This window comes from Zootoca vivipara, chromosome 4 (assembly GCF_965207765.1).
Source record: "Zootoca vivipara chromosome 4, rZooViv2.hap1.1, whole genome shotgun sequence".
Lineage (NCBI taxonomy): Eukaryota > Metazoa > Chordata > Lepidosauria > Squamata > Lacertidae > Zootoca > Zootoca vivipara.
This window is the reverse complement of record NC_142587.1, coordinates 64,129,077-64,250,130: the sequence shown is the minus strand read 5'-3', so window position 1 is coordinate 64,250,130 and position 121,054 is coordinate 64,129,077. Positions and strand designations below refer to the sequence as shown.

The 121,054-nt window shown below is 41.2% G+C and overlaps 3 protein-coding genes across 10 annotated transcripts; 1 reads left to right on the top strand and 2 right to left on the bottom strand.

Moving 5' to 3' along the window:
* Positions 1-7,116: 7,116 nt before the first annotated feature.
* Positions 7,117-57,761, bottom strand: DCAF6 (DDB1 and CUL4 associated factor 6). 7 transcript variants are annotated; one of them, XM_088668031.1, is made up of 21 exons: positions 57,477-57,761; positions 48,301-48,425; positions 47,892-47,953; positions 46,017-46,109; positions 45,137-45,322; positions 44,571-44,684; positions 43,559-43,694; positions 40,497-40,711; positions 35,748-35,841; positions 34,787-34,906; positions 32,923-33,165; positions 26,519-26,686; positions 20,621-20,732; positions 18,065-18,180; positions 17,096-17,179; positions 16,541-16,859; positions 14,287-14,425; positions 9,227-9,383; positions 8,755-8,843; positions 8,163-8,268; positions 7,117-7,553 (listed from the first exon to the last, which is right to left on the bottom strand). In XM_088668031.1, the coding sequence occupies exons 6-21, from the start codon at positions 44,679-44,681 to the stop codon at positions 7,489-7,491; spliced, it is 2,274 nt and encodes a 757-aa protein (XP_088524157.1). In that variant the 5' UTR covers positions 44,682-44,684; positions 45,137-45,322; positions 46,017-46,109; positions 47,892-47,953; positions 48,301-48,425; positions 57,477-57,761; the 3' UTR covers positions 7,117-7,488. The 7 variants fall into 7 exon arrangements, with proteins under 7 accessions (XP_088524157.1, XP_088524158.1, XP_088524159.1 ...); XM_088668032.1 differs by having other exon boundaries at positions 35,766-35,841; XM_088668033.1 differs by lacking the exon at positions 26,519-26,686.
* A 599-nt stretch (positions 57,762-58,360) lies between these two features.
* Positions 58,361-66,957, top strand: MPC2 (mitochondrial pyruvate carrier 2). Its single transcript, XM_035114419.3, has 5 exons — positions 58,361-58,608; positions 62,125-62,165; positions 64,533-64,617; positions 64,983-65,094; positions 66,723-66,957. Exons 1-5 carry the CDS (start codon positions 58,503-58,505, stop codon positions 66,760-66,762), a joined length of 384 nt encoding a protein of 127 aa, XP_034970310.1. The 5' UTR covers positions 58,361-58,502; the 3' UTR covers positions 66,763-66,957.
* Positions 66,958-76,064: 9,107 nt separating this feature from the next.
* On the bottom strand, positions 76,065-107,341 carry LOC118085160 (myelin protein zero-like protein 1). 2 transcript variants are annotated; one of them, XM_060273661.2, is made up of 6 exons: positions 107,003-107,341; positions 88,273-88,433; positions 87,752-87,965; positions 86,308-86,440; positions 82,449-82,554; positions 76,065-76,939 (listed from the first exon to the last, which is right to left on the bottom strand). In XM_060273661.2, the coding sequence occupies exons 1-6, from the start codon at positions 107,181-107,183 to the stop codon at positions 76,838-76,840; spliced, it is 897 nt and encodes a 298-aa protein (XP_060129644.1). In that variant the 5' UTR covers positions 107,184-107,341; the 3' UTR covers positions 76,065-76,837. The 2 variants fall into 2 exon arrangements, with proteins under 2 accessions (XP_060129644.1, XP_060129646.1); XM_060273663.2 differs by lacking the exon at positions 82,449-82,554 and adding an exon at positions 84,784-84,857 and having other exon boundaries at positions 76,805-76,939.
* Positions 107,342-121,054: the final 13,713 nt, after the last annotated feature.

Sequence of the window (121,054 nt, the reverse complement as noted above, 5' to 3'; positions counted from 1 at the left end):
TGCTGTAAATGTCCACCCCCAGCTAGCTGCCAGTTTGGGGTCCCAGCCATGGAAAAAGCTATTTAAAAACAAGCTCCAGAAAGCAATTTCAGGAGACAATCATCAGGCAGGGAAAAGTTTACATTCTCCTAATCCACCTACCCATTTCCATTTGCACAGAGGGGGCTACCTGGACTAAGAATTAATTAACCAAAATTTATTATCATAAAGAGACATTAAAGAGCAATAAGAGACAGCAAAAGGTATCCACTGCTGTTATCCTTGCTGTAGGGGAAAGCAGGCTAAGGACATGTAGGGAGCGGAAACTGCCAGGCCTCTGAATTTGGCTTTTAAGGCCATTTGGGGGCAAACCTCACTCACATGATGTCAAGTGGTGGGTCAATGATGGGCTAATGCCACAGGTTCTCTCACCCCTGCTGCAAAAGATGAAGTTGTATGCTAAAGATGAAGGGGTCAGAGCAGCCCTTCCTTACCATTTTGTACTTACTGAAACTATTTACCCTTAAGAGCACTCTTCTTTGTTCTTTTCACACATGAGGGAAGAGGTTGCTGCTTCCTCAGGAGAATATAGGGTTTTCATGGAGTTCCAGCATCTCAAGGGGAAAACCTGCCTTTTATTCTAGATGGAAACTATTTAGGCCTACAGCCTCTCCACACAGCTAAACAGTCACTTTAAGCACCACTGCAAGTTCTTCTCACACTCCTGTAGGAAGCAGTGGGGCTCCTCCTCCAAGCATTAATCCTCAAATCACCAAAAGGACTGTTTCCACATTCTTTCACCTTACTAGGCCTCAGCACTGCTAATAGGCTTTTTAAAAAATAAACACTCAAAGGGGAAAGAAGCCTGTTTGAAAATGAGAAATATTCAGGGGAGTAATCCTTCTCCCATAAGCCAGTTCTGCCTCCTCTGTGGTGCATATCTTCAAGTGGGGTGAGGTAGGATTTGGTCCTTACTGTAGGCCTATTGCTTGATGAGCATTTTAGGAATATTGTATTGTGTGTCATTTTAAATTTGGCTTATCTGCATTTTGTTGTTTAATTATAGCCCTTATTACTGAGCATTTGGACAGAATACAGCTTGCATGTTTTTCTATCTCCAAAGGTAAATTAACAAGAGAGAGGAACTGAACTACTGTATCTGTAGCCACCCCCACCCCGCCCCGCCCCACCCCGCCCCAAACCACTCACTCTGGCAATATTCCTGGCTGTTTTTCAGAGAGGCAGCTTCCTCCAAGTTACAAGCACTCAATTGGCCTCAACCAGAAGTCAGGCATTTAGTGTTACTTCCAGCAGATTCCTGCAGTGAAACATGCTTCCAGTGATTCAGCAGGCATCCTTGTTTATGACTGCCAGGTGTCCCTTGAAGGCTTTTTTTTATGGTGATAGGCACATATAGCTGTTCAAAAATCTTCTCAATTAGCTAGGCATTTGAATGATTTTGTGCTGTTTTTATGTTTTATGGTTTAGATATAGTTTTTCACCATCCTGGTATTTTATAAGATGCTAGTAAGTATACTTTTATAAATAAAGCAGCCATCCCAAGGACACTCTCAGAAGTACAGTTGTGGTATACTGTGGTCCATTGTGTCTGTGTACCTGCTTACAACATGGGCAGTCCCCAGTACATGGTTTATTTTCACACCATTGCCAAACAGTCTTAGCAGCAACTTGTAGTAGTCCAGAAACAAACCTTGATGCAGCGACTAAGAGTTTCAAGTTGCCCTCCACTAAGCAACTATATTGTATGGCTGGCCCTGTGATGAAGGGGTGGTTTTGAGTTTAATGGAATTCCTACTCTGGTCCCTCTTCATGCAACTGTATGCATGCCTCACAATTGCAATTCGTGACTGTATATCAAAGGTGGGGATGGGAGAATGCTTTTCTCTGGGGCAGGACCAGTGGTGCAGTCCTGCTCTTCCTTAACCATAGGTTATTTTATTTTGGACATTTCTGCAAGTGCACTATGAATAACAGAATCCAAATTTTAGAGTACATCCAGGTGTGAAATTGAGGTACATCCAGGTAAGTAGTTTGTCCCCCAATTTAGTACTGTATAGAAGATCTCAGTAACAATGAATATTCCATGTTCTCTTGTTCTTTGCACCTTTTCCACACATTCACAGTAGCCTTCAGGTGTTCTTAGAAGTGTACAGAAGCAGAGTAGGAAAAGGACTACTATCTGGCTTTACAGTCACTCCCTAAGCACCTACCACCCTTTAATTTCAGCTTTGATCTCACAATGAGGATTTGGGTTGGAAACTTTCCATGAGTTTAAATTCCTGCAATGCCTGCCATTATGTCAGCAGATTGTGTCATTACATTTTGTGACTGATGACAGAAGAGGAAGCTAACTGATGAGCTGGAGAGAAGCCTGGCAGATAAAACCTGTTACTATTCAATATTTCTCCATGAGATCACATGCTTCTGTTTTTGTTTTAGATTAGATCATCCAAACCCTGAAGCAGTTAAATTTAACTATGATTAGTTGTGGAAAGTGTGTAAGGTTTAAACATGGCAAACTGCAGTCAATCTAAAACAGAAGTGAAAGCTTCCAAATTTATTGTGGTCGGTCACACCAGAGGAGTGCAGAGTCCAATGTTGAGTTCAATGTTGACTGGGGTTTGTTCTTGTAGTGCTAGAACCAAAAGTTTGTGTCAAACAATACGCCTAAGGGAGAGCATGATGGCCATCTCATCCTATATAATAATGTCCATGTTGTCCCTGCGTCCAGATGTCCCGTGTGTCCCTGGGGTACTGCGCATGTCCCCCAGAGACACAGGGATTGGACGGAGGGACAACCAGGGACACAGGGATTGGACCCGTGCTCTCGGGACACAGGGAACAGCCAACTGCCGCTCCGCCAACCGCCGCTCCGAAGCCCAGTCTCATGCTGGAGGTGCGCGGTGAGGCGGCGGGGGAGAGAAGCGCTCCCCCCCCCGGCAGCCTTGCCGCAAACCTCCGGCATGGGACGGCGCTTCCTCGGGGAACCCGAGGAAGCCGAAGCGGCAGCGGGCGCGGAGGGAGGCCCGCTTTGGCTTGGCAGCGGCGGGAAGAAGGGGAGGAATTCCTCCCCTTTTTCCCGCCGCCGCCAAGCCAGTCCCGGAGCCGAATTGCGGCGCGGCGGGGTTTTTCGCCGTTTGCCTCCCCCTCGAGGGAAGGCAAACGGCGAAAAGCCCCCGCTGCGGACTGGCTTGGCGGTGGCGGGAAGACCCACCACCGCCAAGCCAGTCCCGGAGCCGAATTGCGGCGCGGCGGGGTTTTTTGCCGTTTGCCTCCCCCAGGGGAAGGCAAACGGCGAAAAGCCCCCGCTGCGGACTGGCTTGGCGGTGGCGGGAACATCCCGCCACCGCCAAGCCAGTCCCGGAGCCGAATTGCGGCGCGGCGGGGTTTTTCGCTGTTTGCCTCCCCCAGGGGAAGGCAAACGGCGAAAACCCCCCGCTGCGGACTGGCTTGGCGGTGGCGGGAAGACCCGCCACCGCCAAGCCAGTCCCGGAGCCGATTTGCGGCGCGGCGGGGTTTTTCGCCGTTTGCCTCCCCCAGGGGAAGGCAAACGGCGAAAAGCCCCCGCTGCGGACTGGCTTGGCGGTGGCGGGAAGACCCGCCACCGCCAAGCCAGTCCCGGAGCCGAATTGCGGCGCGGCGGGGTTTTTCGCCGTTTGCCTCCCCCTCAGGGGAAGGCAAACGGCGAAAAGCCCCCGCTGCGAACTGGCTTGGTGGTGGCGGGAAGACCCGCCACCGCCAAGCCAGTCCCGGCAGGCCGCTTCCTCTAGCGCCCGTTTTTAAACGGGCTAAAATCCACTAGTCCTATATAATAATGTCCATGTTGTCCCTGCGTCCAGTTGTCCCGTGTGTCCCTGGGGTACTGCGCATGTCCCCCAGAGACACAGGGATTGGACGGAGGGACAACCAGGGACACAGGGATTGGACCCGCGCTCTCGGGACACAGGGAACAGCCAACTGCCGCTCCGCCAACCGCCGCTCCGAAGCCCAGTCTCATGCTGGAGGTGCGCGGTGAGGCGGCGGGGGAGAGAAGCGCTCCCCCCCCCGGCAGCCTTGCCGCACACCTCCGGCATGGGACGGCGCTTCCTCGGGGAACCCGAGGAAGCCGAAGCGGCAGCGGGCGCGGAGGGAAGCCCGCTTTGGCTTGGCGGCGGCGGGAAGAAGGGGAGGAATTCCTCCCCTTTTTCCCGCCGCCGCCAAGCCAGTCCCGGAGCCGAATTGCGGCGCGGCGGGGGTTTTCGCCGTTTGCCTCCCCCTCGGGGGAAGGCAAACGGCGAAAAGCCCCCGCTGCGGACTGGCTTGGCGGTGGCGGGAAGACCCGCCACCGCCAAGCCAGTCCCGGAGCCGAATTGCGGCGCAGCGGGGTTTTTCGCCGTTTGCCTCCCCCAGGGGAAGGCAAACGGCGAAAAGCCCCCGCTGCGGACTGGCTTGGCGGTGGCGGGAAGACCCGCCACCGCCAAGCCAGTCCCGGAGCCGAATTGCGGCGCGGCGGGGTTTTTCGCCGTTTGCCTCCCCCAGGGGAAGGCAAACGGCGAAAAGCCCCCGCTGCGGACTGGCTTGGCGGTGGCGGGAACATCCCGCCACCGCCAAGCCAGTCCCGGAGCCAAATTGCGGCGCGGCGGGGTTTTTCGCTGTTTGCCTCCCCCAGGGGAAGGCAAACGGCGAAAAAACCCCGCTGCGGACTGGCTTGGCGGTGGCGGGAAGACCCGCCACCGCCAAGCCAGTCCCGGCAGGCCGCTTCCTCTAGCGCCCGTTTTTAAACGGGCTAAAATCCACTAGTTCCCATATATTTCAATAAAATTGCTATTCAAGTACGTTTAGAATGTCAGCTAATAACACTAAGCCAAATCATGGCTTAGTGCAAATGAGCAAACATGTAGATTCCTGGTCATAGGCAGCACTCCTCATTTGGTCTTATTGCTGTTGCCCAGGGCTAAGCCATGGTTTGGTTTAGGCCCAAACCTGGGCTAATGGTTTGTCTCATTCCAGACGAACCACAAGCTATAACCACAAGCTGTAACCAAGATTTGCTCTTGAGTTTACTGCTTGTGGTTTAGTGAGCCATAATACTAAGCCAAACCATGGGCTAAGACCTGGTAGCATAGGAGCGGCAGGACCAAGGAAGGAGTGGTACAATGGCAATTTTTGCTCTGGGAACTCACAAAATGCTTGTTTGCATGGGCCATGGCTTGACTCAATGTTGCATGCAAAATGGGTCAAAGTTTGATACTCGTTTGGATTTTAAATAGGGCTGCAAAGTTTTATTAGTAAATGTATTTTAAAAATTTATTGATTTAAAAGGTGTCACCTATTAAAACAAAACCAACTAATATGATGCTCCTGATTTAATCTGATTTAATAATAGTACTAACAATACTGTAGATGGCAAACACCATCTTAAAAAAGGAATTTCCTATTCTCCCCTAGGAAGGACTACCTATTCTAAGATGGTGCCTGTTGTAAGATATCTAATCAAAGTAATAATAATAATTTATTATTTATACCCCGCCCATCTGGCTGGGTTTCCCCAGCCACTCTGGGCGGCTTCCAACAAAAGATTAAAAAGACATTAAAAGTCTACTTCTTCAGACCTACTTATTTTTTACATGAACACTAATTGACTAAAATTGATATGATTCATCTACAGTGGTACCCAGGTTCTCAAATGCCTTGGTACTCAAACACCTTGGTTCTCAAACCCCGAAAACCCAGAAGCGTTCTGGTTTTCGAACATTTTTCGGAAGTCGAACATCCGATGTGGCTGTCGGCTATTGTTTCCGGGGCACCTGCGCCAATCAGAAGCTGCACCTTGGTTTTCAAACATTTCGGAAGTCAAACGGACTTCTGGAACGGATTAAGTTTGGTGCTTTTGTTTTTGCTATTTATTTTGCGTTTTTGTTTTTGAGGCTTTTTCAGTTAATTTGTTTTTGTGACTGTGTGGAACTCAGTTCAGCTACTGACTGATTGTGGAAATGGATAAAAGCCCCCCATCCAAACAATGACTATCATCAGTGCAGGTAAGGAAAAAATAATAATTTTAATTTTAATAATCTACAATACTGTCTTATTTATTTTATAGTACAGTATATTGATTATTGCTTTCATTTTATGGATCAGTGGTCTCATTAGATAGTAAAATTCATGTTAAATTGCTGTTTTAAGGTTTTTTTTAAAAGTCTGGAACAGATTAATCCATTTTGCATTCTTTTCTATTGGGAAAGCGTGCCTTTGTTTTGGAACACTTTGGTTTTGGAATGGACTTCTGGAATGGATTACAGTAAATTTGATAACCAAGGTACCACTGTATTAATATTAATCAGATGATAGCCCTTGTTATAAAATTTTAGCAACATCAGTCAGAAAATGAAGTTTTTCTAAGATGATGAACAGAAGTTGCTGTGGTAACTTGCTCTAAGATGTAGGATTTTAGGACAATTTTTTAGATTGAAAACTGCACAAATTAATGGTAGATGGACAGAATTAAGGTGGCTGGATAGTAACTCTTAGGTAATCTTCAGTAGTTTCCATTTCCAATAGCTACTATTCAGAAATAAGTAAATTTTGCAAAAACACTTAATTTTAATTAGGAATTGGGTAGGAGGAAACCCAGCCAGGTGGGTGGGGTATATTATTATTATTATTATTATTATTATTATTATTATTATTATTATTATTAACAACTGCCTTATTATTATCATCACCTACTGCCTTATTATTAGCATTAAGATACAGTACCATCAATATAGCCCATTTTTTTCCAACAGACTTTGATCCAGAAGGCTACATGGCTGGATCTGTGCACACAGTTGAGTATGCAACAGCAGCCTTCTGTGCTGTATGACAAGCTGCTTTTTATCAGAGCTTCCAAAGCAATTCAGAAACTCTATAGTCACACATACCTAAAATGAAACATTTAAATTTAGCACATAAAAGTTCTGACTTAAATGTCTTTTAAGAAGGCAGAATAAATTTCTAGTCAACTTACAAGTTATGTAAGTCTCCAAACCCCAATAGGATTTCTGTGGGGAAGGATGGAGAAAGAAATTACTGTAGTCAGCAGAGAATGTGATGTGTTGATTTCCTCACATAGTGGTCAGAAAAAGACAAACACAAATGTAAACAACCACATCTTTTAATAGAAAGCAACAAACATGCAAATAGCAGGTATAGAAATTTATTTGAACCAATGTTTTCACTATAAGGTAAGTTATTTTAAAACACTGATCCAAGCTCCCATGTTTGCAAGTTAAGGGAAAATATTGCACTTCGCATTTTCTAGCACCCCTCATACACTGCAAAACATTTTAAAAACATTTTGCTTATTTTACTTGCACACTTTTGCAAGTCATGCACACATTCATTCAAAATCAAAACATTAGGTTACTCAAAAGCAAAACCTTAAAATTGCACTAAAGCTTTGTAAGGAAAAATATAATTCATGACTTATACAAATTTCATGACGTCTAGGTGTTTTCAGAGAAGAGCCAATTACTCTTCATCTTCGTTTTCATTCTCTTGGCCAGATCCTTCAGACCTGTCTCCTTCCAGCCGGTCTGTAAAATATGGGAGTAATTGTTAAATGACTGAAGCAATTTTAAAGCCATTTTTCCAATTCAGAAAACAAAATGACATTTTGTTCAACCACTGTCCAGGGTCTAGTGATGAATGAAGTAGAAATGCTTAAGGTATACTGAACATATATACTCTCTTTTATAAATATAATGGAAACATAGTAGGAAGAAAAAATATGAATAGCTGCTAAAAATTCTGATTCATATAATTTTACACAGAAATGTAAAGGTGTATATATTGCACCTATCGGCCACTTGCGACCAAGTGAAGATGCCCAGGCATCAGGATGGTGGTGCCTGATGTCTCCACCACCTGGAGGTGCATGCCTAGGGATCGTTGGATCTTGTCTGTTTTCACACACTGACAACACATTCTTTAGAAGTCTATCCATGATATTTTATCTGCACAATCAGAACGAATTTCAGGAACCAAAAAGTCGTATTGAAAAATACAACTTTTGAGCTGTCTGGCCCCAAAATGGCAACTAGTTGAAATGAAACACCTCACATAAGAAATCTAGTCAAAAGTGATTTCTGGTCTATGACCATAATCAATTCATTCAGTAAAAAGTGTCTGTAGAATCTTCCTACCTGCTCTTATATGGTTCAAAGATGCCAACATTCTTAGCATAAAAGAAGCTGGAACAGTGATTGTGTTTCTTGTTTCCTCCAGCATTAATTCATTTCGAGTTATAACCTGTGGTAGGGGTAGAGAGGAAGTGAAATAGTTACTGAACAAGAATTTAACAGAGCAGATATTTTCTAAAGGTTTGTTGTATATATTTATGTGCCACTATTATATGAGCATCTGACATAAAACACTGTATCAGTATTTACCAAAGACTTCTCTTTACCTAATACATGTTTCACTGGTGCACACAACTCTTTACCAATTTAAGGCTATTCACGATCAGTTCACTTCTATAACAGAATTTACTACGTTTCTATACATGTTGCATGTGCCATAGAATCTAGTTCCATGCTCCAGTAACAATGACACATCTCACACTGTGAACTGGTCTTTTTATGGGAATACATCTATGAAATTATTGTTTTCTTCTAAGTTACAAATTGGTATTAGTGGTGCACAGAAAGTATTAACTTCCTCAAACACAAGCAACTTCAATATTGTCAGGAAAGAAAATTATAGAAATAGGAGTGTTACTGCAGAATATCATCTTACCTCGTCAGCAAGTTTTCGATTAAAAATTTTGGATTCTTCTAGTGGGGACCAGATTTTTATATCATAATCAATACCTGATGAGGCTAGAACTAAAACAATTTAAGAATATATTAAGCAGACATTATTTTACATTTGCAAATACAAACAATATTTGGTGGTTGGAATACTTTGTTGCAACTTGCCCGCCCCCACCCCCCAATTGTTTAGAAGGGTTTCACTTTTAAATTCACTCTTATGTTCCACTTAGAACTTCTATTCCCTAGGGAGCATTCACATGTGCATAATTTGCAACAGGTAGGCAATGATCTGAAAAAGACTAGATCTCTCATTAGTATTAGCTAAGGCCCTTCAGACTACAAACAATTAAAAATAGCCTATCATTTTGGTAGAACATGGATGAAGCCAAGTGTTTTCAAGGGCTTCCCTACAAGCTATGCCTATGCCTGTAAATGATAGAGAAAAACAATCTTACTTGGGTCAAATGGATGTGGCTGCAGACAGTTCACCACGTGGTTATCTGCTTCCAGCAGCATCAAGTGCTCAGCAGTATGCCGATCCCAGATGAATATATGTCCACAGTCTGAACCACTCATAACAAAGTTAGAACCCCAAAAATTGGCTTCTTTTATCTATACAGAAAATAAATTGGGAGGGGAATCAAACATTTCATTATGGTTAGTATGCACAGCTGGGAGACATTCTAATTCACTTTCAAAGTTACTTCACAACTCCTTTCCATCCCCTGACATGGCTATGCACAATTACTTTCATCTTTAACAAACAGCAATTTAGCATTAAGTTTGAATGCAGACAAACTGAAATAAGCTAACTTCAAACTATGGTTTGATTTATCCATAACCTTAGCAAGGCCAGAACTGTGCCCACTATTTTAAAATAAATATTTTCAAATGATACGTGCTATCCGTTTAAAAGGTGCCCCAAGGCCCTACATACTGTAGTACAGTGTTTCTCAACCTTTTTTGGGCCACGACACACTTGTTCCGTGAAAAAAATCACGAGGCACACCACCATTAAAAAAGTTAAAAAAAGTAACTCTGTGCCGCCCTATATTATAATTATGACTGTAAGAAACACTTGCCAAATATTGCTTTCCGGCGGGTCAGAGCTGTGTATTGGCGGCCGCCAGGCTCGTTTGCATTGAGCTTTGGGAAAGAGGAGGAGAAATATTGCTTTCCGGCGGGTCAGTGCTGTCTACTGGTGGCCGACAGGCACGTGACAATGCAAATCGCCCTTCTCTTCGCCGCACGTCGCGGCACACCAGCCAGCGTCTCGCGGCACACTAGTGTGCCACGGAACAGTGGTTGAGAAACGCTGCTGTAGTACCTATAGCTAATATACATCCTATATACAATATATATACCTAAACAGTACAGTGTTTAAAGCATCCACACAATCTATTTAGAAGAGACCCTAAGCAGCACTAAATAGAAAGGACTGTTGGTTTAGCTGGAAACATATTTCTATGTGATGTTATAGTGTACTCAATTAAGATTGCCTCCCCAAACACTCAAAGGCAGGAATACAGTTGCATCAAAGGAAGTCTTTTGTCTCTGTTACGCTGAAGTGACCAATTACATTCTTGCCAAGCTAAAGAGTAGCCATAGCAGGACTTTTAAGCATTCAAGGAATATAAGCCATACCCCGAAAATAAGACATAGTGATAGGCAATGCTGGCCGTGGCAGCAGGAGGAGGAGGAGGAGGAGGAGGAGGAGGAAATAAATAAGACATCCCCTGAAAATAAGCCATAGTGGGGTTTTTGAGGAAAAATAAATATAAGACGGTGTCTTATTTTCGGAGAAACATGGTAAATGCATGAGATTGCTGCCACTGACCTCAGGACTGGAACCTGGATCTGTTCCAGGCAGCACAGGCAGACTGAAAAACCCTACCTTTTTCAGAAGACATTGGAGAACAAAAAGAGTGGCAGTGGTGCTAATTGGGTAAACATAGCCTTCAAAGGCTCAACATATTAACAACCTCAGATATGCAGATGACACAACCTTGATGGCAGAAAGTGAGGAGGAATTAAAGAACCTTTTAATGAGGGTAAAAGAGGAGAGCGCAAAATATGGTCTGAAGCTCAACATCAAAAAAACCAAGATCATGGCCACTGGTCCCATCACCTCCTGGCAATTAGAAAGGGAAGAAATGGAGGCAGTGAGAGATTTTACTTTCTTGGGCTCCTTGATCATTGCAGATGGTGACAGCAGTCACGAAATTAAAAGACGCCTGCTTCTTGGGAGAAAAGCAATGACAAACCTAGATAGCATCTTAAAAAGCAGACACATCACCTTGCCTACAAAGGTCCGTATAGTTAAAGCTATGGTTTTCCCAGTAGTGATGTATGGAAGTGAGAGCTGGACCATAAAGAAGGCCGATCACCGAAGAATTGATGCTTTTGAATTATGGTGCTGGAGGAGACTCTTGAGAGTCCCATGGACTGCAAGAAGATCAAACCTATCCATTCTGAAGGAAATCAGCCCTGAGTGCTCACTGGAAGGACAGATCGTGAAGCTGAGGCTCCAATACTTTGGCCACCTCATGAGAAGAGAAGACTCCCTGGAAAAGACCCTGATGTTGTGAAAGATTGAGGGCACTAGGAGAAGGGGACGACAGAGGACGAGATGGTTGGACAGTGTTCTTGAAGCTACGAACATGAGTTTGACCAAACTGCGAGAGGCAGTGCAAGACAGGAGTGCCTGGCGTGCTATGGTCCATGGGGTCACGAAGAGTCGGATACGACTAAACGACTAAACAACAACAAGCCTTCAAAGGCATGACCTTTTTCTTCTCTTTGAACTCCACCAACACACCTTTTAAAGCATCATGACTAAATAGCTTTCTACCTAACGAAAGTTTCAGAAGAAAGGTTAATAAAGGCTGCTGAATCAGCTTCCCTTTTATTTATTTTTTGCTAGATCATTAAAGAATCACTGCTGGTTTTTATCCACAGCTGCACAGGGGCTGACTGCTGAGGAACAGTACTGAAGACTAATTGCATTGATTGTGGTGGTGAGGGCTCAAGCCCTACAAACTCATTCCCAGAACTTGAATCACAGTTGACAATGTTGATTCTCCAGGTAGTGTCATGCTCCTTCTGGAGTAGTCACCTTTGGTCCCCCCATCCTGCACTCAGCTCCCGCCTGTGGCTCCAAGAAGCTGTCAGCATGCAACAGCAGCCACACCTTGGGAACGGCTTTGACTGGTCAGCTGAGGGTACCCTAGAAGAAGGTAGCCAATAGGTCTTGCATCCTCAGTGAGTTAGGGACCTCCCCTGCATGCAAAGTCAGGCTCGAACTGATTGAGCAGATGAGACCAATAGCGGGTCTAATGTTAAAGAAGGCAGTTTCTGCATGTGCTATAGAGGGAAGTGAGGGACAGGTGGGCCCTGTCAATCTGGGAAGGTGGCCCATCAAGGAGAAGGAAAACTCTGATCCTAAACCTCTACTGCCTTGTGAGATATCTTTGGGAGAAGAAAAGACTAAGGAGAAAACTCTACAAAAAACAACAAAAAACCTGTTGTTGTTTTGTATTGCTCTGCTTTCCTTTGGACACCAGTGAGGCTGAGAGGGGGGGTCCTGTTGTCTGGGCAGCCCAGGACTTCCATACACACTGCCCAGCCTAACGCAACAGTTTGACATCACCCTTGGAAGCATACTCCATTGTTTCTCAAGACAGACAGATGCCAACAACAAGGTGCCTTCCTCCTCTGACAGATCTTTCCTAGCTCTGCTAAACTATGAAAGAAGTTGGAGGGTTACTGGGCGCCCTCTGGTGGCTCACACTACCAATAATAATAAAAAATTCCTTCAGTAGCACCTTAAAGACCAACTAAGTTTTTATTTTGGTATGAGCTTTCGTGTGCACGCACACTTCTTCAGATATCTTGAGCTTTCGTGTGCACGCACACTTCTTCAGATATCTGAAGAAGTGTGCGTGCACACGAAAGCTCATACCAAAACAAAAACTTAGTTGGTCTTTAAGGTGCTACTGAAGGAATTTTTTAATTTTGTTTCGACTCAGACCAACACGGCTACCTACCTGTAACTAGAACTACCAATAATGTCACATTTATTACTTGGCCCTCCTCAAGAATGATGGTCATTACTGAGAAAATTACATGTTGGGAAAAATCACTGAATAAATAAATTGCAGTAAAAATAACCACAAAATCAATTGCAAGGAAACACCCATGAAGAACATGGGGAAATGAAGCTTCACACACTCAAACAGTCCAGGGCACCAAGGGAACAGACAAGAGTCCTAGACACCATAAACACACAGCAATACAACACAGATTCAAAATATAGTACAAGCCTGAGACATGGAGAAGCAAAAAAGAGAGAGAGAATATGTCTTAAACAACTGTCCCCAGCAAGGGCAACAATGTAACTTGCTACTTCAGGAGAACAGAGGCAAAATATTGAGGGGGTTTTTTTGAGGTGATTTTGTTCCTGCCTTTGAGTGGATGAAGAAGCCAAACCCATGCAAGTCCATTATAACACCTTTTATTTTAAATTCAAAGTTATTTCATAATGTAGACCAGGCATACAGTGCTCCGGACTAAGAGTTTGCAAAGGTACTGGAGTAACCATAACTGTACTATGATGTGCATATATCTTAATTTTTCTTATAATCTCTCTTCTAATGTAGGTTATGGGACACGGGTGGCGCTGTGGTCTAAACAACTGGGCCTAGGGCTTGCCGATCAGAAGGGGTGAGCTCCCGTTGCTTGGTCCCTGCTCCTGCCCATCTAGCAGTTCGAAAGCATGTCAAGTGTAAGTTCAGTGGTACCTCTACTTACGAATGTTTCTACTCACGAACGGAGCTCCGTCTGCCATCTTGGATGCGGTTTTCTACTTACAAATTTTTAGATAGGGTTGCTTCGACTTACGAATTTTTTCTCCCAATGCATTCCTATGAGATTCGACTTTAAAAAAATTTCGACTTACCCTGTTTCTCATATTTTAAGGCATCCCCATAAAATAAGCCATAGCAGGATTTTTAAGCATTCAAGGAATATAAGCCATACCCCGAAAATAAGACATAGTGATAGGAGCAGCAGCAATGCCGGCCGCGGCAGGAGGAGGAGGAAAAAAATAAGACATCCCTTGAAAATAAGCCATAGTGTGTTTTTTTGAGGAAAAAATAAATATAAGACGTGTCTTATAATATGAGAAACACGGTACGAATGTGCATTCAGAACACATTAAATTCGTAAGTAGAAGTACCACTGTAGATAAATAGGTACCGCTCCGGCGGGAAGGTAAATGGCGTTTCCGTGCCCTGCTCTGGTTCGCCAGAAGCAGCTTAGTCATGCTGGCCACATGACCTGGAACTGTCTGCGGACAAACGCCGGCCCCCTCAGCCTATACAGCGAGATGAGTGCCGCAACCCCTGAGTCGTCCGTGACTGGACCAACAGTCAGGGGTACCTTTACCTTTAATGTAGGTTAGCATAACACATATTTAGAGCAAACCAAATTATAAATTTAGCAATAAACTATGTACCATTGTCCGGGAGTTTCGATGACCTTTGTAAACCATTTTTATTAAAGGGCGTCTAATATTCAGTGTTTCCAATTCCTCCATCTCTTTTCTCTCTTTCCTTCTTCTGAAGAGCTCCTGAATGCGAGCTACAGCAGATCGTCTATGGATTATAAACAGAAAGGCCATCATTGTCAAAAAGCTACATAATAACCTGGTTTGCAGTCCTGTGCAGAGTTCGGTTGTTTAGATCCCAATAACCTAAATGGGATTTAAGCAGGCTAATTGTGCCTAGAGGGTTAGACCACTAGCCCACATAAAACAACCTTTGCCTTTTGATACATTATTAAAAATTTGCTTTTACTGTACTCTCCAACAACAAAAAGAGGGAGGACAGCAGAGCTTGAGCATGCAAATACAGCCTGTGCAAGTTTTGTTTTGAGTATTATATTCAGTGCCAATAATGAAATTGAGGATTTTATAAGCACCACCAGCTAGTCGTCCATTGACAGCATTTGAGGCAGAAGCTGTCAATTAGCCAACAGATGCATTTAAGCAATATAATCATTTTAACATAAGAACACAAGAATAGCCTGCTGGATCAGGGCAACAGCCCATCTAATTAAGCATTCTGTACTCACACTGGCCAACCAGATGCCGTAACTAAATATTATGTTAATCAACAAATCACGTAAGCTGTGGCACATGAAAAATACAATACAGTATATTCCTGCGTATAAGACTACTTTTTAACCCAGGAAAATATTCTCAAAAGTTGGGGGTCGTCTTATACGCCGGGTCATATTTCTTATATGGCAAGTATATCCCAAACTCTATATTTTAACTGGAAAAGTTGGGGGTCGTATTATACGCCCAGTCTTATACGCCAGAATATATGGTAAGTGTTTAACAAAAGAGAAATACCTGGGCTTTAGATCCACTGTATATTTTTTACACTGCATTCATCATGAACACACTAAAGAGGTTAATAAACTTGTTAAACCTTTCACACAGCAATTACCTTTATTTGGGGGGGGCACAAGATACAACTAACATTACTCTCCACTGTCACCCTCTCTATATGAAGTCCAATAGATTTAAAACTTGTATAGTAACCAGTACAAAAGGTGGTTAGGTACCGTAATTTTGAATTACCTCAATATTCTACCACCTACTGCTGTTCCTCTTATATATCTTTTTATTTATTTATTTAAAATACTTTATTGGTTTCACTGCACAATAATTACAATCGAATAAAAAAAAAACAGCCATAACATTATTGTTACAGTTGTCTTATTTTCCCTTCCCGCCCTTCCCTCCCCCCTCCTTCCCCCCTGTCATCCCTCCCCTTTTCCTCCTTCGACTTCTCAACCGCTTCTGAGATTCTCCCTTTTTCCCCCTCTTTAGACATTCTCTACATACTTCACACTTATTTTACATTTCTTTTCTTAGATTTTTTGAATTCTGTTCCTCTTATATATCTAGTGAAAGGAATAACAGCTGAAGTCATTAAAATAAAAATAATGTATATAATATTGTTAATAAACTGTACAGTGCCCCAGGTCCAATTTAACCATCCCCATTCATTCATGAAGCCTGCTAAGTGACCTCGGCCCAGCTTCACAAGGTTGTTGTGAAGATAAAATGGTGAAGACACCATAAGCACTGTGTCAAGCTCCTCAGAGGAAAAGCAAACAATTTTATATAAATTTTCTACTAGCCACTAAAAACAAATACACCCAGAACATTTTCCAAGTCTCTGGAAGACAATCAAGCTGTGTTAAGTACAAGGAAAGAGAATTCTATGTGCATGAAAGAGTGACTAAGTGAACCTCTTTATATATGCCTGTTATGCAGACATGGCATATAAATAAAACATATGGGAGCATGCACTCCTGCAGCACAATCCTATATATGTGTACTGAGAAGTAAGTCCTGCTGAGTCCACTGAAATTTAAGCCCAGGTAAATGTGTATAGGATAGTTGCCTTCAGTATGAGACTCCAGGTCATTGAAGGATCACATGATGTGCTACAATACGTAGACAATTATGCAATTCCAACTGAAAATCTAGAAAGACAATGCACTGAGGTAGAATGTTAATATCCAAGAAGAGCAAGCAGAATCCCATGGTGAAATGAGGGCTAATCCTTCATGCCTATTATGAATGCATGTTGACAGCATAACTTTTAAGAGGTCTGAATGATACTGCTACGATTTCCAATTTTTTACTTCAACAGAACTGTCTTTAGCAGGGAATAGCACACCACAATACTAACCTATGGCCTACTCCTCCACGAAACCGGGCTCCTGGTATCAGAACAGGGTCATCATCACTATCATCAGTTTCTTGGAAAGCAGAACTTCTCATAGATGATTCTTCATGAGAAGCAAGCCCTGAGGAATCTGGTTGGGATTGAGGTTCATGATTTGTATTATTTGAGTTGGCAGTGGACTCTGTACTTTGTTGACTCGCGCTTCCTTGCTCTTCTGTGTCTTTTCTTGATAAACCTTCGCCTGGTGTCTGGCAGGTTAAGTCAAGATGAGGGTCATTTTCTAGTTCCATACTACTTTCCAGTTGGCCAGACACATCATTATCTGATAGAACAATCAATCAATGACATTTAATCAGTTATCACACTAAAAACATTTTGAATTATCTTTGACAACATTATTAAAACCTAAAATAGAAAAAAAAAATAGCTATAACCTGTCCTGGAGATATAAGTATTTCAGGGGTGGGGGGGGGGAGAAGAGAGCTTGAGTTTGCTTTAACAATTTACAGTTCCTTCAGTACTTTGGGTAAAGTATGCATATGTTACCATTTGACATACCTGAATGTGGTGTTCCAACATTTTCACTTGTAGGTGTCAATTCTTCAACATTTGTACTTTCCTCATGTGAGTCCTCAGGAATTCCTGGAATTCAGTATTTAAATTATATAAATAGTGCAAATGGGCTACTAGCAATTCCCAAAATTAGCTACCCTGTTTCCCTGAAAAAAAGACATACCCATAAAATAAGCAGTAGCAGGATTTCTAAGCATTTGCACAATATAAGTTATATCCCGAAAATAAGCCATAGTGATAGACGCAGTTCTGGAGGGCACCAAGGAAGAGGCGAGGCTGGGCGCATAATAAAAATAATACATCCCCTGAAAATAAGCCATAGTGTGTCTTCTTGAGGAAAACTAAATATAAGACAGTGTCTTTTTCAGGAAAACACAGTATTATATACTGTTGTCACTATCGTAAGCCTTCTAAAGTCTTGTATAGCTTGCATGGAAAGTAATGAAAACTGACAAAAATGATGCACTGAAAATATCACTATGGAGATATGGGAAATACTCTGTAATAAGCACCATAAAATTTTACTAAAGACGGCAATCAGAAAGAAACAGGAAGAAGAATGATATAGCTACAGTATATTGTCTCTTGACGAATTGATAGAAGATATGTACAAACTTGTAGCACATGAACAAATCATGTATAAACGTAGACTTGCCATGGACAAATTTAACAATATTTGGAATTCATTTCTATAAACACTGCATTAGGTTAAATGTAGGTTAACTACAATAACAATCTTGTAATGTTTATAAGTTCTCTTTTAGTTTTTGGTTTTTTGTATATAGGTGTTACCCCCCCCCCCTTTTCCATTTTCTCCCCCCACTTTTTCAAGTGTTCTTTTACCCTGTACACTTACAATTATACAGTATACACATTACTTTTTATCTTTCAAAAAAGTGTATGTATATATAGTGGCTATATCATTGCTATAAAGGCAACAAATTCACATCTTACTTGATTCTGAACTCTCTAATATTGGTGTCTCTGAACTCTGAGTTCTCAGGGATTCTTCCTGACCTTCAGGTTTGCTGTAATTTCCACTCCCTCTGGAACTTGAAGCTGTACTGCTCCTAGCAACAAGAACATTCCACAGACACATGTATTTATTTTAGATATTTATATCCTGCCCTTCAAATATATTCCCAGAATAAAAACCATTTACTAGTATTGTTGATGTATGAGCTAGTTAAAGAATATTATAAAGTAGGCAAAAAATATATCGCTATGGAGATATGGGAAATACTCTGTAATAAGCACCATAAAATCTAACTAAGGACAGCAATCAGAAAGAACTGTTATATAGTAATGACAAGATGGTTATTAACCCTGTTATAATAATAGTAATAGTAAGAAGAACTACCCCAAAAAATATTGATAGCATGAAAAGGAAGCAAACTTCTTTTGCTGGGAATGTTGCAGAATTTTTTTTACTGGAGAATTATTAAAAGGATTATAGAAAGCATACTGTACTCTGATATGCAATCCCTCTAGATCCTCTTTATTACCTTTAAAATTATATGGATGTGTTTGTTTCTAAAGGATGTTAAAAACTAGCATCTTGAATGACTGTGGCTGTTAGAGTATTATATGAAAAAACTGGAGATTGTATATCATATGCTTCATGAAGGAATGACAATAAAATGTGGCCATGGAAAAACAAACATACATCAGAATGAAACGAAAAGCAAAGGTAAGAAAACATTAATTGAAATAGTTTGTGCTTTACATTGAGAATTGTAGAAGCAGTACAATATATCTAAATATACAATACAGTAATACCTCGGGTTACGAACGTGATCCGTTCCGGATCGCAGTTCGTAACCCGAATAGTTCGCAAACCGAACGCGATGGGCGCCGCCATTTTGCGCATGCGCAAAGCGCGATTTTCGCGATTTTCGCGCTTTGCGCATGCGCAAATCGCGCGATCGCGCGCGCAGCTTATGAGTGCGCGCGCGTGGCGAAAACACTTCCGGGGTTGCGCAGTTCGTAACCCGAACTGTTCGCAAACCGAGGTGGTCGTAACCCGAGGTACGACTGTATTGATTTTCATCAATTTAGTTTGATATTTTATATACCATTAATTATAATATGTATGTGATCTATGTTGCTTTAAGATGACTTCCCCATACATACATACATACATACATACATACATACATACATACATACACACACACACAAACACACACACCCTTTCAATTCTCATTTGGAAAAAGCTGCTTGTAATTTTCATTGTAGTTCAGAAATAATAAGAGTTCATATATACATACTGGTACTGAAGCAATGATAAATATTTATAACCAAAATAGTGTTTGTTTTTGCTCGGTAACAAAATATTGTATTGATTATTGCTGTGTGGGTCATGACCATTACACTATCTGGTACATAATGCTTTCTTCTTCATATATTAGGCTATAAAAACTGGATTCCCAATTGGGTAACTGTAATACTTGGGGCTGCCCTTGAAGATTACCTGGAAGCTGCAGCTACTATAGATTGCTGCTTGCTAGGCTGTTGAGTGGAATAGTTCACTGGAGCCATGTAACTTTCCTGACTTGACAGTACTGCTCTCTCAATGTCTTCCTGCCCAGGCATTAAGCCCTTCCAGGGATGCCCTGCTCAGCATCTCACGTTTGGAAATTATGCAATGACATAGGAGAGCACCTTCTCTGCTGTGGTTCTCCGACTATGGAATTCCCTTCCTTTGAAGTCTATGTGGCGCCAACTTAAGATCAATTTCACCATCAGGTTAAGACTTTGCTATTTTTCAGGCATTTATGAATACTCAACTCTGCTCTGTTATAATAATAGAATAAGCTGCTCTCTGTATTTTAATATTGTTATTTATTGTTTCACTTGCTTTTGTTTTATTATTGCAATTATTGTACCCCACTCTGCTAAATTTGATATTCAATTCATATAGTGTTTTATTTGTAATCCCAGGGGGGGAAATGATCTCCAGTATGATTTACTATCCCAGTAAATGTAATGAAATAATGCTTGAAAGACTTTTCATAATTATTTTAAAATACTGAAAGCACCATGTGAAGCTTGGGTGTATGAAACAAATGTATTTTTCATACAATTCTCTAAAACATGTATCTAGCCTAACACAATATTCCTCTGGTCTAACTCAGCACTTTTTCCTAATGAAGTTATTCTGGCAATGTAGCAGATCTAATGTTAAACATACTCAGAGTAAACCAAGATACAACTTAAATCCATTGGGCAGTATTCAGTGTTGTGCAAGCAGACTTCACATCCCCTTTCTTCCCTCGCCACATACCCCCCCTAAACTCCCCCCATCTTCTCTAGAAGGTTCCCCACCATTCCAGAACAGATTTGTGCAGTGAAGACAAAGAAGGCAAAGTCCCACCACAAGTAGAAGTCTGTTCTGCTTGCACATGAACAGTATTGAATACAGCCCATTGATTTCAATGGCCCATTAATCACCCCAAAATGCTACAACTGAAGTCACAGCTAAAATTGGAAAAAGTGGTGCATTCTTACCATTCATCAGTGAAGTCTAATTTTATTGTGCTTGTAGTTGTTCCTTCTGTACTATAATGTAAACTTAAAACAGGTTCACTTGTTCCAGGATGTGGACTTGCCTTTTCATCATCTGAAAACAAAGTGTTAGTAAGTGTGAACATACCACATATGTAAAGAAATCATAATTCTGAGGGCAATCTGTTTATTTTAGTAATAGCTTCATTAAAAGTAGAGCCTTGGAGCTTGTGCAAAGTTAAACTCTTACGTATTACGTATGATCACCTTGTAACTCTTGGACAAAGGTCCAAACACAACAGTAATAAGGGGAAGTGGAAAACAAAGATTTAGAAATGCATGTAACATTTCTGCTGAATCAAAGATATGCCATCTACGCAGATCCTTATCATAAATGACTAATGTCTAAATATTACAAATCGATAATGTTTCCAGTAACTGTGTTTAACCATTTTTAACTGAGTGGTAAATAAATTCTGAAGACCAATAGGTCAAAATTGGTACTCTTAATCAGTGCTATTTTTCTAGAAAAAGAGGTGCTGGAACTCACCATGAACACCTCCCTCATTCTTTTAGAATGGCAATAGTGCCCACCTGAGAGGTGCAGGAACTGAGTTTGGGAGAGTTCCAGCTGAAAAAAGTCCTGCTCTTAATACATATAACCTGTTTCACCTGCTTTGAGGAACTCTAGTTAAGTAAAGTATAACAATTTATTCAATTTCACACGCAAAACTGAGCACAATTATACGTTTAAATGTTTCTGCAACAGGCTGCATGTAGGAGATCACCTAGCAGATATTGTTCTGGCCAATTTCCTTTAATTTGTGTCCAAGGTAATTAAGTTCACACGCCTACAAATTACTAAAGCTGTATAAATCAAGGCTAGGACCCTGTCAAGTGGAAATGGATAGTTGGCTCTCGATCGTCAAGACTGGTCTTAGATAATATGGGCATTGGGAGAGTTGCATTCATTACAAAATTAGTTGAATTTCTGACCTGAGGTCTCCTGCAAGCCCCTTCAATTCAACAAGCAGGCACCAGAAGCGCCCAATACTACATTAGTCATTCTGCAATAAACCAGAATCCTGAACATGAACTGCAAATTAGCTGAATATCCAAAGAAGGAAAGACTTTTTTTTAGTTGCTCCATGGGATGGTACTAGGTACAATGGATAATTAAAAATTCTTCTTTGAAAGTTGGGTTTGGTACGTTTCTGGAAATAGTTTCTATTAAAGTATAGAAAACATGAATGTTTTCTGGAAGACAGCTGCAGCAAACAAAACAATTTTTTAAGGAACAGCATGTCTTAGGACCAGGTATTTGAAGGACATGCAACTGCCTTTTCATTAAAACTGTCATTGGAGGCCCTGCTCTACATGCTAATCATGTGGCAATTGTGGAAATTATCTTTTCCTATGTAGTGCCCCTATTGTGAAATGCTCTCCCCAGGAGGCTCATCTGGTTCTTTTACTTTCATGTCTTTCTGACATTTTTATTTTTTTCAAATCTTTTAAAATAGCTTCCTATGATGTTGCTGTTTTCATTGTTACTGCTGCTTCATTAGATTTTAAAATTGTTGAATTAGTTTTAATATATTTGTACTTGCCACCTGGGATATATTAATTAGTTTGAACTGAAGATGCAGGATATAAATTATATAAAACAAAGAGATCTTGTGCTACCTATTATATTCCTCTAAATGTCTGCACTGCTAAATGAAAGGCCCTTCATGTGCCTCCTCCACAAGAGGTCTGGAGAGTGGCAACACAAGAATGGGCATTTTTTGCAGTGGCTCCTCGCTGTGAAATGCCCTCCCCAAGGAAGGCTCACCTGGCACCTTCATTGCTTATCTTTAGGCACCAGGCAAAAACATTCCTCTTCTCCCAGACTAATTACAAATCTATGGGGCTAGCTACAGGTAGGTAGCCGTGTTGGTCTGACGTGGTCGAAACAAAATAATTTTTTTTTCTTCCAGCAGCACCTTAGAGACCAACTAAGTTTGTCATTGGTATGAGCTTTCGTGTGCATGTACATTGTTTTTGTTTGTTACCGTATTACATATTTTTGTGTTTTTATATTGTAAACCACCCTGTGCTCCTCAGATAAAGAGAGGTATAGAAATCTAATAAATACTAATTATTATTACTATAAAACTTTTTAAGCAACCCAGAGAGGAATGGATGAAAATGAGGCAAGGAAGGAAGGGATTTCCAAATAGGAAGGGAAATCAAGATGGAAATGGAGAAGGGATAGGACTCTCGAACATGACATTTTCTCTCCTGTGAACTCTGGCTGGAAAAGAAACCCTTCAATAATACACTTCTAGTTTGGCCCTGAGTGCTTTGGTAACCTTGCCTTCTATTGCTCTTTAATTAGAAATTGTTGCTGCTGTGCATGTCAGGCTCCACCCTGTATATCTGCACCTTGCTGCCTGCCTGAACAACAAGCCTGTGCCTTTGTCTCTCTATGAAATCTTAAAACATTAGATTTCAACACAATGTTTCTACTCTTTTAATTGCTTAATTTTGCTGGTTCTTATAACTAGAAAACACAACAAGGGTTTTCCTATAACTGTGTCATTCAGCTTTGTGTAATTTTGAATAACCAAACAAGCATTTTTTTAACAAGAGTTTTGTAGCACTACCGAAGGCATCACTATTCAGTAGTAAATTCAATGAAACTTAATCTCATGTAAGTGTGTAAGCTTAAAACATTCTTAACAACCTTTTACTCTGTTTTCATTTTCTTATTAGTAGATTGTTAGTAACTGTGTGTTACCTTTCAGTTCTCCCTGAGGAAAAACAGATTTTCAAAACTCAAGAGCAATTGGGGACAAATTTAAAACCTATTTTCAATAAGTAGTTTTCTTCTCTGGTGCAAGATAAGCAAAAATGATGAAAAGGCCAAAAAAGAGGGGGGTTGCACAGGAGCAAACTATGTAGGGTGGAAGATGGTTGACTATAGATGCCTGAACTTATATAGTACATACCAGTAATATTGCAAAACAGACAACAGAAGCAATCACAACCAACTCCTGATACCTATATAACATAGATGAAAGTTTTAGTGATCACACGCACACTGTAATGATCACTGGACAACACAACCAAATCTATAATTTTAGGAAGTGCAGCTCTGCAAGGAAAGGAAGCCTCTTCTGTCTTAGTAAAGCTCCTGACATGATGGCAATAGAAGACTTCAGGTTGCCACACAGAACCCAGTATCATTGCTCCAAGGCAATTCTCTAAGCTGAGCTTTATTGTCTGTATAAATACAGTCATACCTTGGTTTTCGAACAGCTTAGTTCTCGAACATTTTGGCTCCCGAACGTCACAAATCTGAAAGTGACTGTTCTGGTTTGCAAACTATTTTTGAAAGCCGAATGTCCAATTGGGCCTCCACTGCTTCCACTTTGGTTTCTGAACGTTTTGGAAGTCGAACGGACTTCCAGAATGGATTCCGTTTGACTTCCAAGGTACGACTGTATATTGTTTGTAATGTAATTGCAAGTAGTTCTGCAATGGTAGCTCTCTTCCACTGGTTGTGATTTGCACCAGAAGCTTTGTCTCTCTTTTTGCAAAACCATGTCCTATGAGACCAGAAGTACCGAGCACAGGTGCCAACTCCCTGGGGCCCTGGGTGCCCAAGCACCCACAAAAATTCCCCATGAAGGGGTCGGGCACCCACAAATTTCTGTGCTAGGACCATGCATACTGCATGGCACCCACAGCCCTGGGCACCAATGGTCATGGGGCCAAGTTGGCAATCCTGGAACCGAGTACCTGTAAGTGATGGTGAGTATATGCAGTTCACAGAATTGCAATGCAGTGTAACATAAGTTGTATTGCTACCTTATCAATCTGCAAGTCAGCAAACCTGCATAACTGCAACCTGCACTAATCAGCTCCCAAATCTATAGAGAGAAAACTTATGGCTGTACTTCCATTTCCAAAATCATAGTATCCAAGTACGAATTACTCTCATCAAACATATCCAAAATGTATATATATTTCTTCTTTAGCGGTTCCCTCGCTACGAGAAGCCAAGTTACAGGGAACCAGGCAGAGGGCCTTCTCGGTAGTGGCGCCCACCCTGTGGAATGCCCTCCCACCAGAGGTCAAAGAGAATAACAATTACCAGACCTTTAGAAGGCATCTTAAGGCAGCCCTGTTTAGGGAAGCTTTTAATGTTTGATGGATTTCTGTATTTTAATATCTTGTTGGAAGCTGCCCAGAGTGGCTGGGGAAACCCGGCCAGATGGGCGGGGTATAAATAATAAATTATTATTATTATTATTATTATTATTATTATTATTATTATTATTATTATTATTCTACAATAGGACACTGCACAAGTAATCCAGTCTCAGGTAGACCAGTGATTTGAGAGAGAAAATCTGATTTACAATCAGTTTTAGTCAAATATATTAAATTCACCTCATCTACAAACCTGTATAAGTGAGGTAGTAGTAAAGTTAAGATCACACATACAAAGAACTAAACAAATTATTCAAAATAATTCCAATGTAAGACAATAAAGCATCAATCCTGTATGAACTTTCAGGAAAGCCAATCCCCCAGAATTCAATGGGTCTTACTTCTGAGTACATACACTTGAAAACATATCTCCTAACTACTTGCATATATTCCTAGTGTGTAGGTATAAGGCTCAGTGGGGTGTGCAGCAAGCTTTAAGGTCACAAATGTTTCGCCATCAAGCCTAAATGTATTAAAATCTTTGAGCTACATAAAAATCTACACATGTAGCATAAAAATCTACATAATCTTCCAATAGCCCTTTTGTAGCACACAGTTGCTTGAAGTGGGTCTACTTATATTCTGATTTCAAGCATTCAACCTTTTAAACTTCAGCTTCTACATATGGTATAAGACAGGAAGTGCCAAAACTTGCTTCTACACATATAAAATCTACATGCAGAGGCAGAATATGAACCAGATCTCTCTTTTTGATGTGAACATTTTTAAAGATCAAGTGGAGTTTTACTTCTCAAGTTCATTACAAACAATTATGCCTCATGATCCCTTAATATGTCTATTTAAAATGTTTACCACCAGCTACTAAAAATGTACAAATTATGAACAGAACTGAGAAACTTCCCTTTGCCATGCATCAGCATTTTAACACAATAGAAACAGTTTACTAATTAGAAAGCATTGTGGCAATGCAGTTTGACTAGGGAAAGGATAACTTTGATCAGGAATATGGTTGATACCCCTCAAAATGGAAGTCACCCTGTTCTACAATAATGTCATCTATCCTAAACTGAGGTATGTGTCACAGCCAAGGGTAACAGGAAGCCAAGATGCATCATTCCCACAAATAAATATGGCAAAATTATTTTCAGCTAAGGTCATTTTAGCACCCAAAGCAAAATTCAACAAGGCCCAAACAAGATTCTATAGAAATCAAAATAACTCTTTCTCCTAGCTGATGTGAAAGAGCCTCTTTCTCCTAGCTGATGTGAAAGAGCTGCTTAAAATGTCACTTCATTTCAGGTTTGTGAGGAGGGCAAAGCATGGGATTTGCAACCAAAGCTAAACATTGGTGAGTGCTAGGGTTAGTTTTCTTTCAGTGCATCAGGCTGGAATGGGAAGCCCTTAACTCTACATCTTTGCATAGTGAAGCAGTTGATCTTATGGATCAGATTTTATTCAAACAGGAACTATACTTAACAATATTGTTACGGAAGTATGGAGATATTCAGCCAAGTATTAGTTACTTTGTAACACTGTGATGAATGAACACCACCAAATGCAAAGGACAGGCAAGAAGCAACTGCATTCACTCTCTTGTTCTTGAGGGGAAGCATCTCAGCAAACAATAGCAGCACAAACTATGTAACTACACCAGCTGCTTAATAAACCTTGACAAATGACAACCTGTAGGCTGAGGGTCCTGTGGGGATCCCTTAGGGGAAGACTGATCAGAGCTGGAGGACTGTTGTGCTGAACCCTCAGCTAGCTCTCGCTGTCTCTGCTGTTCAGCCTTCTTAAGCCTCAGCCGCTGCAGGCCCCTACGGAGTATAGCTAACTCAGGCGCCATTAATTCTGACAGACAGGAAAAAAAGGGTGTAAAAAGAAACAGGCATAGAACATAGGATAAAAAGAACATAAAGACTAAAGAGCGAGGTAATAGATATTGAGTAGAGAAATAAAAGCAGCAAACGTTTTGTTTAAAAGCAAACTACTAATATTCAGAAGGAAAATAAAATGTGTTTTATTGGTTATTTCCTTTCTAAATTATAGGAATTATGAAGCTCATTATTCATGCTTCATTGTCTCCAACTATTACCCAATTATTTAGCCATTTAAGTAAAGAATAATGTACCAAAAAAGCATGATGATATGAAACACATACATATGGAGCTTTCTTAGAGTATCCTTTGTGCAATAGATGACACTTTCTCTTAAAAGTTTTCTTTTGTATTACACATCATGGTATTAGGAAGAAGAGAGAACTGAAGCGTGACTAGCACAGTTCTTAAAAAGTGACTCTTCCCACCAGATTCTGTTTTCAAATCCCAATACAAAATTTTCATAAGTAATGCAGCCACATGTTCCCTATTTATGAGTATTTTTTGGTAGCAAATAGAGAAGGTGTGTGATAAAACGCAGCTGAGACTGTGAAGTAACCCTAAGACCAATACTGAAATAAGAAACTAAACTCATACTTTTGTATGAGGGAGGTTTTATTTTTCCCCCAATACAGAGAGAGAAGCTTGATGTAGAAAGATCTGTGTATATTGCAATAAGGAAAAGAGTGGCATCATTTTTTTCATAATGCAGGTACTCAGAATGGACAACTTCTGCATAGATCAGCAGTCCAATCTCCTCTTGTGTTATTCTTCACGTTACAATACATTTTTAAAAATTACATGAAGACTATCTCAGCATAGGGGGAAAATAATGTATAAAGTGTTTCAAATGCAGACAAATATTGGAGAAATTATTGGAAAGCACGTCTGCTCAGCTAAGCTGGGGCACTTGATTCTGGCAGATTCTCCTCGCTTCAACTAATGCATGCCTCTGAGACATACACCATTCTGTTCAGGAGGATCCCTCAGCACTTGGGAGAAGGGTGCTCCTCACCGAGGGAGCAGTCAGCAAAAATCGGGTGCCCTAACTTATGTAAGCAGAAGTGTTTTCCAATAAGGCAAAGGTACTATTTGATGCAGCCCAGTGTTTAGGGGACGTGGGTGGCGCTGTGGGTTAAACCACAGAGCCTAGGGCTTGCCGATCAGAAGGTCGGCTGTTCGAACCCCCGCGACAGGGTGAGCTCCTGTTGCTCGGTCCCAGCTCCTGCCAACCTAGCAGTTTGAACGTACGTCAAAGTGCAAGTAGATAAATGGGTACCGCAACAGCGGGAAGGTAAATGGCGTTTCCGTGCGCTGCTCTGGTTCACCAGAAGCGTCTTTGTCAAGCTGTACGCCGGCTCCCTCGGCCAATAATGCGAGATGAGCGCTGCAACCCCAGAGTCGGTCACGACTGGACCTAAGGGTCAGGGGTCCCTTTACCTTTTTTAGCGTTTCTAAATTATTCTTTGAGAAGTGAGAAACTTTTAGTATACTAAAAAGAAGCAACAGCATTTTTGCTGAAATGGATAACTTTGCTGAAATGGACAACTGATCAACAGATTAAAAATGGATAAGAACAGGAACTACAAACACAGGTAGAGAAAAAATAGTGAGTTCCCCTTTAAAATTACTGATTTTAATAATATTTTCATAGGTAGGGAAGATCAGCTGGTGTTTGACTTAATGTAGGCATATACATATCTTTGCATATTTACTATTAATTAGAACAGTCTGTTTCATAACCAAGATTACAAAACTCTTAATAGTCTCTAAGTAACAGCTCATTTAAGCTGTAATGGTAGGAACTTAAATTTAAACTGGTTTTAATACTGTACTTAACTTGTTTATACTTTTAGCCTAAATAAAAGTTTGGCTGTAACAGCCACAACACAGTAAAATACAATATTACTATTATTGTGGTCTAATTGTTTGGAGGATTTGATTTTTCTTGAGAGAGTAAAGTGACTCAAGAAACATGCATGCACACACCCATTAATGCATAGCATGGGAAAAGGAAAGTCATCAAAGTTCCCCAATGACAGTAATGCCACCTGCAAATGGAATAAGCTAAGCAGAAATTGTATTCTCTCTGTTAAGTTACATTACCTGGTTCACATAGCAACTCTGCCAGAGACAGCAGCTTAGCTCACAAGCAACAATAAAACATAGTTCAGCACTACATGAATGAGCCTAAGCAAAACATTTTTGTGCTCCCCTCATACCCCTTCTTGTCTGACAGGAGGACATTGTCAGAGTTTAGTTTTACTGTACTTTTAAGGAATCTCTGCTCTGCAATGCATTTAAACCAGAGGTCCTGCTTTAAACCAAACTCTGGTCAGTTTCACAGTGTGGTAAGAATTTGTTTCTACACCACTTGTTCATTACCCAGGTAAGGGAACAGCTTTTAAATAAAACACAGAACCAAGTGAATTGCAGCAAGCTCCAGCAGATCCAGTTAGGGCCTGGACTTTATTAGATACTATTGCAATAGGACAGAGCTCAGCTTAACATGGTTGTTCTAGCCACTTAAGAAAAAGGTCTGCCACAAGGAGCATCGGAACAAGGCACAGCACACAAAGAGTCATAAATAACATTCCTAAACAACTTTCTACATACAACAAGAAAGGTTACAGGTCATGAGAGGTAAAACACGTATTAGCTCCATACCGTTAAATTCACCCCTGCAATTACCTTGGGGTGCCCCTAACTGCTCTGGCCATTTGGGTCTCAAATGTCCTACGGTACATTATCACTGTTTCCTTAGCAACCAGGCCTAGACAATGTTGTTGACATTCTTGTCCCTATCTCTTCCTCGGAACCTTTCAAGGAGATGTCAGATTTCACCCTGGTGCTAACTCAAAACAGATATAACAAAACATCATTCGTGATCATTTGTGCCACTTTCAGGGTCAGATAGGAAAGGAATGCAGCGTAGGAGTCATAAAATACAGGCACACAAAATCAAGCCGAATACATTCTAGCCAAAGGTTCAATAAAATAAATATTGGAACATTTTAAAAATCAAAATCTACACCCTGGGTCTCTTAATTCTTACATCAATAGTAAGCCAACTTCAAACTATGGGTTATGAAACTGGTTTACTAAACAAGCGAGAGTTGATGTCTCTGGTTTGAACATAATGCTATGCAGAGATTTCCTAAAACTGAACTCTTGCAATGATTCATTCTTGTCCATGCAGGATGAAGTAAGTGGAGAGTGTTCAATCCTTTGCTTGTGTTTGTTCAGACTCATCCATGCAGCATTATACTATGGTTCAATGTTACATGCAAACACAATGTATAGCACAAAGGTATTAACTCCTCTGGAACACAAAAGTTGCAACCAGATTCACTTAGGTGAATACAGTAATAGCTACGTTCTCAACAGACAGTAATTTAACTTTGTAAAAGCTTCAACATTTACAAATCTGATAACTATCTGGAGTAACTCCATTTTATAACTGAAGAAGCATTATTTTAAAGTCATAAAGGACTACTATGCATCAGCATGCAAAGCAGTTTGAGAAAAAAGTAAAAATAAGAGAAAACCATTCTATAATCCATTTGCTATAGCAATTATTCTTTACATATATATTTATAAACATTTTTCCTCTGAAAGATCTGAAGACCTAGGGTCAGGATTCAAAGAACCACAAAAATAGCATTATTATTATTATTATTACTATTTAATCAAATTTGCATGCTACCCTTCATCTGAAAATCATGGGGCAGTTCATAACATAAACATATAAAATGAAAACACAAAATACAGAATAAAACAAAAACAAACCAATATTTCCCCATAACACAAACACACTTAAAAGGTCATAGACTATTAATCAGCCAAAGATCTGGTTATAGAAAACATTTTCACCTGGCACCTAAATATATTAATGAAGGCACCAGGCAAGCCTCCCTGAGAAGAGAATTCCACTAATGGGGAGCAGAAAAGGTCCATTCTCGTGTTGCCACCCTCCAGACCTCTCATGGAGGAGGCACACAGTTGAGCAGTAGCCAGCAACTAGATTGACTTGGAAATGCCAGTGCGACTAAGGATGCAATATATTTGAGGAATGTGGGAACAATGAAGCATGACTCTTAACAGGCCTCCTACATTCATTAGCCTTTGCCCAGCTTATTAAATGCAAACTTTTACTTGATCTCTCAGCCTTCAGTTTCATTCCTGAAAATTACAGGGCTTCAGGCAGTAGTAGGGTTTCAATATCTGAATTTTATTGCATCTTCATACATGACATTTTTTTCTGCACAGAAATACCCCATGTACAGTAGTTTTCAAACACAATTGTACAGCTTCCCTTATACTGTGCTGCACTGTATATAGGATAGAAAAGCCTACATCATTTCTGTCCTGAAAGCGGCTTCCAAAAAATTGACACAATTTACAGTTAAAGCAATCCAAAACATATAATTAAATAATGGGGTGACATTGTAAAACAGAATGTAAAGTGTGAAGCAGCCTAATGAAATGAGCAGAATTCCACTACTATTCCTCTTGGTACATCCTCCGAAGCAAAACTTGCAGTTCTGAAGTCCAGTACTTACTTTAGAAGCCTTATTTCTTTCCCATTCTCTATAACTGTACTTGGTAAAGTTGCAGTTTTTTGTCTGAAAAAGTGTATTCTTACAACAGCACAGAGAGACTGAGAAAGGAAGCCAAGGCATATGTTGGAAGGAGAAATTCCCAACAATCCAAATAGCAAAGCTATACACATGCCACTCCATTTCTGAAGGGAAATAGGTCTACTGTGAGCTATTCCTTTTTGAAAAATAAGAAACTGTATCTCCTACTGCTAAAGGATATGGCCATCAGAGCACAGATAAGTTGGCACACATCTATAGGTAAAGGTTAAGGGACCCCTGACCATTAGGTCCAGTCGTGACTGACTCTGGGGTTGCAGTGCTCATCTCGCGTTATTGGCCGAGGGAGCCGGCGTACAGCTTCCAGGTCATGTGGCCAGCATGACAAAGCCGCTTCTGGCAAACCAGAGCAGCACACGGAAATGTCATTTACCTTCCCGCTTGGAGCGGTACCTATTTATCTACTTGCACTTTTGACGTGCTTTCAAACTGCTAGGTGGGCAGGAGCTGGGACCGAGCAACGAGAGCTCACCCCGTTGCAGGGATTCGAACCGCCAACCTTCAGATCAGCAAGCCCTAGGCTCTGTGGTTTTCTATAGGTAGAAAAGCCCAATTCAAGCATGTATAAGAGATGCAGGGGGCCTGGACAGTGCTTTCTATTTATATCACGGCAGCAAACATATCAAACTGCATGAACACAGATGCAGAAGTGGTACAAAATGAAGTGTTTTTATAACCAAAATCTCTATGATTACGTGTTGTTTAATTTTTGCCTATGGTTTTACTGCAATTAAACCCAAAACTGTTCTTAACATGAGGTGCGCTTTCACTAATAGGGCCTTCCGCTCGCATACCGGGGCAAAGTTCACTACCAGGAGCACCTACTTCCGGGTTAGCGGAGCTTGTTACCCGAAGCGTTCGTAAGGAGGAGGGTACATAACCCAAGGTTCCACTGTACTAATGTTTCTTCAACAGTAAACCCAATGCCACAAAGCAAGCAACTTTTCAAAAGAGGAATCTTTCAAAAGCAGTTTGTGATATGGCAAGCCCTTGAGCACATTTTTGGATCCCACCCAAAGCTTCTAGTCTTGCTAGTTTAAGTTATAAAATGGAGTTACTTCAGCTTTAATACATTACCTATGCAAAACAGTATTATTTCTAGTCAAAGCAACTATAGTCAGAATAATTTAATAGTTAAGTCCCAGATGGCTGGGGAAACTGTCAACCAAATAGGATGCAATTCCGGAAAGGTTCCTGTAATATTCAAAAATGTTAAAATGCTGGGGGAGAGCCCTGATGATAGATGACAGAGAACTAGATATTTTGCTTCATGCCATTTGGGAGGCAGATCACAACAGATAACTGACTGTGTTGCAGCAAGTTACAGCCAAACTCCAACATCACAGAGCTTTGAGTGAAGGGCTATTTAAAATAATAGCAGTCTTTATACAACTAAATTCCACCTGAGTGTCTTCTTTCTGGTTCCTCAACCACCACATACACAACTTAGTTGATTATTGGTACAATAATTCCATAATTCCACACATTCAACAAACCTATATAGATGAGATACTTTAAGTGCTCAAACAGGGAAACTTTAATTCCAACATACCAGACTGATGGAGTGTAGGAGGTGCAGGGGTCTCCAAAGATGGCCTTTGTTCGTTATCAGGAGAGGATAGCAAGGAAGTAGATGGGGGGCTTTCAGTCGAGGAAGATGTTGAGGGAGCTTGAGCTGACACTGTAGATGACGATGATTGCAGCTGTTCAGGACCATCTACTTCCATTGTGGCCTCTGTTTCAGCACTTGCCAAGACACTGCCAGGAGCAGAGACATCTGATCTACTGGTGCCACCTTTAAAGAAAAACCGCAACTTTATTTTTCAAAAGAGGACTTTCATACCATATCATATTTGAAACAAAGAATATCTTCAGCACAGTACACTTTCAACTCTGCATTAAACCAACTGTAAACGCTGAGCATACTGCTATTGAACTTACATATATGTAAAAGGACAATTGCCAAGAAAATCCAACACAAACCACATTTGACTTCAAAAGAGGAAACTTCCCAAAAATTAGGGGATTGGTAAAAAATGGAAGTTGAAAGGGAACATCAGGAGGGTCAAATCACTCAAAGCAGGGAGCAGTAATAATAGAATAGTCTCCCAATGGATGATGTAGAAAGTGGAGTCCTCCCACTTCAAACCTGTACCTTTTAACATTCAGAAATTACTTCAAATAAGGGGTGAGCAGTGAGATAGCAAAGTTTGCTGATGGTACCCAATACTTCAGTGTTTAAAACAAAAAATATTATGATAAACTCCAAAGGATCTCTCCAAACTGAGTGAATGGACAGTAAAATGGCAAATGTAATTCAATATAAACAAGTGTAAAGTGATACACACTGGATCAAAAAAATAAATCTTAATTTCATAAACACTCATGGAGTCTGAGCTGGAGTGACTGACCAGGAACAAGACCTTGGGGTTGTAGTGGATAGTTTAATTATGATGCTGACTCAGTGTGAAGCTGCTGCTGTGAAAGACAAATTCCATGCTAGGGATCATTAGGAAAGGAATTGAAAATAAAACTGCTAATATCAGAATACCATTATACTAATATATGGTATAGGGTTGCCCGCCCGCCCGCTACTACACAACGGGCACCAAGCACACCGGCAGGACCCGGATGCACATCAAAAAAATAAGATTGCAGACTGAAGTGTGCATGCCACAGAGGATGAAATATATACATATACAATATATATGACACATGCAGGGATACATACATTATATGAGACTTCTACTCTGCACAAGAGCAGTCAATTTGTAGTAAAAAAAAACCAGACATTTTTCCAAATTCCAAAAATCTTCCCCGACAGACATTTTAAACCCAAAAAAGAGGACATGTCTGGGAAAATCCGGACATATTACAACCCTATATATTACTGTGCTTGGAATACTGTGTTCACTTCTTGTCACTTCATTTCATAAAGGATATTGTACAGCTGGAAAAAATTATCAAGGGGGTGGAGCAAGTCCCCTGTGAAGAAGGTTGAAATATTTGAAGCTTTCTGGTTTAGAGAAAAGTTTTTTCCCATCATAGCACTAGAATTAAGATATCTGATGAAGCTGGAAGATTGAGGAGAAAGGAAATCCAAAGACAATAAGGCTATCAATGGCTATTAGGCTAGACTACAATAGCTAGGTTCTACCTCCATAGTCAGAGGCAGTGTATCTGAATACCAGTTGCTGGGAATCACAAATGGTGAGTATTGCTTTTGGTCTTTTTCATAAGCATCTAGTTGGCCACCTTGAGAACAGGATGCTGGACTAAATGGGCCATTGGCCTGATTCAGATGACTTTTCTCATGTTCCTATGCCAAGTGTGCCATTTTTAAAAATGTTGATTACTACCTTTTATTTCAAAAATCCCCTTGTCATTTCATGCTGAAGGCAGTTAAGAACATTCACCTCTAGATCGAGATCGTCCTCTTCCTCTGTTGCTCTGTGCAACTTCACTTGCTTCTTCAAACCATCTTGACAACATATCAGACATTCTTTGCATTAATGAAACATTAGGACTCTGTTCACCTATATATAAAGAGAGGTGTCAATCCTTTTACTGTGAATAGCACAGTACATTTTTCCTTCTGCTACTTGAAATCTTGCATATTTACATCTCTGAAAGGTGAAAACATTTCTCAATATGTTTTTTCAACATATTGGTTTTCTCATTCTTCATTGTTCAGAAACTATTAGGTTTTGAAAACAAAATTTTTAAAATGCTTTTAGTGCTTTTTAAAGACAGCCAGTCTGTATGGCTTTGCTGGTTTCATTTTTTCAGCTGTTTGATCATACCTAATTAGTACAGTATTACAAAGAAAAAAGGGGGTGAGGAAAAAGCCTTCTCTGCTATAATTGCTTCAGCCAAGAGTTGTAGTGTTTGACTCATTGTCTGTAGGGAAAAGTGATCCCAGCTGAGTAATTTCATGACCTGTACACAAGCTTTCAACTGGCAATTCCTCTATCCTCCTGTTGGTGGCAAGAGAATACCAAATTTATTTCAGTAGTGAGGAACTGCTTCAAGTAAAACAAGGTGCCACTATATGACTAATCAGTTACAGGTAGGTAGCCGTGTTGGTCTGCCAAGCCAAAGTCAAAACAAAATTTAAAAAATCCTTCCAGTAGCACCATAGAGACCAACTAAGTTTGTCATTGGTATGAAAGCTCATACCAATGACAAACTTAGTTGGTCTCTAAGGTGCTACTGGAAGGATTTTTTTATTTATTTATTTTTTGACTAACCAGTGTTCACTTTTAGCTAGGAATACTATTTTTAAAACATAAATCCCAGAAATGAATAACAGAATAATCTGTTATTCACGGATTCAGATTTTGAACTGAAATCAAGCTACAAAAGACAAGATATTACCATCTCTTTCTCTCTCACTTTCAGGCCTTGCTCTTGGTCCAGTATCTGACCAGTCTCCTCTTAGTCGGAGTCGTTTGACAGGAGGCTGCCGTAACTAGAAAAATAATGATAAGAGGGGCATTTAAGATGTAAACATTTTATTTCTGTAACTAGTGTCATTCAGCCCGTTTAATAAACAGGCGCTAGAACATTCAGTCTTTTTCGGCGGCGGCAGCGTGTGTGGGGGGGCTGGCCCCTCCCACAGCCGCCGCTTCGTCGGGGCGCTCTGCTGAGCCCAGCTGGCCGGTGGGCGCCCAGGAGAAGGCCACGATTCAGTCTCTTTTGGCGGCGGCGGCGTGTGGGGGGGCGACTGGCCCCTCCCATGGCCGCCGCTTCGTTGGGGCGCTCCGCTGAGCCCAGCTGGCCAGCGGACGCCCAGGGGGCCGCGATTTGGCCTCTTTTGGCGGTGGCGGCGCGTGGGGGGGACTGGCTGGCCCCTCCCACGGCCACCGCTTCGACAGGGCGCTCCGCTGAGCCCAGCAGGGCAGCGGGCGCCCAGGAGAAGGCCACAATTTGGCCTCTTTCTGCGGTGGCGGCAAAAGAAGCAGCCGCCTTCTCGCGCAGTGAGGCGCTTGTCCGGCCGGGAGCGGCGGTTGGCAGAGGGGTGGGGAGAGCGTGTGTGTGTGCGTGCGTGCAGTCTCTGCATCCAATCCCTGTGTCCGTGGGGCACATGCGCAGTAGCGCAAACCCAGGGACACAGGGAATACTGGACGCAAAGACACTTGCACTTTATTATATAGGATAAGCTGAAAAGGTAAAAAATATTAAACCAAAGATGAAATTCTCATTTTTGAGTGCAAGAATCCAAAAATTTTGGCTAAATATTTTCTCAAATTAGTTGATCTGGTGAATCTGCTTCAATTACTAATATAGCTTAGGAAACAAACTATGCCAGTGCAGTCGTAATGGATCTGAACTGCTCTGTATCCAAGTACTTTAGGGGTACTCAGACTTTTACCCACTTGGGTGGGAGAGGGAGGGATCTTCTACATGCTGTATCAAACTGTAAGACAGCTGAGATTTTATATTATCAACAGTTTTATTTATCTTGTGATAATGTCTTTGGCTGAAAAGCTAGGATAAAATATTTTAAATGAAATAAAATATACAGTAATACATATTTAATATGCCTAATATTTAAGGTATACATCTGCCAGAGAAAAATGTTTGTACATATATTTAATTTGCATCCATGGATCACAAATCAGATTTGGCCACTGCAAAACCCTTCAGTCTGCTATGTCATATGAGGTGAAGTAATCTATGTAAACACAGTTACAATACAGTTATTGTTATTTGTATACCATTCAGTTCTATTTGTCTATTCAGTTTCTATTTGTCTATTGCATTTTGTTTTTATGTTTTAAGAAAATTTTAGTGGGTGTTGTATTTTTATTGCTTCTATGTAAACCACTTCAATATTTTTTTATTATGGACTTTCAAAAGTTCATAAATGAGAAAATAGATAGATAGGTATAGAAAATGCCTAAACAGAATCTTGATTGAAACTTGAGAATGGAGTTTAATTCCACGTAAGTGGGTAAGGGATTGAATGCCTTAATTATTTCACTAAATTATTTCACTAAAACTTAGTTGTCAGCAATTTTTTTATACTCTCAGCCCTGTCAAGAATGAAGGATAAACTTGCTTTTTGCAGCTCTAGTAAGTCTCTTTAGGTACGGATGATAATCAAAAGAAGATGACCAAGGTAGTATGGCAACAGTGAACACATATTTTAATGTTCCAAAATATTCAGATATTTTTAATACAATTGTATATATCTGGGGAAGCTATAAAACTGAATTGTAGAAGTGGAACTGTGTCCTGAACATGCAGATCTTATGCTCAAGGTACATATCACATTATAGCATATTTTGCATCTTTCCTTATCCTCAGAGGTAGAGTTTGAACATGAAACACATGTGTACCAGATCCCAATAATAAATCAAAAGCAGCAGAAGGACCAACATAATTCAGTTCTTTCTTTTTTTTAAGGGCTGGGAGACAAAAACAGTATTTGCCTGGCACCAAAAGGACACCACAACCAACAATGCCCATGTCACAGCTGACGGCCAGGGACTCTAGCAGCAGGGACACTCAGAGGAGAGTATCAGCAGTTGACCACAGCACATGAGCAGACCAGACATTTTAGACACCTGAATAGAACCCACTAGGTCCTAGTCTAAATGTAAATACTAGTTGAAACAAGAGATCAGTTAACATAGCTTTCACCAGCTACACCTGCAACACTGCTGGAATTTTCAGTCCAGATTCAGCCATGTGGAACATTTGGATATTCAGAAGATCAGGTAAGCACATGATAGTTACACTGAAGTGGAGCTAAGAAATGGGTTATTTTCACTTAGTCATACATAATAAAAATATTGGCAGTGTTCATGTATCATGCTAACAACCAACATGGTGCCCTAATATTGCTAGCTACCATCATCCTTGACCACTAGCTGTGCTGGCTGAGACTTGAAGAGCACATTGGGTACCCATCTGCTAAGTCATAGTTTAGCATGATGTGAATGAGCTGCAGTGAGCCTCTAACTCCCTTCCTCCCCACTCCCCTGGTACAGCTGTGAGGGGTTCAGAAACTTTTGCTCCTGTTCTTCCTTAACCACAGCCTGACATGTCACTGGAACTTGAAATCAGTGGTGAAAAATTGGCTTGTTTCAAAGAAACATTAACCATATTTCAGAAGTTCAGTCCACATGATAAGCTGTAGTGAAGCAAAACTGGAAGTGAAACCTTCCAAACTCCTCCTCAGAGCTACACCACAGCAAGCGGGAAAAGGGGGCACACTCAAGCTCAAGGCTCACCAGTTCACATTCTTGTCATGCTACGTGTGCAGAGGGCGACCAAGATGATCAAGGGTCTCTGGAAGCCAAACCTTATGAGGAATGGTTGATGGAGCTGGGTATGCTTAACCTGGAATAAAGAAGACTGAGAAGACATATGATAGCCATCTTCAAATATCTAAATGGCTGTCGCATGTAAGATGGAGCAAGCTTTTTTTCTCCTGCTCTGGAGGCTAGGACCCGAACTAATGGCTTCAAGTTACAAGAAAGGAGATTCCAACTAAACATCAGAAAAACTTTCTGACAGTAGGAGCTGTTCAACAGTGGAATGATCTCCCTCTTGAGGTTGTGGGCTCTCCTTCCTTGGAGGTTTTTAAGCAAAGCTTGGGTGGCCATCTGCCATGGATGCTTTAGTTGAGCATTGCAGGAGCTTGGACTAAATGAACCTCAGGATCCCACTTCTCTTACTTTCAAAAGTAAGAATTGGTATTTAGATGATGTGGTGTGGCAATTTTTTAATAAATGTAAGTCCTAGGGCATGTGAAACTAGTGTGGTTCTTTTGAATTCTAGCCATCACATTTTGTAGAATTTATTGAAATATCTGAATCAATATTATTGGCAGTGGGGAGGAGACATTTAATAAACTATTTTTTTATATCAACATTTCTATATTTTAAAAGAAAACTTCAGAGTTTACATATAGCTTGCTAACAACACAGACTTCCTTTTTGCATATGTGGGACAGGACACTTTTTGGAGCAGGGGTAATATCATTGATGGATTCTCACATATAGTGCCAGATGAACTCTTCATGTTGCTATTTCTGTTTTCAAGGAAACATTCTGTTATCAACACATGGCTGCTTCTATAGCTAGAGTAGAATTACATATTGGTAAACTGGTCCAGAAAGTTTTTGCAGCCATAGCTTGGAACAGACTGACAGGTTTACATCTGAAGATATTCAGAATACCAAAACACCATGGCAAATGAGAAACCTCCCAGCTTTATTTGTAATTTGATCACGATTTAACACTATAGAATTGAAATTTTTTGCTCAGCTTAGTAGGAGCTGAATTTGAATCTACAAGCAAAATATCTATCTAATAACCTAACATTGAAATTATACTGGTGTCTTGTTTCAAACAATCTTACATAAAGAAGTACAGTGGTACCTCTAGTTACAAACTTAATTCGTTCTGGAGGTCCGTTCTTAACCTGAAACTGTTCTTAACTAGAGGCATGCTTTCGCTAATGGGGCCTCTTGCTGCTGCTGTGCCGCCGGCACACGATTTCCATTCTCATCCTGGGGCAAAGTTCTCAACTCGAGGTAACTATTCCAGGTCAGTGGAGTTTGTAACCTGAAGCATTTGTAACCTCAGGCGTTTGTAACTTGAGGTACCACTGTAGTTAGAATGACACTAAGACACAGCACCTTTTTAAATAATAAACATTTTCCAGTACAGCTAATGAAATGATTTGCACATAATTCTAAGCCAAATCATAGCTTAGTGGGAGTTTTGTTCCTCCAGCCCTGCTGCTGCAGTGCTGTGAACTAAGCCATAGTTTGGCTTGGCATGTTGTTCAAACCTGGTAGGTGGTTTATCTGGAGTGAGACAAACTACAAGTCCAAGTTTGGACAACATAGTAATCCAAACCACAGATTAGCTCAACGCATTGCAAAAGCCGGGAAACTGCTATTTTTTGTTCTGTGAACCACCCTGAGACCGCCGGGTATAGGGCGGTATATAAATTCAATAAATAATAATAAACTAGAGAAGCAAAATGGCAACGATCTCCTTTCCTGGGGTCTGTCTTTATGCTAAACTATGGCTTGGCTTAGCATTACATATTAACTCTCTTTTGTCTTCAAAATCATTTTAACACCAGTAACTGTGGAACACTTACTTCTTCTCTTCTTTCATCTGAAGATGGAACTTTAAGTTCTCTAGCTGTGTCATCCTTGGGATCAAACAAGTATATATAATCTGAAGAATGGCTCACAAGAATTTCTTGCCCATCTTCACTGTAGCATAGAGATGTTACCCTACAGGATTTGTTGTTCAGATGGGGAGGAACAAAACGTGCCACTAATCCGGTGGTACCCCGGCCTGCATAATTACCTACATTAAAAAATAATTGAATTAATTTTCCATTACACATACTCTAATATATATATTAATTATTCCTTTCCAGTGCTGAACTGAAAGAGAGTTTGGCCTTTTTACAAATGAGCCTTCTACAACATGATCTTTCTGATCCCTTTTTAAAGCTATCCAAATTGGATGGTCTAAACCAGGCATGTCCAACAGGTAGATCGTGATCTACCAGTAGATCACTGGACGTCTGTGGTAGATGACTGGTAGCAGGGCCGTCTTAAGCACCTTTGGCGCCCTGGCGCCATTGTGCTACGGATCCCTCCGCCGCCCGCCGCCACCCCGTTTTCCAGCGCGGCGGGCGGGCGGCCATGCTCAGGGCGCAGCACGGTCGACGAGGGCGATGCTGCACGGCGGGCGGGCTTGCTGCGTGGCGGGTGGGGCGGCCGGCGGGCCGGCAGACGCGACTGCATGGCGCCCCCCCTAACTGGTAGATCCTACAAAAAAGCTCTACATCTTTGCCCTGCATCGCCGAAAAGCATTGCTTTCCATCCTAAAAAAACAACAACTTTGACCTGAACCCAAAAAAATGGGGTAGATCACTGCCAGTTTGTGAGTAGATCACAGTCTCTTGGAAGTTGGCCACCCTGGTCATCACATTTTGTGGTAGTGAAAGCTAACTATGAATTGTCTAAAGAAGTACAGGCATCAACCAACTTACACGGGGAGTTACCATCCAAGACCCCGTGTGCATAACTGAAATTGAGTAGAAACGAGAGACAAGAGCACCCTCTAAACACCCTCTCTACCACTCTCTCTTCAATCCATACCAAAAATACTGTATCCAAAAACATCCACAACTACAATTGAAGCTCTGGGAGCAGCAGGAAGCTGGAGGATGCATGGGACAGCAGCTATTGCTGCTGCACTACCCTCCACATCAGCTGTTAGGCGGAGAGGATGAGTAGTGTAAACAAAGCCCTGCTACACCTCAAGTCTCTTTGGGGCATCCTCCGTCCTCATTGATATCCTCTTCAGGCTCTGGGCATAGCTGCCAAGTCTCCCGTTTTCCCCAGGAAATCCCCGTTTTTCCAGCTGTTCCTAGCTGAAAAAACAGATTTTTTTGTTTTCCCCCGGTTTATTCTGGCGCAGCGGCCATTTTGGAACTGGGCAGAGCATGCTCAGAAGCGACTTTTGATGCTGCTCTGCCAATTTCCAAAATGGCTGCAGTGCAACTTCTGGCGCGGCGGCCTTTTTGAACTGGGCAAAGCAGCATCAAAAGTCACTTCTGAGCATGCTCCGCCCAGTTCCAAAATGGCGGCAGCGCTACTTCCGGTCTGCTATTTCCGGCCCGGTCCCTTATTTCTCTGACAGCAACTTGGCAAGTATGGCTCTGGGGAGGGTCTCTTTGCAAGGACTCTGGGGAGGGTCTCTTTCCAGGTTTGAATTGAATTTTTTATTTCTTAGCACCACTCATATACATGGTGGTGCACAAGTGAATTACACACAACGGATGGCTGTACTGTGTATATGAGTCCTAAAATGTCTCTATTTTTTTACACACTGCATTCTTTTATAAACCTCAGTCATGCCCTTGCCATTTTGCTACAATTTAAAGCCACATACACTGCACCTCCTCTTTGCCAATTTTTGGAGGACACAATGAAATGAAAGCATTCACCAATTCAGAGTAAAAGCTGTCTGCTGTCATTCTGAACTGGCCATGTATCCAATGTGATTGGTTACGCAATATTGTTGTACATTATCATGTTGGCTACATAATTTCCAACTGGGATCATGTAGTGTACTGTACAGTATTTGGAAACAGAAACTTACTAATATCAGTTAGAATATTTTATCTAAACAGAAATATCACAATGAGACTATAAAATAATTCCACAGTACTTACATTAACCTCACTCTCCCTATGGAAACTTTCTATCCTATCCATAAAGCCATCTGCTTTTTCCACACCTCATAATTTCTAACAAAGAGTAGAGCAATAATAAATCACATTCTGCAGCCCTTTCTAGGCATTTTTAGCTACATTAAGTGCACAACTCAAGGTATTATCCTTTACTGAAATCAAGCCTAAATGCATGTAATTGAACTGTTTTCATATTCTCCCATTATCCTTGCCTCAATATTCCTCCCATGTCAAATTTTAGATTGTCAGTTCTTCAGGGCCAGGGCTTGCCCTTTTGTTGATATTCTCTGAAAAGCATCATGAACACTGAGACCATCATCATTTCTTAATACTCAAAACCAGTGGTCCTCAACCTTGGGCCTCCATATGTTTTTGGCCTACAACTCCCATGATCCCTAGCTAGCAGGACCAGTGGTCAGGGATGATGGGAATTGTAGTCTCAAAACATCTGGAGGCCCAAGGTTGAGGACCACTGCTCAAAACCACTAAACGGAAAGAACAGCAGAATTTCTTCATTTATTTACCATGGGTGCAAATCCACTCAAATTTATTCAATGAGAGAATCCATTTTTCCCCTTAAGTTGGACTTTCCCCTTAAGTTGGACTTTCCAGCAGCTCTTGTAGCAAACCTGAAAACTGTTCTTAGAAGGTCAATTTTAAAGAGCAGGTTGGAGAGAAGAATTGCTCTATGGGACATAAAATAATGCCAATGTGCATACATGCCTCTGAATCATAGTCAAAATCACTTTAGGACATCAATTCTTTTCAGTCCACATTACAGGAGACCTTCTAAAGTGTGATACAAGTTTTCATGAGTATAAATTTAAAAATTATGAGAAGTTCTGCGTTTATGCAGAAAATCTATTTTTCATTAAATACTCTCATTAAGAGGATCACAACTTATAATATTCAACTATGGTACTCAAAAGTCAGCTGTTTTGTCCTACCTGTTGCTCTTGTGCCAAGCATTCGTCGATCGTAAATTCTTACTGAACTATCGGAGCAACCAACTGCAAGATAATATGGTATTGGAGGGCAGATAGCTACAGAGGTGGCTGCCCTCCTACAGTTTATTAAAATATCCTACAACAAAAGGAAAATATTGCACTTGTTTAAACTGTACAAGAACAAGTGGCATTAAATCACACCAACTAATACAATCCTAGAAAAAAAATATATGGTTGTGTTTTAGAAAAAGCTAACTCTGGCCCTTGTTAATATGTATTTTAAGCATGTTATTGGACAACAGACGGGCATGGCCACTATAGAAAGACTAAGCAAACAAAAGCATTGTTTAGTAACATCAACATGCAACTGTAAACACAAAGCTTTCATCTGTCTAAAATTTTCTCATAAAAAGAGGCCAGAAAGTGAATCACAAGGGGCAGGGATTGCCTAAGCTACTTTAAAAGGATTGGGCTAGAATAGATTTATATACAGATAATTGGATGTAAAGAGCAATGCAATGAGATTAAGTACCACAAATAGTTTCAACATAAAAAGGAGCAATACTGAGTATGGCCTATAAAAATGAGGTAAAACAGTTAAGTAAAATGCATACTTGGAAGCAACTCTTTTGGTATGCATCTGTATAAATTAGAAAAATAAATCCTATTACTATTACAGTCAAAGAATTTGGTAGATTATTTTCATAGCTGGATTGACATTATCATTGAGTTTAAGGATGCTCCATAACAAAGTGCTGTAACATATCAAATAGTTCATAAAAAGCTGAATTCAAACCAAATCAAGTTTTTCATATCTGTAGTAGTACTATGATATGCCAGATAAGTAATACATATTTCAAAAATATCAAATTATATTTTTCCTTCATATAGTTCATGGTCACCTCACTAGATTTCACAGCATCAGGACCAAAGCAGGCCAGGATCATGAGATCTCAGGTTCTGAAAACAATATAGCTCTTTATTCACACCCTCTTATAAAAGTGTCTCTTACATCTTTACAATCTTCTTTTGTGCAACTTGTCTTGATTCTAGTATCAAACCATCTCACAGTGCCATCTTCTCCACAAGATAGAAAAGTATAGGGATCATTGGGGACTGTCATGATCTGAAACATAAGCAAATTGTATACTTTAAAATGGGAACAGCCTTAAACACTTGAAAATAAAAGCCAGGATCCAAAGTACCATATTACAACTTGTGTATGCAAGTAGGTTTGAGATTATTTTCTTGAAAAATAGCCTCCCACCTGCACACCTCATGGAAAGCTGAGGGGTGTTAATGTGATAATATAAGACTGCCTTATAGTATAAAAATTGTTTTTGGGAGATGGGTGTCCTCTAGATAGAAGACTGAAAGGCAAGGTACAAAAAATTGTGCCTTGGCAATCTTCTTAAATAATAGGAGGTGAATGTAAACAAGAAAATTTGGACCATATTATCTAATTGGGCCAAACTTTAGGTTATTAAACTGCAGAGAGTGAAAAAGAATAAATAAGCAATAGTCAGCACTCATGGCTTTATAGTTATAAGATACAACAGAAATATTAATTTTCAGTACCTCATAAGTAGTTCCATAATGGCACGTGAATTGGCACTGTCTGTTGGTTTCAGCATCTTGCTCAACATTGGTAAAAAAAATGACTCCATCTCCTGAACATGACACGATCTGTTTATCACTGGTGCATGGCAAAAATTTTGCACTAAAAATATTTGCCCTGTGTCCTGAGCGAATGGTTGTTAAAACCTAGAAAACAAGGATTATTAGCTTAACATTTTACTTAAGCAATACACACATCTATCTTTCTCACCTTATTCTAAAAAGCAGGCTACCATACTGTTTTATCTTCGTAATCCACTCTCTTGTTCTATACCAGGGATAAGGCATCTCTGGCCTGAAAGTGTTTTCCCCAAACAACACCCATCTGCCCCACACCTGCCACTGCCCACTGGCTGTAAGGTGCTCAGAAAGTGCTGCACAAAGAATTTGGACATGTGGGTCATCCTGCCATCTGTCAAAGCTGGTCTGCAGGGATGGAGGCAGATGAGGATCTGACCCTCTGGACCAAAAAGGTAAACCACACTCTGGATGGTTCTACACCACCCAGGTAATTTCATAACTGAAGGCTTTGACCAATGCACAGCTCTAGTAACTACACTACAATATAATAGTACAGTGCAAGGTGGTGATGGGTGGTGAGACAATATAAGGCAGAAATCATGGTATCAAGATAATATTGAAAACTATTTGTGCAGAACTGGTGGACTTAATATGTTTTGTGGCAACTCTCCTACGCAGGACAGATGTACTGTTTTGAAAGAATAATCAAGCAATCCATGATATATGCAATGTCACAAAAAACAGAGCTTTCAATTACAAAAAAATTAATAACATTTTGACTATTCAGAAAAATTGATAAAGGGACAGCAGATCATCTTACCTTTCTACTATATGGATTAGTAATTACAAGATTAGTATCATCAGATCCAGATAAAATATATTCTCCTGTATCATTCCAGCATATTGTATTCACCTGTAAGCAAGTATTTAACACAATAATTAAAATCCAAAGAGGGGGTGAACAATGTTAAGATGCAAACTATCTATCTAACTTTACCAGAAAACAACACAGCTCAGCTAATTATGCATATACTTTGTATAAGGACTTGCACACCTGTATATTCAACTGTATGAGCAGTACTTCTCTCACACACTTGCAGTCTCTTTGGTTCATGCCACCACAGAACATCACATATCACAGAGGTGGGGGAAGGTTTTCAACCCAAGAGCCACATTCCCTTCTGGGCAACCTTTCAGGGGCCACATAAAAGCGGCAGGCAAGGCCAGGGACAAAAATGGAGTAAGAATTGTATCCGACAATGTCCATGCCTGAGTGGAACAGACATCCACTCAAATAATGTTGGAATCCACCCTGTATGCATAGGGTTGCAGCCTAAATTAACTAGTTTTCACTGGGACATTTATCAATTATCCCCGGAATAAAAACACTGAATATCTAAACTCTCCTATAATGAAGTCTATGTTGAAAGATCATACGGGAGAATTTAATTTTAGAGATAAAAGAAAATATCAAAATTATTTTTTATATTTTGATTACTCTTTAAAACAGGGGCCAGCAAACTTTTTCAGCAGGGGGCCAGTCCACTGTCCTTCAGACCTTGTGGGGGGCCGGACAATATTTTGAAAAAAAATATATGAATCAATTCCTATGCCCCACAAATAACCCAGAGATGCATTTTAAATAAAAGCTCACATTCTACTCATGTAAAAACATGCTGATTCCCAGACTGTCCGTGGGCCGGCCTCCGGGCCTTAGTTTGGGGACCCCTGCTTTAAAATGTATGTATGGAAATTAAAATAATTATCATGTTCACAACAAACCTTTATTCCACAAGAATAATTCCGGGTGATGTAAGAATTAGAGACCCAGGAGGTAGAATTTTTTATTTTAAAAATGTTCCAATATTAATTGCATTGAATCTTTGGCTAGAATGTATTATGCTTGATTTTGTGTGCCTGTATTTTATGACTCCTATGCTGCATTCCTTTCCTATCTGACCCTGAAAGTGGCACAAATAGCCCTCCAGGATGTTATTCTTAAGTTCGCTGTAGAGTGTAAAATCAGCTATCCTTGAAGCTTCTTGGGAGATAGGAGAACACAGCCAAAGGTCTGGTTGCCAGGGAAACAGTGACATAAATGCAACATTTGAGGTCAAAATGACCTGGGCACTTGGGGTACCCCAAGGTAATTGCAGAGGAGCCTTACATGTTAAACATCCCATTACCTGTAACTTTTCTTGATGCATGTAGATGGATGTTTAAGAATGTTATGTTTTGATGTTTATAACTCTTTGCATGCTGTGCCTATAAATCCCTTGTTCTGATGCTCCTCGTGTCAGACCTTCTTCTTAAGTGGCTAGAACAACCATGTTAAGTTGAGCTCTGCTCTATTGCAATAGCTATAATAAATGCTAGATCCCTCCTGGATGCTGGCTTTGAATTAATTTCCTTGGTTCCTTGACTTATTTAATATATGGCCCCTCACCTGAGTAAGAACAAGGTGGTGTAGAAGTAAATTCTTACCACACTTACAAGAACAATCTTGTACGTGCTAACATGTTTTTTAAAATGTGTTATAACAACAAATTTTCAGTAGGGAAAAAATAAAAAAGTAGATATACTTGGAATACTAAAAGCTCATGTTCATCTTGTCATGGAAACGCCAGTTACCATTACTTAATTTCTTGTTCAAGCATGCATTCTTTTTAAACAACAACAAAAAAAAATCACTTACACAGCCATCATGCACATTCAGCGTTGCTTCAAGTTTTAATCTTTGGATAAATTCTCTCCTTCCTGGAGGGGAAAATGCAAAATTAGCAAAAAGATTTAAATTCTTACAAAAGTAATTTTTAATATTTTTAATAAAATATAATGCTTTCTAAATACATGTGTGTTTTATAAATATATATGTATTGGTGCCTGCTTTCTTTCTATGGAAGGTATTGCATTGCCTCTACTGCTAAGATTCTTAAAGCACAATGTGAACCTTCCTAAAGGTAATAGGATTTTCTAGGTGATGGGTGAGCTCCTTCTCAGTTCCATCCAGCCATGCGTGCATTGACCCATCCTAAAATGGGTCCAGGTGGAAGAACCATAATGCATCATCACCCAATCAGTACAATGTCAGAGGCAATACGTACCCGCCCCCAAACTTGAGCAGATTTCCCCACAGGCCTCAGCACTTAAAATGTCCTGGTTTTCCCTGGTGTCCCTTCCTTGAGGAATAGCACATCCCACATGCCCCTGATCCCTCCTGTTGTTTCATCTGCAAGGACAAGAGTGAACACTGCCAAATGAGTAAGTTGTCTTTGCTTTAACAAAAACATTGTGTGTGACCGAGATTCAGTATGATATAGTCAGACACTCGCCCCATATTTTAAGGTAAAATATTAGCTACTTTGTATCCACCTGTTGGCAAATAAGAGTTATAGATAGTTCTTTTCCTCTCACAGATCAGTTCTTTCATATGCCTGCTCAGCTGCTATATATATTTTTGGAGAAAACAAGCATATGCCCTAATCTAGAATCAAGAGCACTTAAATATATGAATTATTACATTGTGCAAAGAAAACCAATAGGAAAAGAAGCATGCACAATCATGTAAATGAATACATTGGAATTAAAAGGTTTAAGATGTCTTTCCACTCACAAATCAGTATGAGTTTCAATCATATAAAAGCAAACTAGTATTGCTTGGATAAGCTTTCTTTACAAATAGACCCATGTAAACATAAATCAAGTCTATCGATCTTAGAAGCATTACAGGTTGCACTTAAGGTTGTATCCAACAATGTCTGTGCACATGCAGAACAGATTCCTTCCACAGAATCATAAAAGTGTAGAGCTGGAAGGGCCCAAGTCCATTCCACTTGTACAGTAAGACTTCACATTCCACTCCTCTCCATTACAACCCCCACATCCTCAAAGTCTGCTCTGGAAGTTGTGGGACCCTCTGGAACAGATTTTGGGGCACATAGAGGCTGCAGAATGAAATAGTGAAAGGTGGAGACTTGTGTGAATAAAAGTTTTGAATTCCACTCTTTAGATTTTCTAGTATTAAAACCTTCATTTTATGAAATTAATACCTAAAATCAGATGAGCACTGTAAGCAGAGGAATTGCCCATATCCAACTCATCCTAACCTGTTTTTCCCTTGATACAATCAATGTTATATTCTATTTGCCACTGGATTGGCCCAAAGCATTTTAGGTTTGCCAAGCAGAAGCTTTTGATCTCTCAAGATCAAATATATTAAGGGAAGGAAATCTACTTGCTCTTTTGAAAGTAAGCCATATGACTAACGCACATATGCTTGTACAGCTACTATAGTATAGATAACCTATACAACACCTATTCCAGGAAATTTATCACACTAGGCATGATAGTTTTGCTGTAAAGTTATATTTTAAAGTCTTCACTGGAAACTCATCATCATGCAATTAAAATCTGTTAAAGCTGGTCCATACCATCTTTCTTATGCTGCTATTGCCCTTCCAGTCAAATGTGTTTGTTGTAGCCAAGATATAGCTTTTCATTTTCTCTGTTTCTTCAACACTGATTTTAACAAGACTTTTCAGGCAATTGTCATGATTTTGTTTTCAATATCTTCCTTTCCAGTCTGACTTTATGTCATCTTTTTCACCAGCTGCTGCATTTGCCTTTCCACTTACATAGAATCATTAGCAAATATTATACGGTCATCAGCAAAAAAAAAAAAAGCGTGTTAGCTGTTCTCTGAATAAAATTGTACACTCCCAGTTTGTTTTACTTAACAGTGATTCCAGAGCTGTGACAGCTTCAGATACATTGTGGATCACGGAGTGATTCCTGCAGCACAGTTGGCTATTCTTTGCAGATCAATATAAATGTTGTTAATTTCAGTGTTGCTCAGAGCACCGAGGACATCTGTCCCCAACAGGATAAAAAAAACACTGAAGAAAATTCAGATTTTAGTATTCTATATGATGTTAGGAAGTGATAATTCTGAAACTTTTAAGTATTCTGAGTACCACAATCATTATACTTTAATTAAAGTATCACCTTTTAAAAATACTCTTCAATAAGTAAATTTAAGTATTAACTTCCCATTTTAATTTCAATAGTTGGGATGTATTTTCCTCTCACCCAGGATCAGGGAAAAAACTATTGTGCAAGTAGAAAGAATTTTGTTTGTAGCAATCCTGATAGCTTTATTACACTTTCAGACATACTACAGATCTTAAATGAGTGCATGGCTAAATATAACCTTTCCTGTTTAGTCACTGATAATGTTACAATCACTTGAGCTTTTAACTGAGGTAAACAGTGTTACAGCAACAGACTAAGTCAAACATTTAAAATATTAAGTTCACAAAAGCAATTTTATTTTGATGACAAAGGAAATTTAATATGCTATATGCTTTTATAGGTTTAAGTGATTATAAAAGGTATTGTATTTTGCACATTTAATATTGTGTAGAAAACATTAGCAGAAGCACAAGCTCACGCTCTCTACAGCAAACCAAGGACTTAGGCCTAGTTCTCACTGTGTCCAGACTGCACCGCAAATAGGTGGGGGCTAATAATAATATACCCTGCCCATCTGGCTGGGTTTCCCCAGCCTCTCTGGGAGGCTCCCAACAGAATTAAAAGCACAATAGAACATCAGACATTAAAAACTTCCCTAAATAGGGCTGCCTTCATATGTCTTGTAAAAGTCAGATAGATGTTTATTTCCTTGACATCTGATGGTAAGCGTTCCACAGGGCAGGTGCCACTACTGAGAAGGCCCTCTGCCTGGTTCCCTGTAACCTCAATTTTCACAGGGAGGAAACTGCTAGAAGGCCCTCAGCACTAAACCTCAGGCTGAATGATGGGGGTGGAGACACTCCTTCAGGTATATTTACACTACCCTGTCAAGAGTGTTAAGGAATGAATGCCAAACACATTATTTTTATCATGTATGTATGGCACGGCTAAAATAGCAGATTTAATATAACACTGGCCTTTACGTACATGTCTAGATAAGTGACCCATATGATATGGTATTACCCTTCTCACCATCAATCAATCAATCATGAATACAAGCAGGAATGTCATCTGCATTGAATTTAAAATTATTTTAAAATTACAGTGTGTTAAAATAACTAAATATTTGCTACAATTACTACAATGAACTTTTCCCAAACAATAAATGATATTACTAAGTCATTGTCAAGATTGCTAGTTAAACTACTATACTTAAATTGTAGCAAATGACTAAATGATACTACATTCACTTTACAAACCTCTAAAATTAACATATTTGCAGATGTGAGACCAGCAAGGCTATATTCTAAAAGTATCCCTAGTCTTGTTCACAAGCATGCTGAAGTTGTGTCATCCTACATGAAATGCAATACCAAGCAAACAACTCTCACAAGACCTATAAACTTTTTCAAACTGCATTAGAGAGCCCCTTTCAAACTAATGCCACTGTATTAATAATGAACTTGATAGCAGTGCTATGAACTAAAGATTATGCTATAAGAAGGTAGGCAATCTAAGATCATTCTTAAACAATTATACTTCTAACTACTGTTGTTTACGGTAAATATATTGCAATATGCCACATTTTCTCTAAAATTTAGTTTATTCTTCTTCAGCCTATCTTACAGTCTCTTCATTCTCCCTCCTCCCACTAAATTAGAGAGGTTTTTTTCATAAAAAAGATGTATTTCCTAATCAAAGCTGTATCTTGAAATAAAATATTTTAAATATCAAACAACTCTTGACTTTATTTTTTTATAGCTTTTAGTTGTGATCCAATATTTAATTGCACTGGGTTGTTGACAATGTTATGCCACCAGAAGCCCACCAGCAGAATCCCCCAACCCTCTGGAGCTGATGGGAGGGCGCAGGACGGAAGAGAAGAAATTGAAGTCCCAATGTAAACATGCAAGTCCCTTGCACCAGCAAAGCTACAGCATTTGATATAGCTCCAGTAATTAACACACAAGCAATTGCAATGTATAGATATTGCTATAGATTTGCTGTTTAATGCAAAAAATATCTCTCTGAAGCAACCACCTTCATGACAGTGTGAGCATATCAGCCCATCAGGATTGCTAACAGGACAATGTGGCCAAATAATGAGAATGCTATTTTGCATTTTTGGAACAGACTGTCAGAAGCAGACTTGATACAACAGGTGGTGATGGTTTCTTTCTTTAAAAAATTATGCACTGCTTTTCACCACATCTCAGAGACTTACAAATAAAAAAAATGTACAACGCACAAAACTTAAAACATACCGTAAATTAAAACATCAGTATATAGAGCATTAGAACCATGAAGCAAAGGCCTGAAATGAAACTGTTTCAAGCTGTTGTCTGAAACTTAATAGGGACAGTGCCTGTCTGATTTCTAGTGGAAGGGAATTCCAGAGTTGAGTCAACGACACTGATGTTGCTTTAGGACTGTTGCTGCCTTTTTCCACACCTGCTTAATTTGTCTGTAAACTGTTATGACAAAACTTTCTTCTGGTAATTTTATATGCTGCCCTTCAATATAAATATGCTCAAACAACAAAGCCAGTACAAAATATTTAAATATTTAAAACACCAAAAAGGTTGTAAACAACTCAATGGTAAAACACTAAAAGCAGCAACAATAAAAATCATAGGCAAAGAGTTGAAACCAAAAGAAAAGTAACTGAAAGTCCAGAAAATGTATTGTGGCAGCAAAAAAAGGTATCAAAGAAGGCACCAGGCAAATCTTGCTGAGAAGAGAATTCCAAAGGCAGGACATCACAAGTGAAACAGCCTACTCTCCCCACTTGTCACCCCCTCACCTCAGAAGATGGAAACACAGAGAGGTGCACATCCCACAATGATCTAGATGCATGGGCCTACTAGCTGTGCAGCAGGCATACCTCCAAATGCCCTTGTCCAAAGCTGTGTAACCAATAATCAATAAAGATATATAAGAAATAGTGAGATATGGTCCAACTGGCTGGTCCCTATCAGAAATCGGCAGCTGTATTTTGAACTAGCTCATTACTTAACAGTATTCAAATGCAGTCCTAGAAAAAACACATTGCTGCAGTCTAATCTGGATTATACCAGAATATTGATAACTTTCTACTGCACTTCTACCTACCGTGTTTCTCATATTTTAAGTCATCCCTACAAAATAAGCCATGGCAGGATTTTCCTGAGTTGAAGAAATATAAGACATACCCCAAAAATAAGCCGTAGTGGTGGGAGCAGGTCTGGATGGCGCCATGGAAGAGGAAGATGCCTGTCAGCGTCCGGAACCGGCTGCTGCTGCCCCTCCAAAATGTCCAGCAGCATGCACCACGCCAAGCGCTGACCCGGCGGCGGGACTGGCAAGAGCCGCAGTGCATGCTGCTCCAAGCCCCGACCCGGCGGCGGGACTGGCAAGAGCCGCAGCGCGCGCTGCTCCGAGCCCCGACCCGGCGGCGAGACCCGGCAAGAGCCTCAGCGAGCGTCGCGTGGAGCCCCGACCCGGCGGGACCCAGCAGCGTGCCCTGCTGAAGCGCCGACAACGCGCGCAGCAGCAGCCAGTTCCGGGCGCCGAGCCGCAACAGGAAGAGGAGGGACGCAGCTACAGCGACAAAAAACACCCGGCTGAGCCTTCATTGGCCGCCGCGGCTGCCACTCGCTGGTCCCTCCTCTTCCTGTCGCGCGCGCTGCAGGTCCCGCCGCTGGGTTGGCGCTTGGCGCTGGCGCTACTCCAAGCCCCAACCCGGCGGCGGGACGCAGCAAGAGCCGCAGCGCGCGCTGCTCCGAGCCGGGATCCGGCAAGAGCCTCAGCCCGCGCCACGTGAAGCCCCGACCCGGCGGGACCCAGCAGCGTGCCCTTCTGAAGCGCCGACAACGCGCCCAGCAGCGCAGCAGCAGCCAGTTCTGGGCGCCGGACAGGGGAGGTACCATACTGTAATTTTTTAAAAAAATAATAAGACACCCCCCGAAAATAAGCCTATGGCTTATTTTCTTGAGAAAAAAAGATTATAAGACATGACTTATAATATGAGAAACACGGTACAATAAGCCTCAGCTGGTAGAAAGCACTTTGAGCCACATGGGCATCAGTGACAAAGTTGGATCCTAGAGTACTCTCAAGCTGCTTTAATATGTCACTGCTCCTTCCTCCCACAGAGATTGAGTTTAGAAAGCTGCTTCATACTTTCTCATTACTCAGCAAAAGTGTGGCAAATTAAAAAAACCTATGAATACCCATACTACTACAAATGGAGGTTTGTTAGAAGATAAGTACAACAAGAATAAAATAGGTAATTTCAGACTAGAGAATTGGTTGCTGATTTAACTCAGGCTAGAGATTCAAATCCCCGTGATGGGGTGAGCTCCTGTTGTTCGGTCCCTGCTCCTGCCAACCTAGCAGTTTGAATGCACCCCAAAAAGTGCAAGTAGATAAATAGGTACTGCTCCGGTGGGAAGGTATGCGGTGCTTCGGTGCGCTGCTCTGGTTCGCCAGAAGCAGCTTAGTCATGCTGGCCACATGACCCAGAAGCTGTCTGCAGACAAACGCCGGCTCCCTTGGTCAGTAAAGCGAGATGAGCGCCACAACCCCAGAGTCGTCCGCGACTGGGCTTAACAGTCAGGGGTCCCTTTACCTTTAGAAGTGGCTATTTTAATTCAAAATCAGTTACTTTGAACACAATATAAATAGCCAAACATTACCTACAATTATTATTTTATATCGCAAACACATACCTACAATTAGAAACAATATATTTGACAAAGGCTGCGACAAACATATTTTTCAAAACTGTGTTTATTTCAGTTCATTTATCCAATAGCAAATTTTGTTTCCTTCATCTACATGGTTGGGGACACCATAGGTGAATGAGTCCACTCGCCACTTTAAGAACAAAATAGAGGACAATAAAGCTTATAGATTTAGCTACTTTCTTTACAGATTCTCAAACACTTTAGTTGATTACTTCAGTAAAGAGTGGCCTATGAAACTTATATAATTCTACTTGTCTCTAGGATTTGATGTTCTCTGGGGGAAAGGTCAATTCCTTCAAAATGTTAACAAGTCAATATAAAGTACATTTTAACAGATTTCTCAGTCACAATGACTGAGGAATTCCAAAACTGTTACTGAATTAACTTGGTTAAATATGTGTTTCTCTTTAGGTATGTTTCAAGATATACAAGTATAGCATTTTAACATATTTTGACTCTAAACCTGCAACAAGATAACATTAAATGACTGTATAAGCAACCATGTAATGCAAATCAATAGAAAATGGTGCTCAGCTGTACGATTTATTACTATAATGAAAACCATGAAAGTGTAAATAAAAGATAACAAAGAATACATTGAAACTTTATGCCATACACATCTAAAAGTTATATTGGATCAAAATACACAAAGGAGTTATCTCATCTTAAGCACTCATTTCTAAATTAAACTAAACTTTCAAACAGTAAAACAAGGTAACATGCCATGACCCTCTCCAAAAGATCACTTAAAAAGAAAAAAGAAACATTATCATCACTCTCCTCCTGCCCTTGCTGTAATACAGAAAAGAAGAAGAAAGCAAAAACAGAGGTGTAAAAAATATTCAAGTGAGCTGTTTTTGGTGGTGGTGTACGCAGTAAAATCTATGAAGACCCCTTCCTCCAATTAAATAATAATTGGAATACATAGTCAATATTTCTGCAATAAAAAAATACTTCTTTAAGCATTAGCCTCCCCAATTCATTCCTACACTTAACACTTGGTTATCACTCACTTACACTTAGTTATAGCACATACAGTAAGTTTTCATCATAAGATAACTCTAGCCAATTAGATCTGCGATTCTATACCTAATGACAATGAGGTCAATCAGACCGTAGATAAAGAACAGAGTGGGGAAAGGTACTTGATAACTCCTTTAAACAATCTTAAATTTGACTATGAAGCCAATTCCCAGAGTAAGGGAGGTAATAAAACATGTGGGGAAAAGTTTGTGGCACAAGTCCAGATCTAGTTGTGCTCTGGTGCATAACACTGATGAATGCCTCACTTCCATCTATATCAAACACAAGTTACTTTAAAAAGTAGATGAAAATTTATATGATGACATATATTTGATAGTTTAAAAGCAAATGCACCAATCTACAAGGGATATTTGTTCTCATGTCTTTCATTGATCTGCTTCCTACTATATCAAACTTTCTATCTACTTTCTACTATATCAAAGCAGATCAGTGAAAGACGTGAGAACAAATATCCCTTGTATTGGTGCATTTGCTTTTAAACTATCAAATATGTCATCATATAAATTTTCATCTACTTTTTTAAAATAATATATTCAGCAGCATCTTAAAGAACAGACTGAAGACTTTCCAAATTGTATAAAAAAGTACCGCAAGATGTCCCTGAGTCCAAAGAATATTTATGTTTGTACTGTATATCAAAAATCGAATTAAAATAAGAAAAAATCTAATTTTTGTAACAATATTGTAACACTTTCAGAAAATGCAGTGAAATTAGTATTTTTCTAATAGAAAAAGTGTTAAATGTTGAACTAGCTATCACTGCCCATGACAAACTATACCCAGAATCCATGCATGATAGTTATTTATGTATGCAGATTTGTTAACGCAAGCAAAAACAGCCAAACTTTGTAGGGAGTTGGGGGGATCTATGGGAGGTATGGTTTTATGACACTTAAAAATGCCTTCAACAGTTAAATACATCCACAGCCTGTTTAGCTCATGGCAATGGCAGGCAGAGACACTAAGCCGTTCTGATTTTCCTTTGCGAATTCTTGCACGGGCCAGGGGTGCAAGTGTGTGTGTAAATTTATATATCAATAGAATAAGTACTAACTATCGAGTTCCTACTGAGCATCCAAAGATGAAAGGGAAGTTGCAGAAACGGAGTGAACGCCACTCCGAGCGTAGTGCAAACGGGGGGGGGGATTATACGTGAAGAGAGACAAGCACACTAGAAATACTTCTGAACGTTTCGTGCCGTCGCAGTTTGGTTTTGCTTTTCCAAAAAGGACCCGACGCTCATTCCCACCCCCTCACGAAACCGTCGTGGAAACTTGGTGTACATACAAGAGAAGGAAGAAGGACGGAATGGGGTCAGCTATTGAGCCGACCACCATAGCTGAAGGGCCGCCTCTTCTCCCCACCCCGCCCCGAGCGGTGACCCGAGGAGGGGGCTGGGGGTCAGCGAAGCTACCTCACCACAGCGCACAACCCCGCCCGGCCCGCCCTTCCCCTCAGCCGGAGCGCCGCGACCCACGACCACCTCAGTTTCCCCCCAGCGCCTCAGACCCCGCCCTCTCGCCCTTCTCCTTCCTCACCTAGGTATCGCCTCCGCAACAGGCCGGGCTCCTCCAGCCCCAAACTCCGCTGCCTCACATCCCACAGGAGGTGGGTACAGCAGCCCCGGGACATGGCACCGCGCGCTGACCAGGGGGATCCGACTCGCCGCCGCCGCCGCCGCCAGAGACATCAGTCGCTGCCACTTGCTGAGGCTGCCCCCTCCCCCGCCTTCACCATGGAGACCCGCGTGCGCGCTTTACGCGCGCGTAACCACCACCACCACCACTACCACACCGCCGCCGCTCAACAACAATATCACCCCTGTTGGGCGCCAGGAACGGCAGCCTAAGCTCCGCCCCTCGCTGCTACTCTGCTCCTCCCACATCCAGGGATCCGCTCGCAAAGGATATCGCGAGAATTCACCCGGCCCCTCGTCCTACCGCCGCTCACGGTCACAAAAATGGCCATGGAGACGTTCGTGTCGCTGTTTAGCGGTCATCCCTCAGTAGGTCTGGACACCGGGGGGAAGCCGCCTTATCGCCCGTTTGTGTCTTTTCTTACGCTTTCCGTACACTGGCTTCTCAAAGATATCTAAGCAGGGGAGTTAAAAGAGCAACAACCACCACCCTTAACGAGCCTTTTAAAAACAAAACCCATACTAGGTGAGGACAAAGGAACATTGAAGGCGGACATGTTTGTTTTGGGAGCCAGGTCCCCGTAATCATTGTTTGAGTCGTCATCAATCATCGTCCGCCGCTCATACCGTCATAAAAAGAGGACGCCAATTGACCGCAAGAATGTCATCAACGTCGGGTGGCAAAGCCGGTAATGGCATAGCTAGCCAATAACGCGAAAGCCAGCTATTTAAGCCCAACCTCTTGCTCCGTCCGCGAACAAATCAGAATCAGGAACAGCGGCTCGTCCCACCACCTGCTTCTGTTCGTGAGGAGAGGTTGTGGGGTTTTTTTTTGTTTTCCCCTCTCCTCTGCTCAGACGGTGTGAGGAGGAGGACGACAGGTCGAGCGGGGGCTTCATTGCATAAGCCGCTGTCAGCCGCACACAGAATGGCGGCCGCCGCCGCGGGGTTTCGAGCCTCTTACCACCGGTTCCTGGACCGAATCGAGGTCATGTTGCCGCCCCGGCTGCGTCCCTTGTACAACCACCCGGCAGGTATTTGAGGCAATGAGGAGATGGGCAGGGTCGTTTCCTTGCTCGCTAGCTGGGGATAACTCCTGAAATGGTGTATGTGAAAGTGTGTGCGTGTGTCTAGAGAGAGCACACTTACGGTATTTGTGAAAACAAATAATATATGCGTGGAAATAAAACAGAGCCTCCTCCCACCCTCCAGTGCCTCATTTCCCCGCTTATAAACGCGGAGAGGCCACCCTGGTAGTGAAAAATGTGCACTTGTGTTGTATCTGGTCATTCTGCTAGCTCCAGACCAGGGACTGGTGTTCATCTCCCCATGGGCGTTGGCCTTGAACCAATTGCCATCTCTCATACTGGCTTACCTCACAGGATTATGCAGAGTAGGAAAAGGCCAGGGTGGGGGCAGAATTCTTTGGCAAAAGAGTGGGGCAGAAATAAAATTTAAAAGCCCCAGGTCAGAGTTGGTTAGTACTTGGAGACATGGCAAAGTACTGTAGATAGTTTAGTCTCTGTCCTTGAGAACTCCTACAAGGTGGTAGCATTTCTTCCATGGTGATGGGGGGGGGGTGGTTTTGTGGAAGTATGAGTTGCAATTTTTTTGCCTGCTTTGCGCAGCCTGAGACCAATCCTTCCATGCTGCTACTTCCTGCTGGTTAATTGTTATTGTCATTGTTAGCAAAGGCTGCATAGAAGTCAAAGTTCTGTTTGTCCTCTTTGACACAGATGCTTCTGGGAAAACAAACTCTGCCTTTCACTAGGGATAGTGAGAGAGATTTATTATGGTGACCAGAAGCAAAGAGAAATTGTCATGTAGGGGTAAGAGAAGCTGCACCTGCTGAAAGTCCTCTTTCTGTGCTATTTAAAATTCAAGATGCCTGTCCTTCATTGAAGCAGGTCAGAGGATTAAGTTGGGGCTTTCCTACATGGCATGGGTCAATCTTGCAACTGTTTGCTCCTTTAAAATATTATTTTCTTGTGAAGGGATGCTGCTTAGTCGGGATGCACCAGCTCCTCAAAAACTTGCATGTTCAGAAAGGATTCCCTGCAGTTCTGATGCCTAGGGCCCACTAAAATCCAGAGGTGGCCTTAATGCTTGCCTAACAGCAGAAATTATACATTAGGTCCTAGAAAGGTAGCCGACTACTCCCATGTACATTGAAAGAAAAGCAGTGAATTCTAGGAAGTAATCCCCCCATACCCCATCTCTCATTTATCATACTGTCAGGAGATTCTTCGGTTCATTCAAGGGGCTTTTGAAATAATAAGTTTTCAGTGGAAACTGCTATTAGGTTTTTCTTTCTCAAAACTTCCTAAAACATTGTGATTCTTGGTGGCTGTCAGTAACCATACAACAACATAACTGGATAACAAAATAGTCTAAAAATTAGGGAACTGGTAGACTTGATTACAAATTCCTGCTCTGTTGTTGACTTCCTCTAGACTGAATTTAACCATAATCACCCTTTGATTTACTTACTGGGGAAAGTACTGGTATTCTCTTATCGGTACTTATAATCCATTTTTAAACATGCAGCTCTTTATCTTTCCTTTTTTATCTGCAACTGGCTTCTTTGGCTTCACTATCTCTCCAGTGTGAAACCTTTAGAGGTCATTTGTAGATGTGCTTTATAAAAAGACAAAAATCAATTAACAAGATTATTTCTTCGTTTGCCACTCTTTAGTGCAAGCCAGTTTCTGGTGTTTGGATAGAGGAACCGCGTGTCATAAGATTTTCTGGTACAGTAGTTGCAAAAGCTGATCTTATCTATACTTCAGTAACGTGCATTACTTAATTGTGGGTGTAAATTCTCAGTGCAGAACATAACATGTTCCTGCATTATGCTACTTTATAGTCTCAGCTTTTATTGGGAGACTTTGATTCAGCAAAGTATTATGCCTGTTACACAAATGAAAAATACCAAGGAGCATGAAAAGTGATCCAACTGATATCAAAGGCCTGATGGCAGAAACATTTATTTCTTGTGAAAGAAGTTTGCAGAAGAAATAAACCACTGTCTGTCTGGAAAGTGTGAATACAAATACTGAATTATAGTAGTGCAAAACTTGTCATATTGTACTTTAAAATTGAAGTTGGGACTCTACTTCACATTTATGCAAATTTAAAATTAGTTTTGCATGTCATGACTTTGGTATAGTCCCTGACTTTAGATTGAGGACTATCTGATTCAGCATTTGCTCTAGATTCTGTAGGTAGCAAATTACAGTGCTGCTCTAACTTACTCAATAGTGCTGAGGATTACTGACATGTCTGTGAAACATACCTTATGAGTAGTTCATATATTAAGGCTCTGAAGTAAGGTCAAGCAATGAAAGAAATACACTAAATCATTGTCAGCTGTTGCAGATGTCTTTCCTCACAATGTAATCTTCACTTTCTGGAAAAGGGGATTAATGGAATAATAGTTTACTGTCCACATGTAGGAAAAAGGTTTATTCCAAAAAGCATTTCTTCAAGAGCTTCTGACAAATGTTGGCTCATTTTTAAAGGAAAGATTTGACTAAAGATGTGGCTTAGTTTCATACCTGTTGAACTGAGTGTCCAAGTTTGAACTGCTGTTGGCATTCAGGCATATTTTCCAAATCTGCGTCATGTCCATTCTGCAGGTCAGTTTGATGGCCTAATTTGATAAGTGACATTTTACCTAGAATACAAGCTGCAGTAGCTGAGGAAAATCGCATCACATCTGGTTTGTGAAACACCCTAATTATCTATACTTGTTTCAGTACTTTTTCTGTCTTTCATAATAGTTTGTCAGTGTTACTAAAGGACATGAAAAGTTCTGAAAAGTAGCCATCTCTGCTTTTCGTGACTGTTGCTATGCAATAGAAAGTTGGTGTTGGCAGCAGTACCACATGACTTGGTGCTTTCCATTTGTTCTTTGTGTAGGTCCTCTGAATAGAAAGCTCTTTAGAATTCCTCAAATGTATCAAGAATAAGTGGGCTGCTGTCTTGCAAGAAATACACAGATTGCAACAAATTTAAGTATATTTAGGAATAATTTTTTTTTAAAAAAAACCAACCTGAATAAAGTAGCATCTTCATTTACCTACATACCGGTGACTTCGCAATGTTTCTCCGAGTTGCTCTAGAACAATTCTAGAACAACTTCTATAGAGCATTCCTGACTATCAATTTGTTATGTTTAGTATATAGAATGAGCTCCAGAAAAGCTGTTGTATCATAATGGTTGTGGATTAAAAGTACATAAAACCCACTGCTGCTTTTCTCCTTTTCCAATTAGCATAGGGGTGAGTGTCATCTGCATTTTCTCCCACCACTTTGGTAAAACTGTCATTTGTGTCATGACTCCCATTTCCTGTTTTCAGATATTTGATTGCACCTCAGCAGAAGAGCTTTTATCAATTCTCCCCTGTGCTGTAGTGTAAAACATAACCATTCTGATGGTGCATGTGCATCAAGGCTACTTGCTGTTTTAATAATTCACACAATTCAGTGGTTTTGTGAAAATTGTCACACAGCAGAATCACGTAGCTAATGAAATATTTCTCTTTCAGGTCCTAAAACAGTGTTTTTCTGGGCCCCTATTATGAAATGGGTAAGTTGTGAAGAGGTTTGTACTATTGACATTTTTTTGTTGTGACTGGCCACTGCTAGTAATTATCACTATTGTACTGCATTTCATTTGCTTCTGACCTGTTTTATACTTCTCCCCCACCCATGTAGCTCAATATAACACTTCATACATTTGAAAAGAGTGCACTGTAGTCTACAAAAGCCTATGTCATAATAAATTGGTCAGTATTTAAGGTGCCACAAGACTCCCCCCCCCCCCATAAATTAAATTGTGGTGCATGTGTTTTAACTGAACCTGACTAAAAATAATTATATTATGTTGTTTGTATATATAGACAGACAACTCTTTCTTCTTGCCTGAATTCTGCTGGTCCATGAGAAGCATTTGGATATGTTGGAAGAAAGATGTAGAAATAAGTCCCACCTTAATTATGTTGAAATGCCATCTGACAGTTTAGCAGAAATTTCTACTAAACTAGGTACTAACACTGCATGCCTTCTCTCTGAACTAGCATAGTGCTATTTTGTTGCACCTACACCTACAACCATGGCATTGGTGACTTTATATAGCCACTAGTTGGCAGCCACTAATATCAGTAGGACATACATTTAATATAAATACAGCAAGACTGCTTATTGGAATTGGGAAACACAACTTTCCAGTTCTTAAATATTATATTTGGTTTTGATGCACAGAGCCCTTAAAATACCTAGGCCTTGATATTTCAATGGCCATTTGCTTCCACATCAACTTTCCTGTGTTGCTCTTTCTCCTGCTCAGTGTCCTAACATTTTGAGGCGTGGTGAGTGAGGATGAGGTGCAGGGTCTTTTCAGCTGAAGCCCCTTTATTCTGCAACACCCTCTCCTTTTTAATTCCCAAGTATTTTCTGATGCTTTAAGTGACAAGACATCTGTATTGTCTTGTCTAGCAAGTCCCAAAGCTTTTAGAAAATATTTCCTGCCCAATATGTTAATTAACTCAAACAACTCTTAGCTGGGTGTCAAGTTCCTCTGGGACCAGCCTTGTATAATTGCCATCTTTTTCCTGTAGAGACGAATCTCTTTGCACTTTTTCAGTTAAAACAGGCAAAGCTGCTTTGTTTCATCTGTACAAGTATGGAATGTCTGGGACAATGGGCAACGCTTCTTCATCAATTATAAAGTTTTTGTAGCCTAGTAATACGGAGTGCCTGGCGTGCTATGGTCCATGGGGTCACAAAGAGTCAGACACGACTAAACAACAACAATACCACTCAGCAGTGGCAATCATATTTTGACCTGTGTAGCACAGGAAAAAGGCAAAACCTTATCCCTGAAGTAGCACATTGGAGGCTTTCTGAAAGCAGCAAGAACTCTTGCTCTTTCAGTTGCAGTAGTACAAGCCACTATTTGCACCTCACCTACCTAATCCACTCAGCAGGATTAAGAATCACAAGATTCAGCTGGCTGTCCAAACCAGCTAAAATTTATTATTTGTCTCCACCAACTTTTCCTCCCATGTAACATGCCCCCTAAACATGGGAGTTACTCTTAAATTGTGAAGTGCATGAACTATAGGAACGGTTGTTGTTGGAATCTGTCTGTCTCAAGAGACACTGGAGTGCGCCTCTGAGGGTGAAGTTAAACCGCTGTGTTAGCAGCACCCAGCTGACTTCCCTAGAGCATAAGCCTGGGCAGTGTGTATGGAGGTCCTGGGCTGCCCAGGCAACGACCTCCCTCTTGGCTTTGCTGATGTTGTCCAAAGGAAAGCAGAGCAATATGTTTGGTACCAGCTTGGCTGTAGGAATTGCCGGAAGGAGGTATACAAGGTGCCATCCAACCAACCCATCTTAGGGACACCACTCTGAATTTGTGTAGGGTTTACTGCTTAACATTTTCTTCTCACAAAGATATCCCACAAAGCAGCAGAGGTATGGGATCAGAGTTTTCCTTCTCCTAGATGGGCTACCTTCCCAGACTGACAAGCCCCATCTGCCCTCTCACTTCCCGCTTTAGTACATGCAAAATCCACCTTCTTGACCGTTGGACCCACTATTGGTCTCATTCGTTCAATCTATCGGAGCCTGTCTTTGCATGCAGGGGAAGTTTCTAACACACTGAGGGTTTGAGACTCATTGGCTACCTTCACCTGGTTTAGCCAGCCATTTGAAGCCATTCCAAGGGTGTAGCTACTGTTGCATGCTGACAGCTTCTAGGAGCCACAAGTGAGAGTTGAGTGCAGGGTGGGGACCAAAGATGAACAAACTACCCAGAATGAGCACAATGTCTTCCTCACCAGAGGTGCTACCCCTCCCCTAACACCCCATAACTCCCAGTGACTAGGTTCTAATTAATGAAGACACGCTGCTATAATACTGCACTAAAGCTGGCTGCTACTTCCTTTTATAGGGCTTGGTATGCGCTGGAATGGCTGATATGACCAGACCAGCAGATAAACTCAGCACATCACAATCTGCTGTGCTAACGGCCACAGGTATGTTTATTCTCACTTCGCTGTTAACTATCTTTTAATTAAATGTTAAAAAATCATCAGCTGATAATAGAAGTTGTGGAGGAAAGAACCAGTTACTGCTTCCATGTAACACATTATGGATTGGGATGCCAGTTCTTAGTGCTGCCATCTTCCATTCTATAAGTATTGAGGGGGGGGGATAATCAGGTTGGCTCATAAATAACTGAGAACACTCAACTTGAATGGCATAAGCATGAAGTTTTCTATCATGTTTAGATGAAACTTTTCTCCGAATCTGAACATCTGATACTAACAATCATTGTTGACCTTTGGTACTTAATAAATCTATTTGATATTAAACCTTTGCTTTCTTTATGATCCAACAGGTCTTATCTGGTCGAGATATTCTCTAGTTATTATTCCTAAAAACTGGGGTCTCTTTACAGTTAACTTCTTTGTTGGCTGTGCTGGAGGCTCTCAGCTATACCGTATATGGAGGTAGGTATGGCAAGGAGGTCAGAAGACTTTAAGTTGTAGCCTGTTCTAGGATCTGTTCTTCAGACTGGCTGAGCCGCTTTCTTCACTTTAGGGCTTCTCAACCTTTTTCCTGGCATGACTCATTTGCTTTAACAGTACATGAAACATCCAATGTTCTGTCATGGGGAGTGGTGACGGAGAAACTTCATTTGCTGCCATGCTACTCAAGGCATGGCAACCAAGAGGGTTGTTCCCACACCTTTCCTTGTGAGACTTCTCAGTCCCCAGTCTAAACCATTATATTTATCAACATTCAAGCTTTATTTGGCTTGTGCAGCGGAAATCTCCCCGCCTATCCCTGCCAGGCTCTTAAATCCTTCTGCACTATTCTTCTTCCACCTGCATCCTGCTCCATTTCAGCATCTGCAGTAACTATCCTATATGAATTTGGGAGCTGGCAACCCTCTCCTCCTTTTCGGAATTGTGGCATATCCCACACCACCAGATCCTTATTCGTGACTGCTTCGGTAAGATATAACATGATAGCCCTCTGACTCCCCTCCTAAGCCTCTACAGTTTGAGAAACTGTTTTGAAGTCATGCAAATGTTGTTTTAGCCTTCCTGCCAAAACATAGTTGTAGAGTGGATGTAGCAACTTCTTAAGCATTATACCTCACTGATCCAAACCACCAGTGGTTATACTTAATATCCTGGTAAAATAGATCACAATTGGGTATAGCAGTCCATTTGCATCAGGTATTGTGCTAGTCAATATTCTGCCTCGAGTATAGGAACTGCAACAGTTGTAAAGGCAGAAGCCATCCTATAGCTACTTTATCAAACAGTGTTAGGTATAAAGAATAAGCATCATTTGTAGCTAGTTTAAATATGGCCTAATCTAAAGCTTCCTAGTAGCATTTTAGAATAAAGCTACCTAAGTTTATTTTCCATTCTTAAGGGTTTAGCATTCTAGAAAGGCTAGTTTGTGTACACAGCAAAAACATTTGGTGAGGATGGGCAACAATGCTTACTTGGCCTCCTGGCACCAGCATCACTGAAGATTACTGGGAGGGGAAAAGGGTATAGCGATGGGGAGGTTGGAATAGTGTGAATGCCAATTGCCTTCCTTATGCTCTCTACCTTTCCCACAAACCACAGGGTAGCCAATGCAGGGTGGCCAGGTAAGTGCCCCTGGCTGCTCCTGGCACACAGTGATTGTTCCTCCAGCTTCTAGGTGACACTAAGATAGTTAAGCAGGAGCATTTTTTTGCATCTATATCTTAAAAGGTGTCTTACAAATATCTGTGAAGTTGTAAAAGAGGCAGAGTTTCAAAAGCAGATATCCTACCTTGTAACAGTAAGTGCTCCATCACTTTGTCTGATTGTAAACAGAGCAAACCCTTCCTTGAAATACACCCCCCTCCCCCCAAAAAGTCAAGAGTGATCAGAAAACATTCCCGAGGAGGGAAAAGCTGCTTCTGTCACACACACACCCCCAGTCAATAGTGGTACTGTTTATGATATCTTAACCTTGGCAAAGAGCGACTCCTCCTTGGGAGCACATGCACCGACATAGTGTCTGGGAAAGCTAAAATATGTAACCTAAACCTTGAATTGTAACCATAATTGGCTATTTTTTTTCCTGACAGGTATAACCAAGACCTAAAAGCCAAAGAACTGGAGAAGTAGAAATTCAAGCTCAGCTCCTCAGATCTCATCTGCAAAGCAACTTCCCAAGGGACCTAGATTTAATCTTGTTCATTTTGCCCTGTGTGAATTTTTACTAAAGTTGGTAGAGCATGTTTTTTTCTACAAGTTTAGAAAGCAGTCTCTTTACATGGAAATAAAACCTTCTACTAGACAATAAAACCTTAAGCTACATAACTTCAGTAGGTTTCTCATGATCTTAAGGGCTGTGAACAGTGGTTCTGGTTGCAGAATACCCCTTGTTCCAAAGCTGCTTTTGAGGATAAGGGAACCAGCCCTCTCGGTAGCATTTGATGCAGTGTATGGAATTGCAGCTGTTGGGGGTGGGTTTGGTGATAATTGGGCACACACATATCTTTTTGGCAAGAGGAACTACCTTGTGCATGAAGGTGCTACTGGACCAACTTGATTTACATTTTTCATGCCACAGTTAAGTCATGACTAAGATGTTGAGGATGGAAAAATACTTAAATTCATAATATGCTTTGTGTGATCCCTCCACCTGAAATACAGAAGGTAAACATTTTAGATTAAAATCAGTATCTTCAGATGGCAGAACTGTTGGAGCAGTGGCCAGTTTTCTGAAGTATAATCAGTGCTGAGCAATACTAAGTTCTGTACTGCGGGGGTGGGGGTGGGACCTAACCATTATTAAATGCCCACTGCTGGGTCACAGTAATCTAAGGTATGTCACAGCAGCACCACACCTACCTACACATCAGATAAAAAGTTGTGGATCCCAAACCAGTTTGGACTCGCTGTGGGTTGCAGTCCTAAAAAGGTTGAAGACAACTTGTGGTACAGTGGTACCTCGGTTTATGAACACAATTGGTTCCAGAAGTCTGTTCATAAACTGAAGCGTTCATAAACTGAAGCGAACTTTCCCATTGAAAGTAATGGAAAGTGGATTAATCTGTTCCAGACAGTTTGTGGAGTACTTAAACTGAAGCGTTCATAAACTGAAGCGAACTTTCCCATTGAAAGTAAAGGAAAGTGGATTAATCCGTTCCAGACAGTTTGTGGAGTACTTAAACTGAAGCGTTCATAAACTGAAGCGAACTTTCCCATTGAAAGTAAAGGAAAGTGGATTAATCCGTTCCAGATGGGTCCGCGGAGTACTTAAACTGAAGCGTTCATAAACTGAAGCATGGGTGTAATTGGTTCCGGAAGTCTGTTCATAAACTGAAGCGTTCATAAACTGAAGCGAACTTTCCCATTGAAAGTAATGGAAAATGAATTAATCTGTTCCAGATGGGTCCACGGCGTTCATAAACCGAAAATTCATAAACCGAGGTTCCACTGTACTCTAGTCCTTCAAAAGTTAAAAGGTATCGATAAGTGACCAGGCCTGTTCAGCTAAATTAGGGTAAGCAATGCAGTGGGCTCCAGATGTTGGATCCCAGTTGCCATCAGCCCCAGCCAACATAGTTAAGGATAAGAGTTGCAGTCCAGCAATGTCTTTCTCAACCTTTGAGTTCAACTCCATCCCACACTAGCAGGACCAGCGTTCAGGGATTATGAGAGTTGTGGGACCCATGGTTGAGAGAAGCTGATTTGTAAAAACTTCCTCAAATGTAAAAGCTTTTCTGTGAGGCTAGGAAGTGTGGCTCCTATCATGTGCTTTAATATATGGGGCTGAAAAGCATCCTGGAAATGGTGGTACATGACTATGTAGCTTTGTTTCTAGGGGGTGTACACAAAACTAGCCTTTAACTCCAATTTTTAAAAGGTTCTTTTAAAAAATACACAGGCCATGCTATATTTTTGACCAAATTTATAATGTTGGTTTTGTAAGTTAGCAAGCGAATTGTGAATTTGGATGGGGTTAGTTTGCTCATCACTAGTAAAGGCTAGGTTAATGGAAGAGCATGAGAGTAGTCAGGGGCTACTCCTGAAGCATATTCTCCTATACTGAGCACTATGCACAGTGGTATATTGAGCATTTAAAGTCAAAGTTAAATCTTGGTTTTGTAGCAGAAGTATGTGAAAGGCAAAGGCAATTCAATATCTCATGCTTGACAAATTATGAAACACACAACAGACCACTAATGGAAAAAGTGTATTAAAATATTCACAAGAGTACAATAGAAAACATGTAAATATCCAATGTGATGTGTATCCAACTTAGAAGCAAGTCAAAACAAGTATGTTACCACTAGTTCCTGCTTTAACTTTACAGAGACCTTGTAGAACAATCCCTTGCCCAAAATTATACACCTATTTTATAGGTGTTTACACCCTTTTGCCCCACCCCTCCAATCTAGCAGCATCATAGTGTGGTGCCCTCTTAGTGGTGCTTTCCAGAAGGTAGCCAACTGCCTGTGCAGCAGCTGCATTTGAGAACATAGGGAAGGAAAGTAAGGAGACTGTACAACTTAATACAAAATGAAATTCCAGTTTTTTAAAAGTGCAGAAACAAGGTAGAAAAGGGCTCAGTAGCTGCATTCTGTGGAGTTATATAGAGCCAAAGGAGATCTTGAGAAGAAGGTCTAAGGGTTGGGGAGCTAGGTTTCACAAGTGGGAGTCCTTTGTTAGATCTTGATTGCCTTTCACAGAAAAGGGCATCTAAATTGAGCACCATAGGAAAATTGCCCTTTCACTGAGGCATCTCCTAGATTTTAACTAGGAAACAGTTTTAATAAGGGGGGATGCAACTTCTACCCATCACACACAAATAGAAAAATGTGGTTTTAAAAGGCTTGGTAGATATAAGAATAAAGTAAAACTCTGAATGAGACTTGACAGACTTCAAGGTTCATCCGTTGATGACTGAACACCTGCTCACTTCACCAGAACAACTGACTGTACACAGAAAGGAAAGCCTTTGGAGTTTTGTGAATACAGAGCAAGTTACAAGACAGATGATCACCTCAACTACTTCAAAAAATTAAGACAAAACTTTTTATAGTTTCCCTATTCACACTGAAATGTTGATACTGCAGACCCACAAAGCACTCTAGCAAGAGACAAAGCTTCATGAACAAATAAGATAGAACTCCTACAGTCTGAACGATCTTCCCCAAACCCTACTGGAATAAAAGCACTCTACTTATTCAAACATGGTTATCTGCCATGAAGAACTTCTATTGAACAATATTCTACTGAGATGAAATATGAGGGTTAAGGAGTTGAAACCTAGTAGCAACACTAGCCTCTACTTGCCTTGTCTCTCTAAAAAAAGGGCACTACACCTCCACTAAAATTGATGGCAAACTGGTTTTTAACTGGGTTAGACCACACTTTTAAGTTAGAAAATATACTATTTACAAATATGATTATAACATGGATCATACTTCAGACATGTTAAGGGATGTAAAACCTCAAGATGCCACAATTTCTCATGAATAGAGGTTTTCAGCTTGAACAGCTAGGAAAAGACACTTGTTCCAATTTTACTGTTCAAGCAACATATCTTCTGTCGGGGGAAATGTAGCCCCTTTAGGGTTCTTGTGCTTGCCAAGTTGTCTACTACTAAACTCAGAAGAGGAGCAACGTTCAAGCGAATGAGAGGACAACAAACCCAAATTCTCTCCTGCACTATAAGCCATATTCAGGCTCCTTTCGAAATGCTGAAAAACAGGTGCATGTCACAAACAAAAGGGCCATCATGCTGCTAGCTCCAATTGCTGATGAAGCAAAGTGTCAAAAGTATCAGGCAAAGATGAAAGAAGAAAGAAAAAATAGTGGCGTGCTTTTCTAGTAATAAGGTGCTAGAATTAAAAGATTACGTTAGGTTCTACAATATTCTGAAAACACTGAATAATAAATTGTTTTCTCCTCAGGACTGTAAGCAACTCCTACACAGCTCATTTGGCTTCAAGTATTCACAAGTAGCTGTAGTTTGCATCAGATCATATGCAGAGTAGTGATTAGTTGTTCGTTATAACTGAAGCAGGTATTTCCATTAATTTACTTTTCTGGCATTCCTCATTTATTACTTATACCCCACCCATCTGGCCGGACCTCCCCAGCCACTCTGGGCGACTTCCAACAGAATATTAAAAACACGATAAAACATTAACAACTTCCCTAAACAGGGCTGCCTTCAGATGTTTTCTAAAAGTCTGGTAGTTGTTTATTTCTTTGACATCTGATGGGAGGGCGTTCCACAGGGTGGGTGCCACTACCGAGAAGGCCCTCTGCCTGGTTCCCTGTAACCTCACTTCTCACAATGAGGGAACTGCCAAAAGGCCCTCAGCACTGGACCTCAGTGTCCGGGCTGAATGATGGGGGTGGAGACGCTCCTTCAAAAATACTGGGCTGAGGCCGTTTAGGGCTTTAACGGTCAGCACCAACACTTTGAATTGTGCTCGGAAATGTACTGGGAGTCAATGAAGGTCTTTCAGGACTGGTGTTATATGCTTTCGGCAACCACTCTCAGTCACCAGTCTAGCTGCTGCATTGTGGATTAGTTGTAGTTTCCGGGTCACCTTCAAAGGTAGCCCCATGTAGAGTGTATTGCAGTATTCCAAACGGGAGGTAATTAGAGCATGCAGCACTCTAGCAAGACAGTCTGTGGGCAGATAGGGTCTCAGCCTGCGCACCAGATGGAGCTGGTAGAAAGCTGTCCAGGACACAGATTGACCTGTGCCTCCATGGACTGCTGTGAGTCCAAAATGACTCCCAGGCTGCACACCTCATCCTTCAGGGGCACAGTTACCCCATTCAGCACCGGCCTGCCACGTCCCCCCAAAACAGTACTTCTGTCTTGTCAGGATTCAACCTCAATCTGTTAGCCGCCATCCATTCTCCAATCACCTCCAGACACTCACACAGGACCTTCACCGCCTTCACTGGTTCTGATTAAAAAGCGAGGCAGAGCTGGGTATTATCCGCATACTGATCAACATTCAGCTCAAACCCCCTGATGATTTCTCCCAGCGACTTCATATAGATGTTAAAAAGCATGGGGGAGAGGACGGAACCCTGAGGCACCCCATAAGTGAGAGCCCAGGGGGCTGAACACTCATCCCTCAACATCACTTTCTGGACATGGTCTAGGAGGAAGGAGCGGAACCACTGTATAACAGTGCCCCCAGCTCCTCTAGATGGTCCAGAAGGATGTCATGGTTGATGGTATCAAAGGCCGCTGAGATATCCAGCAGAACTAGGAAACAGCTTTCACCCTTGTTCCTAGCCCGCTGGAGATCATCAACCAGCGCAACCAAGGCAGTTTCAGTCCCATGATGAGGCCTGAATCTCGACTGGAAGGGATCCAAATGGTCTGCATCCTCCAGGCATGCCTGGAGTTGTTCAGCAGCCACCCACTCAATCACCTTGCCCAAGAATGGAAGATTTGAATCTGGGTGATAGTTGGCCATATTGGCCAGGTCTAAAGATCTTTTTTAAAGAAGCGGTTTAATGACTACCTCTTTCAACGGGTCTGGGAAGGCTCCCTCACAGAGAGAAGCATTTACGATCCCACCGAGTCCATTGTCCAGCCCTTCCTGGCTCACTTTTATGAGCTAGGATGGGCAAGGATCAAGGAGACAATTGGTTGGTTTCACTCGTCCAAGCAGCCTGTCCACATCCTCGGAGGTAACAGATTGGAATTGATCCCATGCAACTTGACTAGACAGGACTCTAGCTCTCTCCCGCCCTGGCTCTGCTCCCACAGTGGTCTACCTCTTTCTGAATCTGAGCAACTTTATCTGCAAAAAACTTAGCAAAATCATTGCAGGAGATCTTGGGGTCCTTACTGGGCCCCAATGGCAAAGGTCATTCCATTAAAATGCAAACCACCTAAAAGAGTCTCCTGCTGCTGTTCTCTGCAGATGCAATAGAGGCGGTGAAGAAGGTCCTATTCGCCATCACTATCGCCACTTGATAGGCTCGACGCCAAGCTCTAACCTGTGTCCGGTGTGATTCAGAATGAGTTTTCTGCCACCGGTGCTCCAGCCGTCTCAGCGATTGTTTCATCGCCCTCAGCCCTGGAGAAAATCACGGGGATGTCCGGGCTCCATGCAATCGGAGAGGGCGCTTCGGAATCAGACAGTCAATAGCCCTGGTTAACCACATTCCAGCAGGCCACCAGGGAATCACCTGAAAGGCCATCAGCATAGGATAAACATCCCCTACCACTCTCTGGAAACCATTTGGATCCATTAAGTGGCGGGGTAGACCATCCAAATCGGTCCCACCTCCCTGCAGAAGGGAAGGGTCACAGAGAAGTCCAGTTGCACCAGAAAGTGATCCAACCATGGCACTTCTTTTGCTTCACTTTTAGTTAGTGTCAGATCACCCACATCCATGCATTTCCACGACTATGAGTTGGGCCAAACTTATTCAGGGACAGCCTCATGGAGGCCATGCTTTCCATGAAGTCCCGAGCGGCCCCTTGTAAGGTCGTGTCGGCATGGATATTAAAATCTCGCAGGACAACCAAAATAGGTGTTTCCGGGAGAACATTCGCCACGACCTGAAGCAGCTCGGGCAGGGAATCCTTGGTGCAGCGGGGAGGTCAGTACACCAAAAGGAATCCTGTACTGCCCCTAGTGCCCAATGTCCAGAACATGCACTCATAAAACTGGGTCTTCCCAATAGGACGCTTGGTGCACGCTAATTACTTCCTTAAAATCTCTGCAACCCGCCCCCTCCCCACCCATATGACCTGGGTTGCTGTACGTAAGAGAAACCTGGTGGACAAGCAATGGCAAGAACAGGCCCATCTGCTTCATCCAACCAAGTCTCTGTTACATACACCAAGCAGAAACAGTTACAAATTGGTTATGAGCCATGACAAACACTTGTGTTCCAACTCTTCTGATTTTATTGCTCCTCCTAGCGACAAATTACGCACACTCCCATTGGGCTGTATACACCACAAGAGGTAGCTGCAAAGCAGAGTGGCCCAAATTCTACCTTGTGCGGTCTACATTTGTTTTTAGCTAGAATCCTTATGATGCACTGATGTATTTTACATTAATAAAGCAAGAATGTATATTCAGGATGTCATAACCATTAAGGCATAGCTTATCTGCATTATGTGGTCCTCCTGTTTAACAGCATAAGATGTTCTCCATCAGACCACAATCCACCTAGTCCAACATTCTTTGCACACACAAAACATCCCAGTAACCCACCAGGTGCTGGGTGGTCAACCAGAAGTTTTCAGGCAACTAAGGGACTGCAATCTGTCAATCTACCTTCTGGCAACCCCTGTTCTGAAGTGGGCAAGGAGACCAGTGCAGTACTGGAGAAAATTTAAAAAGCACCTGAAGTTTTTTTCAGTCCCACCCTCACTCCCCAACTGAATAAAGATTGAAAAGTCAAAGGGAATTCAACAGGCTCCTTTCAACAGTGACACTAAATGAGTATTAAAAGAGCAACCTCATAAAACTAATCAACCTCTAAAATGACACGTGGGTGTATTCAGATTAGCATTAAGTGTCACCTTTCATTAACTTTTGTCCCTCACTGTTCGAGACAAATCTTCACTTGCTCATTCATCTACACTCCTGCAACGTTTTTGTTTTGTAGAGGGCGGGGTGCAATTCTAGGATGAATATGTGCAGTTGTGCATAAGACGGCGAGCCTACTGGGTCAGGCCAACATCCTTGTCTCACAGCGGCCAATGAGATTCCTGCAGGAAACCCGCCAGCCCTTGCCAGTCCCAGTAAATGATGTACTGCATGCAAAAACCAGTAAGTGGAGGTGAGACTAATAATGGCATGGCCAGTTTCATTTATGGTAAAAGAAAGTAAGACAAGCAGTACCCAAGGCATCTATAATGAATGGGTGCATGTGTACAATGGCATAATTTCACTGTTCAGAAAGGAGAAAAACTCCAAAAAAGCTTCAGTGAACACCAGCACTTCAGCCCTGTTCAGGTTTTCTTAGACTCAAGTGCCACCAAGTTCAATGGAACTTACTTTCCTAGTAAGTTAATTTAGGACTGCAGCCTAAGTCTACTGAGATCACAGGAGACAGCAGTAAAGATGACCGTAGCACAGAAGAGTTGGTAATTGAAGCCTTCTAATTTTTCTACTTTGAAAAATAAATAAATCCATTAAGGAACAAGGGATTAATGCTCATACAGGCATGCCTCATTTTAGCAGTGATCTTGCTGTGGAAATGCACTCACCACATTTGGGCAGAAGTACAATGTTCCCTCCTCTTAGCCCAAGCTTTAGGGGGATCCTGCTTGTTTGGTTCTGCAAAGTGCTGACTGGCCAGCCTTTGGGTCAATCATAAAGTTTCATCTGCTACCATTCACACTTTCTTACACTTTTAAGAAAACTCCACTGCACAGATAAACATGTAAGGGCCTTGGGAAGAAGAAGAAGAAGAAGAAGAAGAAGAAGAAGAAGAAGAAGAAGAAGAAGAAGAAGAAGAAGAAGAAGAAGAAGAAGAAGAAGAAGAAGAAGAAGATGAAGAAGAAGAAGGAGAAGAAGAAGAAGAAGAAGAAGAAGAAGAAGAAGAAGAAGAAGAAGAAGAAGAAGAAGAAGAAGAAGAAGAAGAAGAAGAAGAAGAAGAAGAAGAAGAAGAGGAGGAGGAGGAGGAGGAGGAGGAGGAGGAGGAGGAGGAGGAGGAGGAGGAGGAGGAGGAGGAGGAGGAGGAGGAGGAGGAGGAGGAGGAGGAGGATGGGACAGCCTGTCTGAAACAATGGTTTGAGGCAGGAAGGGAGAAAAAGAAGAAGAGTAGTTTGGATTTGATATCCTGCTTTATCACTACCGGAAGGAGTCTCAAAGCAGCTAACATTCTCCTTTCCCTTCCTCCCCCACAACAAACACTGTGACGTGAGAGTAGGGCTGAGAGACTTCAAAGACGTGTGACTAGCCCAAGGTTACCCAGCAGCTGCATGTAGAGGAGCGCAGATGCAAACCCAGTTCACCAGATTACGAGTCTACCGCTCTTAACCACTACACCACACTGGCTCTCACACTGGAGGAGAGAACAGCAGATGATTTGGAGGTTGTGTGCCCTTACAAGAATAATAGAGCGGCAATAGAGCAGAACTTAACCCCACAGTAGAGAAATCCACAGTCCTTTCTGTTTGAAGGTAAATCTGCAGTCTGAGAATGAGTAACAATAGAATCTTGGCCCTCACCTCTTGAAACAGGAAGTGTACTACTGGCTTATTCTATCATATATGGCTTCCATGAAGCACTCCCCTCCATGGAATTAGATAAAACAGTAAGAGGTAACTTGTAAATTCTAACTTTCTTTCTGCAACAGCTACATCCCAATAAGCCTTACTAAAAGCAGCCCAATGTAAGGGTATTCTAGAAAGTCATATTAGGATCAGACTGAGTAAGTTCATTCAGCACCACTTCACTACCATATTTTCTTCAAAGACAAAACTGAATACCACTTTTATTGCAGAAAAATCACCAGAGGGAAATAAAAATTAGAGGGACTTCTTGTTAATGCTTCATTATTGTAATGACCAAATTAAAATGTCTAAAAGCTTGGTTGGGGGGGGGGCGCTGCACCGAAAAGAGACAAAGGTTAGTTAATGCCCTGAAGATAGAACTTTGGCTTCAACCAATAAGAGGACCAGGCTGGAAACAAGGGGGAGGGGAGGGGAGGGCTTTCCTACCCTACTGTAGAAAGAGGTAAATGGGAATTGGGAATGAAAGACAGGAGTGAATTTGTATGAAACAGTGTGTAAAGCACCAGATTAGGAAAAGAGAATCCTCATGCAGAAACACTTATCCTCAAATCCATTTCATCAAAAGAAATCAATCCTGTAAAAAACAAAGTATCAAATTCATTAGACTATCCAGGAATCTTCCAGTTTTTCCATAGAACAGACAAATTACTTAAAGGTGTAATATGAATATTTGCTTTCTTCCTCTTATCCTAGATACAAAAAAAATATTAGCAATTTATAAGCAGAATTCTTATCATATTTCAACATGCAACATTGGTCTCAGTTCTGTACGATTTAAATAGACTATTTACACACAATACATATATAATCTCTTTCTCTCTGTATGCACATGCATTGGTCCTAGCCTAGGCATCAAAGGCCACATGTGAGTTCTCTGGGTCAATCTTCTTCAAGCGAGTCCAGTTTGAATTTTTGTTTAGCTTTGGGTTGGTTGGGATTTCCTCAGTTCTTCCGAATGTCAGCATAAACGACAGATTCAGACTTGTTGATCTTGTCACTGTAACGCCCTCCGGAGTGATCTAACTGCGCATAAATTACTGGGCCCTAAAAAAAAGAAGTAAGCAAACTGATGAAAGAGCATGATTCCTTCAGTGCATTGCTGGCAGGCAGTGTAAAGACAAAATTAATCTATAGATTAGGAAGTTAATGAGCATTAAGCAGGCAAAGCTCTATTAAATGTACAAAAGACACAGATTTCCCCCCTCTTTTAACTGTTTGGGTCTATCTAGAAACTATGCAAGTCAATTTAACTTTTTTTAGAAATTAATCTACTGTGATAAAGTCCTGCAAAAGAATTTGCAAATCTTTTCTTATAGAAATCTGGTATTTCATTCTTCAGGTAGATGGAATTGCTTGTAGCCTTCAGAACAATTCACCGAACAACAGAGCAGAGAATGGATTGATATTTTGAGAGAGTACATCAATAATTCACAGTCCGGCTAAAATCAGCCCATTCAATAGGCTCCATTTGTGCTGAATCAGAAAGGGACATGTCACATTAGCAGTATTTTTCTTGGGAGCTGCTGCAATATACTAAATTAAGATAACATGTTTGAATTTTAAATTTCATCTACCACCTTGAGCAAATACTAGGTTGAAAATAGTACTCCTCAAACTGCAGATTGTCTTCACACTGACAATGGATCAGCTTTGGGGGCATACACACTCAAAGCTCCTTTCCTCTTCTTTTAGCAGAAGCTGGCAAACAAACCAGGAAGACTTTTTTTAACTACAGTTAATCGTAATATCCTGTTTTAGATGAAAAAAGAAACAGCTTCAGAACAAGGAGGATACTAGCCAACTTCAAACTGTGGCTTGTTTTGAATCTGTTAACCAGTGATTTCTGGTTTAGACAAAATGGGAAACTTAATGGAAGACTTCCTGGCTGCCAACTTGCATAAGGATGAGTGAGTGAAGAAATTATGTCTACACACCCATCTTCGGTTACTATCATGATCATCCAAAAATGGTCTTTCAGAAATACTACCGGCTTTTTGTGATTCAGTATTTTTCTGCATCTGTTTGCAGTGTCCACAGAGACACTACAAGTTCTTCAGCAAAAACCAAAAGCAAAGACTGTCCAGCAACACTTACACCTCTAGATGGCAGCAGTGCTTGTGGAGTATTAAAAAACAAACGAGAAACCAACAGGGAGTTGGAAGAATAATCCGTATTTTTTTATGTTCAATAAGGCTGTGTGGCCCACAAGGAATCAATAAAATTACATTCACCAATGTTTAATTGGCCTACCATTCTTGCCCACAATCAGCCACAACAACACTCTTTGGAAATGTGCATATTAAAAATGTCAATACAGTTTAATTATAAGGATGACTAAAGGATCAATATTGCAGTAAGAAAGCACTTTAGGAACCAGTTCAGAGGAAGAAAGTAGTTGGGAATGACTAGCTGGGAAGACACATATTCTTCAGCTGCAGACAGTGAAGTTATGGCCAAAAGTATGTTTTTTTGAACATACAAAACTGTAGTGTGTATAGCAAGCTTCTTCCATTAGCCAAACAGTTCACCAAAGGTTTTCAACACCATTACCGGATCTAAGGCAGCTTCTTGTGGAAGCCACATGAATGAGTCATGCTCTGCACGTTTTTTATTCCTGTTTGCTTTAGAAATGAATTTGTTGTTCTTTCATATAAGACCGGGGACGCGGGTGGCGCTGTGGGTTAAACCACAGAGCCTAGGGCTTGCCGATCAGAAGATTGGCGGTTCAAATCCCCGCGACGGGGTGAGCTCCCATTGCTCGGTCCCAGCTCCTGCCAACCTAGCAGTTCGAAAGCACATCAAAGTGCAAGTAGATAATTAGGAAGGTAAACGGTGTTTCCGTGTGCTGCTCTGGTTCGCCAGAAGCGGCTTAGTCATGCTGGCCACATGACCTGGAAGTTGTACGCCGGCTTCCTCGGCCAATAACGTGAAATGAGCGCCGCAACCCCAGAGTCAGTCACGACTGGACCTAATGGTCAGGGGTCCCTTTACCTTTAACATATAAGACCACAACTCTATCAAGTCAACAGATGCTACTCCAGGCATCCCCAAACTTCGGCCCTCCAGATGTTTTGGACTACAATTCCCATTTTCCCCAACCACTGGTCCTGTTAGCTAGGGATCATGGGAGTTGTAGGCCAAAACATCTGCAGGGCCGCAGTTTGGGGATGCCTGTGCTACTCCAAAGGCTAATCCCCCGAGTTCTTGGAACTCAGCCAAGACAAAGGACAAAAGCCTTTTCTTCTATATCAAAGTACTGGCCTTTAAAAAAGGTTTTTCCTTTGAATAATAAGAAGTTCCTTGTTTAGAGACCGTCTGCTAGTTCCTACAAAACTACAGAGAATTCAGATAATGGGGGAAGAGAGGATTCAGATAATGACATATTTGCCTGGAAAATATCAAGAGATCACTGTCCATATGCAGGAATTCAGAACAAATATGTGAACCTAACTATAATTCAATTAAGTGTATATAGTAGCTAGTTGATGGAAAACATCATCTGGAAGTATTCCTCTGAAGAGTTGCTCGCTGGGAACGACACATTTTCTTTTTGTAAGTTGTTCCAATAGCTTTCCAATGTCTGTCTACTCCTATACATCAGGCACAGGGCAATATGCAGATTTTACCAGGCATATGTGTCCCATACAACAAAAGGGCTGAATGGTGTGCAGGCTATCCAAGTATCAGAAAAAAGGAATCAGATGTGTGGCTTAGAAATTAGAAATAGAAAGTTTTACATCTGAAATTGCGTCTGCCTATCAGAGGAGAAGCACAGGTTAATAAAGTCAGGTACAAAAGCACTCTTTGGAATAGGACACAAGAGGGATACAGTCTTCTTTCTAATTTATCAGTTATACATATGGGATAACTTAGATAACCAGCCAGTTATGTATTAGATATAGAAATAAGAAAACATTGACAATTATCACATTCAAAATGAGCAAACACTGCACAGCCAAACAACAGAGAGGAATGAGATCCACTAGGACATTTGGTACCAGACAGACATGCACAGTTGTGAGAAATAGATGACATCTCAAATGAATTCACTGGTAAGGACAAGAGTGAAAGCAAACCCAATGAGCAATCAGCCAGCCTCAAGATGCAGTGAGCCAAACAAGACAACTCTGATGCATGCTGTTTGAAACACAACCTCAGGCAACAAACTTCCTGCTTTCACAACCATTACATTAACTTCAGGATTTAAAATACTGTACGTAGGAAGGAAATAGCAAACTGGTAGACTAGACAGATAGACTGGATAGTGTATTTTGCCCTGTTTCTAAAGTAAACCATTATAATGAAATGTTAATGTCTCCCTCCTTTCCTCCACTACTTAAAAGAAAGAAAGAAAGAAAGAAAGAAAGAAAGAAAGAAAGAAAGAAAGAACCTCTCATCTTCTCAACAATGTAAATATCCCATTCCTATAGAGAAGCTGAAAACCAAGAGTACCTCCTGGAAACAGGACACTCCTCTTACAGCAGCCTTCTAATTTTGCTCCAATATACCGGTTTTAAAAAATATTCCACAATACCACAACTGTGCTTTCAGTAAGAAAAGAAGCAGATGTCTGCATATAAAAGTCAACTCACTCTGGTATATTTAAAAATGGCGCCACAACAAAAGCATTTCCATCTATCTCCATGTTCCCCAGACATTATCTACTAGTCCCACACACATTAATAAATAAGGCATGTGAACCTTTGTATATTCCTGTTTAGGCTAGAATAAAAGTAAGTGTTTCCACTTGCCAGATTTTGTTTATTGTGGCTCCTGTCATATCCATATTACAGTAACATTAGAAATAGCTTGTAAGATGCATGGCTATGTGCAAGTTTCATGTGCACACAACCTCCCCAGATAAGACTATTGAAATGCATGTCTTCATGGGGCTATTGACTTTGTAAGAGTCTACACAATAATGTTTTTGTTTTGTTTTAAAGTTTGTAAGAAGCAGGCCTACAGCATTCAAAATCCTATGCTTCCCCTATTGTAGATAGATGGCAAAAACAGTCTCTGAACCAGAACTAACTTCACCCAACAGCCAAGACTTGCTTGTCCTGGAAGCAACAAGGAAACACCAGTGGCTTCTATCAATATTGTTGCACCTTTCAAAGAGCACCTAATACCACCAGCTTCAACCAAGTGCAGAGGATCGCCAGGAATGAACTATGCCTTAAGAAGTTCTCTTTATTATAGGGGTGGAAAACCTGCGGCCTTCCAGATGTTCGACTCCAAATGCCATCACTCCCAGCATACACAGCTAATAGTCAAGAATGATGGGAGCTGGAGTCCCAACAACATCTGGTGGGTTGCAGGCTCCTTACCCTGCTTTATTAAACTGAAATGTTAATTTGTATAGTAATGTCTCAAACTAGCAGAAGGAAAGGTCTATACTGTATTGTCATCTAGCCATTTCATTTTCATAGTTTTATAAATATTTTATAAAAACCTATCTTTTCAATATATTTTTTTTAACAAAATCCTTTCCTGCTGAAGCCTCTCAGCCTCACCACAGAAGCTCTATTCTGATACCTGTAGCTTTCAACATATTTTGACGGACAAAGATGTTCAAGTTGATACAATTTGGAGAGCTAGTCGTTTCCATTATCTAGTTTCCATTTTCCCACCCAACACTTCACATCAAATAACTGAATACAAAAGAAAGGAAATCTGGCTATTTCCTTCCTCATCTTTGTCAACATTAACTAATATATCCCTGCTCTCAAAATGTCTGTTTTTCACCTATGTTTCCATGGAATCTGCTATAGGGTTTTTTTAATGGTTTGGTTGATTTCATCTGTTTTATTGATACATTTATTATGTACAGAGCTTTCTCATAAAGCAGTCTATATGTTAAAAAAACAGAAAGGAAAAGAAAGCAGTATTCATTTCCTGTTGGGCAATACTCTATCTAGAATGAGTATTTCCAAGTGGGGAGCAAAGGTCTGATGTATATGTTTACCTGACACTTTGTGGGGACAAGGAGATATGCAGAACAATGAAGCAAAGGGGCTAAAATATTATTAGCTCTGATAAATGGTAATTGGAAAAGTCCAGGAACAATAAATACTCAGCCCTGCTTCCTAGTGAAAACCTATATCACAAAGAAAGACAATTCACTCAACCTAACACAGATCAATTCATGTGAGTCAGATGGCTCCCTCAGAGCTAGGATATTGTGCCACAATAATTACTTTCACTCCAACAACTGTTTACTTACAAAGACTAGCCCTATTGAATCTTTTAACTATCCTGAAAGTACTGAAGCTGTCAAATACAGAAAACAAATGACTGCAGAAAAGTACATCCTACATCATCAAAAATGAATCATAGAATTGTAGAGTTGGAAGGGACCCCACCAAGGGTCCTCTAGTCCAACTGCCTGCAGTGCAGGAATCTCAACACGTGGTCCCCCATCCAATTTGAAACCATCCCGGACAATCATGTCTATCTTTGCTCCAAGTCTCCCTCCCCTCAACAAGAATACCACCTTTCCCATCACTGAAGGTCTCCAAGTTAAGAGTTCCCAAAGCATCATGATGCCATTTACCTGGTGTGATCGGATGGGCACGCTGTTTACCAGACCCTCTGTGTCGGAGGGGGACTTCCGTGGAGCCTGCTTAACTGGAGACACCAAGCTCTCAGAGGTACTGCAGCTGACGAGGTGGCAGAGCAGAGTTTGCAGGACAATGTTCAAGAGGCAAACAAAAAAACAAAACAAAAACAAAGGCAAGTGATGGCAAGATGACGTGGCAGCTTATGCCAAAGTAAAGGGTGAACTCGGTGAACAACACAACATACATCCTCTCCCTAGTTCTGGCTCAGTACCATCACTCCTAAACCTCCTCTTCTCTCTGATGTACATCCAACCCAGCCTTGGGATGGAAGAAAGCAGCCCCAAGAGAGGCCAGCAGCTTCCACAAGAACCAGTTTCTTGCTAACAGGGTCACACGGATGACCCTGCCTCAGGATCTAGGGAAGTAGTTCCTTGCTGTCTGCCTGAGAAATCAGAATTCACTTACACATAAATGTACAGTTGAAGATGGATTCCTTTCTAACTAGGCGGAAAATTGTTGCTTTTCTAGTGACTGCACCCTATCTTGCAAGTGCCACAACAGAACAGGTGCTCAGCAATGACATGCCCTCAAATGGTTATGGGACTCTGTCCCCAAGGAGGCTTGCCTGGTGACCACTGTATTATATTTTAGCTGTCCAGTTAAGACATTTGCATTCTCTTGGGCATATTAATAGTTTGTATTTTCAGTGTTGAAGGGATGCAGTATTTTAGGCCACTGGAACTGAAATTTTACACTGCTGTTTTGATTTAGATTTCTCCTGTTCGTTTATTTTGTTTTACTGTATATTTTATGTCTGTTGGCTCTTTTAATGTGCATTACAAACCACTCTGGAATAAATATTATTAAGGGCAGTATATAAATGCCTTAAACAATGTCTTCACAGTAGCTGAGGTCAAAGAATAGATCAGGCATCCCCAAACTGTGGCCCTCCAGATGTTTTGGCCTACAACTCCCATGATCCCTAGCTAACAGTACCAGTGGTCAGGGATGATGGGAATTGTAGTCCAAAACATCTGGAGGGCCGAAGTTTGGGGATGCCTGGAATAGATCCTGATCACCAAATTTTTCAGTCCAATCATTTTAATAAATAGAATGCCTGCAGCAAAGAAAGCATCCACCGACTGGAATACTATCTGCTAATATATTGATACTACCATGTACAAAGCTTTGGAAACTTGGGGAACATCTATTTAGAAAGGGCTTGAGGTACTGATATGTCAGCTATGTCCTTGAACTGATGCGCTCTCACTTCTGCTTAAAAACAAACTAGGAATCATTTCAAAATTAATTAAACTGAACATTGACTAAGCATCTCAATAATTCCTAACACGCATGCTCACAGACACCTGAGGACCAAACAATACTGTTGTGTATCTGTATGTAAGTTGGTACAAGGTCTATTCTAGATGAGTGGCTGATACCGAAGATGTGGGAGCAAAACGCGTGTTGTGTTCCACCAACAAGCAGGGAATAATTTGGAGAGGGAAGAAATCACTGGGCAGGAAAAGGGTTAAGCTTCCTTCCTCATCCCTCTGAGAATGGCTTTTCCTATTTAAAAAGCAGCCATGGGGGCAATGTGTATAGGACCTAACTTGGCCTAGGAGGAATACTCACCACCCTTTCAATCGTTTTGTGTTCTTTACACAACACACATACAGCATATACAGGCAGACATGGATCATGACAACGTGACAATGACATTAAGCAGAATGCAGTTCCCTGGAAACCATTATTTTCTCTTATCCAACGGGAATATTTAAACATTTAGAAAAGTAGACACAAGATATGCAGCAGTACATAGGGAAATATAGTACTGAGAAAAAAAGGCATTTCAGTACCAGTAAATGGGCTTCCATTCTTACTGGGATTGAATCACAGCACACAAGGTGGCCAAGGGACTAAAAAAAATGTCTGGAGTATATCCCAAGAATTCATGTAACCTGGATCTAAAAATAACACTGAGTTAAAGGTCTTTGCATGGAAAATCCAGTTATTTACTGAATTATTTTCTCCTCTCACAGTGTACAGAGTCCAGATCCCCCACACTCATTCATGCACATGAGCTTGCTGGCAAGAGATGGAATACAGATTCTGAAGGTAATGAGCATTGCCGTCACAACCGAAGAAATGAGACAACAAAACTCAAGCAGTAGATGAGATGTGCTGCCCCTTCACCAACAGTCTACAAAACAGAATTTCAGCACAAGTGATGGAGATATGTTAGCCGGGTAGTCAGCAAAGGAGGCAGAAATGTGTACACGCACACACACGAAGTACCAAAGAGCAACCACCAATGTGATTAGTTACCATGGTATATAGTGGGACCGGAAGAGGAGACCCAGCCCTGTTACATTCCCAATCTTGCGTCTATATCAGGATCTCTGTAAGCAGAGGAAGGTAAGAGCAGGATCCGATCCCAGCACACCAAAGCAGGAAGGAAAAAACCAAAATGTCAGAATAAGAACAGAAGTTGTGACACTGCCATGCAAGGGTTTCCACCACCACCCAAATCAATCCATTATAATGCTGGTGTTAGTTTCATCTAGAAATTAGACCCCGCAAAATTATGTGGCCCTGCTCAGCAATTACAGCACAAACACACCCTGCCACTTAGTAATCAGTAGGAACACAGAGCTGGTGCAGTCAGTGAAAGCAATGTTATCAATTTCTACATTGCTGGGGGTTGATTTTAGTTGTAGAAGATAATGCAAATATATTACTGTTCCAAATCCAGCACCTTTAAGTAGCTTTCAGCAATAACACACTGGGCAGGGAGTTAAATACCCACATTGAGCTTTGGGGTCCTTTAGTGCAGATCAGTGTAAACTGTCTTTAAAGTGGTTACTGAAAGAGCACATGCAGAAAGGAAACTGTGCTTTCCACACTGAGCTTACACAGCACATTTCACTGCACTTGCTCAATCTTACCACTGACTCCTACTGCAACCCCTCTCTAAAATCTCCAGCTGAAAAGAAGGTATAGTGGGATCAGTTGCCAATTAAACACACCCATTAGAAACTAGACTTTTGAAGGCTTTGTTCGTAGCATTCATTGGATCTACAAAAAGCAGGAAAGAGTTGGGCAGTGGAATGACAATCCCCACAGAACAAGTGTGCTCAGGTTTTTGTGTACAAGGGCTGCATTTCTGTTGGAGTTAAGTGGTAAAGCAAACAAGATAAAAGTCCCACCACCTCAAAGGATCCCACCAACAAAACATTTCATGGCATTCTAAAAGCTCCAGATTAAAGCTCTAGATTCTACCTTAAAAATACTTTCCAACAGAAGTTATTCAATGCAAATTAAAAAGGTACCTTAAGTGCAAAAAAAGGGGGAAAGGAAAAAAAGGAAGTCATGCAGATGGTGAAGCCAGTGAAGATAGTAGAGGAACTGTTTTCCCAAAGCTAGGTTTGGAAACCTCTGGCAAGCAGACTGTTGTAAAAGGAGCCACATTCCAAACTCAGAAATAGAGTTGTACAATCCAAGATGTAAAGAGTTGTCCACTCTTTATCTTGCACTTCATCCTGAGCTGCAAGAGCCCCTTTATTTTTGGAAGACAAGAGTGTAGGGCTGCCTCTTTGGGCAGCTTTATGCTGCATGCTTCCCTTCCAACATGTAGAAGGATATCTAGTAGGACTTACACACCCTGAAAGGTGTATGCACAATGAAGTCAACAATTAATAGTTTGGGACTAGAGGAATGTGTCCCAGTGGCCACAGTCAATTTAGTACTATGAACAAAACATGTATGATTGATTCCTGTTGCAGGTTCAGCTACCCCAGCCTTAATAAAAAACAACAACACCTAAATAAATGAACAAGGGGAGCATCTTACCCAGAGTAATGATTTTTAGAATTCTTCTTTCTGCATGCGACACACACAATAAGAACGATGAGCAAAACTAAGCCCAGAACTCCACCAATGGATGCCCCTGCTACTAGAGTAATGGGAAACACAGGCAAGTTACCTGAGGAGAGAAGAGAAGTTTCAGTCCAGTCTGCTTTCAATATCAATATATCATTTGCGTTGGTTTTTATATGCATAAGTTAAGGGTGCATCTGTCTCAGTAATGGCATGTTCCTTGGACTTTTTATATCCCAAACCTCAAGTAAAACTCATGAGCATAATCTGTGGTGTTAAGTTCATTAGATTTCGGTAGCATTTTTACAACATACCAAGTACAATTAATCTCTCATTTAGCCCATCAGTAGCCCCATGGGAAAGATGAGGCTGAACAATAAGTGGATTTCCCCTGAAGGCCAATTTTCACTACAAAATTTTGTAGTCTGCTATGCATACCAGCATACAAAAACACACAAACCTCCTGCTGAGTGTAAAAGGCTAAGAGCTAATGCTTAAAATGCTCAGAATAGCCAATCAGGAAATAATTGCCCCATGCTTCCAAGCATTTTCATGAAGAACTTGCCATGTTTTAGATGTACACACATCACATTTGAGAAGCTGCCTCAACACCACAATCAAGAGTCAGTTCATACCTTAATCACAAACTAGTAACTGTTGACTCTTGGCAAGACTGCACTTCAGAGTATTGGAGCAAAGAGATACAACTATACTAAGACTCAGGATTCAAAGAAGAACAAAAACGAACCTGGCACATCTAAGAAACATACATACACACACACACACACACACACACACACACACACACACACACACACAACGTATATACTCATGCCTAACTATGGAAACGAACCACTGCTATCTCTATGAACTGCTGAGAACACCTTATTCTCTAGCTGTGAATGCCTTTTGTTTAAAAGAAGTTATTTTAGTGGTCTATTGAACATTTTTTCATTCTGAAATCCACCCAGATCTAGTCTATTTCAAATCACTCTTTAGTTATACCCTTGGGCTACATTATCTCTTCTATCTCTATCCACAAACAACTTCAACTGTAAAATAAGCATAGGTGACTTAATCCTATCAATAGACTATAATATAAACCAAACTTTTCTTATAAATTTGTAGCACCTTCCAAACTGTTTACCAGACAGCCAAGGCTGGCTCTGAGAAGCAAATTAACACCATAATTCCAAAACCTAACTACATACAGGATTTTTACCGTAGTTCTTTTAAAACAGTTCAATTATTTCACAGAAACACTCTGAATAAAATACAAGTTATGCAAGAACAGCCAAAATAATACTTCTGTATGTGATGGGTTTTTGTAGAGTACTTTAATCAAATATTTCACAAAAGCATTCTATCAACCATCATTACTAGCACTCACAAGATACAAATCCAGAGACGGTGGTACCTTTTTCCACAACTCTGACTTTGATTTCACTAGGTGTGACAACTATATCTGGAGGGTTCTTGACATCGCAGATGAAAGTTCCATTGTCCCGGAACTGCATGTTGGATATACTGATAGATGCATCTTTCTTGTTAAGGTCACCCGCCCAGTTGCTTCTGTCCTTAAATTGTGTATCCTTCCCAGGATATGATTTGCCATTGGAATAATAGAAGAACTGTAATCGGGAACACAAAACAGGATGCAGTGTTAAAATCCTAGTTTACCCCACAAAGGGAGGTCTGGGAGTATCTACAATTGCTCAGGGTGAGACCTTATTCTGACTCACTTGCCCCAATTTCCAGCTGCTGTTACAGGATCACTTTTGGACCTATTATGAAGTATTGTGGAGCGAGCACATATGTACTTTACCATCAATAAAAGTGAGCAGGAGCAGACAGGTATGAAATAGCAGGGAAATGTTTAATCTGCTTTGTCACAGGCTCTTGTTCAATTCTCATCTTACTTCAAGCATCATCTCTTACCGACACAGTAGTAGTTGATCCCTCTGGTTGAAAGCTCCAGGTTACAGTAGCGGCACTGCTGATCACCTCTGAGGATGAAAAGCTGCACGGAAGCTTCGTTTCTGTCCCATTCTCCACAGAGAGTTCTGCTGGTGTGTATACTTCCACAGCTGAAACCTGGGCTGTCAAAAACACCACAAAAATAAGAAATGCAGGATGAAATGATAGCATTACACAAGAGAGCTAGATGAACAGCTACATTGGAAACATTATAGCCCAGAATAAATGGCCCATCAAATTGAGTCACACTTAGTCCATTTGCTCTGGAAACATCCAGCGTTATTTCTGCTTTTGTGTGAGAACGGTCACCATATAAACTTCATCCTGAATGCAATGCATACTCTACGAACTTGATCACTGAATATTTACCCAATTGTTGAGTGTTGGTCAAGGGCAACTAACAACAGCTCATCTAAGTAGCAGTTCTAGTAAAAGACTGGTAAGTTAAAATGTCCTCCAATGACTGAAGAATGGGTAGAAAGTTCTTGTGTATTGTTTGCCTATCCATCCTTTGGCAAAGGAGGAATTATTATTTGAACTTGGGTAAGGTTTTGTACCTTTGTAAAGTCCTATTTTGCTCAATAAAATCCAGACTTTCTCCACCAGTGCTCTGTGTTTGCTTCAAGGATCCTTTAAAAGGAAGCCTTTTGCCTTTGGCAAAACACCATCCAAGCCCTAAAGTCAGTTCACACAAACCTGGTGAACTCCATACCACATCTACCGAAATCCTGGCAAGTTCACTACCAGAATACACATGATGCACCATGTAATTACAATAAAGAAATATGAACTAAACTCATATGCAAGCTGTAGACAGTCACAACAATGAGTTGTTCTCCAAAAGTAAGTAGTAGTCCTTGTGGCTAAACTGTGACTCTCCAAAAGTTGCTAGACTATAGCTTCCACTTTACTTGACCACTGGTGATGCTGGCTATGGCTGATGGAAACTGTAACCCAGACACATCTGGAAGATCACAGTATAGCCTGCCTGCCTGCCTGCCCCAGCTTTCCATACCTGTTCTGAAGCGTATACAGTGGTACCTCGGTTTAAGTACACAATTGGTTCCGGAAGTCTGTACTTAACCTGTAGCATACCGGTACTTAACATGAAGCGAACTTTCCCATTGAAAGTAATGGAAAGTGGATTAATCCATTCCAGACGGTCCACGGAGTACTTAAATGGAAGCGTACTTAACCTGAAGCGAACTTTCCCATTGAAAGTAATGGAAAGTGGATTAATCCATTCCAGACGGGTCCGCGGAGTACTTAAACTGAAAGTACTCAAACCTAAGCGTAATTAAACCAAGGTATGACTGTATTTAATTTGCTGCCAACATTGTTCTCAAATGTTTTCTTTCTGCCTTCACTGGAAAGTCTAACATGTCCTTAAGAGTTTCTACAGCTCACAAAAGTGGGATGGTTTTGCATTAATCCTGGCAGGAGCACATTGATAGCAGCTGTTTCATGGCCAAAGACAAGGTTATTTCATATGCTGCACTATCAATGCTATCCTTCATAGGCTGTGCTAAAGATTCCAGATTCCTGACAGTCCAACTCTGTTTTAACACAAAAAAACATAAAAAATTAAACAGGCAAATGTGTTTACTGAATGGACAGAAGAGAAAGAGAATCCTTGGGAAGGCTTCTGTGTGCTACACAGTTTGTCAAGGCTCCCCGTGAATTACACCTCAAGACTTACAACTTGTGAAAAGCCATTCAGCTGCTTGTTGGGAACAAGAATAAAAATTGGGAGGTTTCCCAAGCTCAACCCACACCAGGTGTAGCTAGCAAGCAAACAAACCAGCAGGGATTGATGGAACATAGCACTACCAAAACAGGAAATAGAACATTCTCGCAATGGGGAAATGCCTTGCCACTTCCACATTCACTGCACTGCCTTCACGTCCAGCATGTGGTATAATACTGTAGAGCAAAATACCACTTAGGCAAGACACTCACCATTACAACCATTGTGCAAGCAATGTCTCCCACCTCACTGCATCTGTGCTACGATACTCAGTTAAATGTTTAAATGTGCTTAAGAAAACCCACTCACGTTTCTATGATGCAAGTAATCAAGATTTATGGAATCCTGCATTTATAGAAACCTGCCATGATATTATAGGCTTTCACCTATAAAGCCTCAGGACTCCAATGCCTTAAGGAGGACTCCCCTGCTCAGCGCCTGGAGGCCCCAGTCCTGCCACTCACCACCTGGCCCAGGGCGGGGCCAAGGCCTATAAGAACTGCTGCTGCTGCTGCTGCTGCTGCTACCAGCCAGGAGGACTCCCCTGCTCAGTGCCTGGAGGCCCCAGTCCTGTCACTCACCACCTGGCCCAGGGCGGGGCCTGATGGGCTTTATAACGGACTGTTGCCGCTGCTGCTGGGCAGAAAGGGCTCCATTTTGTTTTGTTTTGTTTAAATTCCTGTTATTTTTTACCTATGTTATTTTAAACTGTATTAAGGATGTATTCTTAGTTTTAGATTTTGATTTATGTCGAAATTGTTTTCTATTCGGTTGTGTATTTTTTGATGTGGTTTATGTATTGTTTGTGACTTTTGTAATTGTGCTATTGCTGTATTGTTTTGATATTCGACTGGAAGCCGCCCAGAGTGGCTGGGGAGACTCAGCCAGATGGGCGGGGTACAAATAAATTATTATTATTATTATTATTATTATTATTATTATTATTAAGCAGTTGCTTACCCCAAAAGTTGCTAACGTTCAAAGTGGTTAAAACAAAAAGGAGATTCTGAGGTCTAAAAGGGTCACTCAAAGCTTGGTGAACGGGCACTAAAATGCCAAATATGATTCGCTGTAAGCAAATGTAAAGTGATGCACATAGGGGCAACTCATCCTCCCCCTCCCAAAGAAAAGTCACATGTACACTAATGGGGTCTGAATTGGCTAGGAAGGACCTTAGGTTCATGTTGGATAGCTTGATGAAGCCGTCAACCCATTTTGCAACTCTGAAAAATTCCATGTTAACAACCATTAGGAAATGGTCTGAAAATAAAATTGCCCAAATGATGATGCCATTTAGAAACCTCTGGGGCACCTGCACTTAAATCTTTCACTTACAGTTCTGCTCACCACAACTCAAAAGAGTGTGGAAAGTTTTAGAAAAGAGCACCAAAACTGACCACGTGGCTGAAATAATGCCCCTAAGAGGAAAGGTTAAAACATTTGGGGCTTTTAAGGTAGAAATGCAACACTAAGAGGGGACATGATAGAGGTCACAAAGCGACCTGTTTTGAAGAAGGATCCTGAGGGTATAGTACAGAGTCCCTGCATCCATGAATTAATGCAAAGACAGCTGCTGATGTATTTCCACCCCTATAGGCCCAGAAGCATAACTTGGTGTTGGCAAAACCTATCAGGCATTGGAGTCCTTCCATGACACCTGGAGCACCAATCGTGCACATGCACGGCTCAGCACTTCAGCACCTGTCCACGAAAGGAATCCTCTGGTATTTGCAGCAGAAAAAGTAACTGCTGCTGCTAGAGGGGATGGAAAGCGGTCCTCAAAGCAGTTCCCAGGCCAAGAGCAGTGCAGGCACCCTGCCTAGCCCTCCTGTCCAGACAAGTTCACGTGCTTCTTGGATTTTATTTCTGTGTGTGTGTGTGCACGCACGCACGCACGCACGCACGCGCCAATATAGCTCCTTGCCAAGAGCACAAGGGACCCTAGGTATGCCTTTGCATAGGCCCTGGGAATCAAACAGTCTTTTTCTGTGCTTATCCTTCTCACAATAGCCACAAGTAAGCTGAGAAATAGACTTGTGCATCTACATGTCCCCACTGAGTTTACTGGTTGAGCACAACCAGTACTGTTTGCATTCTGTTACAGTGGAACCTTGGTTTTCCAGCATCTCAGAAGCCAAACAATTCAGAACCCAAACGCCAAAAACCCGGAAGTAACTGCTTGCATTTTCGAACGCGCCTCAGAAACCGAACAGCTTTTGAGGAGTGTTCCTCAATTTTTTCAGTGGATTTTGCTGACCGCCCATTGATCCTCGGTTTTCAAACATTTCAGAAGTCAAACGGCCTTCCGGAACAGGTTACGTTTGAAAACTGAAGTTCCACTGTATCACATTGTCCTTCTCCGAGTTTTGTTACCCAAGAATATTATACAAGGAGAATTCATAACTGCTATTTAATTGCCAAGAGATCCAGACTAAAAGGCTATGGGTGGAAAGAGATACCGTACCGTATTAGCCTACCCACACGGTTTGCCATCAAGCAGCTTTCTTGGAAGCCTTGCGATTGTGGTCCACCAACTAGCACAAAGATGATGAAAATGCAGCTGTGCTTAATTTATCATCCATCACTACTATGCAGACTAGAGCTCTGCAGGCTCCGAGAAGTTGTAGGATCTCAGAGTAAATTGCATTTGGAAATGCAATTTACTCTGAGTAGCTAAAAGAACAAGTTAATCTGAAGAATTAAAAGGCTCTTTTAAAACATTCACTTAAAGAGAGCTGATTTGGCTACAAAGAATGAGCTGGAGGGATGCTCAAGACAATCGCCTGTCCAAGTTGGACATCGACCAAGGAAGATTGCAACACAAGACAGCTTCTCCAAAAGCACATATTTGCAAGCAGACAGTTCTCAGCAGTGTAAGCTAGTAAAGAAAATGCATCAAATCCTGAGACAGACTTAATACTGTGGTGATTAGGAAAAGGTAACAACCAGTAGGCAACACAGCTCCCACCTGAATAATTGATATTTCATTATTACACATGCCAGTTATCCTCAGCATAGCATACTAAAGTGGAAAGAAAGTCAAACTAATGTCTTCTTTCCACAGCATTCTTGATTCTTCATTAAAGACTTTTAAATCCTCCTTTCGTTTCTCATTTTGTCTAAAACAGAAACCGCTAAGCTGTCAGACTGCAGCTGACATTGTCAAGTAAAATAGTTGCAGTGTTTCCTTATGTGTTCCTGGAACTATCAAGAATTAGCAAAGTAAGGTGGCTTACAGTATGTTCTTCCATTGGTTAATTATGGATGACAATCAGTCCTGTTAACCTGGTTTCTAAATGTGATTATGATCATATTGAGAAGGTCTTAAGCCTGCTCCTAAATGAAGACAGGGGAAATATGTGTGTTTAATCCCTGTCCCTCAGAATAAGATAGTAGTTTGCAGTTTGTTTCTGTAGGAAAAAAAATCACAATAGAAATTTTATTTTATTAGATTAACTGCATCATTCTCCAAAGGAGCCAAGAAATGTTATAAATTCTGTGTAACAACTAGGAAAAGCAGTTCACATTGAAAGGAATTATCTTATATAATTAGTTAATGGTTTCCACATGGTTTCCAGCATCTGAACTTTTCTATAAGAGCTGGTTTATGGATAGAAATGAGTCATGACCAGACTTCCTGAAAACATCTACAACCTTTTTAGTCAAAGAACAATTCTTCTGTATTTGATTACATGAAATTATTCTGTATTTGATTACGTAACACAGAATTTACTTCTACTTAAAGGGATGCTAATGAAGTCAAACAGGAGAAACCTTATAGACTTTCCATAGTTACAGCTGATGCATAGTGCTGAGTCTCTCCATAGATTATCCAACGTTTGGATTAAATAAGCATCCAGTTTTAATTTTTAAGACTCGACTCTGGAAGCCATGGATCAATATAGAACTGGGGGATCAGGAGTTCAGGGCATGGCCCCCTTCTCACTACCACTCCAAAATTAATACAGAGAGTGGAAAATCCATTCTTGACTAGTAAATGGTGTACAGAAAAACTGCTCCCCCAATTTCTCCGCTGATCCCACTCAGCTACAACCAGATGTTCTGCAAGGCAGGAGGAGGTATGCTAGACTGCAAAGGCTGGGAACAAGCCAGTTTGTAAAGGCTTATAGGTGTTTATATTAACAGTTGTCCTTTTATGTAAAGAACAGATTCTGATTAAAGTCCCTAGCGTAACATGGTCATAGTTTAATTTTAATCATTTTTTCCCTTGCTAAAACAGAGCAGCCTGAAAGTTGTCTGCTTGGTGTCAATGTTTTCACTGCATCACAAAGTGTTGTATCTATGTAAAATGTTAATTTAGATGAAGTTTGGCCATCTTATGGCTACAAAAATCCTGTGGGAAGCAGATTTTCAAATAGAAATGCCTAATGAAAAATGGAACGAGCTTTGGGGGGCAGGGGAAACCTCTGAGACCAGTCTTAGCTCAATTGAGAGAAATATAATTGAAGCTCCTACTTAGGTGGCATCTTTCTCCTTTGCAAATATCCTATATGATACCAGGTGTACCACCTCCCTGTTGAAGGAAACGTAGGGAGACTGGCTCCTTCATACATGTGTGGTGGTTTTGCAAAGCTGTTTGATACTTTGAGACCTCAATTTTTAAAGAACTTTGTTTAATAAATAAAATCGAGTTACAATCTTCTCCTCAGCTTCCTTTGCTTGAAATAATGGGTCTACTCCACCAATTGCCCATAGAGTGCTTTTAAAAATTTCTCCTTGCAGCGGCATGTATGGATATTAAGAAGAAGTATAGCAAGATCTAAAACCTACCGGTACTAAGCTGATGGACCTCAAGTTTACAACATTTAAGACTTCTTTTATATATTAAATGTGAACTTTTGATAAAACAATGCATACTTTCATATAAGACACCAAAAACTGTAATGAAATGATCATATGCACATAAGCTACTAGCATATCATTTTAAAAGTTGTTGTTTCTTTTTACTAGCCTATGGGGACACTGACCCCTTCATGGATCAATGCCTTGTCGTGGCGAAGGGGCTTGAATAACTCAGAGAAGCTATGAGCTATGCCATGCAGGGCCACCCAAGATGGACAGGTCATAGTGGAGAGTTTTGACTAAACGTGATCCACCTGGAGAAGGAACTGGCAAGCCACTCCAGTATCCCTGCCAAGAAAACTCTATGGACAAAGACAACAGGCATATAAAAGTTATGACGCTGGAAGATGAGCCCCTCAGGTCGGAAGGCGTCCAACATGCTACTGAGGAAGAGCGGAGGACAAGTACAAGTAGATTCAGAGCTGATGAAGCGGCTGGGCCAAAGCCGAAAGGACGCTCAGTTGCGGATATGCCTGGAAGCGAAAGGAAAGTCCGATGCTGTAAAGAAAAATATTGCATAGGAACCTGGAATGTAAGAACCATGAATAGAGGTAAGCTGGATGTGGTCAAAAATGAGATGACAAGAATAAATATCGACATCCTGGGCATCAGTGAACTAAAATGGAAGGGAATGGGTGAATTCAGTTCGGGTGACTATCATATCTACTACTGTGGGCAAGAATCCTGTAGAAGAAATGGAGTGGCCCTCATAGTCAACAAAAGAGTGGCAAAAGCTGTAATGGGATGCAATCTCAAAAATGACAGAATGATCTCGATACGAATCCAAGGCAGACCTTTTAACATCACAGTAATCCAAGTTTATGCACCAACTACCGGTGCTGAAGAAAGTGAAATTGACCAATTCTATGAAGACCTACAACACCTTCTAGAAATGACACCAAAGAAGGATGTTCTTCTCATTACAGGGGATTGGAATGCTAAAGTAGGGAATCAAGAGATAAAAGGAACAACTGGCAAGTTTGGCCTTGGAGTTCAAAATGAAGCAGGGCAAAGGCTAATAGAGTTCTGTCAAGAGAACAAGCTGGTCATCACAAACACTCTCTTCCAACAACACAAGAGACGACTCTACACATGGATATCACCAAATGGGCAGCATCGAAATCAGATTGATTATATTCTCTGCAGCCAAAGATGGAGAAGCTCTATACAGTCAGCAAAAACAAGACCTGGAGCTGACTGTAACTCAGATCATCAGCTTCTTATAGCAAAATTCCAGCTTAAACTGAAGAAAGTAGGAAAAACCACTGGGCCAGTAAGATACAATCTGAATCAAATCCCTTATGAATACACAGTGGAAGTGAGGAACAGGTTTAAGGATTTAGATTTGGTGGACAGAGTGCCTGAAGAACTATGGATGGAGGCTCGTAACATTATACAGGAGGCAGCAACGAAAACCATCCCAAGGAAAAGGAAATGCAAGAAGGCAAAATGGCTGTCCAACGAGGCCTTACGAATAGCGGAGAAGAGAAGGCAAGCAAAATGCAAGGGAGATAGGGAAAGATACAGGAAACTGAATGCAGATTTCCAAAAAACAGCAAGGAGAGATAAGAGGGTCTTCTTAAATGAGCAATGCAAAGAAATAGAGGAAAACAATAGAATGGGGAAAACCAGAGATCTGTTCAAGAAAATTGGAGATATGAAAGGAACATTTCGAACAAAGATTACCATAATCAAGGACAAAAGTGGTAAGGACCTAACAGAAGCAGAAGACATCAAGAAGAGGTGGCAAGAATACACAGAGGAATTATACCAGAAAGATATGGAGGTCTCGTACACCCCAGGTAGTGTGGTTGCTGACCTTGAGCCAGACATCTTGGAGAGTGAAGTCAAATGGGCCTTAGAAAGCACTGCTAATAACAAGGCCAGTGGAAGTGATGATATTCCAGCTGAACTATTTAAAATTTTAAAAGATGATGCTGTTAAGGTGCTACACCCAATATGCCAGCAAGTTTGGAAAACTCAGCAATGGCCAGAGGATTGGAGAAGATCAGTCTACATCCCAATTCCAAAGAAGGGCAGTGCCAAAGAATGCTCCAACTACCGCACAATTGCGCTCATTTCACACGCTAGCAAGGTTATGCTTAAAATTCTACAAGGCAGGCTTAGGCAGTATGTGGACCGAGAACTCCCAGAAGTGCAAGCTGGATTTCGAAAGGGCAGAGGAACCAGAGACCAAATAGCAAACATGCGCTGGATTATGGAGAAAGCTAGAGAGTTCCAGAAAAACGTCTACTTCTGCTTCATTGACTATGCAAAAGCCTTTGACTGTGTCGACCACAGCAAACTATGGCAAGTTCTTAAAGAAATGGGAGTGCCTGATCACCTCATCTGTCTCCTGATAAATCTCTATGTGGGACAAGAAGCTACAGTTAGAACTTGATATGGAACAACTGATTGGTTCAAAATTGGGAAAGGAGTACGACAAGGTTGTATATTGTCTCCCTGCTTATTTAACTTATATGCAGAATTCATCATGCGAAAGGCTGGACTAGATGAATCCCAAGCAGGAATTAAGATTGCCGGAAGAAATATCAACAACCTCAGATATGCAGATGACACAACCTTGATGACAGAAAGTGAGGAGGAATTAAAGAAGCTTTTAATGAGGGTGAAAGAGGAGAGCGCAAAATATGGTCTGAAGCTCAACATCAAAAAAACCAAGATCATGGCCACTGGTCCCATCCCAGTAGTGATGTATGGAAGTGAGAGCTGGACCATAAAGAAGGCTGATCGCCGAAGAATTGATGCTTTTGAATTATGGTGCTGGAGGAGACTCTTGAGAGTCCCATGGACTGCTAGAAGATCAAACCTATCAATTCTTAAGGAAATCAGCCCTGAGTGCTCCCTGGAAGGACAGATCGTGAAGCTGAGGCTCCAATACTTTGGCCACCTCATGAGAAGAGAAGAATCCTTGGAAAAGACCCTGATGTTGGGAAAGATTGAGGGCACTAGGAGAAGGGGACGACAGAGGACAAGATGGTTGGACAGTGTTCTCGAAGCTACGAACATGAGTTTGACCAAACTACGGGAGGCAGTGCAAGACAGGAGTGCCTGGCGTGCTCTGGTCCATGGGGTCACGAAGAGTCGGACACGACTAAACGACTAAACAACAACAACAACAACAACAAATGGGGACACTGAAGAAAATTATTTAGAATCTCTGTTTAGAATTTCCGTTAAGCCAGAACAGCAATTCAGATAATAACACGACAAATTCTCAAGTTGCCATTAGAATAATAAATTGCAAAAATTAATAGGTAAATAAATAAATAAATCTGTTTAGACGAGCCAATGGCAGCTGGTGCCCACTTGGCCTGGTAGTGCTAATAGGCCACAGGTCATGGCCAGGTTGTCCTAGTTTTCTCCCTATCCTTGTTGTTGTTGTTGTTGTTGTTGTTGTTTAGTCGTGTCCGACTCTTCGTGACCCCATGGACCATAGTACTCCCTATCCTACTCCCTTGCAAACATACTGTAGACACTTAAGCTTTGCTTTTTATTATTTATTTATTTATTTATTTAGTCCCAACTGGAAACGTCTCACTTTGGTACCAAAGGAATCTCTGCTGCCAGAGTAGGAGACTGACGGAAGAAAAGTTTATGTGGCTTCCACCTGTCCTGGTTCTCTCCCTATCCTCCTCCTTTGCAAAACAAAACAAAAAAACAAAAACCAGTGGATACTTAAACACTGTAGTCTTATTAATACATAGCCCCTAAGTATCTTACCTTGGTTCAGAACGGGCCCTTGCTGTCACAATTTCTAGGGTGCATCTATGGCATGATTAGAGTATATAACTTAGAAGTAATAAGAAGCAATAAGTATGTAAATGACTGCAGCCTGAATTGGTTAGTCTTAAAGGTGTCACACTGGACTGTTAAAAATGAACCCCATATATTTCCAGACCTTATGGAGAAATATTATTCCTCTGCCCCCTGCAGCTCAGAGATTAAACATTTCCAGACTTAATCCAAACTGAAACAAACTTCAACTCTTCCACATCTCAGTTTATTTATTGATTTGGTGTACAGTGGTATCTTGGTTGTCGAACATAATCCATTCTAGAAGACCTTTAAACTTCCGAAATGTTCAACAACTAAGGCGCAATGGGTGGTCTGCAAATTCCATTCAGAAAACGGAGAAACACACCTCGGAAGCCATTTCACTTCCAAGGCGTGTTCGAAAGCGGAAGCATTCACTTCCGGGTTTTTGACATTCAGAAACCAAAACATTCGGCTTCGGAAACGTTTGACCTGGTCCCCACCCCCCACCCCACACACATCCTACAGGAGATGAAAGTATCTGACATGGCTAAGAAGCAGCTGGTGTCAGAGGTTGTGCTCTGCAAAGGCCTTGACACAATCTTGCAGTAGGATATGCTTGGCAGAATCCCAGACTGCATTCCGTGGCCAAACACCTGAATATGTTCTGTTATGTTGCAACATTTAAAAGTACCATTCCAACAGCAAGCCCTAAGGATACTTAAAGTTTGTTTTGTAATCCTGTCAAATGCAGAAACTGTGCTTACATTTCCACCTTTGAATCTTGGATCCAAAAGATTTGCAGCAGTGTGAATTGGAGGTAACAAAATTGCACTGCTCTATACTGTCTCCCACTCCCAGTCCTTTGAGGACTAGTCAAGAGGTCAGAAACCGATCCATCAACCATGCCAACAAATTAAAGGCCACAAGCAAAGAAGGCATTCAATCCCCCTTCCTTCTCTTGAGGCAACAGCGGTGCCCTCCAAGAGGCAGGGATGCATCTTGCTCTTTCATTTGAGTGTTGTACTTTCAATGTACAACTCAGGACTTGCCTCCATATACGGGAATTGTAACAATCTGAAACTGTACATTGTCTTGAATTGTCTTTCTGCTATGCAGCTTTAGAAATCATTTTGAGGGATTAATTATATGAACAGCTTGTCTCAAACATTTGTTCATCATTCTGAAAGAAAGTGTTTTATAAACAAACAACACAATACAATACAATCCTACAGGGGAAAACAGGAAAAAAGCATTTCCCTCCTAAATTTTCCAGTTTTTTTCTTGGCTTCACATCTGCTTTTTCATTTCTACATCTTTTCTCAAGAAAGTGGAATAAAATGCAGGGAAATTAAGTAGATTAGGACCTAGGGAACAGGGTTAAAAATCACCATTCAGTCGTGAAGCTCACCATGTGACCTTGGGCCAGTTACCATCTCTCAGCCTAAGCTACCTCACATAGGAGACTTATGAATGCCACCTTGAATCTCTTGGAATGCACACGCCCATATCCAACCTGCTGTCCCTGATTTTGAATTGGAGGAGGAGGAGATATGAAATCATGAAAAAGCCTGAACAAAAAGAATAAAGAATCTGGGACACAACCAGAATATTCATACCTAAAAACTTTGCATAGCAAATCCAGTGTGTGTGGCTGCCTGCTGGGACAGGCTTGCCTGGGATGGAGTATGCAGGCAGGTTGTAACCCATGCTCCCATATTATATGTGGGCTCTGCACACTGCATTCTCATCTGAACCATCCCCTGCAGCTTTCTGTAATAGCATTTTAAATTTGCCAAAGTGTTTTATATTCTTTTATCCTCACATCAACCCTGTAAAGTAGGTCACAGTACAATTTTAGCAGAACAGCAAACAAAACAGCAGTGCCATCTTAAAGGCTAAAAATTGTATTATGGCATAAGCTTTCTTGGGCTAGAGTTCACTTAATTGGATGCATCATTCTTTGTAATACATTAAGTTTATGCAATAATCAAGGCTGGGTTAAAGTGGTTGTGAACCTGATGCTCACAATCTCCAAAACAGGGGCCTCTTCTAGAAACGAACAACTGATATTACAAAATAACTCATGCTATCTTCTAACAAATTTATTTATGGCATAAGGTTTGGTGGAGTACAAAAAAATGCCCTGAGCATGTGCAGTATTACAACCCTCAGCAAAATGTAAGAAAAACATTTTGTATAACCTGATAAGCAGAAAGCAAACATGGAGACCTATGGCCACAACTTCCTCACCACTGTGGGCAAACGAACTTGCAGAAAGTGTCTGGGTGGGGCTGGAGGAGATGCACTGACTGCAACCTCCTCCAAACTTTCCAAACAAGCTTGCAGAAGAGGGGTTTTTAACTGAGCAAATCACCACCTTACACTGCAATCCTAACCTTCTCTACTTAGAACCAAGACCTATTGAATTCAGTGGGGCACTTCCAAGTAAGTGGGGTTTGGATTGCACCTTTAGGAAGGGAGTGAAAGCTGTGTTGAACAAATGAGACATCTCCTTCAAACTTTCTGACAGCAATCTCATGGGCTTATAAAATGGAAAGGCAGATGGGACATTAAGCAAGTAGACATTTTCTACAACTTCATGCTACCAACTTTCCAAAAGCCTTCGGGAGCAAATACACTTGCGGAACAGGAAAATAAGTATGGCATTGGACTGCATCCACAATAATGGCCAAGCACATGAAGGGAAGGCATGTGGGGGTATTGGGTATTAATTTTCCTTCACCAGCTACCCCACTCCCAACAGTCCATCAAGTGCAGGGGTACCTACCACAGTTCAGCATTTATTCTGTTCTTCTCTCTGTGTATTAGCAGATACTTAATTAAGGACACATCATGGAAGATCTCCCTGTCTTTAATTCGGCTTTGTCGATATGTTAGTTAACTGTCATGCAGCCGGGTAGGAAAAGTCAAGATACTTACAACATTAGAACACTTTGTGATTAGTCTAAAGCTGCTTCAGATTTTGATCAAAAGATAATTGGCAAGCCACTCAGGTTGCAGATTAGAGATTCTCTTAAGAATATTCCCTTGTGAAATTATTTCTCATAACACAACCAAGAATTACAGATAATGGGTACAAAAGGGATATAGAATTACTGTTGCCACCACTTATTCAGGGACACGCAGGCCAATACTTTCCGTTACGAAACAACAAAACTGCTAAAAGGAGTAAACAACAATAAATTGCAATTCAATGTCTGTTTCAGAGTTCATATGGCTTCTATAAAAAAAGCCTATGCAAAGTCCATAGACAACAATTATAGGGACACAGAGCTAGATAAACAAAGTACACATACAGACAGCAATAGTCCATGCTAAGACATTTTCTCAATTACACAGCAAATACTGTGCATATGTGTGTAAAATACTAAAGAAAAAGTCTTACTTCAGCTGAACTAATATATATATAGACAACTAGCTAGTTGTGCTATTTCAAATACCAACAGAAGGCTCTCAACAAACCATGCCTTCTGAGTTGTATGGTTGCTAATATGAACCCAAAAGCACAACACAGACAGCAGTATAAAAGTAACCCTGTGTAGCAGGTCTCCAGATGTTGTTGGACTACAACTCACATCATCCCTGACCATTGGCTATGCTGACTGAAGCTGATGGGAGACCAACAACATCTGGAGGGTCACAAATTCCCCATCACTGGTCTATTTCCTCCCAACAGTGTACTCAATAAGAAATGCACTAAGAAAAGCTAGAAGATGGATGTTGGAAATGTGTCATCAGAGAGCTCTTTACACTACCTTTGCTAAACATTACTTACGGCTCTGTTGAGCTAGTATTGCACAATTTTGGAAGATGTTTCAATACTGAAATAGCCCGGTCCTGCATGGAAAATTACAAAACACAGCAAGAAGGTCATTGGGATTATTTTTAACAGCTCCACATAAGCAAAGATCACTGTAATTTGCAACAAGTATTTGCTGACTTCCTTCCACGCATGTAGGTAAAGAGTCACCAGTCAGTAGCAGTTTCCCCTAACAGTTAAGGTGAGGCAAGGGAGAGAGAATGTATACAGTACTTCAGTCCAGTTATAAAAACTGACTTGCTCTGGAGAAATCTTCTAAATTATTGTTGAGGAGAACAATATTACAAAGTTTCACAACAATGCTACAACCACAGCCACAAACTATAACCAGTAACAACTATCCAGTCAGAAATGAAACTATATTCTGTATCTATCAACTGAAATGTTAAGATTTGAAAATGAATCCATGCAAGACTAAAAAAAATACTGTATTTTTCCATGTATATGTTTCGCTCCAAATTTTTTAAGTTTAAAATTGGGGGTGTCTTATACACAGAATGTTTAAAATATTTATTTCTTAATTTTGAGCTCAAAAAATAGGGGTTGTCTTATACATGGGAAAATATGGTAAGGCGTCCCCAGTCCAGCTATACTTACACTAGCAAAGATACATATACAGAACAAGCATGTAAGCACAAACACCTTAATTGTTGCTTTGTGAATAATTTTCCTTTCCTGTCTCAGCATGTGTTTGAGCTATCTATATTGCTTATATTTCTGAGAAGTCAGAAATAGCAAAGCTGAAAAGTTTGACGTGGTGCACACACAAAAACCAAATACAGATTCAGGAACACAGTCAGTTATCCTAGAATTTATCGAACAAAGAGTGAAAGTAGCAATCTATAATCTTGTTCCTTCAAACTGAAGCCAGGTTAGAAATAGGATTAGACTCTGAAATGGCCATTTATCTGACTGGAGCTCTGCAACCATGCCATAATGGACTACGGTACTGTTAATAATACTGTAGTTGAGAGTCCTATTATTCTCACTCTGGTATATCTTAAGGTACTCCATTTAATGGAAGAAAAGAAATACAAGTGCCTTTGTTTTGATTTGCTCAATAATTGTAAAGTGTGGGAAGGAAGTATATGACTAAATCTGAGGATGGGGAAAACCTTCCATCCTTAAGCAAACAAATAATGGCTTCTAAACTGTGGCCTGAAGGAGCACTTTTAGTTCATTTCTGGTTAAAGTCTAGGAGGCAAGTAGTGGGTCCTCAGAATAAAGACTCCAGACTCCACAAGTTCCAAATTCGACATGCACAATTTACTTTAGTAATATCACTAATTTTCTGTGGTGCCATTTCCAATCCATGGCATCGATGCAACACAAAAATAGATTTTTTTGTAGACTGCCAAGCAGAAAGGAAAAACAAAAGCTGACCTATTTCTATTACTACAGCTTGCTGATCCTGAAAGTGATCTCAATGGACTTTCTGGAAGAGGCAAGTCAAATACATTTGGGCACACAAAAAACTTGGGTTCAAAAAGGGAACAATTCACTATCCCCTTTAGACATAATATTTCAGTAAACCACAACCCAAATTGTTTTCATTTTTTACCACTTCCAATAATCCCATTAATGCTACCACTGACAGTTTTTTTTCTCCTACGATCCAGTTGTGCAAAAAGTTTTAAATTCTAATCAAATAAATGCTACATCAAATTAGCAAGTCTTATGGGTCTTGATTAGTAGGAACTATGAGGTTTGCAACAGGAAACAATATTTCATTTCCATTTGAAGTAACTCTTTCATTATTATAAAACAGCACTACAGTGGTACCTCTGGAAACGCACACCTCCGGTTGCGTATCCTTCAGGATGCGAACGCGGCAAACCCAGGAGTATTTTTCCAGGTTTTGTCACGTGCGCATGTGCAGAAGCAGTCTACCACGCCCTGCACATGCGCAGAAGTGGTCGACTGCCGCATGTGCATGCACAGAAGCAGTCCCTCTGGTTGCGGAAACCTCGGGATCCGACCGGAGCTCCAGAACGGATCCCATCCACAACCAGAGGTACCACTGTATTTTTTGCTAGTATAGTGGTACCTTGGTTCTCGAACAGCTTGGCTCCTGAACAAATTGGCTCCCAAACACCGCAAACCCAAAAGTGAGTGTTCTAATTTACGAACGTTTTTGTGGAAGCTGAATGTCTGACGCGGCTTCTGCTTGACTGCAGGAAGCTCCTGCAGCCAACAGGAAGCCGTGCCTTGGTTTTCGAACCATTTTGGGAGTCAAACAGACTCCCAGAATGGATTAAGTTTGAGAACCAAGGTACCACTTTACAGGCATTCACAAGACCTGTTTGTGGGAGTGTTCCTGTGACCGGCTGGATTCATATCCAATATACTTAAGCTAGTGTTTGAAATTAGGCAGGCACATTTTGCACCTTGCTTTCAACCACTTGCAACCATGTGAATATGCCTGGGTGCTAGGATGGCGCTTGACACTTCTAACATCTGCAGGTGCATGCCTGGGGATCACTAGATCTGGACTGTTTTCACAAACTAATACCCAGTGGTATTTTTCTAGAAAAAGGGATGCTGGAACTCACCATGAATGCCTCCTTTTTATTCTCTTATAATGGCAATGGCACCCACCTAAGAGGTGCTGGCGGAGTTCCGCCAAGTTCTGACTGAAAAAAAGGCCTTCCTAATACCCCAACCTGTAGAATTCTATCAGTTATATTTTATCAGCACAATCAGAATGAATTGATGGAACAAAAATGTTTTTTCTGTGCAGTCTGAGCAGGGGCAGTCACCATTAAGAAAGAGATTGAAGTAGACCAATATATGTGTGGACTGTCCTTGGATCAAATGATGTTTCTTTCTTGAGTTATCAAAGCTCAAGGTTGTCATCTGAACTAGCCAGATGCTTAACTGAGAATCACAGTCAGTGCATTGTCTGAGAAATAAGACTTCAGAGCTGTCTTGCCCCTAAATGGCAACTAAACTTTCCATTTTGGTGCCTAACCTTGGTTTAAAGAGCCATTTGGCACCTAGCTTATATATGTAAGTTCCTAACACTGATTTAGGCCAGGTTATTCATTACCTCATGTATTAAGCAGCACATGAAGAAGTGCTTTTATTGATTCTATTTAATATGTTACTTCTGGAAGCAACTGAAATGCCCAGAGAACAGCTACTTGGGGATTAAAACCAAAACATCATTCTAACATAGCTCAGCAATAAGGAACAAAAGGGAGTTTCAAACATATAATATTCCATAGGTCCAAACCACTATCCTTTAACAAAAGAAAGCACTGCTAGTTCATGGGGGGGGGCGACCCTGCCCAGCTTACAGATTGATTGATTTCATTGCTGCAGAATAACAGGACATTACTTAATGTAGCTAGCCAGTAGCCATTTTGCACACTAGTTCATTTTTTATTCAAAGAGCGTAACAGAGAAATGGCCAATGCAATATTGTACATTTGTGAGGTGTGTCAATTTACCCAAGAAAAGGAAACGGAAGTATGGCAAACTGTGTTTAATAATTTTTGTTGGTGCCTCAGAAGGAATCTGTAAGCTGATCACCCTCAGGCAGATCTAAGTCAGTTTGACCAGGTTGTGGAAAGCCAATTTCTTCTAAAAGGCACATGTAAAAACTGTGTGCAACACCTCCTAGGATAGATTTTCATTACTGACTCTGTGCTAACACACATTTGACTTGAACTGACCCAGGCTAACTCTTGAGCATGTGCTGTGAAGCAGTATATCGCCATACCTGTTTGAGGGACTGTTCCCGTGACCAGACTACCTCATCGCATCCATTGCTTTACGACTAGTAAGTACTGTACACTGCTTTAAGAAAGCAGTGCTACAAATGAAGGCAGGAAACCCAAAGCCAAACAATGGGAACACCAATTTCAGACATACGAGGTCTTGGGCGCTTTATCCGGCACCAGCAGAGAGGAAAGAGATTGATTCAAGGACGCAGCGATTTCCCCTCTTGCCTGGGTCAACATGTACCCTTATGATTATCTGTGCAGAGCTAAACCTAAAGACCCAAAGGGCGGAGTGCCAGAGGGGGAGAGAGAGGTCACCTGCTCTCCCTTGGTCTCTGTTCCGCCCTGGGCTCTTCGGCAAAGCGATTCACACGTACACCCGCCACCATCATGACACGTACGTTAGCTCACCCCCACCCATTCTTCCTTTTACCGGAGAAAGACCAGGGAAGGGCTGCGAGCGGGGCTCAGGGAGACCTGGAATCCCCCGCCAACACCCAACAGCACCGAGAAAACAGCGCTCCGCTCCGCCGCAGCGTCGCGTTCACATGCCCCAGACGACTCGCCTCCCGCGAGCGCGCGAGCGCTCCGTTTCCTCCGCCGCCCGAGTTCTGGCGGAGACAGCGGCGGGGCTCAGCGAAGAGGAAAGGCTTTTCTCCCGCCCTGCTTTCTCCCTCCTTGGCTCCCCTCCTTCCCTTTCAGGCGCGCCGACCCGGACACGGGAAACCCACTCACACAAGCTGAGAGCCGCTGCCAGCAGCAACGAGCTGAGCCAGGCGGCGAGCGGAGCAGCGCCTTGCCTCGGACTACAGCCGCCGCCTCCTCCTGGCGCCGTTAACGCCGCCACCGCCACGGTCGCCGCTGCCATTTTCCTGCCTCCACCTCCTTTTCCTCTCATTGTTCCACCCCCGCCCATGGTTGGAAGAGGGGTGGGAGAGGCGATGGGAACCTCCACGCCGGTATTGAGCCGGAGCGCTGTCAATCACGCACACCTCCTGAATCCAGCGTCTTCCTTCTGGGCAGGCTCTGCCCTTCACTTCTCACGTCGCAGGGCGATTGGCAGCTCGGGTTTTCACTCAGCCATGGGAGGGCCCTTGAAAAGAGAAGCTGCCCGCCCCCTTTGGGCGGCTGTCACGTGACTGGAAGCTACCTTGGGGCTTTATTGTGAGGGCTGGGCAATTGCAGAGCGGTCGTTTTGCCATGGCCTGTTTCCGACAGAAAGGATCCATTGAGGCCGGCTCAGTAGTAGTAGTAGTAAGGCGTCACCGTGGATCTTGTCCTTACTGCGGGGTTTTAGGGACTTGCTCCACGCCACTCCACTCACATCTGTGCACATTACCGTAGCCTGGCATGCGGAAGCCCATATCGCTGCATTCATTATTTAATACTAGTTGAAAAATAATCAGTTTCCCCCATGAAGTTCTATGAAACTGCGAGCAGAGTTTAACAGGCTGCTTTCACTAAGTTTGGTGTCTGACATCAGGTTGTTGTTGTTGTTTAGTCGTTTAGTCGTGTCCGACTCTTCGTGACCCCATGGACCATATCACGCCAGGCACTCCTGTCTTGCACTGCCTCCCGCAGTTTGGTCAAACTCATGTTTGTAGCTTCGAGAACACTGTCCAACCATCTTGTCCTCTGTCGTCCCCTTCTCCTAGTGCCCTCAATCTTTCCCAACATCAGGGTCTTTTCCAAGGATTCTTCTCTTCTCATGAGGTGGCCAAAGTATTGGAGCCTCAGCTTCACGATCCGTCCTTCCAGGGAGCACTCAGGGCTGATTTCCTTAAGAATGGATAGGTTTGATCTTCTTGCAGTCCATGGGACTCTCAAGAGTCTCCTCCAGCACCATAATTCAAAAGCATCAATTCTTCGGCGATCAGCCTTCTTTATGGTCCAACTCTCACTTCCATACATCACTACTGGGAAAACCATAGCTTTAACTATACGGACCTTTGTCGGCAAGGTCAACCAAATAATGTTGGGGGTATTTCACTATACAGTATAGAAAATTGGGAAGTGTGTATACTGTTAAGTATGGGGAAAGTCAGCATCCTGCCACAACTTTAGCTAGCAAATAGTATAATTTGGTAACTCGTATATTCACCAACGTATAAAATTCCTACACCAAAGCAGGACAGTTGATACCATAAAGAGGTTTCCTTTTAATGTTGTTCCATTTATGCCTTGGAGGAGAGTTAGGGGTTCAAATACTCCACACTGCAACATTTTGTTGCAGGCCCCACTCCCCCCACTCCTGATAAAGACCCACAAACACCAGGTAAAAATACTATATTATAAACAATGTGTCAGGAGCATTCCAGCAGTAAATCACATTATACCAGTTAGAGTTAATTCTTTATTAGCAAAAGCATCTCACAGACTAAACAGAGTGTCAGGCCTAGTGAGCATAGCAACCCATCTCCAGTAGGTCCTGCCCCCATGAAGCAGTCAGTGAGGGGAGCTGTTAGTGTGAGTAGGCAAGCAGGGACTTCCAGTAGTAGTTTGCAAACTCCAAGAGTCTCTGCAAATCCTTCTTAGTCTTTGGTGCCTGCCAAGACGCCACACTGCTGACCTTAGCAAGATCAATCTCCATCCCTTTGAGGGTCAAGCGAAATCCCTGAAAGTCTATCGTCATGACAGAATGCATACTCCTAACTGTGGAAGGAATTTTATGGCATATCTGACATACTCAGTGTCTCTGAAAAGAGGTAGTGTGAAAATAGACATTAGTAGCAGCTTGCTTCCTAGGGCTACTTTTACTCTTGGCACTACTGTGGAAAAGCCACACTTTCTTCAATCACTTTGGACAGGGCATCTTCACAAAGTCTTGAACAAAACATCTTCTCTAATTTCACCCCTTCCTCTCAAGTCCAGTTTCTCTTCCATTTTTTTCAAAGCTCAGAGAAATCTGACCTTTTCTTCCTCTGTAACTCAATGGAATCGATTCACAGTTTCCCCAGATGTAGATGGTTTCCCAGAAGTTATTGTTCCAGACAAGTGCAGCTAGCCTCTTTCCTCCTCCTCCTCCTCCTCCTCCTCCTCCTCCTCCTCCTCCTCCTCCTCTTTAGGAAATAAATTTTAGTTAAGATTCGACAATAACAATAAATCAGCAATAACTAATACATCAATTCATTACAGTTGACCATCTTTAACAATAGTTAACAAACTACAAAACATCACTTCTGGTTAGTCAACTATTCATATTTAACTTTATCTGTTTCTTAGCTGATCAGAAAAAAGGAGACTAAAAGAAGAAAGTGAAAAGAGAAAGAGGAGGAAAGGGGGAAAAAGAAGAAATAAATTAATAAAGAAAAAAGGAGAATAAATACATTTAACTTCCGATTAGACTCATTGCATTTTTATTTCTATTGTTCTTTCACACACAGTTCCAAATTACTGTGTTACTTTCTTTATTTTTATCAGATATCAAAAACATTATGTTTCTTATCTTACAAGGATCATTCTAGTTCTGCCAGGAGATGTTTATTATTACAATAGTTTTCCAGGTATTCTTTAAAGATTTTCCAGTTCCCTCTAATCTTTCTCAATATTCCAAAACTCCTCTCTAGAAAACAACTCTATCACTTAAATACTTTTCTTTCATAAACAACCATTTATTTTCTTTCTGCCTGCTAAGTGGCAGTGGAAGAGGCTTTGTGGACACCAGAAGTCCTCAAGGAAGCCACTGAGCCAAAGGACACTGCACCAGTGGCTTCAGTGCAGCTCAGCATGGGCAGTGAGCAGGCAGCATAGGCAAAAACTGCTATATCCAGCAAAACTGTCTAGAAATATACCAAGTAACTCCCACTTCCACAATGTCTGCATAGAAAGGAAAGGAAAGTCGCACACACCCTACAACACAAGTTTCTGATTATCAATTATAAAAATCATGTTACTAACGAACCATTCATATATATATATATATATATATATATATATATATATATATATATAATGCTCCTTGAAATGTGTGTGAGTGTGTGCGTGTTTCAATAATCCCAGCTATAAGAATAAATTTCAAGGACAGTGGCATCTCAGTGCCACCAGGGGCGTAGGAAGGGGGTGGAGGGGGCGGGCCGCCCAGGGTGCCACTCTGGGAGGGCCAACAAGATAGCCCCTGCCTCCCCCCCCCAGCTGTAGAGCGGCCGAGCGCGTGCGCAGTCCGTATGGGCACCGCTCATGCAGCGTCTGTGGGCTGCCTCTCGCATAGCGACCATACGGGAGCGGCATCCCATACGGACTGTGCATGTGCAGTATCCCATATGGGCGCCGCACATGCGCAGTCCATATGGGATGCCGCTCGCATGGCAGCCTGTACAGTCGCCGTGCAAGTGGCAGCCCGTACAGCCGCCGCGCACAAGCGACATTCCGTATGGCCAGCGCATGTGCGACATTCCATATGGAGTGTGCACGCGTGGGATGCTGCACATGTGCAGTCCATAAGGGCTGCGCTGCCCCAGGTGCTGGAGAGGGTTCCTCCACCACTGAGTGCCACTGTAGGATGAATGGTTAATTTATCTTGGCAGACACTGTGGCTTTAACTGCATATCAAGTTCTGATCTGGGCTTTGCCCTGGCCTCACTGGATATCACAGGCAAGCCAATATTTTTCATTCACACCCTTCCTATTTGTAAAAAACTTCCAAAGTTGTTGAAACCATTTAACTGAAAAAATGTTTCTGAAGCAACTGAACACTGTGAACGAACTGTTATGTAATTACCAAGCATTCTCATATTAATTATTAATCAATTTTAAAAGCTCAAAAAGCTAGGACAATATTTTGTCTTATTATTATAAGATCTGGCAAACTATCTTAATATGATCTAGCAGTAGGCTATATTAATAGATGCAAAGGAGTCTGCATTGTACATTATAATACCGGAACATAAAGTTTGAAGTAAAGTAAACATGAAAAAGGGACAAGCTGTCAAGATCGATCACCAGTAACTAATTAAAACAATCATAATTTGTAAATCTAACATTCTGATTTAAAGAATGTCTCGTACACCCCAGGTAGTGTGGTTGCTGACCTTGAGCCAGACATCTTGGAGAGTCAAGTCAAATGGGCCTTAGAAAGCACTGCTAATAACAAGGCCAGTGGAAGTGATGATATTCCAGCTGAACTATTTAAAATTTTAAAAGATGATGCTGTTAAGGTGCTACACCCAATATGCCAGCAAGTTTGGAAAACTCAGCAATGACCAGAGGATTGGAGAAGATCAGTCTACATCCCAATTCCAAAGAAGGGCAGTGCCAAAGAATGCTCCAACACAATTGTGCTCATTTCACACGCTAGCAAGGTTATGCTTAAAATTCTACAAGGCAGGCTTAGGCAGTATGTGGACCGAGAACTCCCAGAAGTGCAAGCTGGATTTCGAAGGGGCAGAGGAACCAGAGACCAAATAGCAAACATGCGCTGGATTATGGAGAAAGCTAGAGAGTTCCAGAAAAACGTCTACTTCTGCTTCATTGACTATGCAAAAGCCTTTGACTGTGTCGACCACAGCAAACTATGGCAAGTTCTTAAAGAAATGGGAGTGCCTGATCACCTCATCTGTCTCCTGAGAAATCTCTATGTGGGACAAGAAGCTACAGTTAGAACTGGATATGGAACAACTGATTGGTTCAAAATTGGGAAAGGAGTACGACAAGGTTGTATATTGTCTCCCTGCTTATTTAACTTATATGCAGAATGTATCATGCGAAAGGCTGGACTAGATGAATCCCAAGCCGGAATTAAGATTGCCGGAAGAAATATCAACAACCTCAGATATGCAGATGACACAACCTTGATGGCAGAAAGCGAGGAGGAATTAAAGAACCTTTTAATGAGGGTAAAAGAGGAGAGTGCAAAATATGGTCTGAAGCTCAACATCAAAAAAACCAAGATCATGGCCACTGGTCCCATCACCTCCTGGCAAATAGAAGGGGAAGAAATGGAGGCAGTGAGAGATTTTACTTTCTTGGGCTCCTTGATCACTGCAGATGGTGACAGCAGTCACGAAATTAAAAGACGCCTGCTTCTTGGGAGAAAAGCAATGACAAACCTAGACAGCATCTTAAAAAGCAGAGACATCACCTTGCCGACAAAGGTCCGTATAGTTAAAGCTATGGTTTTCCCAGTAGTGATGTATGGAAGTGAGAGCTGGACCATAAAGAAGGCTGATCACCGAAGAATTGATGCTTTTGAATTATGGTGCTGGAGGAGACTCTTGAGAGTCCCATAGACTGCTAGAAGATCAAACCTATCCATTCTTAAGGAAATCAGCCCTGAGTGCTCACTGGAAGGACAGATTGTGAAGCTGAGGCTCCAATACTTTGGCCACCTCATGAGAAGAGAAGAATCCTTGGAAAAGACCCTGATGTTGGGAAAGATTTAGGGCACAAGGAGAAGGGGACGACAGAGGACAAGATGGTTGGACAGTGTTCTCGAAGCTACGAACATGAGTTTGACCAAACTGCGGGAGGCAGTGGAAGACAGGAGTGCCTGGCGTGCTATGGTCCATGGGGTCACAAAGAGTCGGACACGACTAAACGACTAAACAACAACAACAACAGTGTAATAACAAGTTACTTAAATGTTTATTAACATAAAAATCATATTAATCAAAAGGAGTGCATACTTAATAGGAATAACTATTGAATTGTCATGTGACAAAGACGCATGAGAGCAGGAACAGCAAAGCAGGCTAGAATCCAACTGTCATAACTGTAACTGCCTCAACTGTCGTTCTAGGCTTAACTGTCAGTTCCAGGCTGTGTGACTTAACTGAACAGTCATGCTTATCTTTGTCTCAGAGTGTGTGCCAGTATAGAGCTGAATCTGTGTTCTGTAACTGTTTACTAAAGCTTTTATTATTTCAATGAAGAACTCTGCTTAAATAATTACCGCTGCGCGTCATGAATACCTAGAAATATTTGTGTAAGTGATTATTGAATTTTGGTAGACACACAATTTGGTAAGAGCTTTTGTTTGAAATAATTTTTATTATGTCTCCATTGGTTGCTGAAATACTTTATACTGAACTATGGGTGTCTTGTCAAAACAAAATTTAAAAAAATTCTTCCAGCAGCACCTTAGAGACCAACTAAGTTTGTCATAGGTATGAGCTTTGTTTAGCATACTAATTATACTGTACCAAAGGAAAAAGGGAAAACTTTAATTATGCAGCCTATATCTTTATTTTGCAGTGTTACTGTTGTGCATCATTCATTCCAATTTTACAAGCTACTAGGAGGAGAAAACAATGTGTAGTTCAGTGCAGTCCTGTCCCTGACTACCTGGACAGCTTTTGAAATCTCAGGAGGCATTACCCACATGTTTTCAAGCATATTACCGTATCTTCACAGTGTAAAGTCTAGATTCTAGAAACTTGATTGTGTGTCTGTATGTTTTAAGAGGAAGCTTAGATTATCAGGAAGCTGAGCTGACTAACGCTTTATCACATTTTGTGCTTATTCTGTGCTTCTACAGAAGCATACACACAATCCAGACACTGCATTTCCTGTGTTTTGCTGAGCACTGCATAAAGGCAAATGACTGGTCCAAAACATTTTCTTTACAGCATATTTTTGAACTATAGGTTTTCCTGCAAGACATTCCTGTTTCGTTGACCCCCATCCTTTTGTTCACAGTTATGCTGTGACCCTCTTCATATTTCAGCAACATAGTAAAATTAAGACATATACCCTATTTAATAGGATTTGGAATCTATTCTGATTCCCCTCTTGTTTTGCCCTTGATACCCATTAGGCAATAAGCAGGGACAGTCTGACTAACACAAAGAGGAACCTAAAGACTGTCAGATGACAGGCATTAAAAAGGGAAGCATCTAGCCCACTAAGGGAAATATTTGCTAGTCATTTTATCTGCACATCCCAGACAGACTGGAACCAAAATGCACTGTACAGTATTTAGCAGATAATTGTGATAAATTCTCACATCTCTAGCATCGAGAGACAGCAGCAGGCCGTACATGCAACTTCCTGGGGAACAGATTGGAGACTTTGCATGCTAGGCAGATCCAGTGGGGAAGATTCTTATGACAGAGTATTATAATGTCTGTCAGTGAACAGCTTAGTCCATAGGGCAAAACACACTTCCAGAGCTATATTGCTGAAGAATAGAAGTTGGTCATGCCTAATCCTCATAACGATGGTTCAAGAGGACCAGCCTACTGAAAATGCTCTAATGTTCCCCCAGCCTATAGGGCATCAGTGTTTACCTCAACCTACGAATTTCTATTTAGGTTTCTAATTCAAACACATGCAATGTGGACTCAAGTTCCTGATTCATTTACAGTAATGCCTGCTCATGAGCACCAAGTTGCTATGGAAACCCCCACATTTTATTTTCAATACTGGAAGGAAACATAATTTCAATGAAAGGCAACACTTAGTGACTCCTGGAATACTTGGCATCCCCCACTCCTTTTGACACTGATAACTTAGTTCTCTCCTTCGCATATAAGTACTTATGGCATTTTAGGATATTGATAGTCCTAACAAGACCACAATGCAAAACAGTTTGAGGGGAAAAGAGAAAGACAGGGACACACAAAGCTGAGTTTGGGCTCTGTAAATCTATCTTAGAATGCTGGTTGCCTTTCTTCCTAGATATCTGATGTGGCAAGGTGGACTTTGCCTGTTTGTTAGAGTGTTTAAGTTGTGTTCCTGCCTGTGTTCTCCCTGTATTTGGAAAATAAATGCAATCATTACAATCATTACAAATCATTACAAATTTCCAATAAGGCTCCATGATGTCCTTCCATGTGCACTGTGTCCCTATAAAATACCTCCACACTGCATTACACACTGTGTCCCTTCTCTCTTGGAAAATGTGATGAGTGTAATGAAATATATTTTGGGTCTGCAGAAGTCTAGACTTACATGGAGAGCCACTTTGAGGTACAATAGACATAGTCTAGTGTGACAGACAAGCTTTGGGTCTGCCTCCTTGTGATCCAACAACCAGTGGGAGCTGGCAAGTGGACCCCTGAATTAAGAGAGACAGAGAGAGAGTGGAATTTAAGTTAGAGGCTGACAGTCAACAGATAAGGACATCTGAGAGAGCACTGGCAGGGGTTGTCTGTGGGCTAGGCAGGGGTCTGGGTTTTAGAATTAGGGACTTTCTGTCTGGAGAGAAGGGTTCTCTGGCTATCTAAACAGGCTCAAACAGGGGCCAGCTGTTAGAGGGAAGAGATTGCTTAATCATGGCTTTCAGTTAGTGTTAGGTCTAATCTGTGGCCGGACAAGTGTTTATCAATCTTTCTGAGGGAAAGTTAGAGGGTTTGAAAGTATTTTATGGCATGCCGGAAAGGCGGTAGTAAGGGGTTATTTTATACAAGCAAATTCGGATATAAGAAAATTAAGAAATAAAAAGATGGAAGATTTAAGAGAAGAAATAAAGAGAAAAGAAAAACTCTGGTACAAAACGAACAAGAAAGAGATTATGCAGGAAATAAAAATTTTGAGGGGGGAATATGAAAATTTGGTCGATAATGAAATAGAACAACAAATCCAATTTTGGAAATATAAAAATTTTGAATGGGCCAATAAACCAAGCAAATTATTATCATGGCAAATAAAAAAAAGGAACAAAGAGAAAATAATAAGTAGAATCAATTTAGAAGGGAAGTTTACAGACAAGCCCAAGGAAATAATGAAAGCCTTCGAAAATTATTATAAAGCATTATATCAAGGAGAAGAGGTAAATGATAAAGAGATAGATAATTATGTAAAAAAAATTAACTTACCTAAATTGACACCGGAAAAAATTGATTTAATAAATAAAGAAATAACAATATTAGAATTAAAAGAAGCAATAAAAGACATGAAAAAAGGGAAAGCCCCCGGCCCGGATGGCCTACCAATCGAATACTATAAAAATCTCCATGATGACATCCTGAACCATTTGAGAAATCTAATGAATACGGCCCTAATGAAAGGATCCATTCCTAAATCTTGGAGTGAGGCCCAAATTGTACTTCTTCCCAAACCAGATACAGACCCAGAAAAAATAATTAATTACAGGCCAATTTCATTATTAAACACTGATTATAAAATTTTCACAAAAATCATAGTAAATAGATTAAACAAAATCATAGAAGAATTATTTCATAGAGACCAAGTGGGTTTTGTTAAAGGTAGGAAAGCAAAAGACAATATAAGAATCCTTGTTAATATAATCAAATGTTTAGAAAACAGAAGGGACAAAAAAGCGGCAATTTTGGCCATTGATGCAGAAAAAGCATTCGACAGAGTGTCATGGAAATTTATGTTGAGAACAATAAAAGAAATAAAATTAGGGGATAAAATGGAAAGGGCAATTGGCGCAATATATGAAAACCAAAAAGCTAATTTGCTAATAAATGGGAAATTCACAAATAATATAAATATTACAAGAGGCACCAGGCAGGGGTGCCCTCTTTCGCCACTACTCTTTATAATTACGTTGGAATCGTTATTAAAAACAATAAGGGAAGATGAAAAAATAAAAGGTATAATTATTGGCAATAGAAATTATAAAGTCAGGGCTTTCTCTGATGATTTAGTGATAACAACGGAAGACCCCCTAATCAGTGTCCCCCAAGCATTATCAAGAATCATAGAATATGGGAAATTAGCAGGGCTAAAACTAAATTATGATAAAACGAATATGTTAATAAGAAATCTGGAAAATGATGAAAAATGCAAATTACAAGAAATAACTGGATTGAAAATAAATAAAAAAATGAAATACCTAGGAATTAGGATGACAAATAAAAATATTGATTTAATACAAGAGAATTATACAGCCACATGGAAAGAAATAAAAAAGAAAATGGAAGCTTGGAAAAAACTAAAGATATCTTTTATGGGTAGAATATCTCTAATTAAGATGTGCGTCATATCAAAAATGAATTATTTATTCCAGAACTTGCCGATTTTAGGCAAAGAAAAACATTTTAAGGATTGGAGAAAAGACATATCAAATTTCATCTGGAACGGGAGAAAACCAAGAATAAAGTACAAAATCATGATAGATCATAGGAAGAGAGGGGGGGTCGGACTACCAGATATAGAGCTATATCATGATGCGGCAGCCCTGACTTGGCTCAAAGATTGGATTAATTTAGAAAATAATGATTTGTTGGACTTGGAAGGAGAAGGAATAGGTTCTGGATGGCATTGGTACCTTTTGAGAGATAAAGCAAGTAAAAAAAATACGTTCATGTTTAATATTATAAGAAAATCCTTATATAAAGTGTGGCAAAAATACAGAAGATACTTCGAGCCCAGAACTCCCTGGTGGGTATCCCCACTAGAAATTGTGGCCGTCAAAAGACGCAATATGGAAGGTAGGTGGCCAACCTATAGAATCCTCCTAGAGGAAAAGGAGGGAATACTAAAATTAAAAGATTATGCAGAAGTCAAAAGCTATTTCAGTAGCTGGTTGCAATATTTCCAAGTAAATCAAAGGTTTCAACAAGATAAAAAAATCAGATTTGAGAAAGAAAAATCAAAATTGGAGGAAATATTATTGGGGTCCAAGGAGAATCATATAAAAAATTTATACCAAATTTTATTGACATGGGAAACGGAAGAAGAATTAACAAAAAATTCAATGATTAGATGGGGCCAAGATTTGGGGAAGACAATAATGATGAATAAATGGGAAAATTTATGGGACAGAGATTCTAAATTCACACCCAATTATGATATAAAAGAAAATCTGGTAAAAATGCAGAACAGATGGCACCTAACACCGGAGAAATTGGCAAAGATGTATCCGGGCGTTAGTAACCAATGTTGGAGATGTCTAAACGAGACAGGCTCCTATATTCACATGTGGTGGGGATGCAAACATATTAGGGTGTTCTGGGAGGAAATCTACAGAGAATTGAAAAAAATAGTGAAATATTCATTTAAGAAAAAACCAGAGATCTTCCTACTAGGCATGTTAGGGGAAGATATTAGGCCACAGGATAGATGCTTGATAAGCTATGCCACAGCGGCAGCTAGATTATTGATTGCAAAAGATTGGAAATCTCAAAAGGTACCAACTAAGGAGGAATGGCAAATCAAGGTAATGAATTACTGTAATTTGGCTAAGAAATATGAGGAAGTAAAGGGAATAAAGAAAGAGGATAGTGCGAAAAATTGGAAATCATTTATGGATTATATCAAGTGCCAGGCGGAAAAACCAAATCTATTGCAGGATTGTTAAACGCTCAAATGAAAACATGGTAAGAGAAAGAGAGAAAATAGAAGGGAAAAGAATAGGATACAAAAGGAAAGAAATAGGAAAACAGGAATGAAAGAATGTACAAGAAGATGTTAAAAGAATAATAAAATAAACGGTATGTTGTTAGAAAAGGTGCAGATGTAGCTTAGAAAGAAAATTGATAAGACAGTTTAGCGAAGGTTGAGAAGAAGGGGAAGGGGTGGAGGGAGGGGGGGAAAGTAATGAAGTAGATAAAATGAGTGGATGTATTTTTAAATAATGATTAACTAAATGGATATACATGGATATTTTGTTTTCTTTTTGGTAGCTGTTGTGTCAGGTTTTTTTTTTCTGTGTGTGTGTGTGCGCGTGTGTGTGTGCGTGTCAGGTTTTTTCTGCGTAGTTTTTTTTCTGTTTTGTATATCTGTAGATTATGTGAAGCGATTTGTAATAATCAATAAAGATTCTTTTTATAAAAAAAGAAAAAAAGAAAAGAAAGTATTTTATGGCTAGGGTAAAAGAAGAGACACCCTAAAAAGAAAATCTCTGTCCAATGACAGTTTGAAAGTGATAAGACAGCGGGTGGCGCTGTGGGTTAAACCACAGAGCCTAGGGCAGGCATCCCCAAACTGCGGCCCTCCAGATGTTTTGACCTACAACTCCCATGATCCCTAGCTAACAGGACCAGTGGTCAGGGATGATGGGAATTGTAGTCCAAAACATCTGGAGGGCCGAAGTTTGGGGATGCCTGGCCTAGGGCTTGCCGATCAGAAGGTCGGCGGTTCAAATCCCCGCGACGGGGTGAGTTCCCGTTGCTCGGTCCCAGCTCCTGCCAACCTAGCAGTTCGAAAGCACGTCAAAGTGCAAGTAAATAAATAGGTACCGCTACAGCGGGAAGGTAAACTGCATTTCCGTGTGCTGCTCTGGTTCACCAGAAGCGGCTTCGTCATGCTGGCCACATGACCTGGAAGCTGTATGCCAGCTCCCTCAGCCAATAACGCGAGATGAGCGCTGCTGAAACCCCAGAGTCGGTCACGACTGGACCTAATGGTCAGGGGTCCCTTTACCTTTTATTCTGCCTCGCAAAAGTAACCACTAATCAATGACTTATTCAGTGTAACCAAAATAAATTCCTGATTTGTTTTAAAAGTGCCTTGTCCTTACCTAGTTCTGAGTGAGTGTTGAGTGGTCACAGATTCCTCTTTACTGATTTGTAGCATCTTGTGCTCGTAAATAACCACACTACCACAAACAATTAATACTAAAACCTTTGCTTGGGAAATAAAGGGAGGATATAATCAACAGCACACCTAAATAGTGGCTATGTCATCCAGCACCCATCCTAAGTGAAGGTGTCTGTCACAACTAGCTTCTTCCAGTTGTTTTGCCCCTTTCACAGTCTGCTCCAGAGAATGCCATTCAGATGTTGTACTAGGAAAAGAGATTTCTCCTAGTCCTTTGTCCTATTAATAGTTGTACAGAGTACTCCCCTCACAAGTCACAGTGTGTTATGTGAAAGTAACATGCCTGTTGTGATAGACACAACAATCCTAATTATAAAGAGAAGCTTGCATGAAAACAATGCAAGAATTGTGTCCTGAATGCTAATGCTGCCATTACCACATATTACTAGAATTACTAGAAACCCAAAATTTCCCCTGGGTTGTAGATAAACATAGGATCTCATACACTCGACTTCTGAGTGTATGAGATCCTATGTTTATCTACAACCCAGGTGAAATTGTGGTCTGGCTCTGTGGAGAACTGTAGCCCCTCAATAATAACACTGCCCCACCTCAACTTGTTTGTGTTGAAAAGGGAAAAAACTTACATGGAAGTGGATGCAATCAATAGGGTCAAGCTGAGAGAAGAATATTATTTCGTCCCTGCCTCATGCATTCTAGTGTTTTCTTTTTCAGCCACTTTCAGTAGGAAGGCAATTGCTGTGAAAGGATAGCTTGCCTATTCCCCCAGTATTTTTTTTACTGCCTCTCCCATGCCATACTCCTGAGTAGTGAGACATACCAGAGGAAGTATTGCAGAAGTGGATATACTGAAGTTTATGGCACCTAAACAATATGGCAACACAAAGTACTAGCCAAACTGATTTCTCTAACAGGATTAAGGCAGGGGTCCTATTTTATGAACTGCATCAGGGACCCCAACCACTTTAACCTGGCTTTGGAGGGTTAACTCTAAGTATGACTGTTACTAGATATGATTCACTGTGCTTAAGTGAACAGACCCCAAGCTTTCTGACCCTAGAGCACATTTAAAAGTTTAAGGCACAGTGATGAGCACCACAAAATGAACATTTCACAGAAGAAAACCAGGTGATCCTCAGAACCAAACCACACCCAAAAGCAAAACAGGGGGGGTACAGAAGGGGGAAAATCAGGACCCTGCCCTGTAGGGATGGCGTTAACATGGTGAGAGGCACACCTCGCCTGACACGGACACACCACAGCTTGTCCAGTATGCCACACTCTATCTCTGACCCTTTTGCCTCCTTGGCAAGAGCGTTGCTCTATCTCAGGTCAGCAACCTAAGGCCCATGGGCCAGAAGCGGCCCATGATGGTTGCTT

Excerpts from the sequence above, each read along its gene's own strand:
- DCAF6 (XM_035114415.3), bottom strand. The coding sequence starts at position 57,570 with ATGTCCCGGGGCTGCTGTACCCACCTCCTGTGGGATGTGAGGCAGCGG. Across the intron at positions 46,110-47,891 it reads TGAATGTGCATGATGGCTGT|GTGAATACAATATGCTGGAA; the intron begins GTAAGTGATTTT and ends ACTTGCTTACAG. Across the intron at positions 18,181-20,620 it reads TTAGACTTCACTGATGAATG|GAGCAGTACAGCTTCAAGTT; the intron begins GTAAGAATGCAC and ends TCTTGTTGCTAG.
- LOC118085160 (XM_060273661.2), bottom strand. The coding sequence starts at position 107,183 with ATGGGCGGGGGTGGAACAATGAGAGGAAAAGGAGGTGGAGGCAGGAAA. Across the intron at positions 88,434-107,002 it reads GGCAGCGGCTCTCAGCTTGT|CCCAGGTTTCAGCTGTGGAA; the intron begins GTGAGTGGGTTT and ends TGTTTTTGACAG. Across the intron at positions 86,441-87,751 it reads AGTCAGAGTTGTGGAAAAAG|GTAACTTGCCTGTGTTTCCC; the intron begins GTACCACCGTCT and ends TTCTCTCCTCAG.
- MPC2 (XM_035114419.3), top strand. The coding sequence starts at position 58,503 with ATGGCGGCCGCCGCCGCGGGGTTTCGAGCCTCTTACCACCGGTTCCTG. Across the intron at positions 64,618-64,982 it reads TGCTGTGCTAACGGCCACAG|GTCTTATCTGGTCGAGATAT; the intron begins GTATGTTTATTC and ends ATGATCCAACAG. Across the intron at positions 65,095-66,722 it reads CAGCTATACCGTATATGGAG|GTATAACCAAGACCTAAAAG; the intron begins GTAGGTATGGCA and ends TTTTCCTGACAG.